The sequence below is a fragment of the Dendrobates tinctorius genome, unplaced genomic scaffold (genome assembly GCF_039654945.1).
Source record: "Dendrobates tinctorius isolate UK_male_01 unplaced genomic scaffold, ASM3965494v1 ptg000192l, whole genome shotgun sequence".
Taxonomy (NCBI): domain Eukaryota; kingdom Metazoa; phylum Chordata; class Amphibia; order Anura; family Dendrobatidae; genus Dendrobates; species Dendrobates tinctorius.
Genome location: NW_027361859.1, coordinates 9,197,885 through 9,342,063, shown reverse-complemented (window position 1 = coordinate 9,342,063; position 144,179 = coordinate 9,197,885). Strand labels below are relative to the sequence as shown.

At 45.2% G+C, this 144,179-nt stretch overlaps 3 protein-coding genes across 3 annotated transcripts in view; all 3 read left to right on the top strand.

Moving 5' to 3' along the window:
• LOC141055866 (uncharacterized) overlaps nt 1-37,256 on the top strand; it is a 363,279-nt gene extending 326,023 nt beyond the window's left edge. Inside the window, 2 exon segments of the mRNA XM_073552584.1 lie at nt 34,536-35,242; nt 35,244-37,256. Coding sequence (XP_073408685.1) covers nt 34,536-35,242; nt 35,244-35,336 — 800 coding nt within the window. The 3' untranslated portion in view covers nt 35,337-37,256.
• Nucleotides 16,081-16,777, top strand: LOC141055864 (oocyte zinc finger protein XlCOF29-like). Its single transcript, XM_073552583.1, has 2 exons — nt 16,081-16,393; nt 16,523-16,777. The coding sequence occupies exons 1-2, from the start codon at nt 16,316-16,318 to the stop codon at nt 16,745-16,747; spliced, it is 303 nt and encodes a 100-aa protein (XP_073408684.1). The 5' UTR covers nt 16,081-16,315; the 3' UTR covers nt 16,748-16,777.
• A 31,914-nt stretch (nt 37,257-69,170) lies between the features above and the next one.
• LOC141055874 (uncharacterized) lies at nt 69,171-126,327 on the top strand. The gene is made up of 7 exons (XM_073552590.1): nt 69,171-69,297; nt 71,404-71,539; nt 72,106-72,285; nt 72,368-72,491; nt 72,568-72,665; nt 72,864-72,954; nt 121,989-126,327. Exons 2-7 carry the CDS (start codon nt 71,462-71,464, stop codon nt 123,245-123,247), a joined length of 1,830 nt encoding a protein of 609 aa, XP_073408691.1. The 5' UTR covers nt 69,171-69,297; nt 71,404-71,461; the 3' UTR covers nt 123,248-126,327.
• Nucleotides 126,328-144,179: the final 17,852 nt, after the last annotated feature.

Sequence of the window (144,179 nt, the reverse complement as noted above, 5' to 3'; positions counted from 1 at the left end):
AGATCCACTCCGTACACCTCGTACACATGCGGCTCGGCTCCGTACACCTCATACACAAACGGCTCCTCCCTATCCACCTCATAAGCACACGGTTCTGCTCCGTACACCTCGTACACACATGACTCTGCTCCTTACACCACGTACACACACGACTCTGCTCCTTACACCACGTACACACACGGCTCTGCTCCGTACACCTCGTACACACACGACTCTGCTCCTTACACCACGTACACACACGACTCTGCTCCTTACACCACGTACACACACGGCTCTGCTCCGTACACCTCGTACACACACGACTCTGCTCCTTACACCACGTACACACACGACTCTGCTCCTTACACCACGTACACACACGGCTCCGCTCCGTACGCCTCGTACACACGACTCCGCTCCGTACATCTCATACACACACAGCCCTGCTCCGCACACCTCATACACAAGGCTCTGCTCCTTGCATCTCGCACACAAACGGCTCCGCCCTGTCCACCTCATACGCACACGGCTCCGCTCCATACACGTCGTACACACACGACTCTGTGCACCTCACACATTTACAGCTCCACTCTGTACACAAGCGGCTCGGCTCCATACACTTCGTACACAAATGGCTCTGCCCTGTCCTCCTCATACGCAAACGGCTCCTCTCCATACACCTCGTACACACACTGCTCCGCTCCGTACGCCTCGTACACACGCCGCTCCGCTCCGTACACCTCATACACACACGGCTCCGCTCCGTACACCTCATACACACACGGCTCCGCTCCGTACACCTCGTACACCCACGGCTCCGCTCCGTACACCTCGTACACACACGGCTCCGCTCCGTACACCTCGTACACACACGGCTCTGCTCCGTACACCATGTACACACGTGGCTCTGCTACATCCCCCTGTAAACCCCTCCTGACCCCACACAGAAACTTCCCCTCATCCAGCACCATGACAACCAGCACAGCAGAGTCCTGCATACACTGAGGCCCCTGATCATGTGACCCCTGACTCCTCCCCTCCTGTGACCTCATCACAGGTCCTGTGCGCACAGAGCAGCCATATATGTGGAGTGCGGCTCTGCGGGTGGAGGTAGGTGCTGGAGACCCGTTATTCTTTTCTAGCTGAAGAGCCCGGTGTTGCTCGGGCATAGTAACTAACTACGGTTAATTATAACAAATTATAATGATAATATCTATATATAAATCTGAGTGTAGATCCCCGCCCTCTCCCTTTCGGACTACTGCCCCTAATATCCTACATCATCCCATCAGCCAGAGCCACCGGACTACTACCCCTACTCCCACAGTACTGCCATTGCCCCCACACACAGTATAATGTTCCCAAAGTACTGTCATCCCCCCACACAATAGAATGTTCCCACAGTACTGCCACCCCCCACAGTACCCCCCACACACAGTGTAATGTTCCCCCAGTACCGCCATCCCCCCACAGTATAATCTTCCAACAGTACCGTGTCCCCCACACACAGTATAATGCTCCCACAGTACCGCCATCCCCCCACATACTGTATAATGTTCCCACAGGACCGCCATCCCCCCACATACTGTATAATGTTCCCACAGTACCGCCATCTTCCCACACAGTATAATGTTCCCCCAGTGCCAACATCTCCCCCCACACACAATATAATGTTCCCACAGTTCTGCCATTCCCCTATACACGGCATGATGTTCCCACAGTACTGTCATGCCTCTTCACACAGTATAATGTTTCCACAGTACCGACATCCCCCCACACATTGCATGATGTTCCCACAGTACCGCCATCCCCCACACACAGTATAATGTTCCCACATTACCTACATCCACCAAACACAGTATAATGTTCCCACAGTACCACCATCACCCCACACAGTATAATGTTCCCACAGTACCACCATCCCCCACACTCAGTACAATGTTCCCACAGTACCGCCATCCCCCCACACACAGTATAATGTTCCCACAGTACCGCTACACAGTATAATGTATCCACATTACCGCTATCCCACCCTCCGCAGTATAGTATTTCCACACTACCTTCTGAGGTATACCGTATCAGGGAATAACACATTCCTTGAATTTGAGGTCAATAGAGTGTAGCAGACACAATGACTTCATGGAGTATCTTCTAAAATTCACTCTTACGCTTAACTTCTTTCTTTTTGACAGGATGTGCTTCCTCCAGCTCAGAGGTACTGCGATGGGGAACCCCTGTGCCCCCTCGTATGCTAACCTATTCCTGGGCTGCTGGGAGGAAACCACAATATTCAGGGATGATCATAAATGGTGGCATCCATATATTGGGGTATGGTATAGATTTATTGATGTCATTTTTAACATCTGGTCAGGGACGAGTGAACAATTTCTTGAATTTGTCAGAGAACTCAACATCAATAGAGTGGGCCTTAGATTTAGTTTGGAGTTTAATTATAACCGATTGCCTTTCCTGGATGTACTAATCAAGAAAGGGTGGGACCCTAGGAACACCCATCTACCATAAACCTACAAGCACTAATAGCCTATAGAAGTGGGATAGCCGCCACCACCATCCCGCTAAAAAAAGGAGAAACTGTTCTAATGTCACAGATTTTAAAATACAGGCAATAGACATGAACACCAGATGCAGGGAAAAAGGGTACCCACAGTATATTTTGGATTCCACACCATTGTTTGCAGACAAATGGGAGAGACAGACACTCCTTCATACCTAACCATTAGACCAAGAAAAAAATGGGTTATCACGAGTAGTAGGAACTTATAACGATCAGTGTGACTGTGTCTTTCATATCCACAGAAAATACTGGGATGTACTTGTGGTCAACCCGGACCTGAGGGGTGCTGTGGGATCTACTGCCACAATAACTTTGAGAAAAGGTTGGTCAGTTAGGGACCCTTTAATGCACACAAGGGGATTTGGCTAGAGAGAAGAGCCTGTGGTTTCTTTAGATGTGGAGAATGTTGTACACGTAATTGGATGAGACCATGTAAATCTTTCTTGAGTTCCTCCACGGGTAAAACCTTTTTCCAGAGGGATTGTTCCAACTGTAAAACCTCAGGACTTGTATATACGGCCACAAGCACCTGCCCTCTAGATTATGTAGGTAAGATGAAGAGGGAGTTTAGGAGGAGGGTGGGGCAGCATTTGGGAGATATTCGCCATGGTCGGTACACCCCATTAGCGAGACGCATGAACAATGTACATTAGGGTGAAACCTGAGACGTCTCCTTTTGTATCATTGAGGTGGTTAAACCCAATGTGAGAGGAGGTGATCACAATAGATGTATCCTCAAAAAGAAAAGTGAGAAGATTTTTAGACTGGATTCACTAGCCCCTAAGGACTCTATGAGCACATTTCCTATACCTGTTTTGTGTGAATACAGCCCCATTCTGGATTTTATACTCTACCCATTGTTACTCAGTTCCCTGTGAATAGGGGTCACATATTGTTGTACTACATCAAGATATCTGAGCTTCTATATCAGAATTATTTCTTACTAGCTGAAGAGCCCAGAAACACTATAGGAGGCAAAGATTGCCAATAGGGTCTTATCTGGTGATAATTTTGAAAAAAAAACCACTTGGTTTGCACTCACCTATTAATCCACAATATTAGAGCATATAGGACTCATTGGAGGCGACAGCCGTTGTAGATCCACAGGCCAATTCACTGACCGATTTGAAGTGTCAAATTATAAGAAACGTGGATATTCCCCGCTCTGCTGTAGCAATAACGATCCAAGCATATAGATGATAAAGGATGGTAATTTATTCTCTATGCGTTTCAAAGTCAGTACGACTTCTTCCTCAGGAGAGCATAAGTCTTAGGCATCTCCTGAGGAAGAAGTCATACTGACTTCAAAACGCATTGAGAATAGAGAATAAATTATCATCCTTTATCATCTATATGCTTGGATCGTTATTGCTACAGCAACGCAGGGAATATCCAAGTTTTTTCGAATTTGTAGCTGAAGAGCCCGGCGTTGCCCGGGCATAGCAACTAACTGTGGTTAGTAATAAATTATAATGATCATCCTCCATCCCATAGTCCCGTGCCCATATACTCATCACACATCCTCCATTCCATAGTCCCGTGCCCATATACCCATCACACATCCTCCATCCCATAGTCCAGTGCCCATATAACCATCACACATCCTCCATCCCATAGTCCAGTGCCCATATAACCATCACACATCCAACATCCCATAGTCCCGTGCCCATATACCCGTCATACATATCCTCCATCCCATAGTCCAGTACCCATATACCCATCATACACATCCTTCATCCCATAGTTCAGTGCCCATATACTTATCACACATCCTCCATCGCATAGTCCACTGCCCATATACCCATCACACATATCCTCCATCCCATTATCTCGCACCCATATACCCATCAGGCATCCTACATCCCATAGTCCCATGCCCATATATCAATCATACAAATCCTCCATCCCATAGTCCTGTGCCCATATACCCAACACATATCCTTCATCCCATAGTCCTGAGCCGGGTGGTGCTGAGCAGGGAGTTCCTAGAGATGTGCTGTTATGTAACCTGGCAGTGCGGCTCTGTATGCGGCCGCTGATGATGCAATTTTCTATGCTGGGAACAATAGAGCGCAGCAGTAATAGAGGAGGGGGTGATTCATTTGTCATGTGCTCTCTGCTGCTTTCTGGGGGCAGACAATGGCTGGGAGCTTATGTTCCTGGGGATGCTAAATTTCTCCCACCTGGTCAGTGTCTGCTGAGGTGTTGTGGAGCGGGAAAACTATTGCTCATAGCAACCAATCACAGCTCAGCTTTCATCTTTTAAACGGCTCTGGTGAAATGAAAGATGCTTAGTGATTGGTTGCTATGGGCAACACAGGCAAAAGTAACCTGTTGTGGTCAAGAAGCTGTGCCTATGAAATATATATATTAGATAATATAAATATATATAGATATTTAAAAAAAAAAAAAAATATATATATATATATATATATAATTAGATATTTATTATATACTAGTTGAAGAGCCCGGCGTTGCCCGAGCATAGTGACTAACTGTGGTTAGTTATAACAAACTATAATGATTATATTGCACATAAAAACATTTCACATCATATATTCAACACTACAGATTTGCAACACAAAGTAACTAAGCAATTACCTAAGTATTGATAGTATTTTATTTTCAACTCATTCAAGAGCCTTTTGATAAACAACATTTTTGGTTTTTCCTTTCGGCGCAAAGATTAACAGATTTTTGGTAGTTCCAACTCTTGAACAGGCCACGTAAAGTTGACCATGAGAAAAGCATGGAGATTGCAAATCGATCCCTACTACATTCAAGGACTGTCCCTGAGCCTTGTTAATGGACATTGCAAATGCCAATCTAAGTGGAAACTGGAGGAGTTTAAAATCAAAAGGCAAAACAGATGGAATGAGTGGAATTTGTTATGAATGGGTCACCGAGGAGGAGAGCAGGCCCCGGTTAAGCCACAGAAAACCAGAGAGGTTGGTAACTAAGCGGATTGCAGTTCCCTGATCTTATCCACACAACTAGCAGTAGCCGTGGAGCGTACCTACGATGATCCTAGATGCCTCGGAACAGTCAGAGAGCTAACTAAGCCTAAAGCAAGTAAGGTGAAATCTAAACTGCCCCTGAGCAGACCCCAAAGGAATAGATAGCCCCCAAACATATATTGTCGGTGAGACAAGATGAAAACACAAACGCAGGCAGGAAAATAGACTGAGCAAATGATGGGGCCCACACTGACTAGGCAGGACAGGAAAGGATAGACAATGTCTGCAATCATGCAAAAAAAAAAAACACTGCAAAAAGTCCAACACTCCTGATGCACAAAAACACTGAAGTCGCCCGACTTCGCCCCCCACTATATCAGCACTCTGGTCTCTTTTTGCTCTGCTTTCAGAATATACCAATCTAACAGGGGACAAAACAAGCTGGCTGACCCGCACAAAGCAGAGATAGAGAAAATCAGATCAAATGCAAACAGAATAGCAAATGAACCACTTAGCTGAACATGCAGGGACAGAGCTGGATACATCAGACCTCAGGAGGCACACGGAGAAAATCACCAGCAGGGATAGAGGGAGTCGGCTGTCTTAAATTCCAGTCTGAAACCCCAGATCTCCAATCATCATCCTCATTATCAGGTGGCAAGCCTCTATCAATCAGATCAGCTCCGTTACCTCCAGTAACCACCAGAGGGAGCCCAGAAAGAGAACTCGCAACCCCTCTGTCAATCTGACCAGCTCCACTACCTTCAGTAATAACCAGAGGGAGGCCAGAAAGCGAATTCACAACAGGAATTCTTGGAATCAGAATGTTCTCTCCTTTGGCACATCCTGTTGTTGAGCTGTGTACTGTATCTAATTCTAGCCTGTGTGACACTGCTGAGCTGTGTATCTAATCCTATCCTGTGTGATACAGTCTGCTGAGCTGTGTATCTAATCCTATCCTGTGATAGTTTGCTGAGCCGTGTATCTAATCCTATCCTGTGTGATAGTCTGCTGAGCCGTATATCTAATCCTATCCTGTGCGATACTGTCTGCTGAGCCGTTTATCTAATCCTATCCTGTATGATACTGTGTGCTGAGCGATGTATCTAATCCTGTCCTGTGTGATACTGACTGCTGAGCAGTGCATCTAATCCTCTCCTGTGTGCTATTGTCTGCTGAGCCGTGTATCTAATCCTATCCTGTGTGATACCGTCTGATGAGCCGTGTATCTAATCCTATTCTGTGATACTGTCTGCTGAGCTGTGTATCTAATCCTATCCTGTATGATACTGTCTGCTGAGCCGTGTATCTAATCCTATCCTGTGTGATACCGTCTGCTGAGCCATGTATCTAATCCTATCGTGTGATACTGTCTGCTGAGCGGTGTATCTAATCCTATCCTGTGTGATACTGTCTACTAAGCTGTGTATCTAATCCTGTACTGTGTGATACTGTGTGCTGAGCGATGTATCTAATCATATCCTGTGTGATACTGACTGCTGAGCCTTCTATCTAATCCTCTCCTGTGTGATACTGTCTGCTGAGCCGTGTATCTAATCCTATCCTGTGTGATACTGTCTGCTGAGCAGTGTATCTAATCCTATCCTGTGTGATACTGTCCTCTGAGCCGTGTATCTAATCCTATCCTGTGTGATACTGTCTGCTGAGCAGTGTATCTAATCCTATCCTGTGTGATACAGTCTGCTGAGCCGTGTATCGAATCCTATCCTGTGTGATACTGGGCTCCCCCTGCAGTCTGTGTCAGAGGGTGGTCTGTGTTAGCACGGTAATAAATTGTGTTATTTCCAGCTTTACAGAAGAAGGATAACACCATAGAAATGATAAGAATAATAGGCCTCAGTTACCACAACTGTCTACAAAGAAAACTGTTGCTGATAGCAACCAATCACAACTCAGTTTCTTTTAAAAAGCTCTGGTGAAATGAAAGATGCTTAGTGATTGGTTTCTATGCGGAATAGGCGTGGCCAATACACACACATACCTACACTCATTTAATCTAATATATAAAGCTCAAGCGTGTGTATGTATGTATGTATGTATGTATGTCCGGGATTGGAATCCGCACCGTCGCAGCTACAGCCACAAAATTTGGCAGTCACACGTCTGGACCCCGAGAGTGTCCTAGGCTATGTTGTGAGGTGAAATTTTAACCCCGCGCGTTCCAATTCACCAAACAATTTTGACCCTATCTACATAATGGCGAAAAAGTGTGTGTGTGTATCAAGCCCCGCCCCTCATTATGATGTCATAATGGTTGCCATGGCGACGTTGATGTCATAGGTTGCAATCCCCACCGCTCACTATGATGTCATAATGGTTGACTATGGGATGGAGGATGTGTGATGGGTATATGGCAACTGGACTATGGGATGGAGGATATGTATGATGGGTATATGGGCACGGGACTATGGGATGGAGGATATGTATGATGGGTATATGGGCATGGGACTATGGGACGGCGAATATGTATGATAGGTATATGGGCATGGGACTATGGGATGGAGGATGTGTGATGGGTATATGGCAACTGGACTATGGGATGGAGGATATGTATGATGGGTATATGGGCATGGGACTATGGGATGGAGGATGTGTGATGGGTATATGGGCACTCGACTATGGGATGGCGAATATGTATGATGGGCATATGGGCATGGGACTATGGGATGGAGGATGTGTGATGGGTATATGGGCATGGGACTATGGGATGGAGGATGTGTGATGGGTATATGGGCACGGGACTATGGGATGGAAGATAATTATAATTTGCTATATCTAACCACAGTTAGTTATTATGCCCGGGCAGCGCCGGGCTCTTCAGCTAGTGTATATATATATCCAACAATGTAGACCAGCTCACTCCTGTGAACCACCTGGGACCTCAGCTGACCTGGTTAACTCCGTTGTGCCCGGATCTGGATGTAGGAGTCCATCCATACAAATGTGAACAACGACAGAGCAAAGTCCAGCAATAACGTGAGCAATCCAGGATGCTGTTAAAAAAATTTTTCTTTCTTTTTATTCATAAATCCATTAAAATACAATGGTCCAAGCAGTTCAAAACAGCAATAACGCAGGAAAGTAGTGCAGATAGGACTACGCGTTTCAGCGGTAAAACCCGCCTTCTTCATGGTCCAGAATCTGATCTGCTTTCCAAACATGGAACCTTATATACATCCCACTCCCATCAGGGTAATTATAAACATATGTGAGACACTAAAAAACATGTGTTATAAAAGCAGATCAAACATATAAACTATCCACATATTGATCAGTATACAACATGCATAAAGATTATAAGGAAAGAATTCAACATATTGGAGAAAAATACATTAGGAGTGTCCAATAACCTGACCATAAGATTTAAATGGTACAAGATCATATAACAATAGTACTAACCAGTGTTGTATAGTACAAATATATCCATAGTGCATAATGATATCCAGGCGGTTATTGAAGCCCTGCGGCATACGTGTCCCCAACTCAAATATCCACCTACTTTCTCTTGCAAGCACTTTTTTTGTGAAAATCTCCCCCCTCAATGGTTTTTTTACATGCTCTATGCCCATAAAGGAGAAACCACGTAAATCCCCATTATGTTTTTTTGAGAAATGTCGGGATACTACTGATGCACCAACCATAGGCAGATTACTGGCGTCTGATAGGTGTTTGCGGATTCTAGTTTTAAGGGGGTTCATCGTACAACCTACATATTGCATACGGCATATATTGCAATTAATTAGATACACTACATTCTCCGTATTACAGTTTATAAAAGAACAAACATTAAACTGTTTTCTATTGGAGATAGATGTAAATGTTTTAGATTTATTAGCAAAACCGCAGCACTTGCAGATATTGGCACCGCATTTAAAAAATCCTGTTGTTTTTAACCAATTGCTAGGGGAAATTTTATCCGGATCTTTGAACATGCTGGGTGATAATAATGTAGCTAAAGTCGGGGCTCTTCTTGCTACAAAGGCAATATCATTATTTTCCACAATATTTTTCAAAACATCGTTCTGAGATAACAAGGGGAGATATTTTTTGATGATTTTAACAATAGAATTAAACTGAGGACTATAATTGGTACTGAAAACCACCCTAGATTTTTTAGAGTCAAACTGTCTTTTTTTCTCAGTAGATTCCAACAACTTAACCCTATCCATGCCTGCTACCATTTTCTTGGCTCTGTCCAAGGACCAATTAGGAAACCCCCTTTTTTTAAATTATTACAGGTCATTTCAATTCCTTCCTCCAATTTGTCACCAGATGTAGTATTCCTTTTCAGTCTAATAAGCTCCCCCACAGGAATATTCTGAATGACATGTTTGGGATGGTTAGAGGAAGCTATTAAAATACTATTGCATGCAATAGATTTTTTATAGGGAGATATCAGAACCCCATCATTGTCCAGATCTACGGTCAGTTTCAAGTCCAAAAAGTTAATTGATACCTCATGACCACTACTAGTAAATTTTAGATTGAAATCATTCAAATCCAAATAGGAGAAAAAACTTTTTGCAGACGAGAGACTACCCCTCCAGACAAATATCAGATCATCAATAAATCTCCCCAGCCAAACAATAATATTATATATATATATATATATATATATATATATATATATATATACACACACACACACTTCTTTATTCATTACATAGTGGAATGCATTGAGAATGATAAAACATAAAAATCATCAATGTATATCAAAGTTAATACTCCACGGAGGTCTGGATTTGGAATGATACTCAAAATCAAAGTGGAAAATCAAATTACAGGCTGATCCAACTTCAGTGGAAATGCCTCAAGACAAGGAAATGATGCTCAGTAGTGTGTGTGGCCTCCACATGCCTGTACGACCTCCTTTCAATGCCTGGGCATGGTCCTGATGAGGCAGCGGATGTTCTCCTGAGGGATCTCCTCCCAAACATGGATTAAAGCAACAGACAACTCCTGGACAGTCTGTGGTGCACAGTGGCGTTTTTGCATGGAACGAGTCATGATGTCCCAGATGTGCTCGATTTTAATTCAGGTCTGGGGAAAGGGCAGGCCAGTCCACTTCAGCCACATGGTTTATTACAAGGGGAGGTGGTGCAGTCAGGGTGATACAGAGGGAGGTGGCGCAGTCAGGGTGATACAGGGGGAGGTGGCACAGTCAGGGTGATACAGAGGGAGGTGGTGCAGTCAGGGTGATACAGAGGGAGGTGGTGCAGTCAGGGTGATACAAGGAGAGGTGGCGCAGTCAGGGTGATACAAGGAGAGGTGGCGCAGTCAGGGTGAAATAGAGGGAGGTGGTGCAGTCAGTCAGGGGTAATACAGTGAGAGAGGGGCTCAGTCAGTGTGATACAAGGAGAGGTGGCGCAGTCAGGGTGAAATAGAGGGAGGTGGTGCAGTCAGTCAGGGGTAATACAGTGAGAGAGGGGCTCAGTCAGTGTGATACAGGGGGAGATGGTGCAGTCCTTTGTACTGTGATAGTTTTCAACAGCCTTTATGGTTGGTTTGACAGAGCGTCTTGGTCGTGAGTCTTGGTCTGTTTCTGAAGCTGGCTCTGTTTCCTCCTCTTCATAATGGACAGTATCGGGTAGTATTTGCTCTGTTTCAGCAGTGGGAGACTGTGCAGGGCCTTTTTCGGCTATATTGATTTAAGGTGCACTGTCTCTTTAAGAAACTGAACTTTTGAATTGGTAGCTGGAAATCGCGGTGCAGCTTAGTTAAGACATCCCCAATGTGTTTTTACAGAATTGTGGGGTTTTGCAGTCCGACAATCTGCAGCAATGTTGTATAATATACAGGGAGTCTCTATGCACAATGTGGTCTGGGGTGACACTGCAGAGTTTCTTAGCAGAGCAGGGCTACAGTATGTGAGCGGGCAGACGGGTTAGGATATAAGGGTGATTTTTTGCTGGGATTTAAGGCAGTTTTTTGACTGTTCTGTCCCCACATGAGGTGAATGGAGGTGTAGCTGATTGGGGCTGGGAGAGATTCCTACCTTCCGTTTCCTCAATGCAGAGCAGACAGGACCATTGTTGCTGTTTATGTGTCCGGAGAGATGACACTCACCAGATATTGTGAAGTCCAGACTTGTTTATTGGAAATCTGGACATACAGCGTATGATTGGTAATGCATTACTCCTCCAGAAATGCAGGTGTAACAACCCAGGGGGTACAGCAAGATGATTCAGCAAGTTGTGTGAGCAACGAAGTGGTAAAAAAACTGATGCCTTCCACAGCTTGGTAAGCGTGTCTCTCCCGGGTGAAGATGAATCTAGTAATGGCCACCGGCAGGAAGAGAAGCAGTGACCCTGACCTGGAAGTTGAAGGCATGTAGAGGAATTAATAAGCTGCCGGCTGCTATACAGAAAAAGGACAGCAGGTGGCAGCAGACCAAATGCAAAACTGAACATAAAGAAAGGTAACATGACAACTATATAAGCATACAATCATAATCTTAGATGGAACAGCACAATGTCACTTCAAAATTGAACAGGTCCCTAAAAAATTAAGTTTTTTAAAAAATTTCCTTGAAAAAATGAAAAATTGCTGCCACATTTCTAAACCTTGTAAAATGCTAGCAAAATAAAAGAACATTTTACAGATGGCGCTGATGTAAAGCAGACATGAGGGAAATGTTATTTATTAATGTTTTTGTGTGGTGCGACATTCTGAATTAAAGGGATAATCATTCAAAGTTTGAAAATTGCTAATTTTTTTGAGATTTTTGTAAAATTTCTGATATTTTTTTTAAATAAACGCAACATATGTAGACCTAAATTTACCATTATCATAAAGTACAATGTGTCACGAAAAAACAGTCTCAAAATCAGTAAGATGTGTTGAAGAGTTCCAGAATGTTACCACATAAAGTGAAACTGCTCAGATTTAAAAAAATTGGACCCAGTCACTAAGGGGTTAATCCTTATTTTCCGTTTTGCCTTAATGATATGCTCGTGCTCCGGGGCGGCCTATGGGGGGTCTTCATGTTGTGCTCTGATTAGGTATTCACCAGTATGGCTTCTGAAATGTCTCTGATCCCTCACAGACCTGCCCCCTAGTTTACATAATAAACAATTTTATATATATATATACTAGATGAAGGCCCGATGGTGACGCCCTGATGGGGGCAGGCCTTGCCGCACTGAGAATCTGTCGTGCACAGGCCGCAAGCCGCTGTGTTTCCTGGTGGCTGTGATGGGTGGGCAGGTAGTGGCGGGTCCGGGGAGGTCCGGCGGGGTGGCCAGCAGCGGCGGTGTTCGGGTCCGGCGGGGTAGCCAGCGGCGGCGGTGGGGGGGGTTCAGTGGCGGCCGGTCCAGTCGCGGGTGGGGTCCTGGCGGCGGCCAGACAGCAGGAAAGTCCGCGGCTTGCGGCCTGTGCACAAGCCGCAAGCCGCGGACTTTCCTTTTGGCTGTGACGGAGGTGGCGGGTCCAGCGGCGGGGGGGTCCGGCGGTGATGGGGAGGTCCCGGCGGTGTCCCACTGTGACGGGTGGGCAGGTAGTGGCGGATCGGGGGGGGTCCTGCGGGGTGGCCGGCGGCGGCGGTGTTCGGGTCTGGCGGGGTGGCCAGCGGCGGCGGTGGGGGGTTCAGCGGCGGCTGGTCCAGTGGCGGGTGGGGTCCTGGCGGCGGCCAGCCAGAAGGAAAGTCCGCGGTTTGCGGCCTGTGCACAGGCCGCAAGCCGCGGACTTTCCTGCCGGCTGTGACGGAGGTGGGTGGGCAGGCAGCGACGGGTCCGACGGGGTGGCCAGCAGCGGCGGCAGGTCCAGCGGCGGGTGGGGTCCTGGCGGCGGCCAGCCAGCAGGAAAGTCTGCGGCTTGTGGCCTGTGCACAGGCCGCAAGCCACGGACATTCCTGCCGGCTGTGACGTAGGGGGGGTCCCATTGGTGTCCCACTGGTGGTATTGTGGAAGAGCCTGGTACCACCAGCGGGTGCCATATTGAAATACCCCTTACTTGGGTATTTCAATATGGCGTTCGGTGTACTTCTGGTCGGCACGGTGGATTGTGGGATTCAGGGACATCCAGACGGAAATGAAAACGTTACAAGGCAATTATGTATATAGATCTAATATATAAAGCTCAATGTGGATGTGTATGTATGTATGTATGTGTGTATGTCCGGGATTGGCATCCGCACCGTCGCAGCTACAGCCACAAAATTTGGCACAGTCACACGTCTGGACCCCGAGAGCGTCATAGGCTATGTTGTGAGGTGAAATTTTAACCCTGCGCGTTCCAATTCACCAAACAATTTTGCCCCTATCTACATAATGGGGTAAAAGTGTGTGTGTATTGGCATCTGCACCGTCGCAGCTACAGCCACAAAATTTTGCACAGTCACACGTTTGGACACAAGATCGTCACAGGCTATGTTGTGAGGTGAAATTTTAACCCTGCGCTTTTCAATTCACCAAACAATTTTGTCCCTATCTACATAATGGGGAAAAAGTGAAAGGAAAAGTGTTGGAGGCAAATTGACAGCTGCCAGATGTGAACAAGGGGAACTTAAAAAATGAGAGTGATGGCGCCAAAGAGTATATACCGTACAGTTGATAAGGTGGGGCCCTGACATGGGATACTCACCACACACGGGGATATGAACACACACAAAATGTGCCACACGCTACCACGTGCTTCATCACATAGTAACTAACTGTGGTTAGTTATAGCAAATTATAATTATCCTCCATCCCATAGTCCCGTGCCCATATACCCATCATACTGTGCCAAATTTTATGGCTGTAGCTGCGACGGTGCGGATGCCAATCCCGGAAATACACACATACACAATACACACACTTGAGCTTTATATAATAGATATATATACAGTACAGACCAAAAGTTTGGACACACCTTCTCACTCAAAGAGTTTTCTTTATTTTCATGACTATGAAAATTGTAGATTCACTCTGAAGGCATCAAAACTATAAATTAACACATGTGGAATTATATAATTAACAAAAAAGTGTGAAACAAATGAAAATATGTCTTATATTCTAGGTTCTTCAAAGTAGCCACCTTTTGCTTTGATTACTGCTTTGCACACTCTTGGCATTCTCTTGATGAGCTTCAAGAGGTAGTCACCACATTCATCTAATATACAGTATAAAGCTCAAATGTGTGTATGTATGTATGTATGTATGCATGTCCGGGATTGGCATCCGCACCGTCGCAGCTACAGCCATAAAATTTGGCACAGTCACACGTCTGGACCCCGAGAGTGTCCTAGGCTATGTTGTGAGGCGAAATTTTAACCCTGCGCGTTCCAATTCACCAAACAATTTTGCCCCTATCTACATAATGGGTAAAAAGTGTGTGTGTATCAAGCTCCGCCCCTCATTATGATGTCATAATGGTTGCCATGGTGACGCTGATGTCATCATAGGTTGCAAGCCCCGCTTCTCTCACTATGATGTCATAATGGTTGACTATGGGATGGAGGATGTGTGATGGGTATATGGGCACGGGACTATGGGATGGAGGATGTGTGATGGGTATATGGGCACGGGACTATGGGATGGAGGATATGTATAACGGATATAAGGGCATGGGACTATGGGATGGAGGATATGTATGATGGGTATATGGGCACGGGACTATGGGATGGAGGATATGTATAACGGATATAAGGGCATGGGACTATGGGATGGAGGATGTGTGATGGGTATATGGGCACGGGACTATGGGATGGCGAATATGTATGATGGGTATATGGGTACGGGACTATGGGATGGAGGATAATTATAATTTGCTATAACTAACCACAGTTAGTTACTATGCCGGGGCAGCGCCGGGCTCTTCAGCTAGTATATATATATATTTTAAAAAATCACCTTCTGCGGGTGGCGGCGCCTGCGCTGCAGCATGATCACATCTATAATGTGTACTTAATTATTGTTTTTGATGGTATCCATAAATTGAAAAAAAAAAGTCTGAAAATGGCACCGGCCTTACCTGCGCAGTAGCAGCTATCGGCGATAGAATTAGCGTTATGGAAGATGAGTCTATGAGAAACGTATTCAGCTGCCGACTCTGAGGGAGAAACTGCTTGTTGTCTGTGGCCTAAATATATGGATATAAAACATACTCATTTTGTATATTTATTCAGGACTCTTTACCAGATGCATCACTCTAAAGAAAATGTCACAATGTTTCCTACAATACATGTAGTGGTTTGGTGGCTTGTCCACCAGAATGCAGCATTGCAGCAAGACATAAAATAGGTGAAATAGTTACAGAGAGATTGTCCATATCAAAGTTTGTTTCTGGGATCCTGAATGGTAGGTTGTGTCTATCTGTATCCACAGAATAGTTGAAGTCCATGAGGTGGCTAACTCACATGTCAGCTGTTCAGCGTCGTACAACCTGGTGTCTATCTGGTGTCCATGTAAAGTGTGAGCCCCCTTTCCTGTGGGTCATGTGGTCATATATGTCCCACATAGCACATGTTTTCTATATATGGTGTTACCATCTACCCTGAGCTAAATATACAGAAATAACACATGTAATGTCAGCTAAACCTTCCACGAGGTAACATGCTCAGTACAGAATTGAAAATAAGAATTAGTAACAGTAGGTTTTATTACTAGATGTAAGAAGAAAACCAAATACTGTAAAATAATAAATCTCCTCATATGTTTCCCTTATTATCTCCAGTAATTGTATTATTACACAGGAGTTTTATGATGTTCCATCGGCTCATCTTCTCATTCAGGTCTCTACAATATCAGATCCTCTCAGTGAAGTTCTTCTATAGAAGAAACTTTTCCTGATTTACCCATCAAGGATGGATATGGACAGAGACAAGATGGCGGAGAGGATATTACACCTCACCCTAGAGATCCTCTTCCGGCTTACTGGAGAGGTGAGAGATTCTGATGATGTCACATTACATCATTCTTATCTATGGGAATAACAGATGGACAGAACTGGAGAGGTGAGGACTCTGGAAATGTCTGTAGTGAGATTTATTAATGTGTCTCTCCATAACCAGGATTACACAGTAGTGAAGAAGACCTCTAGTGAGCGCTGTCAGGACCCTGTGTCTGAAGGATGGGGAAGACCCCTGAGCCCAATAACAGGGCCTCCACCTCACCTGCTGATACATGAGGACATCAATGACCAGAAGATCCTGGAACTCATCTACAAGATGATTGAGCTGCTGACTGGAGAGGTGACACTGCGGGAAAGGCTGGGACATTATACAGTAACGCTATGAAGGGATCGGGGGGATGATGGTATCATTGTATGTGTCAGTTTCTTATAAGGTGTCAGGATGTTGCCGTCTATTTCTCCAATGAGGAGTGGGAGTATTTAGAAGGGCACAAAGATCTGTACAAGGACGTCATGATGGAGGTTCCTCAGCCCCTCACATCACCAGGTAATAGACAGGACTGAATACACAGCCTATAATTATATGTATGTAATGGACAAATTCAGTCCCTGTATGTGTTTCCTCCAGTTCTGTCCAGTAAGAGGAGAACACCAGAGAGATGTCCCCGTCCTCTTCGTCCACAGGACTGTAAACAAGAAGATCCCAATGTTCCTCAGGATGATCAGGTAGATGGAGAGAAGGTGTCATGAGATCTCCCCTATGATGTGTAGACGGCTGTGAAGGTCTTGTGCTCAGTCTTGTTTCATCCACCAGTATTATATGTTTTATACTTGTGTAATGAGAACAGTGGAGATGGCAGGATTAGACCTGATTATAGATGTGACTTCTCCATCTGTCTGTGACTTATACAATATTTGTTTTAGGGTGAATATCTGACCCATATTAATACTACAGAGACATATGTGAGGGGTGATGAGAGGTGTAAAGAGGAGATTCCTACATACGACTATCCAGGTGAGTAATATCCATTAAATAAGGAGAAGTCACAGATCCTTCTTAGTCACTGGCTGTGGCTGCTTTAACTGTCGTGTAGTCCGGCCATATCCGTATTATTATTATTATTTATTTATATAGCGCCATTAATTCCATGGTGCTGTAAATGAGAAAGGGGTTACATACAAAGTTATAGTCATCGTTGACAGTAAACAAATTTACAATGACAGACTGGTACAGAGGGGAGAGGACCCTGTCCTTGCGGACTTAGATTCTATGGGATAGTGGGGAAGAGACAGAAGGTCGGGGGTGTAGCAGCTCTGGTGGTTTTGAGGCGGCGGCTCGGGCGGTGGTGAGGCGGCAGAATAGTTATTGCAGGCTGTAGGCTTTCCTGAAAAGATGGGTTTTCAGATTCCATTTGAAGGTTCCGAGGGTGGTGGATAATTGGATGTGTTGAGGCATGGAATTCCAGAGGATAGGGGATATTCGGGAGAAATCTTGGAGGCGGTTGTGTGAGGAACGAATAAGTGTGAAGCAGAGTAAGAGGTCTTGGGAGGATCGAAGATTACGTAAGGGAAGATATTGGGAGATTAGTTCAGAGATATATAGAGGGGACAGGTCGCGGATGGCTTTGTAGGTCAGTGCAAGTAGTTTGAACTGGGTTCGTTGGTGAATTGGGAGCCAGTGGAGGGATTTGCAGAGGGGAGAGACAGGGGAGTAGAGAGGAGAGAGGTGTGTTATGAATGGGTCACTGACGAGGAAAACAAGACCAAGCTAAGTCACAGAAAACCAGAGAGGTTGGTATCTACTCGGATTGCAGACCCCTGATCCTAACGACACAACTAACAGCAGCCGTGGAGTGTACCTACGATGATTCTAGATGCCTCGTCACAGCCGGAGGACTAAATAAGACTAAAGCAAGAAAAGGCGAAATCTAAAATTGCCCCAGAGCAGACCCCAAAGGAATAGACAGCCCCCACACATGTATTGACGGTGAGACAAGATGAAAACACGAACACAGATAGGAAAATAGGCTGAGCAAACGATGGGGCCCACACTAACTAGAAAGGACCGGAAAGGAAAGATACTGTCTGCAATCACGACAAAAAACCCTACAAAAATGTCCAACACTTCTGATAGCAAAAAAACCCTGAAGTCACTAGACTTCTCCCACTATATCAGCACTCTGGCATATTCTGAGAACAGAGCAAAAAGAGGCCAATCTAATAAGGGACAAAAAGCAAACTGGCAAATACAGTGACATAAGAGTGGAAATTCAGCACAGCCCCAACCGGGGCTGGCTGACCACACAAAAAACTGAATAGACCAAACCAAATCAAATGTGAACATTAGCAAAGACAGCTTAGCTTGAGAAGGCAGGAACTGAGCTGGAAACTAAGACCTCAGGAAGCAGGAAAAAATCACCAGCATGGGAATAGGGAGTCGGCTGTCTTAAATCCAGTCTGAGACTCCAGATGTCCAATCCTCTTCCTCATTATCAGGTGGCAGGTCTCTGTTAATTAGATCAGCTTCATTACCTCCTGCCACCACCAGATTGAGCCCGGAAAGAGAACTCACAACTCCTCTGTCAGCACAACCAGCTCCCTCACCAGAAACCAGAGGCTGACCAGAAAATGAGTTCACAACAGAGGTGGATTAGTCAGGCAGCAGAGTTGAGGACAGACTGGAGTGGTGCAAGAGAGTTAGCAGGGAGGCCACAGAGGAGAGTGTTGCAGTAGTCAAGGCGGGAGATAATGAGGGCATGTACAAGAGTTTTAGTAGATTGAGAGCTGAGGAAGGGACGGATTCTGGAAATATTTTTGAGTTGGAGGCGACAGGAGGTGGCAAGAGTTTGGATGTGTGGTTTGAAGGTCAGGGCAGAGTCAAGAGTTACTCCGAGGCAGCGGATTTCAGGTGCTGGAGAGAGCGTGATGCCGTATCAACAATATCATAATTTTGCCTCTGGATCACAACATTCTCCTCCACCCAAAACTGTTCAAATGACTTTGTGCGTTGAAAGACCTTTTCTATAGAAATTACAACCTGGAATTAGAGGATGCTGACTCTTACCTGCCCAGATCTGTAAGGTAGAAAGCCAAATGACAGCGTACTTAGAATGTTTCCCTTTATCCTGACTTTTCAATTTGTTTTAAAAGTAAGTTCAGGGAGAATTGTGATAAACTACATAAAAAACATTACACCTGTGCCATGATATATCTCTTGAGCTGTGCGTGGCTGTTGGCTGTAATATACATTTATTCACACCTGCAGGAGATGTATTGGCATGACTCAACCCCTGGTTTCATGGAATCACTCCATGTCATAAATTACATTATGTTTTCAATCTTAAAGAATTCAGATTACTGCACAATCTCTCCTGAAATGGGGAACACTAATGCACTGCTCAAAAAATAAAGGGAACACTCAAATCACAAATCCTAGATCTGAATTTTGAAATATTCTCATTGAATACTTTGTTCTGTACAAAGTTGAATGTGCTTACAACAAAATCACACAAAAATCATCAATGGAAATCAAATTTATTAACCAATGGAGGCCTGGATTTGGTGTCACACACAAAAATAAAATGGAATGTAATGTCCTTAAAACAAGTCAAAATAAGGCTCAGTATTGTGTGTAGCCTTCACGTGACTGTATGACCTCCCTACTGTACAACGCCTGGGCATGCTCCTGTTGAAGTGGCGGATGGTCTCCTGAGGGATCACCTCCCAGACCAGGACTAAAGCATCCACCAACTCCTGGACAGTCTGTGGTGCAACGTGACGTTGGTGGATGGAGCTAGACATGATGTCCCAGATGTGCTCAATCGAATTCAGGTCTGGGGAACGGGCGGGCCAGTCCATAGCTTCAATGCCTTCATCTTGCAGGAACTGCTGACACACTCCAGCCACATGAGGTCTGGCATTGTCCTGCATTAGGAGGAACCTAGGGCCAACCTCACCAGCATATAGTCTCACAAGGGCTCTGAGGATCTCATCTTGGTACGTAATGGCAGTCAGTCTACCTCTGGCAAGCACATGGAGGGCTGTGCGGTCCTCCAAAGAAATACCACCCCACACCATTACTGACCTATTGCCAAACCGGTCATGCTGAAGGATGTTGCAGGCAGCAGATCCCTCTCCACGGCATCTCCAGACTCTTTCACGTCTGTCACATGTGCTCAGTGTGAAAATGCTTTCATCTGTTAAGAGCACAGGGCGCTAGTGGCGAATTTGCCAATCCTGGTGTTCTGTGGCAAATGAACGGTGTTGGGCTGTGAGCACAACCCCCATCTGTGGACGTGGGGCCCTCAGACAATCCTCATGGAGTTAGTTTCTAGCTGTTTGTGCAGACACATGCACATTTGTGGCCTGCTTGATGTCATTTTGCAGGCCTCTGGCAGTGCTCCTCCTTTTCCTCCTTGTACAAAGGCAGAGGTAGCGGTCCTGCTGCTGGGTTGTTGCCCTCCTACGGCCCCCTCCACATCTCCTGGTGTACTGGCCTGTCTCCTGGTAGCGCCTCCAGCCTCTGGACACTACGCTGACAGACACAGCAAACCTTCTTGCCACAGCTCACATTGATGTGCCATCCTGGATGAACTGCACTACCTGAGCCACTTGTGTGGATTGTAGAGTCGGTCTCATGCTGTCACAAGTGTGAAAGCACAACCAACATTCAAAAGTGACCAAAACATCAGCCAGTAAGCATTGGTACTGAGATGTGGTCTGTGGTTCCCACCTGCAGAATCACTCCTTTATTGAGTGTGTCTTGATAATTCAAAAGAAGAAGAAGAGGGAAATCTAAAGTAGGTGGTTATAGAAAGAGAAAAAAAAAAACCTCTTATAAGTGCTCTTTATGTAGCTGGATAATAGCGAGAAAATAGCAATTAGAAATAGACAATTGTAAGACCTCAGAAGAAGTGCTTAAGGGAAAAAATATATATATATTGATGCTGGTGCAATCTTAGTTCCAACCTGAACAATCATTAAAAACTAAAAAGGCATGAGTGAGGGTAAAAACCTGAAATCACTAAACAGGGTACTTCTTCCTGATAGTAGCTTAAAAAAAAAGTCAAAGTCAAATTGCAGCCTGTGAACGGCTGTGCAGAGTAGCCGCAATAGTAAATGCACAAGTCAGAGAGCGGTACCTGTAAAGATAATGCGATGCGAAGTCCTCACTCCAGTAAGAGGTGCAAGTTAAAATAGCGCTTTTTGCTCCAGCGCTTGGAAAAAGAGGGGTGGGGTTTGTACACTGGGGTATAGACGAGTTACAGGGGCTGCCCCGGCCGGTGGCAGCCTCCTGTCAGTGTATCTCCAGCTGTGGAGCAGACATGAGCGCCCTCTCGTGTTCCCGGCATCTGTGAGCTTCTCCAGGTATACAGGACCTTCGTGATGTGAGTCAGCACATGACCAGGTCGGTTTCACTTGCTGGTGGTTGCGGCGGGGACCAATGGACTTTCCAACATGTTTCAAAGACTAACTGTCTTCTTCCTCAGGGATGGTCCCCCCCACCACAGGAGGATTATTTAAGCAGTCCCGCCGCTTAAGCAAGTTTAACCCAATTAACTTAATAGAAGCCAAAAAGTTCGATTTCACTATTTAACCCCTTCGGTATTAGGGTGTCCAATACAAATATCCAGCGGCTCTCAGCGCGCGACATTAGCTTTATATGGTTGCCTTTGCGCACTTGTGGCTTAACATCTTCAATTCCTGTGGAGATAAGGTTATTCACAGAGCCTCCATGACATTCTGCAAAATGCTTAGAGAGGCAATGACCCAGAAATTTTTTCTTTATATTTCTTATATGTTCCTTAATCCTTAACTGCAGGGATCTTTTCGTGCATCCTTACATATACCTTCTGGCATGGACATTTGATGGTATATTTGACACTCTCCGTTTTACAAGTAATAAAATCTGATATTTCCCATTTATTAGAATTATTGCTCCCCATAGCCCATTGTTGTTTAGGGCTCATAGTTTGTTGGCAAGCCCTGCATTTTTTGCAGGGAAAAAAACCTTTTAAATTGCCTATAAAAGATGGAGTAGGTGCATTAATATAGTTATTTAATACAGTAGGGGCAATCATACTACCAATATTACGGGCTTTTCTGTAAACGAACTTTGGTGGAATTGAGGATCCTATAATTTTATCCTCTTTCAAAATGTCCCAATGTTTTTTGACAATTCTAGTCAAAATATGACAGTTTGAGTTGTATTCGGTTATAATAGGGATAAGATCCTCAAAGGGAGTATTTTTCTTATTAGTATTGTTTATCCTTCTCAGAGTAGCACTAGGTTTATTTCTGGCTGTTATATTTGCTTCCTCCAGAAGTGAGTTGTTGTAGCCTTTCTCCAGAAATTGATGAGTTAGCGCAGATGCTTCAGAATCATAATCCTGAATTTTAGAGCAATTCCTGCTAATTCTGATGTACTGACTCTTAGGTACATTTAATAGCCAATTAGGTAAATGGCAACTGTCTATTGGGATGTAGCTGTTTGCATCTGTAGGCTTATGGAAGACACGGATTTGAATGGAGTTATCCTCAATAAAAATATTTAGATCTAAAAAATTAATACTGCTGGTACTGGTGGTAGAGGTAAAGTTTAAAAAATATTCATTTTTATTAATATCCGCTAAAAACAACTCTAATGATTCTCGGCCACCAGATCAAATAAAAACAACGTCATAAATGAAACATTTCCAAAGTACCAGGCCCGCGCGTAGCTCCTCGGAAGGGTAAATTGTGTCCTCCTCCCATTTTCCCACATACAAATTGGCGTAACTTGGTGCGAACCTGGTACCCATCGCGGTCCCCCATTGTTGGGTGTAGTAGTCCGCCAAATATTTAAAATAGTTGTGGGTTAAAATAAATTGCATACATTCATGTAAAAATTCGGCCTGTATGTCCGGAACTGTTCCATGTTTCTTTAAAAAATAGGTGGCGGCATAACAGCCTTTTTCAAGTTGGATCACCGTATACAGAGAAGTGATGTCTAGTGAACCTAAAATATAATGATCCTGCCATCCTACCTCCCCCAGCAGTTGCAATACATGAGTGCTATCCCTAAGATAGGCTGGCAGTAGGGGAACTAATTTCTGGAGGTGGCAGTCCAAAACATCAGCCAGTAAGCATTGGTACTGAGATGTGGTCTGTGGTTCCCACCTGCAGAATCACTCCTTTATTGAGTGTGTCTTGATAATTTCCAATAATTTCCATATGTTATCTATTCCATTTGCACAATAGCATGTGAAATTGATTGTCAATCAGTGTTGCTTCCTAAGTTGACAGTTTGATTTCACAGAACTTTGATTTACTTGACGTTATATTCTGTTGTTTAAGTGTTCCCTTTATTTTTTTGAGCACTGTACTTTCTCTACTCTTCTGGTGAGGACTCATAGTCGCTCCAATGGTCCACCATTAATGATGAGTTCACGTTTGGTTTAGTGTTGGAGTTCTAATCTCATACATACGTTGTTGTTGGGGATGTAACATGTTTTTTTTTATTTTATGTCTTTTTTTGCAAATCCATTCTTTATAGTAGTTTGAATATGGTGGGATCGGCCTGCCTCACTTATGTGAGTCTGTAACTCCCTTGTAGTCTTTAACCCCTTCACCCCCAAGGGTGGTTTGCACGTTCATGACCGAGCCAATTTTTACAATTCTGACCACTGTCCCTTTATGAGGTTATAACTCTGGAACGCTTCAACGGATCTAGGCGATTCTGAGATTGTTTTCTCGTGACATATTGTACTTCACTTTAGTGGTAAAAAATTTTTGCTATAACTTGCGTTTATTTATGAAAAAAACAGAAATATGGTGAAAATTTTGAAAATTTTGCAATTTTCAAACTTTGAATTTGTATGCCCTTAAAACAGAGAAATATGTGACACAAAATAGTTACTAAATAACATTTCCCACATGTCTACTTTACATCAGCACAATTTGGGAAACAACATTTTTTTTGGTTAGGAAGTTATAAGGGTTAAAATTTGACCAGCGATTTCTCATTTTTACAACAAAACTTACAAAACCATTTTTTTAGGGACCACCTCACATTTGAAGTCACTTTGAGGGGTCTATATGGCAGAAAATACCCAAAAGTGACACCATTCTAAAAACTGCACCCCTGAAGCTACTCAAAACCACATTCAAGAAGATTATTAACCCTTCAGGTGCTTCACAGGAGCAGAAGCAACGTGGAAGGAAAAAATGAACATTTAACTTTTTAGTCACAAAAATAATATTTTAGCAACAATTTTTTTATTTTCCCAAGGGTAACAGGAGAAATTGGACCCCAAAAGTTGTTGTCAAATTTGTCCTGAGTACGCTGATACCCAATATGTGGGGGGGAACCACTGTTTGGGCACATGGCAGGGCTCAGAAGGGAAGGAGCTCTGTTTGACTTTTTCAACCTAAAATTGGCTGGAATTGAGATCGGACGCCATGTCGCGTTTGACGAGCGTCTGATGTGCCTAAACAGTGGAAACCCCCCACAAGTGACCCCATTTTGGAAACTAGACCCCCTAAGGAACTTATCTAGATGTGTGGTGACCACTTTGAACCCCCAAGGGCTTCATAGAAGTTTATAACACCCGGGCGTGAAAATAAAAAATCATATTTTTTCCACAAACATGATCATTTAGTCCCCAATATTTTGTTTTCCCAAGGGTAACAGGAGAAATTGGACTCCAAAGGTTGTTGTCAAATTTGTCCTGAGTACGCTGATACCCAATATGTGGGGGGGAACCACTGTTTGGGCACATGGCAGGGCTCAGAAGGGAAGGAGCTCTGTTTGACTTTTTCAACCTAAAATTGGCTGGAATTGAGATCGGACGCCATGTCGCGTTTGACGAGCGTCTGATGTGCCTAAACAGTGGAAACCCCCCACAAGTGACCCCATTTTGGAAACTAGACCCCCTAAGGAACTTATCTAGATGTGTGGTGACCACTTTGAACCCCCAAGGGCTTCACAGAAGTTTATAACACCCGGGCGTGAAAATAAAAAATCATATTTTTTCCACAAACATGATCATTTAGTCCCCAATATTTTGTTTTCCCAAGGGTAACAGGAGAAATTGGACTCCAAAGGTTGTTGTCAAATTTGTCCTGAGTACGCTGATACCCAATATGTGGGGGGGAACCACTGTTTGGGCACATGGCAGGGCTCAGAAGGGAAGGAGCCCCGTTTGACTTTTTCAACCTAAAATTGGCTGGAATTGAGATCGGACGCCATGTCGCATTTGACGAGTGTCTGATGTGCCTAAACAGTGGAAACCCCCCACAAGTGACCCCATTTTGGAAACTAGACCCCCTAAGGAACTTATCTAGATGTGTGGTGAGCACTTTGAACCCCCAAGTGTTTCACTAAAGATTATAATGCCCAGGCGTGAAAATATAAAATCCTGTTTTGTTCCCACATAAATGATCATTTAGTCCCCAATTTTTAATTTTCCCAAGAGTAACAGGAGAAATTGGACCCCAAAAGTTGTTGTCCAATTTGTCCTGAGTACCCTGATACCCCACATGTGGGAGAAAACTACTGTTTGGGCACACGTCAGGGCTCGAAAGGGAAGTAATGACGTTTTGGAAAGCAGACTTTGATGGAATGGTCTGCGGGTGTCATGTTCCATTTGCAGAGCCCTTGATGTTCCTAAACAGTAGAAACCCCCCACAAGTGACCCCATTTTGGAAACTAGACCCCCTAAGGAACTTATCTAGATGTGTGGTGAGCACTTTCAACCCCCAAGTGTTTCACTAAAGATTATAATGCCCAGGCGTGAAAATATAAAATCCTGTTTTGTTCCCACATAAATGATCATTTAGTCCCCAATTTTTAATTTTCCCAAGAGTAACAGGAGAAATTGGACCCCAAAAGTTGTTGTCCAATTTGTCCTGAGTACCCTGATACCCCACATGTGGGAGAAAACTACTGTTTGGGCACACATCAGGGCTCGAAAGGGAAGTAATGACGTTTTGGAAAGCAGACTTTGATGGAATGGTCTGCGGGTGTCATGTTCCATTTGCAGAGCCCTTGATGTTCCTAAACAGTAGAAACCCCCCACAAGTGACCCCATTTTGGAAACTAGACCCCCTAAGGAACTTATCTAGATGTGTGGTGAGCACTTTGAACCCCCAAGTGTTTCACTAAAGATTATAATGCCCAGGCATGAAAATATAAAATCCTGTTTTGTTCCCACATAAATGATCATTTAGTCCCCAATTTTTAATTTTCCCAAGAGTAACAGGAGAAATTGGACCCCAAAAGTTGTTGTTCAATTTGTCCTGAGTACCCTGATACCCCACATGTGGGAGAAAACTACTGTTTGGGCACACGTCAGGGCTCGAAAGGGAAGTAATGACGTTTTGGAAAGCAGACTTTGATGGAATGGTCTGCGGGCGTCATGTTCCATTTGTAGAGCCCTTGATGTTCCTAAACAGTAGAAACCCCCCACAAGTGACCCCATTTTGGAAACTAGACCCCCTAAGGAACTTATCTAGATGTGTGGTGAGCACTTTGAACCCCCAAGTGTTTCACTAAAGATTATAATGCCCAGGCGTGAAAATATAAAATCCTGTTTTGTTCCCACATAAATGATCATTTAGTCCCCAATTTTTAATTTTCCCAAGAGTAACAGGAGAAATTGGACCCCAAAAGTTGTTGTCCAATTTGTCCTGAGTACCCTGATACCCCACATGTGGGAGAAAACTACTGTTTGGGCACACGTCAGGGCTCGAAAGGGAAGTAATGACGTTTTGGAAAGCAGACTTTGATGGAATGGTCTGCGGGCGTCATGTTCCATTTGCAGAGCCCTTGATGTTTCTAAACAGTAGAAACCCCCCACAAGTGACCCCATTTTGGAAACTAGACCCCCTAAGGAACTTATCTAGATGTGTGGTGAGCACTTTCAACCCCCAAGTGTTTCACTAAAGATTATAATGCCCAGGCGTGAAAATATAAAATCCTGTTTTGTTCCCACATAAATGATCATTTAGTCCCCAATTTTTAATTTTCCCAAGAGTAACAGGAGAAATTGGACCCCAAAAGTTGTTGTTCAATTTGTCCTGAGTACCCTGATACCCCACATGTGGGAGAAAACTACTGTTTGGGCACACGTCAAGGCTCGAAAGGGAAGTAATGACGTTTTGGAAAGCAGACTTTGATGGAATGGTCTGCGGGCGTCATGTTCCATTTGCAGAGCCCTTGATGTTCCTAAACAGTAGAAACCCCCCACAAGTGACCCCATTTTGGAAACTAGACCCCCTAAGGAACTTATCTAGATGTGTGGTGAGCACTTTCAACCCCCAAGTGTTTCACTAAAGATTATAATGCCCAGGCGTGAAAATATAAAATCCTGTTTTGTTCCCACATAAATGATCATTTAGTCCCCAATTTTTAATTTTCCCAAGAGTAACAGGAGAAATTGGACCCCAAAAGTTGTTGTCCAATTTGTCCTGAGTACCCTGATACCCCACATGTGGGAGAAAACTACTGTTTGGGCACACGTCAGGGCTCGAAAGGGAAGTAATGACGTTTTGGAAAGCAGACTTTGATGGTCTGCTGGCGTCATTTTCCATTTGCAGAGTCCCTGATGTGCCTAAACAGGAAAAAAACCCACATATGACATCATTTTGGATACTAGACCCCCAAAGAACAAATCTAGATGTGCCCCCAACTAATCTAATGTAAATTAGTAGTGCATGGAGGTGTGGTACAATTTAAGCAATCCTTCATGCACAGGCCAGGTTTTTCGGGGCAGGTGTCGCATTGATAAGTGGTGTCCCTGCGTATTCCTTTTTTGTAACACACTCGACACCTTTTTTGCGGCTTACCTTTTCTTGGGGATGGCGGGACCACCCCCGGAAAATGCTGACCTGGGACAATACGAGCACCTTCAGTACCAGAAGTACTGGGGCCCGCTCCTTCCTGAGCGCCAAACATCAGGGCCTTAACCACTACCTCCTGGAAATGAAGGTACGCCGTATCGCTGGGGCATGCACATTGTGACAGCAGGAATGCGTTGAGCATTGCCATTTGGACGATGTGCACGGCCAGCTTTTTGTACCACGCCTTGGCCTTCCTCAATGCATTGTACGGTTGGAGGAGTTGATCGGAAAGATCATCTCCCCCCATGTTTTTGTTGTACCCCACTACACATGTCGGTTTAAGGACCTGTGTAGAGGTACCCCGTACAGTGCAGAGGGTACTGCCATCACCGTGTATGGTGGTCAAGAGATGGACGTCTCTCTTGTCCTTGTTCTTGACCACCAGCAGGTGGTCGCTACATTGGGCTCTGCTCTCACCTTTTCGGAGCATCTGCCCAAGTAGCGTCTTCGGGAGGCCTCTCTGATTTTTGCGGACAGTACCGCAGGCTGCGGTACGTCGCTCAGAGAGGGATTTGTACAGTGGGATGCTGGTATAAAAGTTATCAGTGTAGAGGTGATAACCTTTATCCAGCAGTGGGTGCACCAAATCCCACACAATTTTCCCACTCACTCCCAGGAAAGGAGGAAACTCGGGGTTCAATCCGGGTGTCCTTCCCTTCGTAAACTCTAAACTTGTGGGTGTACCCTGAGGTACTCTCACACAACTTATAGAGTTTGATTCCGTACCTGGCCCTCTTACTGGGCAGGTATTGACGGAATCGCAGCCTTCCCTTGAAGTGAACCAAGGACTCATCCACGCAGATGTCCCTTTGGGGCACGTACACTTCAGCAAACTTTTTGTTGAAGTGTTCGATGACCGGCCGAACTTTGAACAGACGGTCAAAGTTGGGGTCATCTTGTGCTGGACACTCTGCATTATCAGTATAATGCAGAAATTTGTGGATGGCCTCAAAACGCGTCCGGGCCATGACCATTCAGAACACTGGAGTGTTGTATAAAATATCAACACTCCAATATTGCCGAATTTCCGGCTTCTTCAGTATCCCCATATGGAGGACCAGGCCCCAAAACTGCGTCATTTCAACTGCGTCTACAGGAGACCAGTTTGAAAATGTTCAATGCGGGTTTTGCTCCAAAAATTGACGAGCGTACAAATTAGTTTGCTCCATCATGAGGTTAACAAAATCCTCAGAGAAAAAGACTTTGAAAAAGTCCATTTCTGTGAGGCCGGTGGTGTCAAACTTGATTCCTGATTCTGCCACAAAATCAGGAATCAGTGGCTCGTAATTTTCGGGGGGCGAGGTCCATACGGGGAGCACTGGGTCAGCTGCGGGCATGGTGGGCGCTGCCTCATCTTCTGTCCTGGAGCGTCTGCGTGGCGGTTCCGCAGGACCCGAGGAGGAAGATGAGGAGGGGGAAGAGGAAGAAGAGGATGAAGAATCCGAAAAATAAAGAAAAGTCGGATCGCCATCCAAATCGCTATCAGTGTCGGAGGCAAGTAAAGCATATGCCTCCTCCACTGAATAGCGCTGTTGGGATGAATTTGATGACATTTTTGTGTAAATATGGTGCTTGGGTGTACACTTTATTGAAAACTGTATGTGTACGTGAGGGGGGGAGTGATTGCTGTAAACTTTCTGTAAAGAAAAAGCTGTGGAAAAAAGTCTAAAACAGCAGGCCCTAGCTGATAAGTGTCACTTATCAAAACTAGGCTGCTGGATGTGCGCACGGGGTGGCGCAAGGGGGGGGTGGAAAAAAAAAAAAAAGGAAAATGGCAGGCACAAACTCTGATAAGTGAACTGTGTCACTTATCCAAGTTTCGCAGCTGCGGGATGTGTGTACGGAGGGGCTAAGGAAAAAAAGCGAGCTTGAGTGTTGATCGGTGAACTGCGTCACCAATCAACGCTCGGCGGCTGCGCACGGAGGTGGCGCAAAAGTGGGGTGGAGGGGGGTAAAAATAGGGGGATGGGGGGATTGGGGTGGATGAAGAGAGATTGGGCAGGGATCAACAGTTAGGGATGTAGTTAGGTGGCACAAAGGGGGGTGAAAAAAATGAAAAACGGCAGGCACAAGCTTGGATAAGTGACGTGTGTCACTTATCCAACTTTTGCGGCTGCGGGATGGGTGTACGGAAGTGGCGCAAAGGGGGCTAAGGAAAAAAAAGCGAGCTCGAGTGTTGATCAGTGAACTGCGTCACCAATCAACGCTCGGCGGCTGCGCACGGAGGTGGCGCAAAAGTGGGGTGGAGGGGGGTAAAAATAGGGGGAAGGGGGATGGGGGGATTGGGGTGGATGAAGAGAGATTGGGCAGGGATCAACAGTTAGGGTTGTAGTTAGGTGGCACAAAGGGGGTGAAAAAAATGAAAAACGGCAGGCACAAGCTTGGATAAGTGACGTGTGTCACTTATCCAACTTTTGCGGCTGCGGGATGGGTGTACGGAAGTGGCGCAAAGGGGGCTAAGGAAAAAAAGGCGAGCTCGAGTGTTGATCGGTGAACTGCGTCACCGATCAACGCTCGCCGGCTGCGCACGGAGGTGGCGCAAAAGTGGGGTGGAGGGGGGTAAAAGGGGGGTGAAGGGGGGTAAGAGGGGGGGTGGAGGGGGGGATGGGGGGTGAAGATAGATTGGGGGGGTGAAGATAGATTGGGGGGTGAAGATAGATTGGGGGGGTGAAGATAGATTGGGCAGGGGATCAGGGATCAATTAGCACTTATAGTTGTAGTTTTCTTTCATCTTTCTTCTGCAGGGATTGTGATGCTACAAGCTGTGGCACCACAATACCCAGCACAGAAGCTCTTGCTGCGTCCGACCTCTCTGCAGGAAACCTCAGCTAGAGTGAGGACCCCTGCAGACAGGTCAGAGGCAGGTCAGGGGGCAGGTCACAGAGCGGTCACATCGCTGCTGTGACCTGTCATTGGTGGGATCGAATGATTACATCGATCCCACCAATCCCTGATCTGCCTGGTGACCATGGCAACTGCCTAGAATCGGAGCTCACAGCTCCGATTACTAGGCAGGTCATGCCCAGGTCACTAGCAGTGCACAGCTGCGGTCACATGGTGACCACAGCTGTGCCCTGTGGTTGACGCGATCGCCGATCTAATCGATCGCGCCAGCCCACTCCTGCAGGCCCTGCTGGGCCTGCATCAGGCTCCAGCCTAGGATCGGTGCTAATATAGCACCGGTCCGGCCGGTACTGGCAGGGCGCAGCGGCGATATAGCGCCGCTGTGCACTGCGATTGGCGCGATCGATCAGATCGGCGATCGCACCAATCCGGGTGCTTTTTGCCGGTGCCTGGCGTTGCCAGGCACCGGCTCTAGGATCGAGTACATCAGTACTCGATCCCAGCCTAGGACATCATTGTTTCAGCCAAGCTGATTGGCTGAAACAATGAGAAACGCTGCGATTGGCTGTTCAGAATTGAACAGCCAATCACAGCGCTCTGGATGCCTGGGGGGCGGGATCGCAGCCCGGGATGCCGACGCCATCTTTTGTAAGGTGAGATGGCGTCGGAATTTTAATGCGATCACCGCGACTTTAGTCGTGGTATCGCATTAAAGGGCCCGACGTACTATCCCGTCCACGGTCATACGGGCCCGGGTACCGTGGACGGGATAGTACGTCGGATGTCAGGAAGGGGTTAACAAAAAAAGTCTGTATTGCCTCTTCCAAATGCCTGAGATCTAAATTTCAGACACCTCAGTTCTGTAGTATTTTTTAAAAAGTTCTCTTTGAATATCTAAAATATTTCTTCTTGAAACTCATCTGACGGAAAATATTGGCCCTTACGATAGTTTAGATTGCAAAGAACCACTGAGCCCATTACCCTAATTACTCTTGAGAGGTGTCACTACTAGTTATTTTTTTTTTTTCCTAATGAAAACTGTTGAGTTTGGTCATTTCAGTAAATATGTTATTGTCTATACTAAGTTTTTGACTACAGTAGTTAGTTGCCAAATTACTCTGATTTAACCTCTTTTCGCAGCCAGTTTTGTGTTGCTAATCAGGCCCCATAATTCAAATCTGACATGTGTCACTTTACGTGTGATAACTGTGGAATTCTTCACAAAGTATAATATGAAACAAATGAACCTTAAAAATTATTTTCCGACTTCTTTTGAATCCGACGATACTCTATATACGGTTATACACTACTGTCTGGGCACACGGCAGGGTTTAGACGGGAAGGAGCGACATTTAGATATTTGATTGCAGATCTTGCTAGAATAGTTTAAATACACAATTTATTGCTGGAACTGTTCATGGTCATCTGGCATCTCAAAAGATGGTCATCATGAACAGGCTTAGCACTATACTCAGTTTTGCATATGCCAGGGATTGCCTTGCTTATCACCATTTAAACCCTCAATGAGGGTCTAGACTTACACAGGGACCCTTAGACTTGGGCCATAGTATTACCTGCTCTTTGGTGTGAGATTGCAAGGAGAATATTCAGGTAGTTGGGTCAAACCCAGGAGGGCAGAAAAAATACAAGATCAGAAGACACAATAGTAGTCCATAAACGGGCCTGGTTCATAACAGGAAACAAATACACAAACCAGGAGCTGAGTACAGAGGACTGAACCAGAGGAGAACAAGGCTGTGTCTGGCAGCTTCCGGCACTATGCTTTGAGCTTTAGTAGGGTGTGGTGCTCTTCAATTGGCTGCAGCAGGGAGCAAATTACTTCAGCGGGACAGCACACACCCCCATACTGCCAGACTGGATAGTACTACAGGTCCCAGGAACCCTAATTTTAATGGCTGCACAGAGCCTGTACCGCCCAGAACTTCTGGTGCTGACGTCTCCTCCATTACCAGCTCTGCCTGGTGACAGAAACAGACGTCGCAGGAGCAGATCCCAGAGAGATTATTATTATTTATTATTATAGCGCCATTTATTCCATGGCGCTTTACATGTAAGGAGGGGTATACATAATAAAAACAAATACAATAATGTTAAACAATACAAGTCATAACTGGTACAGGAGGAGAGAGGACCCTGCCCGCGAAGGCTCACAATCTACAAGGGATGGGTGAGAATACAGTAGGCGAGAGTAGAGCTGATCATGCAGCGGTTTGGTCGATCGGTGGTTACTGCAGGTACTGCAGAGATGGGACACACCACATGCAGAAGGTCTAACTTAATAAAATGGCTGAAAACCAGAGCAGTAGAAATCTTCATAAAGTGACTAAATTTTGGAAATTATAACCCTCAGTGAATTAATCTATAGGAGTAGTGACGATTTTGACTTCACAGGCAGTTTCTGGAAATTCGCATGCAGTGGGTGTTGGAGAGTGAAAATTCCAAATATACCATATTGTTACCCACCATATAGTGCCCAGATTGTGCTTCAGGAGACACACACATGCCGTAAATTAAGTGGGTTCTTCTCATTACAGCAATGCCAACTACATGGATGCCAAATGAGATTTGGGCACACTGCAAGGCTCAGAAGCAAGGAGGGGATTTTACTTTGAGAGGGCAGATATTTCTGGATTGGTTTATGGAAGCCATGTTGCTTTTCAAGAGCCTTTCAGCCACTAATATTTTGGAATTGTCTGTGTTTCCACTAACAGATGATGGACCTGAGTGGGGCCTGGTTTTATGTTTGATGAGTAAAAATGAGTAAAAATTTTATTGGTATTATTTTCACCTACATAACATGGTTTGGTGACTTTTTATTCCATATTTGGGAGGCAGAATGAACAAACAGTTAAACAGCACACTCCACTGGTTCATGATATGAGGTGTTCTATTAAACTGAACTGTCATAGTCCTGGCAAATAATTCAATATTTTGATATTAACTGTCCGTAAAAATGGCAATTTAAGTAGAAATTTAAAAAAAATTTAAATTTCAAGGATATTTTATTCAAAAATAATAATTGGTTTTATTCTTGGCAGATGACTATACCAGGAGATCAGGGGGTCAGCTGGCATCTTCAATTTTCAAATCAAATGATCTTGAGATTCCACAGGATACAATTGAAGTGAATGCCATTACTCCAGATATACCATCATCCCTTCAAAGCAAATATCTATCATCTGATATTTTGAAAAAGGTCCTGTCTTCTGATTCATTACCGACTACGAAGGAAAATCAAAGTCTCAAAATAGGCATTAAAAAGCAAATTGTACCTAAAGTAAAGAAGTCATTTTCAAGTTCAGAATCTGGAAATGGTTTTACAGTTGAAAAGTCTTTTCTTAAACAACAAAAAAATCATACAGTGGAGAATAGATTTTCTTGTTCCAAGTGTGGGAAATTTTTTAACCAGAAATCAGAGCTTGTTAGACACCAGAGAGTTCACACAGAGGAGAAGCCATTTTCATGTTCAGAATGTGGGAAATGTTTTGCAAAGAAATCAAGTCTTATCAAACATCAGAGAACTCACACAGGGGAGAAGCCGTTTTCATGTTCAGAATGTGGAAAATGTTTTACAGAGAAATCAAATCTTGTTAATCATCAGAGAACTCACACTGGGGAGAAGCCTTTTTCATGTTCAGAATGTGGGAAATGTTTTACACAGAAATCAAATTTTGTTAGTCATCAGAGAATTCACACAGGGGAGAAGCCTTTTTCATGTTCAGAATGTGGGAAATGTTTTAACCGGAAATCAGATGTTGTTAAGCACCGGAGAAATCACACAGGGGAGAAGCCATTTTCATGTTCAGAATGTGGAAAATGGTTTAACCAGAAATCAGATTTTGTTAGTCACCAGAGAATTCACACAGGAGAGAAGCCATTTTCATGTTCAGAATGTGGGAGAAGTTTTGCACAGAAATCAAATTTTGTTAGTCACCAGAGAACTCACACAGGGGAGAAACCTTTTTCATGTTCAGAATGTGGGAAATGTTTTAACTGGAAATCAGATGTTGTTATACACCAGAGAATCCACACAGGGGAGAAGCCTTTTTCATGTTCAGAATGTGGAAAATGTTTTACACAAAAATCAAATTTTGTTAATCACCAGAGAACTCACACAGGGGAGAAGCCATTTTCATGTTCAGAATGTGGAAAATGTTTTCTGTATAAATCATCTCTTCTTTGTCACCAGAGCAGTCACACAGGGGAGAAGCCTTAAATTCTTAATGTGAGAAATGTTTTGCTTGGAAAGACACACTTTTAGCAATAAAAATCTTGTTAATAAGCGAGTGTGTCTTATAGACTTGAGGCAGCTTCCTGTGACAGAGGAGAATGCTGAGTCAGTGTCCTTCCTGATCACTGAGAGAAGTGCTCTCTCCTTCTTTCCCACACTTATCTAACAATTGGTGCAGAGCAGGAGAGGAAGATACCCAGACTTGCACAGAGGCTGCACCTCCTGAATGAGTAGCTGAAGAACCTTCCACCCGACTAGATCAAGGACATTTCAGATCATGTAACACTGCGTTACATATTTTCAAAAATTGTCCGGTTCAGTTATGAAATGATCGATTTATTAATGATTTTGTCCACCTGAATTCAAATCTGAAAAAGGTAATTTTTTGTTCTCGTGTTTCTATGATATGAAACTGCTACACATAATTGATGTATAAAAGTTCAGTACTTTGAAACATTATTACTTTTGCAAATATGAAAATGCAGAATAGTTTGTTATGCAAATCTTCTGATATTTATTTACAGGAAACTCAGCAACAATTGAAATAACTTAAACCTGTCTAGACACTATTGCGAATTATAAACCGTTACAGAAATTGCACTAAAAAATTTGCTCTTCATTCAGCGACAACTCTTTTTTGCTTGTCTCTTGTACTCTTGTCTCTTGTACTCTTGCATCAGATCATCTATTAGAATTGTCCATCAGTAATCTGCAAGCATGGATGGATTCCATTTTCCTTGATATCTTTTCTCCATAGCCACAATATTTTGGTGGAAAAAAGTCTAGATGTGAATGTAAGAAATGAAAAGGAACCTGTTAGCAGGATTTTGCTGAGTAACCTACAGGCACTGTCAGGTCGGTGCCGTTATACTGATTAAAATGACAACTTGGTTGATGAAATTCCTATTGTAGTTGTTGTTTAATCTTTATTTTCAGTTTTGAGTTAATGGTATGCTCGTGCTCCAGGGTGGGCCTGTGGGGAGGTCTTCATGTGGTGCTCTGATTAGGTATTCATCTGTATGGCTTCTGACAGGTCACTGATCCCTCATTGACTTGCCCCCTATTTTACATAATGAAACATATACTGGGGGGAAAAATCACCTGCAGCAGGCAGGCACCTGCGGTGTCACCGGCGTTGCTGCATGATCGCATCTATAATGTGTATGTAATTCTTTTCTTTGATGTTATCCATAAATTCTTCAACAAAAAAAATTAGTTTGAAAATTGTACCGGCCACGCCTGCGTAGTTGCGCCATCTCGGAGGAAACAATTTTTTTTCTCTAGCCGGCGCCTGTGCATTAATATCTGTCAGATCGCCGATAGCTGCTACTGTGTAGGCGCTGTCAGCGCCATCTTGGTGAAGACAATTTTTTTTTCTCCAGCAAGATGGCGGCACCTGCGCAGTAGCAGCTATCAGATTGCAGGTGGCGCCGACCTGTCTGTAAATTAGTGTGCACAATCCTGCTGACAGGTTCCCTTTAAGGGCATGTTACAGATAAGAGACTTAGATATTTTGAGATTTCCACCAACTCTTCATAGTTATCTTCTTTTGAATTACGAATCTGAGGTCCAATAAAGACTCTTTCCTTTAGCTTTGCTTCACTCAACCTTGGAAATTTATCTCAATGAGATACTTTTGAATGCTTTTACATTTTTATCCATGCTCATATTATTGCCGGCTTCTCGCAAATCCCCTATAATATAATAGGGGACTGTAATAATATATTGGACTATCACTGGGATAGAGGGAGGCATGAGGCCAAGAGGGTAGAAGGCAATTGTACCCCTTTTGGTCGCTTACTTATAGGGGTTGTGCCATGACACACACTTTGTTGCTAAAAGTTTCTGAACAGGTATAAATGCTCATTAAAAATGTTTATTGTGAATAACTTGAATAATAAACACTTTTTTATATGTTCTCTGGTTCGCTTGTGTCTCCTTCTTGTTATAGTGAATAGGAGCGATTGTGGGAGGGATCACAAGAAGACCCATGTGACAGCAGCTGCCTATAGTCACCATCCCCACTGTAGTGGTCAGATAGCCCCTACTCCATTCTTAGTCATTCTCAGTATTCCACTTCCTCATTAAATCACCTCTGAACAACTCTCTGCTCTATAACTCTGTCATCATATGCTTGGATATGAGATGTATATAATGCACACATGCTCCTTTCCCATGTCACAGTCCGAACACGGAGTCATGTCTCTGACCCCAGGTGGACACATTGCAGATCTTTATACCACTTGGTTTACCAAGTGGTGCAGCATGTCGGTTGTGTTAGAGAACTCTTTTTAGGCATGCACACAATGGTGTAGGATGGGATGCAAGCACTTGGGGCATGACAAGTGGTTTGTGCCCTCTAAGAGACATTTACACAAGCTCCAACAAACATTCCTAGGAACACTTGTTTCCCAATTATCAACTTTTTTTAAATAGGCCACCGAACACCCAACTATCAATTAAATGCTATCATCAGGTGAAATAATTTTTAAAGTGACTGAAAAATCATCATTCTCAGGCACCATACACATTAGGTCCCTGCACAGGTCAGTGTTTCCAGGACATGTGGTGACAGTTTTCACAGGTACTGGATACACCTACGCTCATTAAATTTTATGGGGCTGTGCACATGTGCGTGTGTTCACACGAAGTGCGTGTCCTTGTGACCCACATGTAGATATGTCCATTTTTTACTGTAACACAGATGTCAATACGTCACATACATGTGCACATGCAGATGACAAAGTGTGACATCTGTATGCCGTCCATGTGACACGTACTGGAATTGAATTCAGAATAGAAATGACATGTGTAGGTGTTAGGCTACATTCACATTAGCGTTCGGGCGCTCTGCGGAGGGCTGCATACCTCCTCCGTTAAGCCCCGCATTCTTCTGCATGAGTCCTGCATACCTATCTTTAACATTGGGAACGCAGGACATGCGGATGTATGCGGATGCATCGTTTTGACATGCCCGCCGTCCGCACAAAACGCAACTTGTTGCGTTCCCATACGGTCGGCAGGCACATCAAAACCACGCATCCGCATACATCCTCATGTTCTGCGTACCCAATGTTAAAGATAGGTATGCAGGAAGTATGCGGAAGTAGGCGGGGCTTAGCAGAGGAAGTACGTAACCCTCCACAGAGCCCCCGAGCGCTAATGTGAACGTAGCCTTAGATGTGCAAAGATAGAGATAGATGGCTAGATAGATATACTGTATATGAGATATCTGATTAGTGATTGGCGTATGTAGTTTACTGCATTTGTTAATAAATAAGTGAAAAAAATTACTCGGGGTTACTCCCACTTTTGATAACCAGCAAATGTAAAGCAGATAATATCAACTGTTGTCTGATACTGTCAGGCTGGGACAGTCCATGGTTATTGGGCCCTGCCCAGCCTAAAAATACCAGCCTGCAGCCTCCCCAGAATTGGTGCTTTGCCCGGCTCTTTCCGAGGCCCTGGTGTGGTGGCAATTGGGGTAATGGTAGATGGGTTTGATGACAGCTGTGATTTGTCAAAAATCACATCTGCCATGAAGCCCTGGGGTTAGTAATGGAGAGTTGTCTATCAGACACCCCATTACAAACCCAGTAATAAAATTACCACACACACAGATAAAAAACACTTTATTTGAATAAAGACTCCTCCACATTATACTTTGTTTACTAATTTATTGAAAAGAAAAATGCAGTAATCCAACAAATGCAAAGTAGTCGAGAAAAGGAACCGAAAAGACAAATAAAAACAATACACAGTCCCTCTTGCACCAATTTAATACTCAAAATGCTGCCACGCTGGTCCGATGTAGTCCACATTCCTCGAATCAGTCTCCGCCGACTGTGAATAGCAGTGTGATGGGCTATGTGGATATCATTTTGTGTATATTTCTATTTCACTGATTTTCATAATGTTTTCTTCTTGCCTTGTATCATTTTGTGTATTCCTCATATTGTCTGGAGTCTTAATTACCTTCCAAAAGGCTGATAATTGAATTAGCTCACTTACTGTCTGCAGCCTGACTATACATAGTGTGTGCTTATCTTTGTCTATTGATGTGTACTGATATGCTAATTGTGCATTGTATTATGAAACTAGTTTGTTGACTTCTAAAGAGGGAACAGAATGTGAGGGTGTACTGAAGGACACTGGGTAATTCTAAAAATAGCTTACCTTTCTGGGGTATAAAAGACCCTGAGACGGAGAGACCACATCTCATGTCATCTCATCACACAGTACATCAGAGAGAAAGGGAAGCGTATGGACCCATTTTATCCTCTGGCTACTGGTTATTGGACTCTCATCTCCCTGGACATTTTATCCTGTTACTGAACTTCATTCATGTTCTGGACTATTGCATCCTCAGTGTGGTGGATTGTTATGGACCTTCTAATTTTGCCTATAATAAAGGTCTTTGGATTGTTCACACTTCCCTCGCTCTGTTGATCTGTTGATTGTGTGATACCGGAGAAGGACCCCATGACAACTGGTGGCAGCAGTGGGATCAACAGAGTGGTATCCCAATGGAGAACCACCCACAGAGTGAGTACAGAAATTGGACTGTATCCAGTTTACAGAAGAGAGCCAGAGACCTGGGCCTGAACTACCAGGGACTGACTAAAGAACCCTTAATTTACCTACTGGTGGGCACTAGCCCAGCCACCTCCTCTCAGATGTCTGAAGGATGAGCACTGGAGACAGGGATCCCCATGCAAAAAAGCCAGTGGTTGGTGTGGTACGAAGAGATGGCGGTTCTGGGCCCAGGCATCTCTCAGGAGTATAAGGAGTAGGCTGCCCGCTGGGCACTGCGGAGACAAGAAGCAGTGGAGCTTGAAAGAGGGGGTAACGCAATGTGGAGTGTAACCCCAACGATCCGAGAACCTGTACGTATCACCCGGACAGAGTGTAAGCCATTTGATGAGGCTTCCAGAGATGTGGAGGGGTTCTTCAAGGACTTTGAGCAGCAGTGTACTGTGATGGAGGAGCCCCACTCTAGCTGGATGCGTTTGTTAGTCTGACTCCTGAACGGTAGCATGGCGGAGGCTTACTCAACCATTGACGCACAGCGGAATCGGGATTATAACATTGTAAAGCGGACTATCCTGGATTACCATGCTATCACCCCAGACTCGTATAGGGCCAAGTTCCGAGACCTCCCATGCACCACAGGGGGATCGTTTAGGATGTATGCACATAAGATCTCCCAGGTGTCATGATCCAGGACGGGATTTCGCTTTGACCCGTCCTGGTTAGACTATGGGTTAATTGTGCTGCCTCTCTCTGGCAGCAGGAGGCTATTTAGTGCTCACTGGACCTGGGTCCGGTGTCAGTTATACTCCTGCCCTCGGCTGAGTTAAGTGACCTCTTGTATACGTGTGCCTTGTGCCTGATAACTTGCTTGCTTGTTCGGTTGTGATCTGGTTCTGTCCCTGTTACGAGTTCTGCCTGACCCTCTTGTACTGCGCTACCTCTCGTGTATGACTCTCTGCTTGTGACCCGACTTCTCTCTGCTTGTCCCCTTGGTACCACGTCGTCCTCTTGTGTATGACCTTTGGCTTTGTCTGACTACCCGTCTGTTTGTCCCTCCTGTACCTCGTTTGCCCGTACTGCTGTGACCTCTGTTTTGCCTGACTGAGTTGTTGTATGTGTCCTGTCCTATCTGAATACAGGACGCTAAGCCTCGCCCCCTTGCAGTCACATGACCATAGGTCCCGTGCAGATTATTCAGTTTCAGTGTCCGCAGGTCCTATGCCTCTTTACTTTCCAGCGCTGACTGGACCCTGACACTATTAGCCTGAAGCACGCATTGTCACCTCTGCTGCCCTGCTCCACAGGTATCTTTTAGCACTGCTTCTGTACTCAAGACACGCGCACTGGCTTTATGAGCAAGTGCAGTGCGGTGTCTCTGACATTATAACTGACCCATACCATTTTTTTTTTCTCTGCTCCCATTCACCTGTGTGTGTGATGGATCCTATGCATGTTCTTTCTGAGCAGGTTAAGCATCTGACGCAGATGTCTCAGAAACTCTTTGGAGAACAAAGAGTCCTGGCTCAGTCTCAGCAGCTGATCGCCGACACTGTGCAGGGGGTTCTTTCATGGGGGGCTCGGGATGTTACATTAATTTCCCCTGAGTCTCCAGTGAAGTTACCAGATACCTTTTCTGGAGATAAAAATGACTTCAGAGTTTTCAAGGAAGGCTGTAAGCTTTTTTTTTCCTTAAGACCACACTCTTCTGGGGATGAAAGTCAGAGAGTGGGGGTCATTATGTCTCTGTTAAGGGGAGCCCCCCAAGCTTGGGCTTTCTCCCTTCCTACCACGGCCCCTGAGCGTATGACTGTGGATGCATTTTTGAGGCCCTGGGGCATATTTATGATGAGCCTGATCGGGTGCGTATGGCTGAGGACAGGCTGATGAATGTTTGCCAGGGGAAACACTCAGCCGAGTGGTTTTGCTCAGAGTTCAGACGCTGGGCTGCTGAGGTCTGCTGGAACGACGACGCTCTCCGGGGGTTGTTCCGTAGAGGCCTGTCTGAGCATCTGAAAGACGCCTTGGCTCTCCACCCCCCACCTGATGCCCTGGAGGAAGCTATGACACAGGCCGTCCGAATGGATCGCAGGTTACGGGCAAGGGGAGTGATACAAACCGAGACATCATTATTCTCCCAAGGAAGGGGAGCCAGTTCTTCATTGAAAATCACGGAGATGGGAACCATCAACCTTAAGGAGGAAGAAAGGAGACAACGGCACGTGAGAAAATGCTGTGTTCACAGTGGCGAGTCTGGACATTGGAAAAAGGATTGCCCCTCCCGGCCACTAACCAACAAGCGACTGAGCCCGGGTGATTATCGTGGAGGTCACCCAGGCTCTCAGGTACCCTTTTCTGCATTTTCTAAAATGTCATTTCAAGTGGAACTTTGTTGTGGGGGTGTCTCCACATCCACTTCTGCCTTCGTGGATTGCGGTTCATCATTGAACTTTATTGACTCTGACTTGGTGACCAGGTGTAAGTTAGGGACAGTTAGGTTGGAAACTCCGATTCACCTTGTTGCTATTGACAAAACACCACTGGTTAAGAATGACATTGTGTTTTGTACTGAAGAGTTTCTCCTTAAAGTGAGTTCCTTACACCAGGAACGTATTTCATGTTTTGTAATGAACAACCTGCCTGCGGGACTGGTGTTGGGGTTCCCCTGGTTACAGCTGCATAATCCTGTGATTAATTGGGAATCTCGGGATATTGTTAAATGGGGTCCCTATTGCTCTGAGAAATGTCTTGTTTCTGTGTCTGTGTCATCCGTGGGTCTAGAAGGCATTCCGGAGTGCCTGATAGATTATACTGACGTTTTCTCCGAAAAAGAGGCTGAGGTTTTACCACCACACCGCCCATTTGATTGTGCCATTGACCTGGTTCCAGGTGCTAAATTGCCCAAAGCCCACCTGTATAACCTCTCGGGTCCGGAACGGGCTGCGATGAAGGAATATATTTCCGAGAGCCTCTGTAAGGGACATATTCGTCCTTCTGTTTCTCCTGTGGCGGCAGGGTTCTTTTTTGTAAAAAAAAAAGACGGTGGTTTGCGCCCATGCCTCGATTTTCGTGAGTTAAATAAAATAACTGAGGAATACTTATCCCCTTCCACTTATTCCTGATTTATACAATCAGTTGTCCGGAGCTAAGAGGTTTTCGAAATTAGATCTACGGGGAGTGTATAACCTTATCCGAGTCCGGGACGGAGATGAATGGAAGACCGCTTTTCTCACTACTGAAGGGTTGTTTGAAAATTTGGTCATGCCCTTCGGCCTGACCAACGCTCCAGCGGTCTTCCAAAATTTCATAAATCATGTGTTCTCCGATTTGATTGGACATTTTATGGTGGTGTATTTGGATGACATTTTAATCTACTCGCCTGATAAACAGACTCACATTGGTCATGTTCGGGCAGTTCTCCAAAGGCTCAGGGAGAACGGTCTGTTTGCTAAACTTGAAAAATGTTTGTTTTTTGTTCAGGAACTGTCCTTTCTGGGGTTCATCGTGTCTGCTGAAGGGTATCGCATGGATCCTAATAAGGTGCAGGCCACTCTCGAGTGGGTTCAACCGTGTGATTTGAAGGGTCTGCAACGTTTCCTAGGGTTCGCTAATTATTATCGGAAATTTATAAGTGGGTTCTCACAGGTGGTTAAACCCCTCACAGACATGACTCAAAAGGGGGCCGATATCAAGAATTGGTCAACCGCAGCGGTAGCGGCATTTCAGTTTTTGAAAAAAATGTTTCATGTCGGCCCCAGTTCTTATCCAACCGGACCCCTCTGAACCATTTATTGTTGAGGTAGACGCCTCAGAGGTGGGGGTGGGGGCGGTATTGTCCCAGGGACCCGCCACTTTGACCAATTTAAGACCTTGCGCCTTTTTCTCAAAGAAGTTCTCCCCTGCGGAGAGAAACTATGATGTGGGCAATCGGGAACATCTGGCCGTAAAATTGGCTTTTGCAGAATGGAGGCATTTTTTGGAGGGGGCTCTTCATCCTATAACGGTAATCACGGACCACAAAAACCTAGCTTACATTGAGTCAGCTAAAAGGTTGACTCCCAGACAGGCTAGATGGTCACTTTTTTTTCCCGATTCAACTTCTCGATAACTTTTCGACCAGGATCCAAGAATATCAGAGCGGATGCATTGTCACGCAGTCTTGATCCGGTGTCCCCCCCGGAACCTCCATCCTCCATTCTTCAGCCTGGGGTGGTGGTGGCAGAGGTTTCTAATGTGTTGGAACGGGAGATTCGAGAAGCCCAGGCTCTTGCACCTCCAGCTAAGCCGTTGGATAAACTTTTTGTGCCAGCTCAGTTTCGTCTCAAGGTCCTCCAGGAGTTCCATGACTCAGTTCTGGGTGGACATCCAGGGATCTCAGCGACCCGGAAGGCCATTGCTAGAATATTCTGGTGGTCTTCTTTAGCCTCTGATGTTGGGGAGTATGTGTCTGTGTGTGAGGTTTGTGCCCGTGCGAAAACTCCCCATAACCAGCCGGCCGGGGAATTGGTACCACTGCCAATTCCTGAGAGACCATGGACTCATCTGTCCATGGATTTCATCACCAACCTTCCCCCTTCCAAGGGTAATACCGTGGTCTGGGTCAGAGTGGACAGATTTAGTAAGCAGGCACATTTTATACCTTTGGCAGCTCTACCTAATGCGGAAACATTGTCCAGATTGTTTGTGGAGCATGTGGTGCGGTTGCGTGGGGTACCCCTGAATGTGGTGTCTGATATGGGAGTGCAATTTGTGTCCAGATTTTGGAGAGCTTTTTGTAGGAGGTTGGGTATTGGTCTGTCCTTTTCATCCGCCTACCATCCAGAGACTAATGGGCAGACAGAGCGGACCAATCAGTCTCTGGAGCAAATTCTGCGTTGTTTGACCTCAGCCCGACAGGATGATTGTGTTCTGTGTTACCATTGGCTGAGTTTGCATTTAACAACCGCACTAACCAGTCTACGGGTACATCTCCTTTTTTTGCAATTATGGGTTTCATCCTCATTTTGGAGAATTTTCCCGCTTGAATTCTGGGTGTCCTGGGGCGGACGAGACGATCCAGCGGTTGGGGGAGGTATGGCGGGAGGTCCAGAATAACATTACGAAGGCCCAGGACAAATTTAAATTTTTTACGGACAAAAAACGATCCGTGGGTCCAGTGTTTCAGGTCGGAGATAAGGTATGGTTATCCACCAAAAATATAAGGCTCAAGGTCCCCTCTGCGAAGCTTGGACCCAAGTTTATAGGTCCCTATGTAATTACCGAAGCAGTTAACCCTGTGGCTTTTCGGTTGAGTCTTCCGCCATCTCTGAGGATCCCTAATGTTTTCCATAAGGCCCTTTTGAAACCTGTGAGGTCCAGTGGGGAGGGATCATCATCTTCCCCGACACCGGTTCTGGTAGATGGGCAGGCTGAGTACGAGGTGGAACGAATTGTCGACTCCAGGTTGGTCCGTCGCGCCCTTCAGTATCTGATACATTGGAAGGGCTACGGTCCTGAGGAACGCTCGTGGGTTCCTGCTCGATCAGTTCATGCGGATCGGTTGATCCGAGCCTTTCACGCCAAGTACCCTGAGAGACCTGGGGGTCCGGTGGCCCCCCATTGAGAGGAGGGTACTGTCATGATCCAGGACGGGATTTCGCTTTGACCCGTCCTGGTTAGACTATGGGTTAATTGTGCTGCCTCTCTCTGGCAGCAGGAGGCTATTTAGTGCTCACTGGACCTGGGTCCGGTGTCAGTTATACTCCTGCCCTCGGCTGAGTTAAGTGACCTCTTGTATACATGTGCCTTGTGCCTGATATCTTGCTTGCTTGTTCTGTAGTGATCTGGTTCTGTCCCTGTTACGAGTTCTGCCTGACCCTCTTGTACTGCGCTACCTCTCGTGTATGACTCTCTGCTTGTGACCCGACTTCTCTCTGCTTGTCCCCTTGGTACCACATCACCCCTTGTGTATGACCTTTGGCTTTGTCTGACTACCCGTCTGTTTGTCCCTCCTGTACCTCGTTTGCCCGTACTGCTGTGACCTCTGTTTTGCCTGACTCTGAGTTGTTGGATGGTGTCCTGTCCTATCTGAATACAGGACGCTAAGCCCCGCCCCCTTGCAGTCACATGACCATAGGTCCCGTGTCAGATTATTCAGTTTCAGTGTCCGCAGGTCCCGTGCCTCTTTTCCTTCCAGCGCTGACTGGACCCTGACACTATTAGCCTGAAGCACGCATGGTCACCTCTGCTGCCCGTCTTTACAGGTATCTTTTAGCACTGCTTCTGCACTCAGGACACGCGCACTGGCTCTATGAGCAAGTGCAGTGCGGTGTCTCTGACACAAAGATCCCTACTGCTGATGTGTTTTTTGGGGATCGGCCTAAATTTTTGAATTTCAAAAATAATTGTAAATTATTTTTTGCCTTGAAGCCTAACTCCTCAGGGAGCTCCGCGCAGCAGGTTAAAATTGTCATCTCTTTGCTGCGTGGCGATCCCCAGGATTGGGCGTTTTCTTTTAAACCAGATGATCCTATTCTGACTAATGTGAACGCATTTTTTCAAGCCTTGGGGTTGTTGTATGACGAACCTAATGCTATTGATCAGGCTGAAAAGACCCTGTTGGCAATGAGCCAGGGTCGAGATTCTGCAGAATTGTACTGTCAAAAATTCCGAAAGTGGGCGGTCCTTACTACCTGGAATGATAATGCCTTGGCAGCTCTCTTTCGGAAGGGTTTGTCAGAAGCCGTAAAAGATACTATGGTGGGATTTCCTATTCCCTCTGGTCTTGACGATTCTATGTCATTGGCCATTCAGGTTGATCGGCGTTTACGTGAACGCAGGACTGCACGAGAAGTGTTGCCACCTGTTGAACAAATGTCTGAACCTATGCAATGTGATAGAGTTTTGTCCAGGGAGCAACGTCAGGAGTTCAGAAGGCGTAATAAGCTGTGTTTTTTTTGTGGAGATGCCTCGCATATTATTTCTGTCTGTCCTAAATGAGAGAAACGTTTTGCACACACGTTTTCTGTGGGTGGTGTTCAACCTAAGTTTCTTCTGGCAATTACTCTGATCTGCTCCCTGTCCACATTTTCCGACAAGGCTTTTGTGGATTCGGGAGCAGCCCTGAACCTAATGGACTTGGATTTTGCTAAACATTGTGGATTTCCTATAACACCTCTGTGGACGCCTATCCCTTTGAGGGGGATTGATGCTACTCCTTTGGCGAAAAATAAACCTCAGTTTTGGACCCAGGTGGTAATGCGGGTTGCCCCAGACCATCAAGAAAATTGCAGATTTTTGGTGTTGCATAATTTGCATGATACCATTGTTCTGGGGTTTCCCTGGTTGCAAATTCATAATCCAGTTTTGGATTGGAAATCTGTGTCTGTGGTGAGTTGGGGTTGTCGGTGTGCCCTTAGTGAGGCTCCGTTTTTTTCAACCTCTCCTCAGTCGCATGATGTTCCTGACTATTTGGCGGATTTTTATGATGTATTTAGTGAGAATGAGTCTGCGTCTTTGCCTCCTCATAGGAATTATGATTGTGCAATTGAACTGAGCCCGGGGTGTAAATTTCCCAAGGGTCGGCTCTTCAATTTATCTGTACCCGAGCATGAGGCTATGCGATCCTATATTAAGGAGGCGTTGGAGAAGGGTCATATTAGACCATCCTCTTCACCCTTAGGTGCTGGGTTTTTTTTCGTGGCCAAAAAGGATGGTTCATTAAGGCCTTGTATTGATTATCGTGCTCTCAACAAAATTACTATTAAATATCAGTATCCGTTACCCCTGATTTCGGATCTATTCTCCAGAGTTAAAGGTGCTTGCTGGTTTACCAAGCTTGACCTCAGGGGGGCGTATAATCTTATCCGCATTAAGCATGGGGATGAATGGAAGACGGCGTTTAATACTCCGGAGGGACATTTTGAGTACCTGGTGATGCCTTTTGGGCTCACTAATGCCCCTTCTGTCTTCCAGTGCTTCATGAACGATATTTTCCTAGACTTTGTGGATAAATTTTTGATTATCTATCTGGATGATATTTTGATCTTCTCCAAGGATTGGGATTCTCATGTGGAACATGTTCGGACTGTGTTCCGGATCTTGAGGGAGAATTCCCTGTATGTCAATGGATCAAAATGCCTTTTTGGGGTACAGAGGATTTCTTTTTTGGGATTTATTTTGTCTCCGTCAACTATTGAAATGGACCCGGCCAAGGTACAGGCCATTTATGATCGGGTTCAGCCCACTTCTTTGAAGGCCCTCCAGAAGTTTTTGGGTTTTGCTAATTTTTATCGGAAATTTATAGCAAAATTTTCTAGTATTGCCAAGCCATTGACTGATCTGACTAAGAAGGGTGCTGATGTGTTGAATTGGTCTCCGGAAGCTGTTTCTTCCTTTCAGGAGCTGAAGCGAAGATTCACTTCTGCCCCGGTTTTGCGGCAACCTGATGTATCACTCCCGTTCCAGGTAGAGGTGGACGCTTCTGAGATTGGTGCAGGAGCTGTTTTGTCCCAAAAGGATCCTGTAATATCTAAAATGAATCCCTGTGCTTTCTTTTCCCGAATGTTCTCTCCATCTGAACGTAACTATGATATGGGGAATCGGGAACTGTTAGCCATGAAATGGGCATTTGAGGAGTGGAGACATTGGTTGGAGGGAGCTAAACATCAAGTCGTGGTCCTCACTGACCACAAGAATTTGATTTACCTGGAGTCGGCCAAACGCTTGAACCCTAGACAGGCTAGGTGGGCCTTGTTTTTTACACGTTTTGATTTTGTGGACTCTTTTCTTCCTGGCACTAAGAATGTCAAGGCTGACGCTCTCTCTAGGAGCTTCTTTGCTGATTCTCCTGTGGTGACCAAGCCTGCTACCATCTTAGGCGAAGGGGTAGTTCTTTCCGCCATCTCGCCCGATTTAAGACGTGCTCTGGAAGAGTTCCAGGAGGACAAACCTGAGCGTTGTCCCAGTGGAAAGTTGTATGTTCCTGACCAGTGGAAGAAGAGAGTGATGTCTGAAGTTTATTGCTCTGCATTGGCTGGTCATCCAGGTATTTTTGGTACTAGAGATCTGGTGAGTCGGTCTTTTTGGTGGCCCTCCTTGTCTCGTGATGTCAGGAATTTTGTGCAGTCCTGTGGGACTTGCTCCCGGTCTAAAACTTGTTCTCGCTCTAGTGGGTTGTGGATGCCTTTGCCGGTTCCCAGGAGGCCATGGACCCATATTTCAATGGATTTCATCTCTGATATGCCTGTCTCTCAGAGAATGACTGTTATTTGGGTGATTTGTGATAGGTTCTCTAAGATGGTTCATCTTGTACCACTCCCTAAGTTGCCATCTTCCTCTGAGTTGGTGCCCCTGTTTTTGCAACAGGTGGTTCGCTTGCACGGGATTCCTGAGAACATTGTATCTGACAGAGGAGTTCAGTTTGTGTCTAGATTTTGGAGGACTTTCTGTTCCAAGCTGGGAATTCAGTTGTCCTTCTCCTCTGCTTTTCACCCTCAGACCAATGGGCAGACGGAGAGAACAAACCAGACCTTGGAGTCGTATTTGAGATGTTTTATTTCCGCTGATCAGGATGATTGGGTTTCATTTTTGCCCCTGGCCGAATTTGCTTTAAATAATAGAGCTAGTTCTGCCACTTTGATGTCACCTTTTTTTTGTAACTTTGGGTTTCATCCTCGATTTTCTTCAGGGCAGGTGGAGCCTTCTGCCTGCCCAGGTGTTGACACTGTGGTGGAGAGAATGCACCAGATCTGGGACCAAGTGGTGGATAAGTTCTCTCTCTCCCAGGAAAAGGCCCAGCGGTTTTCCAACCGACATAGGACCATTGGTCCCCAGTTTAAGGTTGGTGATATGGTTTGGTTATCATCAAAAAATATCGCTATGAAGGTGGCTTCTCGTAAGTTTAAGCCTAGATTTATTGGACCTTACAAGATTTTGGAGATTATCAATCCGGTCTCTTTTCGTTTGGCTCTTCCTGTTACATTTAAAATCCATAATGTGTTTCATAAGTCATTGTTGAAGAGGTTTGTTGAACCAGTAGTTCCTGGGGTGGCACCTCCGGACCCTGTATTGGTTGAAGGTAACATGGAATATGAGGTAGAGAAGATACTGGATTCCCGTCTGGCTAGACGGAGACTCCAGTATTTGGTTAAGTGGAAGGGTTATGGTCAGGAGGATAATTCCTGGGTCTCTGCCTCTGATATTCATGCCAAAAGATTGGTGCGTGCCTTTCATCGGGCTCACCCTGATCGCCCTGGTGGCGTGGATGAGGGTTCGGTGACTCCTCCTCAAGGGGGAGGTACTGTTGTGAGTTCATTTTCCCCTTCACCATTGAGGTCTGATGAACTCCCGCTTCTGGTGAAGGAAGGTAGTGAGGCTGATTACCAAGCACCTGGGCAGGATGATGATGACTGGGTGACAGGAATTACTGACTGGATATAAGGCAGCTGACGCCCTTCTGCCTTGCTGGTGATCTCTCTGAGGGATTCTAGGAGACCAGTCTGATTCCTGCTCCTCAAAAGCTAAGTTTTCTGCTCTACTTTTTGCATTTGTGTTTTGGTTTTGTTTTGCATTGTTTTCCTTGATTTCTGCCATTCCCTGCTGGGGTGAGCTGAATTCCTTTTTGCTCTGTCTTCAGAAAATACCTGAGTACTGATATAGTCTTTTTGAAGCCTAGCGTCTTCAGGGCTTTTTTCCCTATCAGCTGTTGGCTCTTGTTTTGATAGGGTTTTGGCGGATTACAGACAGCAGCTTTTCTATCCTGTCCTATCTAGTTAGCTTGGGCCCCATCATTTGCGCAGCCTATCTTTCTATCTGTGTGAGAGTTTTTTCATCTTGCTTCACCGTCATTATATGCTGGGGGCTGCCTATTGCTTTGGGGTCTGCTCTGGGGCAGTTTAGATTTCACTTTCTGTCTTTAGGCTATGTAGTTCTCCGGCTGTGATCGAGGGGTCTAGGGCACCGTAGGAACCCCCCACGGCTACTGCTAGTTGTTGTTGATAGGTTCAGGGGTCTGCAATCCGATAGCTGCCAACTTCTCTGGTTTTCTGGACTTAGCTAGTATTTCTGTTTTTGCCTCCTACGGTGACTCATTCATAACACTTCAAGCAGTGTGGGAAGGCCCTTATCAGGTTGTCAACAAAATTAATGACACTAACTACGTTATTGCCCTGGACTCTAGTGGTCGACGACAGAAAACCGTCCACATTAACATTCTGAAAGACTACCACGACCGATCTCTGCCTGTTCTAGCTGTCTGCCACCACTCTATTGATACCGCCAACGACGAGTATCTACCCGATCTTCTCCAGGTTGCCCAAGCGGGAGGATGACTGGAACAAGTGCCCCTGGGCTCTCATTTATTGGATATACAAAAGGACGAAATTTTCGCTGTACTCAGGCCGAGGGCTGCTGCTTTCTCCTCAAAGCCGGGGAAGGCTACTCTCACCAGCCACCATGTGGAAACCCCCAGACAACGCACCATCCAGCAGGCTGCCTACCGGGTTCCAGAGGCTGTTCAAGGCATGATAAAGAACAAACTGGAGGAGATGAAACGACTGTGAGTTATTCAGCCATCTCACAGTTCTTGGGCCTCTCCTGTCGTCCTGGTCCCCAAGAAGGATGGTACAACAGGATTCTGCGTTGATTACAGGCGATTAAATGATGCCACCAAGAGTGATGCTTATCTCATGCCCAGGATTGATGATTGGATCATCTGGCCAGTGCCCAATTTGTGACCATGTTAGACTTGAGCAAGGGGTACTGGCAGATATCCCTAACGGAGGACACTCTGGAGCGCTCGGCCTTCATTACTCCATCTTTTAGTTCCTGGGAATGCCCTTTGGGATGAAAACTGCCCCCTCTACTTTCCAGAGACTGGTAGATCAACTGTTACAACAATGTCAGGACTTTGCCTGTGCTTACTTAGATGACATTGCCATTTTTAGCACCACCAGGGAGGAACATCTTTAACACTTGGGCATAGTGCTAGACTGTATACTTGCTGCAGGACTGACCATTCGCCCTGATAAGTGCCAAATAGGGATGGCTGAGGTGCAGTACCTGGGGCATAGAATAGGGGGTGGGACCCTAAGGCCTGAGACTGCCAAGGTGGAAGCCATTAGCAACTGGTGTAGACCCCAGACTAAAAAGCAGGTACTTGCATTTTTAGGAACTGCTGGTTACTATTGAAAATTTGTTTCTAACTTCAGCACCTTGGCCAAGCCCCTAACCGACCTGACCCGCAAGAACATGTCTAGGAATGTGACGTGGATGACTGCATGTGAGGATGCCTTTTCAGCGTTAAAGACTGCCCTCATCACTGCTCCTGTTTTGGCTGCCCCTGATTATAAGCGCAGGTTCCTCGTGCAGACAGATGCATCCACCTTTGGGATTGGGGCAGTACTTGGCCAAGTGAACGCCGCCGAAGAACATCCTGTTGCTTTTGTCTGTTGGAAACTACTGGATCGGGAAGTTGCCTATGCCACTATTGAAAAGGAGTGCCTTACCATCGTATGGGCACTAAAAAAATTGCAACCATACTTGTATGGCAGAGACTTTACAATTGTTACAGACCACAACCCCCTCACATGGCTGAACCGCGTATCAGGGGACAATGGAAGATTGCTGCAGTGGAGCTTGTTCTTACAATCCTACAGCTTCTCCATCCAATACAAGCGGGGAAGCCAACACCAGAACGCCAATGGACTGTCTCGACAAGAAGAACCATAGGCTCCCCAGGCCGACCTACCCTTGCCGCTGTACAAGGAACTATAAACGATTGAGCAATGTGGACTGAAGTGAGCAGGCCAGAGGTCTGTGGAGACTTCATAGTGTGCTCTCTTATTATGAGGGGGGAGAGGCTGTGATGGTGTGATAGGCTATGTGGATATCATTTTGTGTATATTTCTATTTCACTGATTTTCATAATGTTTTCTTGTTGCCTTGTGTCATTTCGTGTATTACCCATATTCTGTGGAGTCTCAATTACCTTCCAAAAGGCTGATAATTGAATTAGCTCACTTAAGGGGGCGTTACACATAGTGATATCGCTAGCAATATCGATAAAGCGTCACCGATTTTGTGACGCAGCAGCGATATTGCTAGCGATATCACTACATGTGATACTTACCTCCGACCGGCTCCCCCACTGGCTATCGCTGATCGCACGAGATCGACCTGGTCCATTTCTCTTCATCGGCTTCCTGCTGGCGCCGACGAGCGAGCCATGGACGCAGGAGGAAGACGGACACCCTCTCCGCGTCTGAATGGTAAGAGCGACCGCCGACCGCTGCTGCATCGCTAGTGAGATCTGCCTGTATGGCAGCTCACTAGTGACCATTTAGCGATGCACCAGTGATCCTGACCGGGTCATATCGTGGTCGGGATCGCTGGTGCATCGCTAAATGTAAAGGGCCCTTTACTGTCTGCAGCCTGACTGTATATTCTGTGTGTTTATCTTTGTCTATTGATCTGTACTGATATGCTAATTGTGCATTGTATTATGAAACTAGTTTGTTGACTTCTAAAGAGGGAACAGAATGTGAGGGTGTACTGAAGGACACTGGGTAATTCTAAAAATAGCTTACCTTTCTGGGGTATAAAAGACCCTGAGACTGAGAGACCACATCTCATGTCATCTCATCACACAGCACGTCAGAGAGAAAAGGAAGTGTATGGACCCATTTTATCCTCTGGCTGCTGGTTATTGGACTCTCATCTCCCTGGACATTTTATCCTGTTACTGAACTTCATTCATGTTCTGGACTATTGTATCCTCAGTGTGGTGGATTGTTTATGGACCTTCTAATTTTGCCTATAATAAAGGTCTTGTGATTGTTCACACTTCCCTCTCTATGTTGATTGTGTGATACCGGAGAAGGACCCCGTGACAAACAGTAAAGTGACCGCAATTCACAGGCCCTGGGTACTGACTAAAACGACCATCAGAGCCGCTGGGCCTCGCCAACTACAGTGGGAACCAGTGACTATTATGTGCGTTGATGTCACTCCCCAGTGCCTGTGAATAGCGGTCACTTTACTGCTATTCACAGATGCCAGAGACAGATTTGAGGAACATGGACTATATCGGACCTGCGTTGCAACATTTTGAGTAATAAATTGGTGAACGAGGGACTGTCTATTGTGTTTGTCTGTCTTTCAGGTTCTTCTTTCTGGACTACTTCTCCATTACTGTCCCAGGGCATGATGGCAGATGGGATTTCTGGCAAATCACAGCAGTCATCAACCCAAACTACCATTACCCCAAATCGAGAGGAGCAGGGCAAAGCACCATGTGATTCGCCAATTCTGGGGTGGCTGTGGGCTGGTATTTTTGAGCTGGGAAGGGAAAAATAACCATGGACCTTCCCGGCCTCATATATATATATACATATATATATATATATATAAAATATATATATATATTATAACCCAGTGCCACAAGTGTGTCATGTCCTCCTGGGAGATCTGAGATTAGGCGGTCATTACATATTGTGAATTGCAGGTCTTCCATTTAGCCTGTGTGTTTGTTCCTCATATTAAATGGACTTTGTTTCCTTTGGCGCTGAAGAGGTTAACAACTCTTTCTATGCTGGTTAGAGAAATGCAGCTCCATCTCACAACTACTCCTAACCTGCTCATTTCCTCTCACTGTAAAATCTTGCCATACCTTCTCATCCTCGCCAGTGAAAGTTCAGTTCCTGGTTTGCTGGAGTTGGTGTGCTGAAGTTGAAGTTCGTTGTTGCTCCTGGATATTATTCTGTGCGGTTTTGTGTGTATGCTTTCTTCCTTATCCTATTTCCATTTGGTTTGTACATTCCTATCCTTCCCTATATTCCTTACTACCTTTGGAAAGTGTTTTGTATCTACAATGCCTTTAGTTATCCCTGTTTTTCTTACATATTTATAAACTAATATTTTTGTCTCAGGTCTCCTGGGGGAGGGGGAGGAGACAGCTTAGGGTATTGGAGGACAACAGTAAGGCTAGTGGCCCAAACCTCCTCACCTTTAGAGGTACCTTTGGGAGCAGGGATAGTTAGGGCACCAGCTCTAGGGACAGTGCAGGGCCCCTTTCCCTAATCACATAGCTGGCTATCAAAAATAGGGAGGACCCCACATTATTTTTTTCATTTGTGGGATTCATGTAGAAATTCAGCTGCATGACAGCCTAAACAAACCCTGGTTGTGGGAACATACCCTAACTGCCGCAAAACATGCAGGGCGGTGACTCCAGCATCACGCTCGAGCACCAGGATTACTCGATTGAGTATATGCATTCCTTCATCATAAATGGAGGTATAGGACTATTCTTGTACTGATCCTCTGTATTGCACTCATAGATATTGTAATCCAGTGTCGGCAATCGCTATTACTGGATTAGCAAGTTTAGGGGAGGTAAAGTTAATGTAAAGTTGTTTCCTATTGTTATCTGTGTCTCTGAGAGAGGCATTGTCCTCTGCCTATGTGTTGACATTCTGTACTTTGCCAAGCTCTGGCTTTACATAAGGTTTATGAATCTTCACTTCACTCATTAACTGCAGGAAAGTGCTCTGAAGTCTTCAAGCCTAAAGGTACTGTCACACTAAGCGATACACCAGCGATCCCGACCAGCGATATGACGCGATCAGGATTGCTGGTACATCGCTAAGTGGTCGCTAGTGAGCTGCCAAACAGGCAGATCTCACCAGCATTGCGGCTTTAAGTCTCCTCACCTCGACATGCTTAGCATGTCATTCTCCGCAAGGAGAAATGATACTTCTTGGATATCGGTCAGACGCCTCTCTCACAGCCAAACCAGATCTCCCACTTTGCACTGATGAGGGGCAGTACCCCGAAACACAGTGTCTGCAAATGGAGATTCTGGTTTGGCTTTTATCCTAAGTCATGTAACTAGGCTCGTTAAAGGGTCAACATTGACTTTTAGGATTGCTACCTTCAATAGGTGGCACTAGAGTTCTAGTCCTCTTCCTCTCTGAAGAGACAATTTGCATAATTAGCATATTTCCCAGAGGAGCATTGCGGCTTTAAGTCTCCTCACCTCGACATGCTTAGCATGTCATTCTCCGCAAGGAGAAATGATACTTCTTGGATATCGGTCAGACGCCTCTCTCACAGCCAAACCAGATCTCCCACTTTGCACTGATGAGGGGCAGTACCCCGAAACACAGTGTCTGCAAATGGAGATTCTGGTTTGGCTTTTATCCTAAGTCATGTAACTAGGCTCGTTAAAGGGTCAACATTGACTTTTAGGATTGCTACCTCCAATAGGTGGCACTAGAGTTCTAGTCCTCTTCCTCTCTGAAGAAACAATTTGCATAATTAGCATATTTCCCAGAGGAGCATTGCGGCTTTAAGTCTCCTCACCTCGACATGCTTAGCATGTCATTCTCCGCAAGGAGAAATGATACTTCTTGGATATCGGTCAGACGCCTCTCTCACAGCCAAACCAGATCTCCCACTTTGCACTGATGAGGGGCAGTACCCCGAAACACAGTGTCTGCAAATGGAGATTCTGGTTTGGCTTTTATCCTGTCATGTAACTAGGCTCGTTAAAGGGTCAACATTGACTTTTAGGATTGCTACCTCCAATAGGTGGCACTAGAGTTCTAGTCCTCTTCCTCTCTGAAGAGACAATTTGCATAATTAGCATATTTCCCAGAGGAGCATTGCGGCTTTAAGTCTCCTCACCTCGACATGCTTAGCATGTCATTCTCCGCAAGGAGAAATGATACTTCTTGGATATCGGTCAGACGCCTCTCTCACAGCCAAACCAGATCTCCCACTTTGCACTGATGAGGGGCAGTACCCCGAAACACAGTGTCTGCAAATGGAGATTCTGGTTTGGCTTTTATCCTAAGTCATGTAACTAGGCTCGTTAAAGGGTCAACATTGACTTTTAGGATTGCTACCTCCAATAGGTGGCACTAGAGTTCTAGTCCTCTTCCTCTCTGAAGAGACAATTTGCATAATTAGCATATTTCCTAGAGGAGCATTGCGGCTTTAAGTCTCCTCACCTCGACATGCTTAGCATGTCATTCTCCGCAAGGAGAAATGATACTTCTTGGATATCGGTCAGACGCCTCTCTCACAGCCAAACCAGATCTCGCACTTTGCACTGATGAGGGGCAGTACCCCGAAACACAGTGTCTGCAAATGGAGATTCTGGTTTGGCTTTTATCCTAAGTCATGTAACTAGGCTCGTTAAAGGGTCAACATTGACTTTTAGGATTGCTACCTCCAGTAGGTAAGTATCACACACAGCGATATCGCTAGTAATATTGCTATAACGTCACAAGTTATAGCGATATCGCTAAGTGTGACAATACCTTAACTGCTTTCAATCAGCTAGATAAGATCTGGTTGGCTGATGTGCAGAAGGATCCAACATACATGGCCATTTGAAATGGAGAGGGAACTGCACATGCTCTAGAGAGTGCTAGATAGACGGACATAGGTACCAGTAATGCTATCACTAGGGTGCACCATACTTACCACCAAAGGTACATGTGTTTTGATTGAGGCATCATTTGTAATTGGTTTAATTTACAAAAGCATTTCTTTTTGCAAACTGACTTATGTCGGAGGTTGAGAATCAAGGGGAATTCAGACTTTAGATTAGTTAATAGACAAAGGAACACTTATATAACCCTATATATACTGCATGAACCCCACACAGCCTCCCTATATATACTGCATGAGCCTACACAGCCTCCCCCATATACAGCATGAGCCTGCCCATGTAGAGCATGAGCCTCACACAGCCTCCCCCATATACACTGCATGAGCCCGACTCAGCCTCCCCATATACAGCATGAGCCCCACACAGCCTCCCTATATATACTGCATGTGCCCCACACAGCCTCCTGTATATACTGCATGAGCCCCACAGCCTCCCTATATACACTGCATTAGGTCCCCAAAGCCTCACTATATACACTGCATGATCCCCACACAGCCTCCCCACATACACTGCATGAGCCCCACACAGCCTACCCATATACACTGCATGAGCCCCACACAGCCTCCCCATATACAGCATGAACCCCACACAGCCTCCCTATATATACTGCATGAGCCCCACACAGCCTCCTACATATACTGCATGAGCCCCAAAGCCTCCCTATATACACTGCATAAGGTCCCCAAAGCCTCACTATATACACTGCATGAGCCCCACACAGCCTCCCCATGTACACTGCAAGAGCCCTACACATCCACCCTATATACACTGCATGTGCCCCCCCTAGCCTCCCCATATATACTGCATGAGCCCCACACAGCCTCCCCCATATACAGCATGAGCCCCACACAACCTCCCCATATACAGCATGAGCCCCACAGTCTCCCTATATACACTGCATGAGCCCCACACAGTCTCCCTATATACACTGCATGAGCCCCACACAGCCTCCCTATATACACTGTATGAGCCCGATACAGCCTCCCCATATACAGCATGAGCCCCACACAGCCTCCCCATGTACACTGTATGAGCCCCACACTGCCTCCCCATATACAGCATGAGCCCCACACAGCCTCCCCATGTACACTGTATGAGTTCGACACAGCCTTCCCATATACACTACATGGGCCTCACACAGCCTCCCCAAATACACTGCATGAGCCACACACAGCCTCCCCATATACAGCATGAGCCCCACGCAGCCTCCCTATAAACAGCATGAACCCCACACAGCCTCCTATATATACTGCATGAGCCCCACAGCCTCCCTATATACACTGCATAAGGTCCCCAAAGCCTTACTATATACAGCATAAGTCCCACACAGCCTCGTAATATACACTGAATAAGCCCCACACATCCTCCCCATGTACACTGCATGAGCCCCACACAGCCTCCCCATATACACTGCATGAGCCCCACACAGCCTGCCCATATAGAGCATGAGCCTCACACAGCCTCCCCCATATACACTGCATGAGCCCGACACAGCCTCCCCATATACAGCATGAGCCCGACAGCCTCCCCATATACAGCATGAGCCCCACACAGCCTCCCCATAAACAGCATGAACCCGACACAGCCTCCCCCATATACACTGCATGAGCCCGACACAGCCTCCCCATATACAGCATGAGCTCCACACAGCCTTCCCATATAGAGCATGAGCCTCACACAGCCTCCCCCCATATACACTGCATGAGCCCGACACAGCCTTCCCTGTTGTGAACTAATTTTCTGGTCTGCCTCTGGTTTCTGGTGAGGGAGCTGGTTGTGCTGACAGAGGAGTTGTGAGTTCTCTTTCCAGACTCCCTCTGGTGGTGGCAGGAGGTAGTGAAGCTGATCTAATGATCTAACAGAGACCTGCCACCTTATAATGAGGAAGAGAAGTGGACATCTGGAGTCTCAGACTGGATTTAAAATAGCTGACTCCCTATTCCCATGCTGGTGATTTTTTCCTGCCTCCTGAGGTCTTAGTTTCCAGCTCAGTTCTTGCCTTCTCAAGCTAAGTTGTCTTTGCTAATGTTCACATTTGATTTGGTTTGGTCTATTCAGTTTTTTGTGTCGTCGGCCAGCCCCGGCTGGGGCTGTGCTGAATTTCCACTCTTATGTCACTGTATGTGCCAGTTTGCTTTTTGTCCCTTATTAGATTGGCCTCTTTTTGCTCTGTTCTCAGAATATGCCAGAGTGCTGATATAGTGGGAGAAGTCTAGTGACTTCAGGGTATTTTTTGCTATCAGAAGTGTTGGACATTTTTGCAGGTTTTTTTGGCGTGATTGCAGACAGTATCTTTCCTTTCCTGTCCTTTCTAGCTAGTGTGGGTCCCATCGTTTGCTCAGCCTATTTTCCTACCTGTTTGTGCTTTTATCTTGTCTCACCATCAATACATGGGTGGGGGCTGTCTATTCCTCTGGGGTCTGCTCTGGGGCAGTTTAGATTTCCCCTTTTCTTGCTTTAGGCTTATTTAGTCCTCCGGCTGTGACGAGGCATCTAGAATCATCATAGGTACGCTCCACGGCTACTGTTAGTTGTGTGGTTAGGATCAGGGGTCTGCAATCCGCGTAGTTACCAACCTCTCTGGTTTTTCTGTGACTTGGCTTGGTCTTGTTTTCCTCCTCGGTGACCCAATCATAACAGAATCACCAGCCATACCGCAGATTCTAGGGTACTCAAAAGCAGGAAAGAATTGTTTAAAAAAAAAAGTGTCAGAATTTTTTTTTTTATATGTATTTTTTCCTCTTTTTCTCTGGGGCCGTAGGAGGATTTTTTCTCTAATAGAGATTAAGCAATTGTCTGATCATGTGGAGCAGCTCGCTGCTGAAGTGCGGGGAATTTCCGCCTATCTCACTCAGTCAGATGCTGTTGAACCAAAGATCCCTACTCCTGATGTGTTTTCTGGGTGGGGATCGGTTTAAATTTTTGAATTTTAAGAATAATTGTAAATTATTTCTTGCCTTGAAGCCTAACTCATCGGGGAGCTCTGTGCAGCAGGTTAAAATTGTCATCTCCTTGCTGGGAGGCGATCCCCAGGATTGGGCTTTTTCTCTGACACCTGAAAATCCTATTCTGACTAATGTGGACGCATTTTTTCAAGCCTTGGGGTTGTTGTATGATAAACCTAATGCTGTTGATCAAGCTGAGAAAACCCTGTTGGCATTGAACCAAGGTCAGGATTCTGCAGAGTTATACTGTCAAAAATTCCAAAGTGGGCGGTCCTTACTACATGGAATGATGGTGCATTGGCAGCTCTCTTTCGGCAGGGTTTATCAGAGACCGTAAAAGATGTTATGGTGGGATTTCCTGTTCCTGGTCTTGATGATTCTATGTCATTAGCCATTCAAGTTGATCGGCGTTTACGTGAACGTAAAACTACACGAGAGGCGTTGCCACCTTTTGAGCAAATGTCTGAATCTATGCAATGTGATAGTGTTTTGTCTAGGGCGCAATGTCAGGAGTTTAGAAGGCATAATAAGCTGTGTTTTTTCCGTGGAGACGCCTCTCATACTATTTCTGTTTGCCCTAAATGAGGGAAATGTTTTGCACACACATTTGCACAACCTAAGTTTCTTTTGGCAGTTACTCTGATCTGCTCCTTATCCACATTTTCCGCTAAGGCTTTTGTAGATTCAGGGGCAGCTTTGAATCTGATGGATTTGGACTTTGCTAAACGTTGTGGTTTTCCCATGATACCTCTGCGGATGCCTATTCCTTTGAGGGGTATTGATGCTACTCCTCTGGCGGAGAATAAACCTCAGTTTAGGACCCAGGTGATAATGCGAGTTGCCCCAGAGCACCAAGAAAATTGTACATTTTTGGTGCTGCACAATTTACATGATACTATTGTTCTGGGTTTTCCCTGGTTGCAAACTCATAATCCGGTTTTGGATTGGAAATCTGTGTCTGTGGTGAGTTGGGGTTGTCAGTGTGTTCTTAGGGACACTCCTGTTTTCTCCACCTCTCCTCAGTCTCATGATATTCGTGATTATTTGGCTGATTTTTCTGATGTATTTAGTAAGAGTAAGTCTGCGTCTTTGCCTCCTCATAGGAGTTGTGACTGTGCAATTGAGTTGATACCTGAGTGTAAATTTCCCAAGGGTCAGCTTTTCAACTTATCAGTACCCGAACATGATGCTATGCGATCCTATATTAAGGAGTCATTGGAGACGAGTCATATTAGACCATCCTCTTCACCCTTAGGTGCTGGGTTTTTTTTTGTGGCCAAGAAAGATGGTTCATTAAGACCTTGTATTGACTATCGTTCCCTTAACTAGATGACGGTTAAATATCAGTACCCGTTACCCCTGATGTCTGATTTATTCTCCAGAGTTAAAAGTGCCTGCTGATTTACTAAGCTTGACATCAGGGGGGCGTATAATCTTATTCGCATCAAGCACGGGGATGAATGGAAGACGGCGTTTAATACTACGGAGAGACATTTGAGTACCTGGTGATGCCTTTTGGGCTCACTAATGCCCCTTCTGTCTTCCAATCCTTTATGAATGATATTTTCCGGGACTTTGTGGATAAGTTTTTGATCATCTATCTGGATGATATTTTGATCTTTTCCAGTGATTGGGATTTTCTCATGTGGAACATGTCCGGACTGTGATCCGGATTTTGAGGGAGAATTCCCTGTTTGTTAAGGGCTCGAAATGCCTCTTTGGTGTACAGAGGATTTCATTTTTGGGATTTATTTTGTCTCCGTCGACTTTTGAAATGGACCCAGCAAAGGTACAGGCCATTTATGATTGGGTTCAGCCCACTTCTTTGAAGGCTCTCCAGAAGTTTTTGGGTTTTGCTAATTTCTATCGTAAATTTATAGGTAATTTTTCTGGTATTGTCAAACCACTGACTGATCTGACCAAGAAGGGTGCTGATGTGCTGAATTGGTCTCCAGAGGCTGTCTTGGCATTTCAGGAGCTTAATCGGAGATTCACTTCTGCTCCGGTTTTACGGCAACCTGATGTCTCACTCCCATTTCAGGTGGAGGTAGATGCTTCTGAGATTGGTGCAGGAGCTGTTTTGTCCCAAAAAGATCCTGTGACTTCTAAAATGAATCCCTGTGCCTTCTTTTCTCGAAAGTTCTCCCCATCTGAACGCAACTATGACGTGGGGAATCGGGAATTGTTGGCCATGAAATGGGCATTTGAAGATTGGAGACATTGGTTGGAGGGAGCTAGACATCAAGTTGTGGTCCTCACCGACCACAAGAATTTGATTTATCTGGAGTCGGCCAAACGCTTGAATCCTAGACAGGCTATGTGGGCCTTGTTTTTCACACGTTTTAATTTTGTGGTCTCTCTTCTTCCTGGCACTAAGAATGTTAAGGCAGACGCCCTTTCTAGGAGTTTCTTTGCTGATTCTCTTATTGTGACCGAGCCTACTACCATCCTAGATGAGGGGGTAGTTCTTTCTGCCATTTCGCCCGATTTGAGACGCACCCTGGAGGAATTTCAGGAGGATAAACCTGAGCGTTGTCCTATGGGAAAATTGTATGTTCCTGACCAGTGGAGGAAGAGAGTGATGTCTGAAGTTCATTGCTCCGCATTGGCTGGTCATCCAGGTATTTTTGGTACCAGAGATTTGGTGAGTCGGTCTTTTTGGTGGCCTGCCTTATCTCGTGATGTCAGGAATTTTGTGCAGTCCTGTGGGACTTTTTCTCGGTCTAAACCCTGTTCTTGTTCTAGTGGGTTGTTGATGCCCCTGCCGGTGCCCAAGAGGCCATGGACCCATATCTCAATGGATTTTATTTCTGATCTTCCTGTCTCTCAGAGAATGACTGTTATCTGGGTGATTTGTGATAGATTTTCTAAGATGGTCCATCTTGTACCACTCCCAAAGTTGCCATCTTCCTCAGAGTTGGTGCCCTTGTTTTTACAACAGGTGGTTCGGTTGCATGGGATTCCTGAGAACATTGTATCGGACAGAGGAGTCCAGTTTGTTTCCAGATTCTGGAAAGCCTTTTGTTCCAATCTGGGAATTTAGTTATCTTTCTCCTATGCGTTTCATCCTCAGACCAATGGGCAGACTGAGAGAACAAATCAGACTTTGGAGTCCTATTTGAGATGTTTTATATCTGCTGATCAGGATGACTGGGTCTCATTTTTGCCCTTGGCCGAATTCACGCTAAACAATAGAGCTAGTTCTGCCACTTTGATGTCGCCCTTTTTCTGTAACTTTGGGTTTCATCCTCTATTTTCTTCAGGGCAAGTGGAATCTTCAGCCTGCTCAAGTGTGGACACTAGGGTAGAGAGAATGCAGCAGACCAAGTGGTGGATAAGTTGTCACTCTCTCAGGAAAAGGCCCAGCGGTTTTACAACCGGCATAGGACCATTGGTCCCCGGTTTAAAGTGGGTGATATGGTTTGGTTGTCGTCAAAGAATATCTCTATGAAGGTTGCATCTCCAAAGTTCAAGCCAAGATTTATTGGACCTTATAAGATCTTGGAGATTCTTAATCCTGTTTCTTTTCGATTGGCTCTTCCAGTTATGTTTAAGATCCATAACGTATTTCACAAATCTCTGTTGAAGAGGTTTGTTGAGCCAGTAGTTCCTGTGGTGGTGCCTCCTAACCCTGTATTGGTTGAAGGCAATGTGGAATATGAGGTAGGGAAAATATTGGATTCTCATTTGGATAGACGGAGACTCCAGTATTTGGTCAAATGGAAGGGTTATAGCCAGGAGGATAATTCTTGGGTCTCTGCCTCTGACATTCATGCCAATAGCTTGGTTTGTGCTTTTCGCCAGGCCCATCCTGATCGGCCTGGTGGCTTGGATGATGGTTCGGTGACCCCTCCTCAAGGGGGGGTACTGTTGTGAACTCATTTTCTGGTCTGCCTCTGGTTTCTGGTGAGGGAGCTGGTTGTGCTGACAGAGGAGTTGTGAGTTCTCTTTCCGGACTCCCTCTGGTGGTGGCAGGAGGTAGTGAAGCTGATTTAATTAACAGAGACCTGCCACCTGATAATGAGGAAGAGGAGTGGACATCTGGATTCTCAGACTGGATTTAAGACAGTTGACTCCCTATTCCTATGCTGGTGATTTTTTCCTGCCTCCTGAGGTCTTAGTTTCCAGCTCAGTTCCTGCCTTCTCAAGCTAAGTTGTCTTTGCTAATGTTCACATTTGATTTGGTTTGGTCTATTCAGTTTTTTGTGTTGTCAGCCAGCCCCGGCTGGGGCTGTGCTGAATTTCCACTCTTATGCCACTGTATGTGCCAGTTTGCTTTTTGTCCCTTATTAGATTGGCCTCTTTTTGCTCTGTTCTCAGAATATGCCAGAGTGCTGATATAGTGGGAGAAGTCTAGTGACTTCAGGGTTTTTTTTGCTATCAGAAGTGTTGGACATTTTTGCAGGGTTTTTTGGCATGATTGCAGACAGTATCTTTCCTTTCCTGTCCTTTCTAGCTAGTGTGGGCCCCATCATTTGCTCAGCCTATTTTCCTACCTGTGTTTGTGCTTTCATCTTGTCTCACCATCAATACATGTGTGGGGGCTGTCTATTCCTTTGGGGGTCTGCTCTGGGGTAGTTTAGATTTCCCCTTTTCTTGCTTTAGGCTTATTTAGCCCTCCGGCTGTGACGAGGCGTCTAGAATCATCATAGGTACGCTCCACGGCTACTGTTAGTTGTGTGGTTAGGATCAGGGGTCTGCAATCCGCATAGTTACCAACCTCTCTGGTTTTTCTGTGACTTGGCTTGGTCTTGTTTTCCTCCTCGGTGACCCAATCATAACACTCCCCATATACAGCATGAGCCCTACACAGCCTCCCCATATGCACTGTATGAACCCGACACAGCCTCCCCATATACAGCATGAGCCCTACACAGCCTCCCCATAAACAGCAATAACCCCACACAACCTCCCTATATATACTGCATGAACCCCACACAGCCTCCCCATATACAGCATGAGCCTCACACAGCCTCCCCTGTTGTGAGTTCATTCTCTGGTTCACCAGTTGTGAGTTCCCCTTCCAGACTCCCTCTGGTGGTGACAGGAGGTGGTGAGGCTGGTTTGATCGGTGGAGGTCTGCCACCTGAGAATGAGGATGACGATTGGACATCAGGATTTTCAGATTGGATTTAAGACAGCCGACGCCCTATCAGTTGCTGGTGATTCCTTCTGGCTTGTCAGGTCTTGGTTTTCAGCTCTGTTCCAGTCATCTAAAGGTAAGTTTTTCTGCTAATGTTCACACTTGATTTTGTTGGTCTATTCATTTTTTTGTGTGGTCAGCCAGCCCCGGCTGGGGGCTGTGCTGAATTTCCACTCTTATTTATCAGTATTTTGCCAATTGGCTTTTTGTCCCTTACTAGTTCGGTCTCTTTTTGCTCTGTCTCAGAATATTTCAGAGTGCTGATATAGTGGGAGAAGTCTAGTGACTTCAGGGTTAATTTTGCTATCAGAAGTGTTGGACATGATTTTTGTAGGGTTTTTTGCAGGTTGCAGACAGCGTCTTTCCTTTCCTTTCCTGTCTAGTTAGTTTGGGCCCCATCATTTGTTCAGCCTATTTTCCTGCCTGTGTTTGTGCCTTCATCTTGTTTCACCATCAATACATGTGTGGGGGCTATCTATTCCTTTGGGGTCTGCTCTGGGGCAGTTAGTTTTCCCTTTTCTTGCTTTAGGCTTATTTAGTCCTCCGGCCATGATGAGGCGTCTAGGAACATCGTAGGCACGCTCCACGGCTACTGCTAGTTGTGTGGTAGGATCAGGGATCTGCAATCTGCATAGTTACCAATCTCTCTGGTTTTCTGTGACTTAGTTTGTTTTGCTTTTTTTCTCCTCGGTGACCCATTCATATCACTCCCCCATATACACTGCATGAGACCCACACATCCTCCCCATATACAGCAAGAGCCCCACACAGCCTCCCCATATACACTGCATGAGCCCCACACAGCCTCCCCATATACAGCATGAATCCCACACAGCCTCCCTATATATACTGCATAAGGTCCCGAAAGCCTCACTGTATACACTGCATGATCCCCTCACAGCCTCCCCATATACACTGCACGAGCCCCACACAGCCTCCCCATATATACTGCATGAGCCCCACACAGCCTCTCCCATAAACAGCATGAGCCCCACACAACCTCCCCATATACACTGCATGAGCCCCACACTGCCTCCCCATATACAGCATGAGCCCCACACAGCCTCCCCATATACACTGTATGATCCCGACACAGCCTCTCCATATACGCTGCATGAGACTCACACACCCTCCCCCATATAGAGCATGAGCCCCACACATATACACTGCATGAGCCCAGCCTCCAAATATACAGCATGACCCCAACATAACATCCCCATATACACTGCATGAGCCCCACACAGCCTCCACATATACACTGCATGAGCCCAACACAGCCTACCCATATACGCTGCATAAGACTCACACACCCTCCCCCATATAGAGCATGAGCCCCACACATATACACTGCATGAGCCCAGCCTCCAAATATACAGCATGAGCCCAACATAACATCCCCATATACACTGCATGAGTCCCACACAGCCTCCCTATATACACTGCATGAGTTCCCCAAAGCCTCACTATATACAGCATTAGTCCCACACAGCCTCCCCATATACACTGAATGAGCCCCACACATCCTCCCCATGTACACTGCATGAGCCCAACACAGCCTCCCCATATACACTGCATGAGCCCCACACAGCCTCTCCATATACACTGCATGAGCCCCACACAGCCTCCCCATATACACTGCATGAGTCCAACACAGCCTCCCCATATACGCTGCATGAGACTCACACACCCTCCCCCATATAGAGCATGAGCCCCACACAGCTTCCCCATATACACTGCATGAGCCCAGCCTCCAAATATACAGCATGAGCCCCACACAACATCCCCATATACACTGCATGAGCCCCACACAGCCTCCTTATATTCACTGCATGAGCCCCACACAGCCTCCCCATATACACTGCATGAGTTCCACCCAGCCTCCCATATATACTGCAAAAAATGGCTTTGTAAATTTTGTTGGAAAAATGAGAAATCGCTTGTCAAATTTTAACTCTTATAACTTCCTAGCAAAAAAATATGTTTTAAAAATTGTGCTGACGTACAGTAGACATGTAAGAAATGTTATTTATTAACTAATTTGAGTGACATGAGTCTCTGATTTAAGGGCATAAAAATTAAAAGTTTGAAAATAGCAACATGTTCAAAATTTTTGCCAAATTTCTGTTTTTTTAAATCATAAATAAATGCAAGCCTTATTGAAGAAATTTCACCACTAACATGAAGTACAATATGTCACGAAAAACAGTCTCAGAATCAGCGGGATACGTTGAAGCATCTCAGAGTTATTACCACAAAACATGACACTGGTCAGAATTGTAAAATGTGGCCTGGTTATTAAAGTGAACATGTACCTGTCAGCAGGATTATGCGCAGTAACCTACAGACAGTGTCAGGTCAGTGCCCTTATACTGATTACAATGATACCTGGTGATGAAATCCGTCTTGTGGTTAAATCTTTATTTAAAGTTTTGAGTTAATGAGCTTCTCGTGCTTCGGGGCGGCCTGTGGGATGGGCCTATGTGATGCTCTGCTTACATATTCATCCTTATGGGCTTATGACAGGGCACTGATCCTTCACTTACCTGCCCCTAATTTACATACTGAATATAATATTGTTTTGAAAAAAATTAAAAAACAACATTCATCATGCAGAGGCCTGCTACTGCTCAGGCGTTTCCGTCATTTCAATGATCCAAATAGATTTTTTCTTCAGCAAAACGGCGCCGGCGCACATGCACAGCACCGATCCATGCGCCACGCATGCGCACGGCTCTGTGCGCCTCGCAAGCGCGCGGCTCCGCGCTCCAAGCACGCGCGTGGCTCTGCCCTGTCCACCTCAAACACACGCGACCCCGCTCCGTACACCTACACAAACGGCTCTGCTCCATGCACCTCATGCACGCACAGATCCGCTCCGAACACCTCATACACAAATGGCTCCTTCCTGTCCACCTCATAAGCACACGGTTCTGCTCCGTACATCTCGTACACAAACGGCTCCGCCCTGTCTACCTCATATGCAAACGGCTCCGCTCCATACACGTCGCACACACACGGCTCATTGCACCTCGTGCACTCACAGCTCCGCTCCGTACACCTCACACACACAAGGCTCCGCTCCGTACACCTCGTACACACACGGCTCCGCTCCGTACACCTCGTACACACACGGCTCCGCTCCGTACACCTCGTACACACACGGCTCCGCTCCGTACACCTCGTACACACGCGGCTCCGCTCCGTACACCTCGTACACACACGGCTCCGCTCCGTACACCTCGTACACACACGGCTCCGCTCTGTACACCTCGTACACACACGGCTCCGCTCCGTACACCTCGTACACACACGGCTCCGCTCCGTACACCTCGTACACACACGGCTCCGCTCCGTACACCTTGTACACACACGGCTCCGCTCCGTACACCTCGTACACACACGGCTCTGCTCCGTACACCTCGTACACACACGGCTCCGCTCCGTACACCTTGTACACACACGGCTCCGCTCCGTACACCTCGTACACACACGGCTCCGCTCCGTACACCTTGTACACACACGGCTCCGCTCCGTACACCTCGTACACACACGGCCCCGCTCCGTACACCTCGTACACACACTGCTCTGCTCCGTACACCTCGTACACACACTGCTCTGCTCCGTACACCTCGTACACACGGCTCTGCTCCGTACACCTCGTACACACGGCTCCGCTCCGTACACCTCGTACACACGCGGCTCTGCTACATCCACCCTGTAAACCCCTCCTGACCCCACACATAAACTTCCCCTCATCCAGCACCATGACAACCAGCACAGCAGAGTCCTGCATACACTGAGGCCCTGATCATGTGACCCATGACTCCTCCCCTCCTGTGACCTCATCCCAGGTCCTGTGCGCACAGAGCAGCCATATATGTGGAGTGCTGCTCTGCGGGTGGAGGTAGGTGCTGGAGATTCCCCATTATTCTTTACTAGCTGAAGAGCCTGGCGTTGCGCGGGCATAGTAACTAACTACTGTTAGGTATAACAAATTATAATGATTATATCTATATATAAAACTGAGTGTAGAGCTCCGCCCTCTCCTCATAGCCACACTCCCTCTCCAAACTACTCTCACTAATATCCCACATCATTCTGTCAGCCAGAGCCACCGATCTACTACCCCTAATATCCCACATAATCCCGTCTGCCAGAGCCACTGGACTACTAGCCCTAATATCCCACATCATCGCGTCAGCCAGAACCACCGGACTACTACCCCTAATATCCCACATCATCCCGTCAGCCAGAACCACCGGACTACTACCACTAATATCCAATATCATACCGTCAGCAAGAGCCACCGGTTACTACCACTAATATCCCACATCATCCCATCAGAGCCACCGGACTACTACCCCTAATATCCCACATCATCCCGTCAGCCAGAGCCACCGGACTACTACCCCTAATATCCCACATCATCCCGTCAGCCAGAGCCACCGGACTACTACCACTAATATCCCACATCATCCCGTCAGCCAGAGCCACTGGACTACTACCCCTAATATCCCACATCATCCCATCAGCCAGAACCACCGGACTACTACACCTAATATCCCACATCATCCCATCAGCCAGAGCCACCAGACTACTACGACTAATATCCCACATCATCCTGTCAGCAAGAGCCACCGGTTACTACTACTAATATCACACATCTTCCCGTCAGCCAGAGCCACCGGACTACTACCCCTAATATCCCACATCATCCCATCAGCCAGAGCCACCGGACTACTACCACTAATATCCCACATCTTCCCGTCAGCCAGAGCCACCCGACTACTACCCCTAATATCCCACATCATCCCGTCAGCCAGAACCACAGGGCTACTACCACTAATATCCCACATCTTCCCGTCAGCCAGAGCCACCCGACTACTACCCCTAATATCCCACATCATCCCATCAGCCAGAGCCACCGGACTACTACCACTAATATCACACATCTTCCCGTCAGCCAGAGCCACAGGACTACTACCCCTAATATCCCACATCATCCCGTCAGCCAGAACCACCGGACTACTACACCTAATATCCCACATCATCCCATCAGCCAGAGCCACCGGACTACTACCCCTAATATCCCACATCATCCCGTCAGCCAGAGCCACTGGACTACTACACCTAATATCCCACATCATCCCATCAGCCAGAGCCACCGAACTACTACCACTAATATCCCACATCTTCCCATCAGAGCCACCGAACTACTACCACTAATATCCCACATCATCCCGTCAGAGCCACCGGACTACTACCCCTAATATCCCACATCATCCCGTCAGCCAGAGCCACCGGACTACTGCCCATAATATCACATATCATCCCATCAGCCAGAGCCACCGAACTACTACCCCTAATATCCCACATCATCCTGTCAGCCAGAGCCACCGGACTACTACCACTAATATCCCACATCTTCCCATCAGAGCCACCGAACTACTACCACTAATATCCCACATCTTCCCATCAGAGCCACCGAACTACTACCACTAATATCCCACATCATCCCGTCAGAGCCACCGGACTACTACCCCTAAAATCCCACATCATCCCGTCAGCCAGAGCCACCGAATTACTACCCCTAATATCCCACATGGTCCCGTCAGCCAGAACCACCGGACTACTGCCCATAATATCACATATCATCCCGTCAGAGCCACCGGAATACTACCACTAATATCCCACATCATCCCGCCAGAGCCATTGGACTAATTATTCGAGCACGCCCAAGATACTCAGATAACAAGCATGCTCGTGTTGTGCACATTTGCTCGTGACTACAAATGTATTGTTACCATATTTTATTGACTGTATGAAGACTGTCATGCCAAGCGTTATTTATATTCTTAACTGTGTCCATAATAATCTGAATTTGTTTGCAACTCCTGTAATCTCAACTGATAAGTATTGTGTGTCTGATATGTAATAATAGCTCGATCACATTATTGCTTTACATGGTATTCTGAATGTTTTTACACCGATTTGTCTTCTTCCCATTTAGGTTCCTACATTATAACGTACTCATAATTGATCTACATCATTTTCTTGACCAGTGAAGGATGGCTAGGGACAGGGATAAGATGGCAGAGAGGATATTACACCTCACCCTAGAGATCCTCTTCCGGCTTACTGGAGAGGTGAGAGATTCTGATGACATCACATTACATCATTCTAAGGCTAGTTTCACGCTAGCGTTACCAAGCGCAGCGCAGGGCCGCTGCTAAGCTCCGCCCCGGCCGTGCCCTCTCTGGTCAGCTCCTCCTCTGAGCGCATGACGCTGCATGCGACCAGCGTACCCTATATTTAGCGTTGGATACGCTGGCCGTGCGCTAGTATGGTTTTGCCGGCGCATGCGCCCTTTTTGCGCTGCCCCGACGTGCGCTAAACGCACTCTTGCATTTTTGTGCGCTGGGCGCAGCGCAAAAGGGCGCATGCACTGGCAAAACCATACTAGCGCACGGCCAACGTATCCAACGCTAAATATAGGGTACGCTGGTCGCATGCAGCGTCATGCGTCCAGAGGAGGAGCTGACCGGAGGGGGCATGGCTGGGGGCAGAACTTAGCGGCAGCCCTGCGCTGCGCTTGGTAACACTAGTGTGAAACTAGCTTTATCTATGAGAATAACAGATGGACAGAATTGGAGAGGTGAGGACTCTGGAAATGTCTGTAGTGAGATTTATTAATGTGTCTCTCCGTAACCAGGATTACACAGTAGTGAAGAAGACCTCTAGTGATCGCTGTCAGGACCCTGTGTCTGAGGGATGGGGAAGACCCCTGAGCCCAATCACAGGGCCTCCACCTCACCGCCTGATACATGAGGACATCAATGACCAGAAGATCCTAGAACTCATCTACAAGATGATAGAGCTGCTGACTGTAGAGGTGACACTGCTGGGAATACTGGGACATTATACAGTAATGCTATGAAGGGATCGGGGGATGACGGTATCATTGTGTGTGTCAGGTTCCTATAAGGTGTCAGGATGTTGCCGTCTATTTTTCCTTGGAGGAGTGGGAATATTTAGAAAGACACAAAGATCTGTACAAGGACGTCATGATGGAGGTTCCCCAGCCCATCACATCACCTGGTAATATGACTAAGTACAAACGGTCTATTATCTGTATGTGAAGAATTAATTCAGTCCCTGTTTATGTTTCCTCCAGTTCTATGCAGTAAGAGGACAACACCAGAGAGATGTCCCCGTCCTCTTCCTCCCCAGGACTGTAAACAAGAAGATCCCAATGTTCCTCAGGATCATCAGGTAGATGGAGAGAAGGTGTCATGAGATCTCCTCTATGATGTGTAGACAGCTGTGAAGGTCATGTGCTCAGTCTTGTTTTATCCACCAGTATTATATGTTTTATACTTGTGTAATGAGAACGGTGGAGATGGCAGGATTAGAGCTGATCATAGATGTGACTTCTCCATCTGTCTGTGACTTTTACAATATTTGTTTCAGGGTGAAGATCTGACCCATTTTAATACTACAGAGACATATGTGAGGGGTGATGAGCGATGTAAAGAGGAGTTTCCTACAGGTAAACACCCTGGTGAGTAGTAATTGTACAAAAAAAATAGAAGTCATGAATAAATAATTATAATCTGTTGATAATCATATCTATACAGCCCTATAGCTGACTGACACAGCTCAGTAAAACAATACAACAAAATTACTTGTGCGGGAGGGTGGCAGCTCTTTAGCTCCTTTACTTGAAGAGGACAATCCCAACAGACTGCTGCAGTTTTCATATCTGGATTTTCTGCTTCTCCGTTATCTAATGCCAATCAAGATACATCTTCATTTGAGTAGAAGAATGACTTTATGACCATCCATTTCTTCCCAGTGAGTTTTTGTCTCATTACACACTCGAACCTTCCTTAGAATTAAAAATAAAAGAAAAAAAAACTAATTAAACAACTGATAGGAGCCATTTTTACCACCTTCTGTCATGTTCCGTAAATGCATGGTGCATTGCGTCCCTAAATTAGCTGGTGTCACCTGACACTGCTGCCATTTATGTTGGCCACTTACTCCTTTGGATGCCGCTACCAAGATTAAGTTGGATTCTTGATGGTTGTGAGCGTGAGGAGATCTCTCCTTCACCCAGTCCTTCCCTTCAATTAAATTGCTGAGTGCCTATAGTTACTGCACCATCCAGGTTTCAAGCAACGGCCTCGATGACTGCCAACTACAGTGACCTTTCAGGCCCGACCTAAGGCCTCTTTTACACGTCCTGAAAAACCGGTACCGGAGATGTCCGTGTGTGTAATACTTGTGGCAACCGTGTGCCGCATCAGTACCACACGAACGTGCGCCAGGAAAGAAGCGCTACAGTAAGCGCTGTTCCTCGGCGCCGGATGCTGAAGACTGCTCTCCTCATTCTCCCCTGTTCTGATGACGATCATCGCGAGCAGGAGAGAATGATGCGTTGTTTTCAAGTCGGAACAATGATAGCATGCGGGGGCTTTTGGAACTTTAACTTTAACTGGGAGTATTCCTCACCCGCCGCCTGCGCTATAAATAAATAAATAAATAAATAAATAAATGAAAAACACGGCGTGGGTTCCCCTGTATTTTCTATAGCCAGCCTGGCAAACTCACAGCTGGGGGCTGCAACCCTGAGCTGTCAGCTTCAGCAAGGCTGGTTATCAAGTATACTGTACAGGGCTCCACACGTTTTTTTTTTTCAAATATTTAAATAAATAATTAAAAACCATCGTGGGGTCCCCCCACTTTTGACAACCAGCCTTGTTAAAGCTGACAGCTGGGGGCTGGTATTCTCAGGCTGGTAAGGGGCCATGGATATTGACCCCCCCAGCCTAAAAATAGCAGCCCGCAGCTGCTCAAAATAGGCGCATCTATTAGATGCACCAATTCTGACACTTTGCCCAGCTCTTCCCACTTGCCCTGTAGCAGTGGCAAGTGGGGTTCATATTTTTGGGGTTGATGTCACCTTTTGTATTGTCAGGTGACATAAAGGTCATGGATTAGAAATGGAGATATGTCTATAATACACCTATCCATTACTAATCCTATAGTTGTTTTGTAAATAAAGACACAGCCAGAATACCAGCCCCCAGCTGTCAGCTTTAGCAAGGCTGGTTTTCAATTATTTATTAAAATTATTTTTAAAAAAACAGTGTGTGGACCCCCTATTCTTGATAATCAGTATTGCTGACAGCTGAGGGTTGCAGCCCCCAGCTGTGAGTTTTGTCTGGCTGGTTATCAAAAATAGGGGGAACCCACGCTGGTTTTTTTATTACCGTATTTATTTACAGCGCAGGAGCAGCAGATCAATACTCCCATCTGCCGCTCCTGCTTTCACTGTTATTAGCAGCAGGGGTAGGCTGATGGGAGTAATAGTCCCAAAAGCACACACCTGCTGTCATTTTTCTGACTTGAATATAATTCTTATCATTCTCCCCTGCGCCGATCGACGGCTGAGCAGGGGAGAATGATGAGAGCTGTCTTCAGCACCCGATGAAGCGGCACAGCGCTTACTGTAGTGCTTATTCCCCACCGCCGATGCATGTCACACGAATGACATACATGTGTGTTCTTCGTGTGCACGTGTGCGGGATGTTTTGCAGCCCGTGCTGACGGTAAAAAACGGACATGTCTATGTGTGGGTCACACGGACACACAGTCCGTGGAAACACACTGACATGTGCACAGACACATTCAGTTGAATGGGTATATGTGTGTCAGTGTGAAAACTGTCACCACACGTACTGGAGACACGGATGCGTGAAAGAGGCCTTAGACAGGGTCTAACCATCTGTGAGTCAGTGTATTTATCATGGTAGCAGGACTAACGCTGCAGGCACTTACTTGAGTCTAATGGTAAATCCAAAGAGGCCAAAGGATTTGATGTAAGCCATGTGAGACAAGCCTTGGTATAGTCCTTCATCATATGCCTTATCCTTTTTGCCTGGAGACATTACAAGAATCATCTGAGTATAGGATATGTACCATCACTTTCAGCTTGAGTTCCACCATGCTCATTTACACAGGTTATACAATGACATCTAAAAGTTTGAGCTCCCTTGGTCAAAAATACTGTTATTGTGAACAGATAAGCAAGTTGAAGATGAAATGATCTTCATCTGTACAGTGCAGGAGATACTCTTTTAAGAACAGGGGAGCATGCACACTACACTGTCCTCATACATGTTAGCAGGGTGTGCAATGAGACATGTAGCTAAACCCCCTGTCTTCTTTAAGAAAAGAGGCTGTAAAATTGTAACCTTCTTTTATTGATTGCAGATGTGACAGGAAAGGGTGAAACTATAGGATGCAATAACAGGAGCATTTCAGAATATATATCTGCACAGAGCATAAAATACAGATAGTCTGCAATACACAGTAACATGAGGTAATACATAGGTTCCATGAGGTAATACATAGGTACCATGAGGTAATACATAGGTACCGTGAGGTAATACATAGGTACCATGAGGTAATACATAGCTGATGATTACCTATTTAATACAACAAACATTATAAACACAGGATTATAAGACCTAGATAGTGCTTACCAACTATGCTTAGAGCAGGCTGTTTAAGAAGCATGAAGAACACGAATGGTGTAGTTTCTCCTAAGACACGTGGAGGAATAATGGCTGCTGTTCCCCTCACAGTGTCATAAACAAGACTATGATGTAACAGGAACAATCCCACAATACATCGCAAATTAAACTAGAATCTATGCATTCAACGGCCAGCAGGTGGTGCTGTTACCTTACAGTATGAAATATATGAAGGATTAATACACACAAAAATACAATGTCTGTACTAATCGAAGACATAAAAAAAATGACTAGACCTTCTAGACAGCAATTATATGCCTGGACAGAACACTCCCCGCTTGACGTCAGCCGACGTCACTATTGTGTTTATTGGACGAGAACAGCAGAACGAGTTCTCTTACTGGCCTGAGGAACAATTTGGTCTCGCCTTGTTTTCCTATTTTTACTTCCACCTTACGTACGATTCCATCCTTACTTGGGAATGTCTGGGTAATGAGACCTAATGGCAATTCATTTCTCTGAGACTGACAGTCTTTCATTAGTACTATATCGCCAGGCTGGAGGTTAGGCTTGCTGGTTTGCCACTTTCTCCTCTGTTGCAGAGTAGGCAGGTACTGTTTTTTCCACTTGTCCCAAAAGGCATTGGAGAAACTCTGTACTTGTCTCCATCGACTCCTGTAACAGTCTTTAACATTAAATTCTCCAGGTGGATTGCAATTAGGGTCGGTCTTCTGCGTAAGCAGCAGGGCTGGGGTGAGAATAGTTGGGTCATCAGGATCACTGGAAATTGGAGTCAACGGTCTGGCGTTTATGATTGCTGACACTTCGGCCATGAATGTTGTCACGCTTTCGTGTGTCAGTCTTGCAGATCCTTCCTGTAAGAAGATTAAATCGAGGATTTTCCTTGCGACACCTATCATTCTCTCCCATACACCTCCCATATGTGAAGAATGTGGTGGGTTGAATGTCCAAGTACACCCATGTACACTTAGGTATTTTTCTACGTCATTCATATCCAAGTTGGAAGAGAGTTGCAGTTCTCTTGCTGCTCTGAGTTTCCTCAGAACACTATCTTTTGGTATTGGTCGTTGATTGGTTAAACAGTCGATTTCTTTGACATAGTTTTCCCGTTGTACAGCTCGGATAATTATATTCTTCGACTGCTCTAGCTGTAGAGCTGTGTGGACATGTTTACCATGATGCCAGTGGTCCTCAAAGTCTTGAAGTGTAGGTGCTAACTCTGCATGACTGTTCTTACATATCTTCTCCATGAAGGTTAAGAAATGGTCTTTCATCTTTGGTCTACTACAGAAGCTGTGCATGAGGGAGACAAAGTGTTTGTAAACTTGTTCTCTGTTGTTAGGCAAGCGTTGTCTTTGAGGCTTGAAGGGTAGAGATGCAAACCAGCTCTTCGTTTTGTCCTGCACCATTCCTTGCTCCATCATCTCTAGGAACAGTCTATCTTCAAATGACATTGCTGTACTATTATCTTCTTTGGTCTTGTGGAAGACCGTACACCCAAGATGATCTTGGTCGCAATTCTGAATGCAATCATCGTTGGCATGACTCGCTAAGATACTTGGTTCTGAAGTGCTGTGTAGCAACTCCTTTATGAAGTAGCGATTTTCACATGGTTGAAGGAGAGAGAGATCAAGCGTACTGGTAAGTCCTCTCCTACAATGACCCACCCAAGGTCGAGTCTCTGGGCATATGGAGCGTTGTGAGAGCCATGATATGCTGCCTAACCTTGTGAACTTGTAGAATATCTCTCCCTAGGAGCAAGATTATTTGAGCCTCTGGGTCAAGGTTAGGAATCAGGCGTTCTATACGCTTCAGATGAGAATGATACGATGCCACTTCAGGCGTTGGTATCTCTGACCTGTTGTCAGGAATCTGGTTACATTCCAATATGGTTGGTAAGGGCAGACGCATTTGGCCATCTATAGACTCGACTACGTAGCCTTTTGCCCTCCTACCAGCTGTCTCTACTCTACCGGCACAAGTTTTCAAAGAGTAGGGGGCACTGGGTCCTCTGACGTTAAAGCTATCAAAGAAGGCAGACTTGGCTAATGACCTGTTACTCTGATCATCTAAAATCGCGTACACTTTGATGGCTTTGTCCCTTTCGTCTGCCGGGTAGACTCTCACTAGGGAAATTTTAGAGCAGGACTTTCCTCCTATGAGATTTCCACAAACTTCTGTACACTTAGAAGTAATGGCTGGAGTGTCAGTATTTGAGTCATTCAGCTCCCCGCTATGCTCTTAGGGCAAAGCATCCGATGGTGGTCCAGGGTGTAGAACTGAGTTATGTTCGGTGCTGTCACATTCGGTACACCTTGCACTAACCTCACAGTCCCTGGCGAAGTGGGATGTTGAAGAGCAGCATTTGTAGCAGATGCGGTTCTCCTTAAGGAAGGCCTTCCTTTCTTCCAATGACTTTTCCCTGAAAGCTCTGAACTTAAGTAAGGAATGTGGCTTCTTGTGTAAGGGACACTGCCTGCTTGGGTCTTTGGATTTGTCTTCTCCTTGACTGGAGCTGAACTTTTTGCGAACTGAACCTTTGGAAGAAATGTTAGCTTTGTGGACCTCTACAGTTGTTCTACGAGGTTTACTAACAGAGTTATTGGCACATGACAGCATGAAATCAAAGCTAGGATCATTTCTAATTTTTACTTGTTCTGAGACAAAATCTATAAACACATTGAATGGAGGAAATGGTACATTGCAAGTCTGTTTATACCTAGAACCATATGTAACCCATTTGTCTTGCAGGTTATGTGGGAGTTTTTGAACTATGGGGTTCACACCTCTAGCAGTGCTGAGATATATCAACCCCACAAGATCTCCTTCTGCTTTTGCTACACACAGCTCCATTAACAAGTCAGTTAATTCTCTGAGCTTTAAATAATCCTTGTTCACTATTCTAGGAAAGTTCTCTATTCTTTTAAACAAGGCACTTTCTATAACCTCTACTGAGCCATAGAATTCATCAAGTCTATTCCAAATTCTTTTGAGGCTGACATCTGGATAATTTACATTATTGTCTCTGATTCTCTTTGCGTGTTCGGCAGACTCACTTCCTAGCCATTTTACCAAGAGATCCACTTCTTCACTACATGATAGACCTATGTCTCTTATGGTATTTTTGAAGGAGGCTCGCTAAGCCCTGTAGTTTTCAGCGCGATCGCTGAACTTTACAAGTCAATTAGTGACCAACTCACGTCGAGCAAGGAAATTGGCAAAGTCCATCGTGGCTTGATTGGCACTGATCCAGCTGATAGAGTGTTGTCAGAGTACATGTGTGCTGTGCGATCATACCTGTTAGATGTGTCTGGTTTGGTCCAACTGCTGTAGTACCTTTCTGAAGCGAAGGGATTCTCTTTAAGCCGGGACAGATTCCGGATCTTCTGTTCTGGAGAAAGATTATTGCTCTGTCTTCACCTGTGGGTCTGATTGTCATTTGATTTGGAATGCTGATGGATGTACTCTGCAGTACACTGCAATGGATTGTGAGTAACTTGTTGTAGGCCTAGCACACTGCTGTGTTCGTCGTCAGAATATACGTCAGCATCTAATTCTTCTGCTTCTGCTATGGCAGCTGCTATTTCTTTTTCAATAGCAAGTTTCTGTAATGTTGCTTCAAGGCGCGCTTTCTCTGCATCCAGGCATGCTTGTTGGCATGCTTTCTCTGCATCCAGGCATGCTTGTTGGTGTGCTTTCTCTGCATCCAGGCATGCTTGTTGTAGTTTCAATTCTATCTGTTGCTCAGCAAAGGTGCTTCTTGCTTTTGCCGCTTCAGCTTTTGCGCGGGCAATAGCGACGGCATTGCTGACGGATGATGTCTTTGAGGAACTAACTCGTGATCTCATCTTAAAAGAGGATTCTCGTCCTTGAGACATGATTCAACAGTTAGGCAACCGCTGTGATATCCCTTTGTCGGCTCTGCGTGGATAATGGCGGGCTCCGTATGGTCCGATTATTCGGTCCGACCGTTAGGAGTTGCTGCAATATCCGTATGCAATAACCGTATGCTTGGATAATGGCAGGCTCTGTAACGTCAGATCTTCTGAGCTTGTTCTCAGCAGTTGTTTCACTATACTGTCCTCATACATGCTAGCAGGGTGTGCAATGAGACATGTAGCTAAACCCCCTGTCTTCTTTAAGAAAAGAGGCTGTAAAATTGTAACCTTCTTTTATTGATTGCAGATGTGACAGGAAAGGGTGAAACTATAGAATGCAATAACAGGAACATTTCAGAATATATATCTGCACAGAGCATAAAATACAGATAGTCTGCAATACACAGTACCATGAGGTAATACATAGGTACCATGAGGTAATACATAGCTGATGATTACCTATTTAAAACAACAAACGTTATAAACACAGGATTATAACACCTAGATAGTGCTTACCAACTATGCTTAGAGCAGGGTGTTTAAGAAGCATGAAGAACACGAATGGTGTAGTTTCTCCTAAGACACGTGGAGGAATAATGGCTGCTGTTCCCCTCACAGTGTCATAAACAAGATTATGATGTAACAGGAACAATCCCACAATACACTGCAAATTAAACTAGAATCTATGCATTATACGGCCAGCAGGTGGTGCTGTTACCTTACAGTATGAAATATATGAAGGATTAATACACACAAAAATACAATGTCTGTAATAATTGAAGACATAAAAAAATGACTAGACCTTCTAGACAGTAATTATATGGCTGGACAGAACACACACTATGTGCGCCACTGCAAACTCCGCTTTGCATGCACAGGAGCAGCCAGCGCACTTAGGACGTGTCGAAGGGGACATCACAGCTGTGGCGGTGAGTATTTCAGCGTCTTTGCATGGAGGGGGAAGGAGAACCTTGCAGGGGTACTTGCATTAGTTCTACACTATGAAGATATTCGCTTCATAATAATAATAATGAAAAAAAGCCTAACCTCAACTTTTGGTGCTTTGTTTTGAGGTCTATTGTTAGATTGTGATCTGCTTCATTGCATCACTGTCTTAGTTAAACATCACCTTTTGCTTGCTGCATGTTTTGTAGCTGGTTACGGAAATATTACATATATACAGTGTGTGTGTGTGTATATATATATATATATATATATATATATATATATATATATATATATATATATATACAGTTGTGGCCAAAAGTATTAACACCCCTGCAATTCTGTCAGATAATACTCAGTTTCTTCCTGAAAATGATTGCAAACACAAATTCTTTGGTATTATTATCTTCATTTAATTTGTCTTAAATGAAAAAACACAAAAAAGAATGAAGCAAAAAGCAAAACATTGATCATTTCACACAAAACTCCAAAAATGGGCCAGACAAAAGTATTGGCACCCTCAGCCTAATACTTGGTTGCACAACCTTTAGCCAAAATAACTGCGACCAACCGCTTCCGGTAACCATCAATGAGTTTCTTACAATGCTCTGCTGGAATTTTAGACTATTCTTCTTTGGCAAACTGCTCCAGGTCCCTGATATTTGAAGGGTGCCTTCTCCAAGCTGCCATTTTTAGATCTCTCCACAGGTGTTCTATGGGATTCAGGTCTGGACTCATTGCTGGCCACCTTAGAAGTCTCCAGTGCTTTCTCTCAAACCATTTAAAATGAGATGCCCATACACTGGGTGATCCCCAGGGGATAATTGAAAACACCCAAAATCATCAAACAGGAATATAGAATGCAGCTAGTATAACATCCAAACAGCAATCTATATATATTGGATACAGCATAAAAAATAGCAGCAAAATGCCATAGTCAATTGCACTCATATGTTTATATATTGGCTAGACCAAAAAAAAGGAGATGGTTCATAGCCACAAATAGATGAGAATAAAAAAGGAACAATCTCACCAATATTTTGCAGACGGTCAGGAGTCTCCAGGGATACTCTTCATACATATAGAAAGGCAGCGATGGGAGTACAATACCCTGTCACATCCCTCATAAGCTGACCATTATCTGATCCCCAGGCATCTCATTTTAATCACTATTTGGTGACACCTTAGTTTTGGTAATTTTTAAGCTATGCATTAAAAGTTATACCTACATTATGCTGCAAAATTTGTTGGTAGTCTTCAGACTTCATAATGCCATGCACACGGTCAAGCAGTCCAGTGCCAGAGGCAGCAAAGCAACCCCAAAACATCAGGGAACCTCCGCCATGTTTGACTGTAGGGACCGTGTTCTTTTCTTTGAATGCCTCTTTTTTTTCTCCTGTAAACTCTATGTTGATGCCTTTGCCCAAAAGCTCTACTTTTGTCTCATCTGACCAGAGAACATTCTTCCAAAACGTTTTAGGCTTTTTCAGGTAAGTTTTGGCAAACTCCAGCCTGGCTTTTTTATGTCTCGAGGTAAGAAGTGGGGTCTTCCTGGGTCTCCTACCATACAGTCCATTTTCATTCAGATGCCGACGGATAGTACGGGATGACACTGTTGTACCCTCAGACTGTAGGGCAGCTTGAACTTGTTTGGATGTTAGTCGAGGTTCTTTATCCAACATCCGCACAATCTTGCGCTGAAATCTCTTGTCAATTTTTCTTTTCCATCCACATCTAGGGAGGTTAGCCACAGTGCCATGGGCTTTAAACTTCTTGATGACACTGCGCACGGTAGACACAGGAACATTCAGGTCTTTGGAGATGGACTTGTAGCCTTGAAATTGCTCATGCTTCCTCACAATTTGGTTTCTCAAGTCCTCAGACAGTTCTTTGGGCTTCTTTCTTTTCTCCATGCTCAATGTGGTACACACAAGGACACAGGACAGAGGTTGAGTCAACTTTAATCCATGTCAACTGGCTGCATGTGTGATTTAGTTATTGCCAACACCTGTTAGGTGCCACAGGTAAGTTACAGGTGCTGTTAATTACACAAATTAGAGAAGCATCACATGATTTTTCAAACAGTGCCAATACTTTTGTCCACCCTCTTTTTTATGTTTGGTGTGGAATTATGTCCAATTTGGCTTTAGGACAATTCTTTTTGTGTTTTTTCATTTAAGACAAATTAAATGAAGATAATACCAAAGAAATTGTGTTTGCAATCATTTTGCATTTACGAAGACTGGTAAGCATGTATTTGGAAGTCGCCTTGCTACACTTGTAAGGAGAGCTTTAAACTAGAACAACATGGGAAGGGAAGCAAAAGACCAGAAAAAGCCATACACCTGACAAATGCTATTGAGAACTCTGCTATTAGAAGTGGAAAGGAAGAACAAAGACGAAAGAATCTAATTAATAAAAATATTGGAGAAAGAGAAACCAATCACAAACTAAAATGTTTCTATACTAATGCACAAAGCATGGGCAACAAACAAGGAGAATTGGAACTACTAACACAGGAAAAGAAATATGATGTCATTGGAATCACTGAAACTTGGTGGGACAATACACATGATTGGAATACAAGACTAGAAGGATACAACTTATTTGCAAGAAACAGACTTGATAAACGAGGAGGGGGTGTCGCATTGTATGTTAGAAACGCCTATATCTGCACAGAGATTGAAGCTTCAGAGACTGGGAGTTCTGTGGAAACTGTTTGGATAAGAATACAAGGACAGAACAATGGAAAGGACACCATTGTAGGCATTTACTACAGGCCGCCTGTGCAAGCTGAAGCTATGGATGAACTCTTTATGCATCAAATGGCCAAGTTCTCCAAAAAATATGACATAGTTGTCATGGGAGATTTCAACTATCCAGACATTTGTTGGGAATCTCTCTCAGGCAAAACTAACAGGTCAAGGAAATTCTTATCCTCTCTTGCTGACAACTTTATCTTCCAAAAGGTAAGGGAGAAAACAAGGGGAACTGCTACCTTGGATCTAATCCTTATAAACAGGGAGGAAATGGTTGAGGAGGTAAAAGTGGCTGGGACCCTAGGAGGTAGCGACCATGCTATTTTAGAATTTTGGATAACTAGAGGCGGAAGACCTGTGAAGACTCAGACGTCAAGGTTAGATTTCAGAAAGGCAGATTTTAAGGGATTCAGAAAGAGAATTGGAGGGATCCAATGGCTGGATATCCTTAAAGACAAAAATGTCCAGGAAGGATGGGAAATCTTGAAAAATGAAATTCTCAAAGCACAGTTGTTAACAATTCCGAAAAGAGGGAAGAATAGGAAGCAGTTAAGGAAACCAGGATGGATGAACACAGAACTTAAGCACATGCTAAAAAGGAAGAAAAAAATGTTTATAAAATGGAAAGAGGGAGGCATATCTAAAGAAGAATATAATGCTGTCTGCAGAACCTGCAGGGCACAAATCAGATTATCTAAAGCTGAAAATGAATTGAGGCTTGCAAGAGATGTCAAAAGCAATAATAAAGGATTTTGGGGATATGTCAAAAGTAAAAGAAAAGTCAAAGATGCTATAGGATTTTTACAGGATGAAAATGATGAAATGGTAAGACAGGATGTTGAGAAGGCTGAACTTTTAAATTCCTATTTTGCATCTGTTTTCTCTCAGAAAGGAAATGTAACATCAACTGTTATTCACTGTCCTATTAAGGGAATAGAAGAATCCAGGATATCTATAAACAGAAAGATAGTGAGGAAACACTTAGCTAGCCTAAATGAATTCAAGTCTCCAGGTCCAGATGAATTACACCCCAGAGTACTGAAGGAGATAGCAGAAGAAATTTTTGAACCCCTCTCTATAATCTTTGAAAATTCTTGGAGAACAGGAGAAGTGCCAGAAGACTGGAGAAGAGCAAATGTTGTTCCTATCTTCAAAAAGGGGAAGAAGGTGGACCCAGGTAACTATAGGCCGGTGAGTCTGACTTCTATACCAGGAAAGATCTTTGAACAAATTATTAAACAACATGTATGTCAATACCTGGATAAGAATGAAGTGATTAAACAGAGTCAGCATGGGTTTGTAACTAATAAGTCATGTCAGACTAACTTAATTTCCTTCTATGACGGTATCACTGATTGGGTGGATCAAGGAAATGCTGTAGATATAGTATATCTTGACTTCAGCAAAGCATTTGACAAAGTCTCTCATACAATCCTTATTGAAAAAATGATTAAGTATGGAATGGACAAGGCAACTGTTAGGTGGATTCATAACTGGCTTAGTGATCGGACCCAAAGAGTGGTCGTAAATGGCTGCACATCCAGTTGGAAGAATGTCTCAAGTGGGGTACCACAGGGCTCTGTCCTGGGCCCTGTATTGTTCAACATCTTTATCAACGATTTAGATGAAGGAATTGAGGGTAAACTGATTAAATTTGCTGATGACACAAAGCTAGGAGGGATAGCTAATACTAGAGAAGAGAGAGAGAGGATTCAAAAAGATTTAAATAAACTGGAGAAGTGGGCAGCAACTAACAGAATGGTTTTTAACAGGGAGAAATGCAAAGTACTACATCTGGGCAATAAAAATGGAAAAAGCATATATAGAATGGGAGGAATAGGGCTAAGTGACAGCACATGTGAAAAAGACTTGGGTATACTAATAGATCACAGACTGAATATGAGTCAACAGTGTGATGCAGCAGCAAAAAAGGCAAATGCAATTCTAGGATGTATTAACAGAAGCATACAGTCTAGATCACGTGAAGTCATTATTTCCCTCTACTCCTCTTTGGTCAGACCTCATCTGGAATATTGTGTCCAGTTTTGGGCACCACATTTTAAAAAAGACATCAACAAACTGGAGCAAGTTCAGAAAAGAGCGACCAGAATGGTGACTGGTCTGCAAACCCTGTCTTATGAGGAAAGGTTGCAGGATTTGGGAATGTTTAGTTTGCAAAAGAGAAGACTGAGAGGAGACTTAATAGCTGTCTACAAATATCTAAAGGGCTGTCACATTGTAGAAGGATCAACTTTATTCTCATTTGCACAAGGAAAGACTAGAAGCAATGGGATGAAACTGAATGGGAGGAGACACAGATTAGATATTAGAAAAAACTTTTTGACAGTTAGAGTGATCAATGAGTGGAACAGGCTGCCACGAGAAGTGGTGAGTTCTCCTTCAATGGAAGTCTTCAAACAGAGGCTGGACAGACATCTGACTGGGATGATTTAGCGAATCCTGCTTTGAGCAGGGGGTTGGACCAGATGGCCCAGGAGGTCCCTTCCAACTCTACGATTCTATGATTCTATGATTCTATGATTTTCAGGAAGAAACTGAGTATTATCTGACAGAATTGCAGGGGTGTCAATACTTTTGGCCACAACTGTATAATGTCACGAATCATCAATATACATTTTTGATACCATTCAAGAATTTTGAAAATTGTTTTTATTTTTTGGCAGATAACTGGAGCTCAGAGGGACATTGGATATTGGTAGATTTTAAAGAAGATGATTGTGATGCCTATAAGGAGCATGCTATAATTCCAAATCTAGCCCATCACAGCAAAAATCTATCAACTGAATCTTTAGAACAGGTCTTGCCTTCTGATTCAACAGAGAATGTTAAGAAAATTACATCTTACAGAAGCGATGTTATAAATCAAAGTACTCACACTGGGAAAAAAACATTTTCATGTTCAGAGTGTGGAAAATGTTTTGACTGGAAATCCAAACTTATTTATCATCAGAAACAACACACAGGGGAGAAGCCATTTTCTTGTAAAGAATGTGGTAAATGTTTTAGAGAGAAAGCAGATCTTTTTACACATCAGAGGATCCACACAGGGGAGAAGCCGTATTCATGTTCAGAATGTGGAAAGCGTTATAATAATAAATCAAGTTTTGATAGACATCAATGGGTTCACACAGGGGTGAAGCCATATTCATGTTCAGATTGTGGGACATTTTTTACTGATAAATCATCTCTTCTTACACATCAAAATATTCACACCGGAGCAAAGCCGTACTCATGTTCAGAATGTGGGAAACGTTATAATAGCAAATCACATCTTGTTAGACATCAGTGGGTTCATACAGGGGTGAAGCCATTTTCCTGTTCAGAATGTGGGGCTTTTTTTGCCGATAAATCATATCTTATTATACATCAAGATATTCACACAGGGGAGAAGCCGTATTCATGTTCTGAATGTGGGAAATGTTTTAACCGGAAATCAAATCTTTCTAAACATAAGAAAATTCACACAGGGGTGAAGCCGTTTTCTTGTGAAGAATGTGGGAAATGTTTTAGCCACAATTCATATCTTGTTAGACACCAAAGAATTCACAAGCGGTGAAACCATTTTCATGCCCAGAATGTGAGAAATATTTTACCAAGGAATTAAGTCTCAATAATTGTCAAACAAACTCTCATAACAGAAGCCACTTTCATTTAACATATGGAAAGTGTTTTAACCAAAAGCCAGTATTAATTGCACATCGAAAATCTCACACAGGAAAAACAATTTTATGTCCTGAATGTTCACAATGTTTTACACAAACATCACATCTGCTTAAATTTCAAAGGAGAAAGGTATTGTGGATGTTCCGCACTGCTGGTGGGTGAAGAAACAAGTCTGGGTACACACAGAATAGATTTGTGTTTTTTACTGTCGATGCGTTTTGAAGTTTACTTACTTCTTCTTCAGCACATAAACTTCAAAAGAGGTAGATGCAAGGAGGTTTTTGTTTGTTTTCTTTTCTTAAAAGTACTACTCCAGATCTTTTATGTCACCACTGGACAAGTATCTGTAATGTATGTTCCCTGTGTGTAGCAAAAAATACCAATTGTCCTCTTCTGCTGTTCCAAGCTCCGCACTGGTCATTTTCTATACCATATGACCGGTCTTGTGAAAGGCCAGATTACTCCAGTGTTTGCTGGGTGGACTGGAAGTCCCTACTCAGTGCAAGTCTATGAGACTAATGCTGGCTGCAGATGAGCGTATTTAAAATCATAAGAGTTTCATCCAGAAAACTTGGACAATGTTCATCTAATTTTTATTCATGTGTCCTTTTTTTTTTTTTTAACGTCCATGGGACATCCAGGTTTCATGTATCTAAATTAAAAAGTGCACGTGATCAAATACAGTTTCCTACGTCAATACTAGAAATTTATTTGCAAAACTCATGACACCAGGATAATCCATCTGTAATACAATTTTTTTGTTTTCTTTTTTTTGCACACTTCAACTTGAACTGGTGAGTGTCATCCAATATATGCAGAAAAGTGCATACAATTTTTTTTTCTTACAGATGGTCTGAAGAGAGAAATTGTTTATCTGAACAGCCCTTTTGAATAACATGGGTCAGCAAATGTCTGATTTACAGGTGTTTCTCAAAAAGTTAGTTTATTTCAGTTCTTCAATACAAAAAGTGAAACATATATAGTCATTACACACAGAGTGATCTATTTCAAGTGTTTATTTCTGTGAATGTTGATGATTATGGCTTACAGCCAATGAAAACCCAAAAGTCATTATCTCAGTAAATTAGAATAATTAACAAAAACACTTGCGAAGGCTTCCTAATCATTTAGTCTGTTTCAGTAGCTCCACAATCATGGGGAAGTGTTATGAATGAGTCACCGAAGGAGTAAAAAACAAAAATACAAGCTAAGTCCAGAAAACCGGAGAGGTTGGTAGCTATCGGATTGCAGACCCCTGATCCTATTCATCACAACTAACAGTAGCCGTGGGGGGTTCCTACGGTGCCCTAGACCCCTCGTTCACAGCTGGAGAACTAAATAAGCCTAAAGAAAGAAAGGGGAAATCTAAACTGCCCCAGAGCAGACCCCAAAGCAATAGACAGCCCCCAACATGTATTGTCGGTGAAAAGCAGATGAAAACACAAACACAGACAGAAAGACAGGTTGAGCAAACGATGGGGCCCAACTAACTAAAAAGGAAAGGACAGAAAAGATGCTGGCTGCAATCCGCAAAAAACCCTACCAAAAATGTCCTAACCGTCTGATAGGGAAAAAGGCCCTGAAGTCGCTAGACTTCAAAATCACTATATCAGCACTCAGGTATATTCTGAAAACAGAGCAAAAAGATAAACTGATCAGAGACAAAAATGGAGCTCAGCCCGTCCCAACAAAGGCAGGCTGAACACAAAACACGAAGCAAACAGACAAAATCTCATGGAAAAATAAGAGAGCAAAAACTTAGCTTTCAGGAGACAGGAATAACTGGTTGCAAGAGCTCAGAGCAGAAAGGATCACCAGCACCCCTGTAGGGCGTCGGCTGCCTTATATCCACTCAGTGATTCCGGGTGTCCAATCAGGCTCCACCTGTTCAGATGACAGGTTCTTCTCAACCCAATCAATTTCACTACCTCTCTTCACCAGCAGAGGGAGTTCATCAGACATCAACGGTGAAGGGGAAAATGAACTCACAACAGGGAAGACTGCTGACTTGACAGATGTCCAGAAGGCAGTCACTGACACACTCCACAAGGAGGTGTAAGCCACAAAAGGTGATTTCTAAAGAAGCTGGCTGTTCACAGAGTGCTGTATCCAGACATATTAATGGAAAGTTGAGTGGAAGGAAAAAGTGTAGAAAAAGGTGCACAAGCAACCGGGATAACTGCAGCATTGAAACGATTATTATGAAAAGGCCATTAAAAAATTTGGGGATGATTCACAAGGAGTGGACTGCTGCTGGAGCCATTGCTTCAAGAGCCACCACACACAGACGTATCCAGGACATGGGCTACAAGTGTCACATTCCTTGTGTCAAGCCTCTCATGACCAATAGACAACGCCAGAAGCGTCTTACCTCGGCCAAGGAGAAAAAGAGCTGGACTGTTGCTCAGTGGTCCAAGGTGTTGTTTTCAACTTATAGTAAATTTTGCATTTCATTTGGAAATCAAGGTCCCAGAGTCTGGAGGAAGAGTGGAGAGACACACAATCCAAGCTGCTTGAGGTCTATTGTGAAGTTTCCACAATCAGTGATGGTTTGGGGAAGCCATGTCATCTGCTGGTGTAGGTCCACTGTGTTTAGTCAGATGGCTGCACTGGTACAGCCATCTACCAGGAAATTTTAGAGCACTTCATGCTTCCCTCTGCTGACAAGATTTTTGGAGATGGAAATTTAATTCTCCAGCAGGACTTGGCACCTGTCCATGCTGCCAAAAGTACCAATACCTGGTTTAAAAACAGTAATATCACTGTGCTTGATTGGCGAGCAAACTCACCTGACCTTAACCCCATAGAGAATCTATGGGGTATTGTCAAAAGGAAGATGAGAGACACCAGACCCAACAATGCAGACGAATTGAGGGCTGCTATGAAAGCATCCTGGGCTTCCATAACACCTCAGCAGTGCCACAGACTGATCGCCTCCATGCCATGCCACATTCATGCAGTAATTGATGCAAAAGGAGCCCTGACCAAGTACTGAGTGCATTTACTGATCATACATTTCAGTAGGCCAACGTTTCGGATTTTAAAATAATTTTTCAAGCTGGCGTTATAAAGTATTCTAATTTACTGAGATAATGACTTTTGAGTTTTCATTGGCCTGTAAGCCATAATCTTCAACATTAACAGAAATAAACACTTGCAATAGATCACTCTGTTTGTAATGACTCTATATACCTTAATTTTCGGACTATAAGATGCACTGGACCATAAGACGCACCCCAAATTTTCAGAAGGAAAATAGAGAAAAAAATAATAATGTGTCAAATGGGGGTCCATCTTAGAGTCCGAATTCAGCTTACAAGGAAAGGGATCCGGCACAGGTGGAGGAGTGGTCACAGGGCTCATTCATTGGTCCAGGCTGGTGCAGTGGCGGCGGCTCTGTGCTGGGGCAGTTGGGCTGTGCTGGGGCAGCTGTGCTGTGCTGGGGCAGGTGTGCTTTGCTGGGGAAGCTGGGCTGTGCTGGGTCAGGTGGGCTGTGCTGGGGCAGCTGGGCTGTGCTGGGGCAGCTGGGCACTGTGGTGTGGTGGTGGCGGCGGGCTGTGCTCCGGTGCAGGAGCAGCGGCTCCGCCGGCATTTCTTCAAAGCCCAGAGGCCCCCGCACATCCATTGCTAGCTGCCGCCATGTTGCGGTGGCCTCCGGGAACATGGACGTCGGGAAGATGGCCGCCGGTCCGGGGACGGCGCATGCTCAGGTTCAGATCTCGTTGCCGAGATTTGAATCTTGTCTCCCAAGATCTCGGGACTAGATCTGAACCTGAGCATGTGCCGTCCCCGGACCGGCGGCCATCTTCCAGGTGTCCATGTTCCCGGAGGCCACCGCAACATGGCGGCAGCCAGCAACGGATGTGCGGGGGCCTCCGGGCTTTGAGGCAGAGCCCCCCATGGAGCACAGAGAGGCGCAGCCCCTGCACCGGAGCACAGCCCGCCGCCACCACCACACCACAGAGCCCCGCGGCACCCGCACCAGCCTCCAGCCATGGTCGGAAGTGAGTATATTGCAACCATAAGACGCACCCCCCACTTTCCCAAAAAATTTTGGGGGAAAAAACTGCGTCTTATGGTCCGAAAAATACGGTAACATATGAGTTTCACTTTTTGTATTGAAGAACTGAAATGAAATAACTTTTTGATGATATTCTAATTTTATGAGACGCACCTATATATGATCATCTGCATTAGCCATGAGAACAAAAAATACGGGCGCAGTCAGACGGCCGTATTATTCTTATTGCCATCCTCGGACTGGCTGTCGGCTTTTCTGACCTGAGTGTGACAGCGTGATGTACAGTATATCTATGCAGGTGTCACGCTTAGCTCAGAAGAGCCGACAGCCAGTCCGAGGATTGCTATGCGATCCTTTGCACGAGTAATGCAGCCATCTGAGTGCGCCCTAAGGGAAATAGTGACCGTTAGCAGTGATTTCTGGCCAGTCATAACAGTAGTCACAAGTTGGTGGATAGGGATCAGAGCGGCATCGGATAAAGTAGAAGCCGGCCACCGGATAGTATTTTACCTCAACACAGGGAACATACATTATTAATACTTTGTAGTGAAATAAAATTAAAAAAAAATACCGGAGTGATACTTGAACCTTCTTTTACTTACAAGTAGTGCAATAAAAAAATTCTTATAGTGAAAATAAGTCATTAAAGAGATGTGGAAAGCAATTTAGAACAAGAAGTGTTAATTAAGAACTTCCGTTTTTCACCACATTGTACATTTATACAGTATTTGTCCTTAACTTTTAATGTTTCAGATCATCCAACTCATTTTTATCATAAAATAAACAATGGGTGTAAAAATAAAATGCAGCTTTTTATTATTCAATTATTTTTTTAAAGATAAAGATTTATTAAAAATTTAACAGCCCTTCTCTCCCCTCGAAACCAATGAACTTTGCGTTCACATGCAATGGATGGTTGACATTTCAGCCTCTCTTCAGAATTCAGCTAATATTAAAGGTCTTTTGTATATGAACTGCTCTTTAAAATCCTTGGGACAGCATCTCAATGAGATGTAAATTTGGACTTTGATTTGGTCACTTCTACGCCTTCAGTGCTTCTCTCAGAGGTGGACTTGCTTGTAGGATTTTGTGAAACAGATCATAGTGATTTCTGTAAATTCTGACAAGTAAATCAGGTCTTGTAGAAGCAAAGCGGCCCCGAGCCATCACACTACTATTACCATGTTTGCGGGTATGATGTTTGTGAATAATGGCTTTCCCTAAGTCTCGGGGCCTTAACATTGAGTGGATGAATGTCATCCACTCAATGCCGACTTTTATTCCCCATTGACTTGCATTGGGGTTGGGTTTCGGACGAAACTCCAACTTTTTTTACCCTAGTCGGACCAGTGACATCTGACTCAAATTTTGTTTCAGTTAGGTTACATGAAACCCGATCCGACCAAAGTCGCTCAACTCTACATATGACGTATATTTATGTAATATATCGTGCCCTGCCTTTGATGCCTTTTTCCCCCCGACACATTATGGCTGATTTATTCTACCGTATATATAAACCGAGTTTTTCAGCACATTTTTTTTGTGCTGAAAATGCCCCCCTCAGCTTATACATGAGTTATTGTCCCAGAAATCCGGCAGGGGAGGGGGAGTGGCGGAGCAGTGGGTGACAGAGGGAGGAGCCAGCGGCTGTGGCTGTAACTGTGCCCGCTGCTAAAGAGAAATGGATATTAATTTCTCTTATAGAGCGCACAGTGACACCCGCAGCGTCCGGCTTCCAGAAGATATCCTACTCACCCTCCTCCGCACCCTCGATACATGTTGTTGGTCCTGGTGCCCTTACAGCATCTTGTTGGTTCCGGCTTCCATCAGCTCTTCCTGTGCCAAGCGATCATGTGGCCCCGTTTATTAAGGTAATGAATATTATTATTTATATAGCACCATTGATTCCATGGTGCTGTACATGAGAAGGGGTTACATACAAATTACAGATATCGCTTACAGTAAACAAACTAACAATCACAGACTGATATAGAGGGGAGAGAGGACCCTGCCCTTGCAGACTTACATTCTACAGGATGGTGGGGAAGGAGACAGTAGGTTGGTGGGTTGCAGCAGCTCCAGTAGTGGTGGTGAGGCAGCGGGGATCATTGCAGGCTGTAGGTTTTCCTGAAGAGCTGGGTTTTCAGGTTCCGTCTGAAGGATCCGAGTGTGGTTGATAGCCGGATGTGTTGGGGCAAGGAATTCCAGAGGATGGGGGCTATTTGGGAGAAGTCTTGGAGGCGATTGGGTGAGTAGCGAATAAGTGGGGAGGAGAGGAGGTTTTGGGAGGATCGGAGATTACGTGAGGGAAGGTATTTGGAGATTACTTCAGGGATATATGGAGGAGACAGGTTATAGATGGCCTTGTAGGTCAGTATTAGTAATTTGAATTGGATACACTGAGGGAGTGGGAGCCAGTGAAAACATTTGCAGAGGGGAGGAGTAGCGAGGAGAGATGAATTAGTCGGGCAGCAGAGTTAAGGATGGACTGGAGAGGTGGGAGGGTGTTAGCAGGGAGGCCACAGAAAAGGATGTTGCAGTAGTCGAGACAGGAGATGATGAGGGCATGCACAAGCATTTTAGTAGAGTGAGAGTTGAGGAGGGGACGGATTCTGGAAATATTTTTGAGCTGGAGGCGGCAGGAGGTGGAGAGAGCTTGGATGTGCGGTTTGAAGGACAGGGCAGAGTCAAGGGTTACTCTGAGGCAATGGACCTCCGGTTCGGGGGAAAGCGTGATGTCATCAATTGTTATAGATAGGTCAGGTAAGGAAGATCTGTGAGATGGGGAAAGATGATCCGTTCAGATTTGTCCACATTCAGTTTGAGGAAGCGGGAGGAGAAGGAGGGGGATATGGCTGATAGACACTCTGGGATTTTGGAGAGCAGAGAGGTGACGTCTGGGCCACAGAGGTAGATCTGAGTATCATCGGCATAAAGGTGGTTCTGGAATCCGTGGGACTTTATGAGTTGCCCCAGGCCAAGTGTATAGATTGAGAAGAGTAGGGGTCCTAGAACAGAGTCTTGGGGGACTCCAACAGAGAGAGGGTGGGATGACGAGGTAGTGTGGGAGTGGGAGACGCTGAATGTGCGGTTGGAGAGGTATGAGGAGATCCAGGATAGGGCAAGATCTTTCATACCAAAGGAAGAGAGGATCTGTAGTAGGAGGCAGTGGTCAACTGTGTTGAAGGCAGAGGACAGGTCTAGAAGCAGGAGAATAGAGTATTGTCCGTTCGCTTTGGCTGTAAGTAGGTCGTTAGTAATTTTGGTCAGGGCTGTCTCAGTGGAGTGATGGGGGCGGAAACCAGATTGTAGATCGTCAAAGAGCAGGTTAGATGAGAGATGTGAGGAATGTCCAGCGTGGAAGTGCTGCTCCGGGAGTTTGGAAGCGAATGGGAGCAGCGATATTGGGCGATAGCGGGACATAGCGGTTGGGTCGAGGGTTGGCTTCTTGAGGATAGGCATGATTGTGGCATGTCTGAAAGCAGAAGGGAAGGTACCGGAAGTTAGTGATAGGTTGAAGACATGGGTTAGAGATGGGATAAGGGTGGTGGCGAGGTTGTGGAGGAGGTGAGATGGGATGGGGTCGAGTGCACAAGTGGTGAGGTGTGATTTGGAGAGAAAATGAGCAAGCTCCCCTTCAGTGATATTGGATTAGGAAGTTATGGGCTTTGGGCATTGATCTGGTATACAAAGGGGTTGTGGTGGTTGAATAATAAAGACTTGCCGTGTTTGGTCTATCTTATTTTTGAAGTGCATGGCGAAGTCCTCAGCAGAGATTAGGAAGAGATTAGATAAGGAAGATACAAGGGATGTAAAGAAGGCCTGTTTGGCAGAGGTGATAATGATTTGAATGCAAGTGTTGCTTGTTTGAGTGCAGTGAAGTCATCTTGTGAGTGCGTTTTCTTCCAGCACTGATCAGCAATTCTGGATGCTTGCCGAAGCTTTTTAGTGGTGTTATTGTGCCAGGGTTGTCTATTGATTCGTCGCACTCTATTATGCATGACAGGGGTGACCGAGTCGATGGCTGATGCAAGAGTGACATTATAGAAACTAGTGGCGGTGTCTGTGTCGTGGAGTGAAGATATGGAGGACAGTGGTGGTAGGATAGAGTCAGAGAGTGTGTGAGTGTCTAGATGTGCAAGGTTTCTGTGGGGGTGTACATGCTGCTGGACATGGGTGACAGGTGAGGAGGACAGGGATGAGAGAGTAGATAGTGGTCGGAGAAGGGAGGTTGTTAAATTAGATAGGGAGCAGAGACGGGTGAAGACCAGGTCTAGTGTGTCCGTCTGTGTGGGTGGCTGAGGACCACTGAGTAAGTTTAATGGATGAAGTAAGGGACAGAAGTTTGGAAGCTGCCGACTGGTGGGTGTCAATGGGGATGTTGAAGTCACCCATGATGATGGTGGGAATGTCAGCAGAGGGAAAGTGAAAGAGCCAGGTAGAGAATTGGTCAATGAAGGCAGTGGTTGAGCCTGGAGGTTGGTATATGACAGCCACTTGGAGGTTGGAGGGAGAGTAAATGCGGACAGAGTGGACTTCAAAAGAGGGGAGGATATGGGAGGGAGCAAGTGGGATTGGGTTGGCGGTGTAGTTGGAAGAAAGGAGAAGGCCCATTCCTCCACCATGACTGTTGCCAGGGTGAGGAGTGTGGGTGAAGTGGAGGCCGCCATAGCATAGCGCAGCAGGGGAGGTGGTGTTGGAGGGTGACAGCCATGTTTCAGTGAGGCCAAGGAAGGAAAAATTGCGAGAGGTAAAGTGGTCAAGAATCACATGGAGTTTATTGCAGAAAGAGCCGGCATTCCAGAGTGATCCAGAGAGAGGGAGCAGGTTGGTGGGCGTGAAGGGCACAGATTTGAGGTTGGAAAGATTTCGGGTGTTTATATTGGGTTGTGAGCAATAGAAGGGGGTAATAAAGGGAGGTATGAGCTGTTGGGGTCCAGGGTTGGGAGATATGTTGCCAGCAGGGAGAAGTGAGGCTCCGCTCCGTACACCTCGTGCACATACTGCTCTGCTCCGTACACACACGGCTCTGCACCGTACACCTCGTACACACGCGGCTCCACTCCGTACACCTTGTGTACACACGCGGCTCCGCTCTGTACACCTTGTATACACACGCGGCTCCGCTCCATACACCCTGTATACACAAAGCTCAGCTCTGTACACCTCGTACACACACGGCTCCGCTCTGTACACCTCATCGACACACGGCTCAGCTCTGTACACCTCCTAGACACACTGCTCCGCTCCGTACACACACGTCTCCACTCCGTACAGCTTGTACACACGCGGCTCCACTTCGTACAACTCGTACACACGCGGCTCCGCTCTGTACACCTCGTACACACACGGCTCTGCTCCCTACACCTCCTACACACACTGCTCCGCTCCATACACCTCGTTCACAGACACGGCTCTGCTCCATACACCTCGTACACACACGGTTCTGCTCTGTACACCTCGAACGCACACCGCTCTGCTCCCTACACCTCCTACACACACGGCTCCGCTCCGTACACACACGGCTCTGCTCCATACACCTCGTACACACATGGCTCCTCTCTTTATACGTCGTACACACGCGGCTCTACTCTGTACACCTCGTACACACACAGCTCCACTCCGTACACCTCGTACACACACGGCTCCGCTCCGTACACCTCGTACACACATGGCTCCGCTCCGTACACCTCGCACACACACGGCTCCGCTCCGTACACCTCGCACACACACTTCTCTGATCCGTACACCTCGTACACATGGCTCCGCTCCGTACACCTCGTACACACACGGCTCCGCTCCATACACCTCGTACACAAACGGCTCCGCTCCGTACACCTCGTACACACACGGCTCCGCTCCGTACACCTCGCACACACACTTCTCTGATCCGTACACCTCGTACACATGGCTCCGCTCCGTACACCTCATACACACATGGCTCCGCTCCGTACACCTCGTACACACACGGCTCCGCTCTGCACACCTTGTACACACGCAGCTCCGCTCCGTACACCTCTTACACACACAGCTCCGCTCCGTACACCTCCTACACACACGGCTCCGCTCCGTACACCTCGTACACACATGGCTCCGCTCCGTACACCTCGCACACACACGGCTCCGCTCCGTACACCTCGCACACACACTTCTCTGATCCGTACACCTCGTACACATGGCTCCGCTCCGTACACCTCGTACACACACGGCTCCGCTCCATACACCTCGTACACAAACGGCTCCGCTCCGTACACCTCGTACACACACGGCTCCGCTCCGTACACCTCGCACACACACTTCTCTGATCCGTACACCTCGTACACATGGCTCCGCTCCGTACACCTCATACACACATGGCTCCGCTCCGTACACCTCGTACACACACGGCTCCGCTCTGCACACCTTGTACACACGCAGCTCCGCTCCGTACACCTCTTACACACACAGCTCCGCTCCGTACACCTCCTACACACACGCGGCTCCGCTCCGTACACCTCATACACACACGACTCCGCTCCGTACACCTTGTACACACGCAGCTCCGCTCTGTACACCTCATACACACGCGGCTCCGCTCCGTACACCTCGTTCACACGCGGCCCCGCTCCGTACACCGCGTACACACACGGCTCCGCTACATCCCCCCTGTAAACCCCTCCTGACCCCACACAGAAACTTCCCCACATCCAGCACCATGACAACCAGCACAGCAGAGTCCTGCATACACTGAGGCCCTGATCATGTGACCCCTGACTCCTCCCCTCCTGTGACCTCATCCCAGGTCCTGTGCGCACAGAGCAGCCATATATGTGGAGTGCGGGTGGAGGTAGGTGGTGTATTCTCTATGTGAATTATTTCTCCCTCCTCCTATATCGCGTCCATACTCCACAGCGCTGTACACACATTATCACACTCACTATAGTCCTTATTCACACCTGGGATTCCTGTCTGTGCAGTGATTGTTTTCCTCTTTGCCTCCAGACAGTAATGTCCTCCCCTTTATACCGGCACAAATATTTCCTTCTGTGACCCCACATGATAATATTTCCCTAGTCACCTGCACGCAGCCAAAATTGCTTCTATGACCTTCCTTCTGTGCCCCCATATATGTAATGTCACTTATGTATGACCCCAAGACAGCGGGCATGTTGCTGGGGAGTAATAGTGGAACCACACATGGAAATGGCAATGTCGGGTATAGGTACATTAGTAGAGGGAGGAAACACAAGGAGTTCAGTCTTTGACAGGTTCAGTTTCAGATATAGTGAGGACATGAGGTTAGACACAGCGTTTAGACAATCGCCGGTGTTTTCTAGAAAGGCTGGTGTGATGTCGGGAGAAGAAGCGTATAATTGGGTGTCATCAGCATAGAGATGGTACTGGAAACCAAATCTACTGATTGTTTGACCAATAGGGGCAGAGAAGAGGAGGGGGCCTAGAACCGATCCTTGAGGAACCCCAATAGTAAGGGGAAGCTGAGAGGAGGAGGAACCTGCAAAAGATACAGTAAAGGAGCAGTCAGAGAGATCGGATCTCATACAATCCTTATTGAAAAAATGACTAAGTATGGAATGGACAAGGCAACTGTTAGGTGGATTCATAACTGGCTTAGTGATCGGACCCAAAGAGTGGTCGTAAATGGCTGCACATCCAGTTGGAAGAATGTCTCAAGTGGGGTACCACAGGGCTCTGTCCTGGGCCCTGTATTGTTCAACATCTTTATCAACGATTTAGATGAAGGAATTGAGGGTAAACTGATTAAATTTGCTGATGACACAAAGCTAGGAGGGATAGCTAATACTAGAGAAGAGAGAGAGAGGATTCAAAAAGATATAAATAAACTGGAGAAGTGGGCAGCAACTAACAGAATGGTTTTTAACAGGGAAAAATGCAAAGTACTACATCTGGGCAATAAAAATGAAAAAAGCATATACAAAATGGGAGGAATAGGCCTAAGCAACAGCACATGTGAAAAAGACTTGGGTATACTAATAGATCACAGACTGAATATGAGTCAACAGTGTGATGCAGCAGCAAAAAAAGCAAATGCAATTCTAGGATGTATTAACAGAAGCATACAGTCTAGATCACGTGAAGTCATTATTTCCCTCTACTCCTCTTTGGTCAGACCTCATCTGGAGTACTGTGTCCAGTTTTGGGCACCACATTTTAAAAAAGACATCAACAAACTGGAGCAAGTTCAGAAAAGAGCGACCAGAATGGTGACCGGTCTGCAAACCCTGTCTTATGAGGAAAGGTTGCAGGATTTGGGATTGTTTAGTTTGCAAAAGAGAAGACTGAGAGGAGACTTAATAGCTGTCTACAAATATCTAAAGGGCTGTCACATTGTAGAAGGATCAACTTTATTCTCATTTGCACAAGGAAAGACTAGAAGCAATGGGATGAAACTGAATGGGAGGAGACACAGTTTAGACATTAGAAAAAACTTTTTGACAGTTAGAGTGATCAATGAGTGGAACAGGCTGCCACGAGAAGTGGTGAGTTCTCCTTCAATGGAAGTCTTCAAACAGAGGCTGGACAGACATCTGACTGGGTTGATTTGGCGAATCCTGCTTTGTGCAGGGGGTTTGACCAGATGGCCCAGGAGGTCCCTTCCAACTCTACGATTCTATGATTCTATGATTCAGGACAGAATGGTTACAAATTCCTGCAGAGTTTGCCCATATCCCCCCCCCATGGCTCACAAACATCAAAGCTGGAATATAGCACAAGGCGCAGCTCAGAGCGATGATCAGGTACTGGGTGGCGCAGTGCAAAACAAGAGGTGAGTATGGAGGCGCTTAGAAGGCGTGCTTGTTACCGCTGTGACAGTACCCCCATCCTACACTCTACCAGATTGCTGCCTGCCAACTCATCCTTAGTTCAACAAGTCAGACTCTGCCAGAAGGTTGCCACCAGGGAATTTTCACTCCAGGCCAGCTCTGCCACCAGAGTGCAGAAGCGTAAAGCATACTGAGTCACCGTGTTTTCACCTTGTCTTCGAGTCAACAAAGGGCACAAATCAGATTAGCTAAAGCTGAAAATGAATTGAGGCTTGCAAGAGATGTCAAAAGCAATAATAAAGGGTTTTGGGGATATGTCAAAAGTAAAAGAAAAGTCAAAGATGCTATATGATTTTTACAGGATGAAAATGATGAAATGGTAAGACAGGATGTTGAGAAGGCTGAACTTTTAAATTCCTATTTTGCATCTGTTTTCTCTCAGAAAGGAAATGTAACATCAACTGTTCTTCACTGTCCTATTAAGAGAATAGAAGAATCCAGGATATCTATAAACAGAAAGATAGTGAGGAAACACTTAGCTAACCTAAATGAATTCAAGTCTCCAGGTCCAGATGAATTACACCCCAGAGTACTGAAGGAGATAGCAGAAGAAATTTTTGAACCCCTCTCCATAATCTTTGAAAATTCTTGGAGAACAGGAGAAGTCCCAGAAGACTGGAGAAGAGCAAATGTTGTTCCTATCTTCAAAAAGGGGAAGAAGGTGGACCCAGGCAACTATAGGCCAGTGAGTCTCACTTCTATACCAGGAAAGATCTTTGAACAAATTATTAAACAACATGTATGTCAGTACCTGGATAAGAATGAAGTGATTAAACAGAGTCAGCATGGGTTTGTAACTAATAAGTCATGTCTGACTAACTTAATTTCCTTCTATGACGGAATCACTGATTGGGTGGATCAAGGAAATGCTGTAGATATAGTATATCTTGACTTCAGCAAAGCATTTGACAAAGTATCTCATACAATCCTTATTGAAAAAATGACTAAGTATGGAATGGACAAGGCAACTGTTAGGTGGATTCATAACTGGCTTAGTGATCGGACCCAAAGAGTGGTCGTAAATGGCTGCACATCCAGTTGGAAGAATGTCTCAAGTGGGGTACCACAGGGCTCTGTCCTGGGCCCTGTATTGTTCAACATCTTTATCAACGATTTAGATGAAGGAATTGAGGGTAAACTGATTAAATTTGCTGATGACACAAAGCTAGGAGGGATAGCTAATACTAGAGAAGAGAGAGAGAGGATTCAAAAATATATAAATAAACTGGAGAAGTGGGCAGCAACTAACAGAATGGTTTTTAACAGGGAGAAATGCAAAGTACTACATCTGGGCAATAAAAATGAAAAAAGCATATACAGAATGGGAGGAATAGGGCTAAGTGACAGCACATGTGAAAAAGACTTGGGTATACTAATAGATCACAGACTGAATATGAGTCAACAGTGTGATGCAGCAGCAAAAAAGGCAAATGCAATTCTAGGATGTATTAACAGAAGCATACAGTCTAAATCACGTGAAGTCATTATTTCCCTCTACTCCTCTTTGGTCAGACCTCACCTGGAATATTGTGTCCAGTTTTGGGCACCACATTTTAAAAAAGACATCAACAAACTGGAGCAAGTTCAGAAAAGAGCGACCAGAATGGTGACCGGTCTGCAAACCCTGTCTTATGAGGAAAGGTTGCAGGATTTGGGAATGTTTAGTTTGCAAAAGAGAAGACTGAGAGGAGACTTAATAGCTGTCTACAAATATCTAAAGGGCTGTCACATTGTAGAAGGATCAACTTTATTCTCATTTGCACAAGGAAAGACTAGAAGCAATGGGATGAAACTGAATGGGAGGAGACACAGATTAGACATTAGAAAAAACTTTTTGACAGAGTGATCAATGAGTGGAACAGGCTGCCACGAGAAGTGGTGAGTTCTCCTTCAATGGAAGTCTTCAAACAGAGGCTGGACAGACATCTGACTGGGATGATTTAGCGAATCCTGCTTTGAGCAGGGGGTTTGACCAGATGGTCCAGGAGGTCCCTTCCAACTCTACGATTCTATGATTCTAAGGACAAGATGGAAGACGAGGTTTTTCAAATACTGCCTGGAACTTTTCCAAGAATCTTCCATCATTGCAATTCTCGGGACCATCATGCTCCCAAGTGGGGTTTGCCCAGCCAGAGCTCTTTGAGACAGCAGAGAGACCATGAACGTAATCTTGGTCTGGTCTGAAGGAAAAAAAAAATGAGCTTGGAGAGTGAAGCGGATCTGGCACTGGTTTATGAAGCCTTGGCTTTCTTTTTGAAGCCTCCATCAAAACGGAACGGAAGTGGAAACTGAAGATTAGTTGTTCTACCAGACACTGGAACTCCAGGCGACTCCACTGGAGATGATGGCAATACTGAGGAAGGAGGGCCTGTCATGGCTGAGGCACGGGACAGTGTTCATCTGTCTGCATCAGCGGGTCTTCATGCTCACGCTGCACACGAACCTCCTCATACAGGACTTGCAGAAGAGACATGGCATCTCTGGGTCCCATTTGGTCAATGGGATTCATGGCCTGAATATACTGTAATGCTGGTGGGTATGAACTACTGTGCCATGGGCCGGGCTTACCTTGGAGGGGCGTGACTGTCTACCGGGTTTTCACCAAAGCCTTTGATGGTGAGGATAGGCTGGGCCACCGGTAGACATCATGTTGCCACACCAGGGCAGTCCCTGGGACTGCAGCAGCTGAATGTAGGGTTAGAGACACGGATACAGTTGGGGAGACAGAAGCATAGTTGAGGCGGTTGTAGGCCGGGGCAGGCAGCATAGGTTAAGAATTCATAGCCGAGGTCAGGAGCAGAGAGATCAGGATAAACAAGTAGGCAAGCTTGATCGATAACAGGTGAGACATAACAGAAATATGCCAATGCAGGGAACTAGAAGCTGAGCTACTAAGAACATAAGTTCAGGCCAGGAGTGAAGGGTGGAGTTGCCTGGATATATCACCTCCTGGCAGGTGATAGGCCAGGGAAGCAGATCTCTCCTGGACAGGATGGAGACAAATTCCTGCAGAGTTCAGCCACTTCCCCTATGACTTGCAACCAGCAAAGATAGGAGATACCAACACACATCTCGGAGGCATGGCCAGGTACTGGGTGGAGCAGAGCAAAACACGCGGTGAGTAACACGGCACTTAAAAGGTGTGCTTGTTACCACTGTGACATTATTTTTTACTAAGTGGCCGGATTACTTTCTTATTACTGGTAGATTTCAAGTGATATCATGACATTCCATGGCTTTTTGCACCTTTCTTCTTCATGTGTAAATACTTTTTCCTGTCATTTCTCATTATTACACATAACTTACTGTAATTTATGGACCTCTATGGTTTGATTTCTTTGCCGGTGTGGATCAGATGGGTTGTTACTGACATCTGGTGTGAATTTCATATCAATAGCACGTATAGAAATATATTAATTAGAAATTGGTGATGTGTTCTCTACTTATTTCACCTACTATAACTCAGGGTTTCTTTCATGCTTGATAGAATATCATAATCACAGTGGAGACCAGCTTTATGATGATGCCCAACTGGTTTCACTTTCTTGCTTTGTTGGGAGTCAAGCACGGGATACAAGGACGGAGGAAAGTTTGGCCTGAATGATGCACCCATAACTTACAGCAACTGAAAGAAAAGCACTATTCTTGACCACATCAAAAAGTAGAGTAGTAGCTGGAGTATTTCCAGAACTTGTCATGGAGAGACGAGATGTATACAAATGGACCATTACCATACTGTTTTGGCTGTATAAACATAGTAACATAGTTATTAAGGTTGAAGGAAGACTTTAAGTCTATCTAGTTCAACCCATATCCTATCCTAACTTGCCCTAACATGTTGATCCAGAGGAAGGCAAAAAAAACCCCATGTGGCAAACAGTAAGCTTCACATTGGGGAAAAAAATTCCTTCCCGACTCCACATACGGCAATCAGACTAGCTCCCTGGATCAACGCAATATTAAGGAAACTAGTGTATATACCCTGTAATATTATACTTTTCAAGAAAGGCATCCAGTCCCTTCTTAAATTTTAGTAGGGAATCACTCATTACAACATCATATGGCAGAGAGTTCCATAGTCTCACTGCTCGTACAGTAAAGAATCCGCATCTGTGAGTATGCTTAAACCTTCTTTCCTCCAGATGTAGAGGATGCCCCCTTGTCCCCGTCACAGGTCTAAGAGTAAAAAGATCATTAGAAAGGTCTTTGTATTGTCCCCGCATATATTTATACATTGTTATAACATCACCCCTAAGCCTTCGTTTTTCCAAACTAAATAACACCAAGTGTAATAACCTGTCTTGGTATTGCAGATCCCCTAGTTCCCTAATAACCATGGTCGCTCTTCTCTGCACCCGCTCCAGTTCAGCTATGTCTTTCTTATACACCGGAGACCAGAACTGTACACAGTATTCTAAGTGTGGTCGCACTAGTGACTTATATAGAGGTAAAATTATGCTCTCCTCATGAGCATCTATGCCTCTTTTAATGCATCCCATTATTTTATTTGCCTTTGCAGCAGCTGTCTGACACTGGCCACTAAATGTGAGTTTGTCGTCCACCCATACACCCAGGTCTTTTTCAGTGACAGTTTTGCCCAGTGTTTTACAGTTAAGCACATAATTATACATCTTGTTCGTTCTACCCAAGTGCATGACCTTACATTATCCCCATTAAACCTCATTTGCCATTTATCAGCCCAAGCTTCTAGTTTACATAAATCCTCCTGTAATATAAAATTGTCCTCCTCTGTATTGATTACCCTGCAGAGTTTAGTGTCATCTGCAAATATTGAAATTCTACTCTCTATACCCCCTACAAGGTCATTAATAAATATGTTAAAAAGAAGCGGGCCCAAAACTGACCCCTGTGGTATCCCACTGCTAACCGTGACCCAGTCCGAGTGTGCTCCATTAATAACCACCCTTTGTTTCCTATCCCTGAGCCAGCTCTTAACCCACCTACACATATTTTCCCCTATCCCCTTTGTTCTCATTTTATGTATCAACCTTTTGTGTGGCACCATATCAAAAGCTTTTGAAAAGTCCATGTACACCACGTCCACTGCGTTCTCTTGGTCCAGTCCTGAACTTACCTCTTCATAAAAGCTTATCAGATTAGTCTGACAGGAACGGTCCCTTGTAAACCCATGTTGATATTGGGTCATGAGGTTATTCTTCTCCAGATACTCCAGATAAAGACTGTTGTGATGCACATTGAGTTCTTTATATTGTTAATCATCTCCAAAATTATCTGAATTTGTTTATAACTCCTCTAGTGCCATCTCACAGGACATGGGTATCCTCTGTGTGACCTCTAGATGTATAAAGTGCTCTACCACATTATTGCTTTATACCGGCATCACAACTGATTGTATTTTGGACATGTTATTTTGTATGATTTTACACCAAATTATCTTCTTTCCTTTTAGGTTCCTACACTGTAACATACTAAAAATGTATCTATATAATTTTCCTGACCAATGAAGAATGCATAGGGACAGGGACAAGATGGCAGAGAGGATATTACACCTCACTCTAGAGATCCTCTTCCGGCTTACTGGAGAGGTGAGAGGTTCTGATGACGTCACATTACATCATTCTTATCTATGGGAATAACAGATGGACAGAACTGGAGAGGTGAGGACTCTGGAAATGTCTGTAGTGAGATTTATTAATGTGTCTCTCCATAACCAGGATTACACAGTAGTGAAGAAGACCTCTAGTGAGCGCTGTCAGGACCCTGTGTCTGAGGGATGGGGAAGACCCCTGAGCCCAATCACTGTGCCTCCACCTCACCCCCTGATACATGAGGACATCAATGACCAGAAGATCCTAGAACTCGCCTACAAGATGATTGAGCTGCTGACTGGAGAGGTGACACTGCTGGGAATGCTGGGGCGTTACACAGTAATGCTATGAAGGGATTGGGGGTATGACGGTATCATTGTATGTGTCAGGTTCCTATAAGGTGTCAGGATGTCGCCGTCTATTTCTCCATGGAGGAGTGTGAGTATTTAGAAGGACATAAAGATGTGTACAAGGACGTCATGATGGACGTTCCTCAGACCCTCACATCACCAGGTAATAGACAGGGCTAAGTACATATGGACTATAATTATCTGTATGTAAAGAATTAATTCAGTGTTTTGTATGTGTTTCCTCCAGATCTATCCAGTAAAAGGACAACACCAGAGAGATATCCCCGTGTTTTTCATCCACCGGACTGTAAACAAGAAAATCCTAATGTTCCTCAGGATGATCAGGTAGATGGAGAGAAGGTGTCATGAGATCTCCCCTATGATGTGTAGACGGCTGTGAAGTTCTTGTGCTCAGTCTTGTTTTATCCACCAGTATTATATGTTTTATAGTTGTGTAATGAGAACGGTGGCGATGGCAGGATTAGAGCTGATCATAGATGTGACTTCTCCATCTCTCTGTGACATTTTGTAATATTTATTTCAGGATGAAGATCTGACCCATCTTTATACTACAGAGACATATGTGTGGGGAGATGAGTGGTGTAAAGAGGAGATACCTAGATATAACCACACAGGTAAGTAGTAACCACTAAATGCAGAGAAGTCACAGATCCTTCTCATGGGAATATATATACAGTTGTGCTGAAAAGTTTACATACCCCGGCAGAATTTTTGCTTTCTTTGCTTTTTTTCAGAGAATATGAATGATAACACCAAACTTTTTCTCCACTCGTGGTTAGTGGTTGGGTGAAGCCATTTATTGTCAAACTACTGTGGTTTCTCATTTTAAATCATAATGACAACCCAAAACATCCAAATGACCCTGACCAAAATTTTACATACCCCATTTCTTAATACTGTGTATTGCCCCCTCTAACATCAATGACCGCTTGAAGTCTTTTGTGATAGTTTTGGATGTGGTTCTTTATTTTCACAGATGGTAAAGCTGCCCACTCTTGGCAAAAGCCTCCAGTACCTGTAAATTCCTGGACTGTCTAGCATGAACTGCGCGTTTGAGATCTCCCCATAGTGGCTCAATAAAATTGAGATAACCACTCCAGAACCTTCATTTTGTTCTGCTGTAGCCAATGACAGGTCGACTTGGCCTACTGTTTTGGATCATCAGCGATCCACCTCCGTGATTTACAGTAGGAATGATGTTCCTTTCATCATAGGCTTTGTTGACTTGTCTCCAAATGTAACGTTTATGGTTGAAGCCAAAAAGTTCAATTTTTATCTCATCACTCCAAATTACCTTATTTCTGAAGTTTTGAGGCTTGTCTCTGCGCTGTTTTGCGTATTGTAGGTGAGATACTTTGTGGCATTTGCACATGGCTTTCTTCTGGCGACTCGACCATGCAGCCATTTTTCTTCACGTGCCTCATTATTGTGCATCTTGAAACAGCCACACCACTAGTTTTCAGAGAGTCCAAAATTTCAGCTGATATTATTTGTGGGTTTTTCTTTGCATATCGAACAAGTTTCCTGGCAGTTGTGGACAAAATTTTTGTTGGTCTACCGTACCGTTGTTTTATTTTTACAGAGCCCCCTTATTTTCCATTTGTTAACCACAGTTTGAACACTGCTGACTGGCATTATCAATTCCTTGGATATATTTTTGTATCCCTTTCCTGTTTTAAACATTTCAACTACATTCTCCTGTAGATCCATTGAAAATTATTTTGCTTTCCCCATGACTCACAATCCAGAAACGTCAGTGGCTCGATGAAAGCTGCAAGAGTCTGTCTGGATCCCAGAAACTCACTCAGCTTTTATGCACACACACTGATTACAAGCAAACATTCAAACCCATTTGTGTCAACTTCTGTGCATGTTATCAGTCCAAAATCACCAGGGTATGTAAACTTTTGATCAGGGTCATTTGGATGTTTTGGGTTGTCAATATGATTTAAAAAGAGAAAACACAGTAGTTTGACAATAAATGGCTTCACCCAACCACTAACCATGAGTGGAGAAAAAGTTTTGGTGTTATTATTTGTATTCTCTGAAAAAAGGCCAAGAAAGCAAAATTTCTGACGGGGTATGTAAACTTTTGAGCACAACTGTATATAATATATATATATATATATATATATATATATATATATATATATATATATATACAGTGGGGAAAAAAAGTATTTAGTCAGTCAGCAATAGTGCAAGTTCCACCACTTAAAAAGATGAGAGGCGTCTGTAATTTACATCATAGGTAGACCTCAACTATGGGAGACAAACTGAGAAAAAAAAATCCAGAAAATCACATTGTCTGTTTTTTTTTTCATTTTATTTGTATATTATGGTGGAAAATAAGTATTTGGTCAGAAACAAAATTTCATCTCAATACTTTGTGATATATCCTTTGTTGGCAATGACAGAGGTCAAACGTTTTCTGTAAGTCTTCACAAGGTTGCCACACACTGTTGTTGGTATGTTGGCCCATTCCTCCATGCAGATCTCCTCTAGAGCAGTGATGTTTTTGGCTTTTCGCTTGGCAACACGGACTTTCAACTCCCTCCAAAGGTTTTCTATAGGGTTGAGATCTGGAGACTGGCTAGGCCACTGCAGGACCTTGAAATGCTTCTTACGAAGCCACTCCTTCGTTGCCCTGGCGGTGTGCTTTGGATCATTGTCGTGTTGAAAGACCCAGCCACGTTTCATCTTCAATGCCCTTGCTGATGGAAGGAGGTTTGCACTCAAAATCTCACGATACATGGCCCCATTCATTCTTTCATGTACCCGGATCAGTCGTCCTGGCCCCTTTGCAGAGAAACAGCCCCAAAGCATGATGTTTCCACCACCATGCTTTACAGTAGGTATGGTGTTTGATGGATGCAACTCAGTATTCTTTTTCCTCCAAACACGACAAGTTGTGTTTCTACCAAACAGTTCCAGTTTGGTTTCATCAGACCATAGGACATTCTCCCAAAACTCCTCTGGATCATCCAAATGCTCTCTAGCAAACTTCATGTACAGGCTTAAGCAGTGGGACACGTCTGGCACTGCAGGATCTGAGTCCATGGTGGCGTAGTGTGTTACTTATGGTAGGCCTTGTTACATTGGTCCCAGTTCTCTGCAGTTCATTCACTAGGTCCCCCCGCGTGGTTCTGGGATTTTTGCTCACCGTTCTTGTGATCATTCTGACCCCACGGGGTGGGATTTTGCGTGGAGCACCAGATCGAGGGAGATTATCAGTGGTCTTGTATGTCTTCCATTTTCTAATTATTGCTCCCACAGTTGATTTCTTCACTCCAAGCTGGTTGGCTATTGCAGATTCAGTCTTCCCAGCCTGGTGCAGGGCTACAATTTTGTTTCTGGTGTCCTTTGACAGCTCTTTGGTCTTCACCATAGTGGAGTTTGGAGTCAGACTGTTTGAGGGTGTGCACAGGTGTCTTTTTATACTGATAACAAGTTTAAACAGGTGCCATTACTACAGGTAATGAGTGGAGGAAAGAGGAGACTCTTAAAGAAGAAGTTACAGGTCTGTGAGAGCCAGAAATCTTGATTGCTTGTTTCTGACCAAATACTTATTTTCCACCATAATATGCAAATAAAATGAAAAAAAAAACAGACAATGTGATTTTCTGGATTTTTTTTTCTCAGTTTGTCTCCCATAGTTGAGGTCTACCTATGATGTAAATTACAGACGCCTCTCTTCTTTTTAAGTGGTGGAACTTGCACTATTGCTGACTGACTAAATACTTTTTTTCCCCACTGTATGTGTGTATATGTATATATACACTGCTCAAAAAATAAAGGGAATACTTAAACAACACAATATAACTCCAATTCAATCACACTTTTGTGAAATCCAGAAATCAACCTGTTCAGTTATGAAGCAACACTGATTGTGAATCAATTTTTACTGCTGTTGTGCAAATGAAACAGACAACAGGTAGAAATTATAGGCAATTAGCAAGACAACCCCTATAAAGGTGTGGTTCTGCAGGTGGTGACCTCAGACCATTTCTCTGTTCTCATCCCTTTTTTCTGTTGTTTTGGTCACTTTTGCATTTTGTCATTGCGCTCACCCCTAGAGGTATAGTAGTATGAGGCGATGTCTGCGGTACAACCCACAGAAGTTGCTAAGGTAGGGCAGCTTATCCAGGATGGCACATCAATTAGAGCTGTGGCAAGAAGGTAGCTGTGTCTGTTAGCACAATGTCCAGAGCATGGACCAGATACCAGGAGACAGGCCAGTACACTAGGAGATGTGATGTTTGGGCATAAGAGGGCAAAAATCCAGCAGCAGGCCCGCTACCTCCTCCTTTGTGCAAGGAGAAACAGGAGGAGCAGTGCCAGAGGCCTGCAAAATTACCTCCAGCAGACCACTAACAGCCATGTAGCTGCTCAAACTGTCAGAAACAGACTCCATGAGGGTGGTATGAAGGCCCGACGTTTACAAGTGGGTGTTGTGCTTACAGCCCAACACCGTGCAGAGCGATTGGCATTTGCCAGGGAACACCAAGATTGGCAGATGCGACATTGGTGCCCTGTGCTTTTCATGGATGAAAGCAGGTTCACACTGAGCATGTGTCTGGAGACGCCGTGGAGAACATTCTGCTACCTGCGACATCCTCCAGCATGACCGATTTGGCAGTGGTGTGAGGAGGTGTGAGCAGGTTGGCGGATGCAGTAACGGACAACAGGCAGAACAAGAGTTAACGTTGGTTTTACTTAGACAGGGGAATACTCCACGCAGGGAGTGGCAAGGAGAGGCAGGGATATGGCGAGGGATATTAACACAGTATGGGTGCAGGGTGAAGTAACAATCCTAATAAGTAAAGTAACTGTTCATGAAGGGTTAACTTATCAGTCCAACGGCTTCCTGACTGTAGAGTCTTAGGTTCCAATGGTGGCGCCTACACAACTGGCTCGTGATGATTCCAGTATCGTCCTGAATAAGTTGAGGATCTGGTTCCCGGCGGTGGCGATGAGTCTTTGCTATCTTGTGCGGGGTTCAGGATTCATTGTGTGTAGTGTCTGTAACACTGCCAGAGCATGACGCAGCTTGATAGTAGTAGGCGGCTGAGGGAGGACACATTTCTAGATGGGTCACCTGGTCTGTCTTAGGCGGCTTGCGCGTGGTGACAACTCGCCCGGAGCGTTTGACACCTTCGGTTGCGGGAGCCAACAGGCACAAGGCAGATCTCACAGTCACTGTACCTGGCCGCAGGGAATCTATAGTGCGGGCCTGCGCTGTCACAGTGCTCAGAGGATGGAGCACCAAAATTCCCCTGCTGCGCTGTGTCTTCCCGCCAAGTCTGCCCGCTCTTTCCCGCACCCCGTCTCTTTTATCTTAGTCATGCCCCCTGCTGTCAAGTGCAAAGGTCGGTCCGTGTTGCAAAGCTTTCCCCCGGACAACAGCGGTGACAGCACCAGCCGTTCTGGAACCAGCGCAAGAGAGGTACCTCCCATCCGGTCCATCTTCTTACACTCCCCCTCTTCTTTTGCTCGCCATTGCACGGGCGAGAGTTCTTGTAGTACATGTTGACATTCTCCTATTCCTTGAACGATTTGTTGCCAAATAAATTGGTCTTGATTGTATCTGTTGGGGGGGTATCCCGGCAGTTGCCCGTTCGGAGCACCATAATTCAGAAGGACTAGATGAGTCAGGTTGGGTAGTCGAGTCAGGTTGAACAGGTAAGGGCGGGGACATGCCCGTTTCCAACGGAGAAGCCACTTCAGGGACTTCAGGAACTTCAAGCACCTGTCCCTCTCTTGGGTCTGCATGCGGCTGTTCAGGAACTTCCTCTTCCTCACAATCAGCAACGACTGGAGGGGGTACTTCAGGAGCACTTTGCACCTCTTCTATTTGGTCAGGATCTCTTGATAAACAGGGTTGTAGCATATTCTGGTGAAGTATTCGAGTGGAAGCGTTTTCTTCCCCTTAAGGTTGGATTTCATAGACAGGCCCTTCGTAGTTGATTCTCCACTTCACCTGATACAGGGTCTTCTTCCTCCCGTACTCCAGCTTGTCTCTAGGATGTTTATCTCGGACCAACACACAGTCCCCAGCTTGGAGAGCTGTCCCTCGCAGAGGAATTATCTCTGGATGCTCTAGTTCTCAAAATCTGGTCTGCACCAGGCGATGTAGTGTCTGCAGACGATGACGATGTTCTCCTACCCAGGTTGACACCCCCGTCCGTGGGTAGTCCTCCTCTGGATTCAACTCCAGCTCGGTAATCTCTTTTCCTGGATGGCTGATCAGCGGGTTATACGGAGTGTTGTGGGGAGGAGAACTCCCATAGAGTGAAGGATCCCCATAGAGTGACCGGGCCAGAACCAAGGGGACCGCCATCAGGGTTCCTGAAGGAACGACACCGGGGGGACAACAAAGAGAAACACACAACTGAAGGTAACAGGGCAGCAAGGGGCGGGGTGAGGATAAAAGGAGCAGGGGGTAAGCGACGTATTCACCGGTCAGTGACTGGTGCTTTACCCTTATCGGGGGCCGTCCTCCGCCCACGGTCGGTCGCAGCTGTGCCCGCTGTTTCCCGCCCTGCGACGGCCGGTCCGCTACCCCTAGCCGCCGCCGTCACTATACACCAACCCGCTGCAGCGGCCTGGACACTGCCTCCCTGCCTTCACCCACTGCTGCGGCCCTCCCATCACCGGCCTCAGTGGACGCCACCTCGCCATAGGCGGCAGTAGAGGCCTGCACCCCATCTACAGAGGGACCCTTAGTAGAGGCCGACTAACTGTGACTTTAAAGACTGCGACATAACTGCGCTTTGAGACGGGAGCTGGCTAAGACGTTCTGAAAGCCCTAACCTGCTGTGTCTTCAGGGGGTCATCTACACCCAGGATTACCCCAGCTCCAGGATTCCTTCAGGGCCTGTTGCGCCCCAACGGCACAGATCCTCCAGGGCCTGTTGCGCCCCAATGGCACAGATCCTCCAGGGCCTGTTGCGCCCCAACGGCACAGATCCTTCAGGGCCTGTTGTGCCCTCACGGCACAGATCCTTCAGGGCCTGTTGTGCCCTCACGGCACAGATCCTTCAGGGCCTGTTGCGCCCCAATGGCACAGATCCTTCAGGGCCTGTTGTGCCCCCAGCGTCAAGGTTACTTCAGGGCCTGGTGCTCCCCAATGGCAAAGATCCTTCAGGGCCTGTCGAGCCCCAGCTTCCCCTGGATATCGGGGTGCCAAAACAACCACATCAGCGACCTTGAAGCAGCCACGCCTGTGATCCTGAAGGACGCCTGGAAGGATAAGATAACTTTAGGAAATAAGGACCATAGTTGGCCATACGTGGCCCATTACACCCGGTCTAGCTGGATTAGTCGCTTTCTTGATAAGAAAAGTGTTGTTATTGTTGAGTCCCTGCGTGGACAGATTGGGGTTATACCTTTTGTTCGTTCAGCATAGCCCCAGTGGCTCCAATTCATAAAAGTTGATTTAAAAAACCACGCACAGTCTCGTGTCTCGTCACTGCATCCTGAGAACCTGCTGTACCCTACAGTGTAACCAGTGGTGCGATGTATTCGGTTGTTGTACACCCACACTAGCTCAGCTACGTATTTAGGCCACCAGGCTTTTCGGTCTTCCTCCAGTGTCCTTAACATCTGGATCAGAGTTCGGTTGATCGTTTTTCAATCTGGTACAGGCGATGCAATTCTTCCATCACTCGCCCAAGAAAACAGGCGCCTTAATCGGAGTGGATTCTCTTTGGGCAGCCGTACACCGGAATTAAATTCTTGCAGATGGCATGTGCTGCGGATTCTGCGGTTTGATCACGTCAGGGTCATAACGACAAACTTCGTGAAGTGGTCCGTCATCACCAGACAATGTTCATATCCTTGATGAGCCGGGTCAATCGTCAGATAATGTATCATCAGTACTTCCAGAGGAGCAGAAGTCACGATGGTCTGTGTGGGAGCTCTCTGCTCCAGAGGTTTTGCTAATTCGCAGCTCCTACACAGCCGACAGGCCTCTTCCACCACGGCCTTCAGTCGAGGATGATAAACTAGCTTTTGCAGCCACTGAAGGTCTTCTCCTTACTGAAGTGAGCTCCTCTTTTGTGTGCTCCTGTAGCCACCTTAGGTAGCAGCCCCTTGGGGATCAACACCTGCCAGGTAACACCCAGCTCCCATTGAAGTTGGATCTTCCGGTACAACAGCTCATTCTTCAGTTGGAGCCTTTCCCACTGCCGAAGGATCTGCAGAGTCCCTAGGGACAAGGGCATCTCTCTCTGTGACTGGAAAGTTGTTTTAGCGTCACCCATGTCTCATTTGAGCGAGTTCCCCATCTTCTTGCTGTAACCAGACCAACTCATCATGGGACTATCCCAATATGCATTCTCAGGACACTGCCTGTGTGCTCCTACTCGTTCTTTTCCTTCTGGGATCTGGGACAACACAGCTCCGAGTCCATGCAGGCTTCCATCAGTGTGGAGATTAAATGGTTGAGAGAAGTCGGCATAGGCTAACACTGGCACTTCAGTCAAAGCCACCTTCAGAGCTCGAAACGCTTTCACCAGGTGTTCTCCCCATGGAATAGTCCTGTTTTTTGCGCCAGACGGCACCCCTTTCAACAGTTCTAACAGCGGGTTCACGATGTGAGTAAAGTTCTTTACGAATCGCCGATAATACCCGATAAGAACCAAGAAGGCCCGTACATCTTTCACAGTCTTCAGGGTGGGCCAGTCCTGTACCACAGCAATATTCTCACGGGACGGTCTCACCCCCTCAGCAGAGACGACATGTCCCAAGTACTCAATCTGGGTGTGAAACAGATGACACTTCTGAGGCTTCATTATCAAACTGTGTCTCTGAAGACAGCTCAACACCTGTTCGAGTCGCTGGAGATGTTCCTCATACGAGGCGGCATGCACGATGATATCGTCTAGGTTGATGAGAGTGGCCTCAAAGTTCAAATCGCCTAAACGCCTCTCCATCAGTCGCTGGAAAGTACCAGGAACGTTAGCCAGCCAAGGCATTCGGTTGAATGCGTATAGACCCATGGGAAGTATAAAGGCCATCTTTGCTCGGTCATGCTCGGACATTGGTACTTGCCAATAGCCACTGGCTAAATCCAACGACGAGAAGTATTTTGCCCTTCCGAGGGCAGACAATGATTCCTCAATCCTTGGTAGCGGATAAGAATCTCGCACAGTGCAGGCATTCAGTTTACGATAGTCCACACAAAAACGTAAAGTTCCATCTTTCTTTCGTACCAGCACGATGGGAGCAGCCCACGGGCTCTTACTCTCTTGAATAACACCACTCTGTAGCATCTGGTCAGCATCCCTTTTAACTCTTGGTACATTTGCAGTAGAATTTGTCGGTATCGTTCTCTTATAGGTGCGGCATTTCCAGTTGGAATCTCATGGGTGTTTGCTGTAGTGCAGCCAAATCTTCCTCATGACGTGCAAACACATCCTTATATCGCCCTAATAGAGCTTCTACGTGCTGGACCTGTTGCGGTGTAAGTTCTGTTAATTCGGCCCGCATTTGTTCCAGTATACGGCACCTCTCCTGCAGGTGCTGAGGTTCTGGTACTGAAGAAATGTCTACAGCCACGGTCCAAGGATCCCCCTGTTTCACTGTCAATTGTATGGCCTGTGGTGGTATCAGTTCTTCTAGCATGCCCAGAATTTGCGCCACTTCACTCCTGGGTGGGAGCGTGATGTTACCTTCTCCCAAATTAACACATCGCACTGGGACCGTCCCATCGTGTACAGTAGCTAATGTCCGCGCAACAAGGAGCCCTGGAGGTAGTTGCTCCATAATAGCTGGCTCTGTCTGTATCTCGACTCCTTCCAGAGGTGTACAAGCCCGGACGGGCAGAGTAAGCATGATTTGGCCCGGTGGTAGAACAAGATTGTTCCAGCCTCAGTCAATCACTTTACCCAACATCTTCCCGTCAATACAGGTTTCTTGGGCTTGGGCCGCATGGATTAGCTGTTGAAACACTCTCCTTTGGGGAGTGCGAGGGCTCCGCTGTTTCAGGAACACATCTGGGGACTCATAGAGGAGAATATGTCCGAATTCCTTCAACACGTTGATCCTTAGAGTGACAGCATGTCCGTTACCTGTGTCACCGGGGTTCAGCACCACTCCCTTTCGACCCGGGTCCTTACCACAGACGATGATTTGCATCCAGACTTCCCCTGCGACCGAGATAAGGGAAGTGTCATTGGAAGTATGTTTCAGGCATCGTGGTCACCCGTGAGCCAGTGTCTACCAGACAACGAACAGCCTGACCATCCATTTCGGCCCAGACGAGGGGACACATGGAAACTAGACTTGTGGGACTTCCGATACTCCTTCTTGACTGTTCAGGCTCTGGGTGGCGTCCCCCTGCCTCGGAGCCTCCTAGTTTAACGGACGGCGCTGGAGGGGCCTACTTCGTCGTGCACACCACCGAGCCAAATGTTCAGTTTCACTGCAGTTGTAGCATGTGGGGAGTTCTTCTCGGCGGGACGTTCTTGTTTCGCAACAAGGTTCAGGACCAGTTTTCCCCCCAGGCGGGTTTGATGATGCTGCTGGTTTCTTTTTTGAATCGGCCAACTCTTCTCGTATATCCTGAATTTCCTTCCGCAACTCTTCCACCCATCTCGGTTCGGTGGCCATTCTCCTCTCCGCTCCGGACCTTCCCCGACTGGACTGTCACCCCCTGCTCCTGCTCGCGTGTGTGCGCTTCGCTTCCCACTTCAGAAAAGGTCATGCGTGGGTTTACCCGCAAGCGCTCTCGCAAGGCCTGTTTCAGCAACACGTCTCGCAAGCCTGTCACCAACTGATCCCTCAGCACTATGTCAGTAGAACCTACGCCTACGCCATCTTTTCTAGTAATGGCAGTATGGATCTCCTGTAGCCCGTTCATGTACTGGGTCACTGTCTCCCCCTCCCTTTCTACCTGGCAAAATAAGCACATACGTAACTCCCCTACGTCCGTGGGGTCTCCATGGGTTTCCTCCAGTATTTTTAACCCCTTAGTAAAAGTGTCTTGTCCCCAAGGGGGTCGTAGAATAACAGAGTCCCTCACCTCTCCATCTAAAGCCATCATGGCAACCTCCGCTTCTAATGCAGGGGTCGTGGAGTGCATCCTCATCATCCCACTGATCCGCTCAGTCCAGCTCCATAGCATGGTATTTTTCCCAGTAAACTTCGGGAGGTTGTTCAAAATCGCCCCCAGGGATATGCTGGACCTAGGGCCCACCCCAACTGCCTGGTCTGCCGTCTCCGTGCTTTTTTATTGCATCCTGCCGACTACGCCAAGTGTGAGCAGGTTAGCAGATGCAGTAACGGACAACAGGCAGAACAAAGGTTAATGTTGGTTTTACTTAAACAGGGGAATACTCCATGCAGGGAGTGTCAAGGAGAGGCAGGGATATGGCAAGGGATATTAACACAGTATGGGTGCAGGGTGAAGTAACAATCCTAATAAGTAAAGTAACTGTTCATGAAGGGTTAACTTATCAGTCCGACTGCTTCCTGACTGTAGAGTCTTAGGTTCCAAGTGTAGCGCCTACACAACTGGCGCGTGATGATTCCGGTGTCGTCCTGAAGAAGTTGAGGATCCGGTTCTCGGCGGTGGCGATGAGTCTTTGCTGTCTTGTGCGGGGTCCTGGAATCGTTGTGCGAAGTGCAGCGCAGTCTGTAACACTGCCAGAGCGTGACACTGCTCGACAGTAGCAGGCGGATGAGGAAGGACAGACACAGTTCTAGATGGGTTACCTGGTCTGTCTTAGGCAGCACGCATGCGGTAACAACTGGCCCAGAGCGTTTGGCACCTTCGGTTGCGGGAGCCAACAGGCACACGGCAGATCTCTGGTCACAGTCACTGTACCTGGCCGCAGGGAATCTATAGTGCGGGCATGCGCTGTCACAGTGCTCAGAGGATGGAGCATCAAACTTCCCCTGCTGCGTGCTGTGTCTTCCCCCAAGTCTGCCCGCTCTTTCCCCCACCCAGGTTTTTTTATCTTAGTCACGCCCCCTGCTGTCAAGTGCAAAGGTCGGTCCGGGTTGCAAAGCTTTCCCCCGAACAACAATGGTGACAGTCCCGACAGTTTTGGAACCGGTGCAAGAGAGGTACCTCTGGTCCGGTCCATCTTCTTACAGAGGCATTTTTTTTGGAAGGCTGCACAGCCCTCCATGTCCTAGCCGTACTGGGATTAGATCTTCAGACCCATTGTGAAACCATATGCAGGTGCACTGGGCCTTGGGTTCCTTGTGATGCATGACAATTGACAATGCTAGGCTTTATGTGGCTGAAGTGTGTCAGCAGTTCCCACATGATGAAGGCATCGATTCTGTAGAGTGGCCTGCCCATTCCCCAGACCTGAAACCAATCGAGCACATCTGGGACATCATGTCTCGTTCCATCTACGTACGCCACGTTGCACTACAGACTGTCCAGGAGCTGACTGATGCTTTAATCAATGCCAGGGTGGAGATCCCTCATGAGCACATCCGCTGCCTCATCAGGACCATTCCCAGGCATTGTAGGCAGGTCATACTGGCACGTGGAGGCCACACACACTACTGAGCATCATTTTCTTGTCTTGAGGCATTTCCACTGAAGATGTATCAAGGTTTTCAACTGGAATCTTTCATTCAGTAATATGTAGGATGTGGTATTTTAGTGTTCCTTTTATTTTTTTGAGCAGTGTATATCTGCGGTTTAATAACTAATTCTTAACAAATAAAAGCTTTAAAAAAATACAATAGAATATTACAGAGTTACTTTGGTAGGAGGGTTGGTTTCTTTTCAGCTCATTTTCTTGAAGAGGACAATACTGCCAAGATCAGAGGTTTTTATACTTGATTTTTCCATTCTTCCTTCTAATCACTAATTGTGGGAAGCTGTCTACATGGCCTCACAATTCTTCCCTCCATTACTCAAGCCACTGTCAGTAGAAACAGTGGCCTCTAGATGTTTCTAATACAGAAGGGAGCCTTTTTTATTCAGTTTGTTTCCTCACTCCCCGATTACAACACAGCTTTTATGTAAAAAGAAAAATAAATAAAAGGAACAGATAACTGACATCGGCTTCTCCTGGACAATACGAACTATAAATCGGTTACAGAATTAAAGCCGTCTGTCGAACATATCAAAAAAAAATTTAAAAACTTGTCAAATTGCTAATCAGTCATCATACCGCCACACAAAAAGTGGTTAAAAAAAACAATGAAATGTATGTAAAAAATAATGGTATCACTGATAATGCCAAAACAACTCAAAGGCTAAGTTCACACTAGGTATTTTTGCTGCACTCTTGGCAGAAAAGAAGCAGCACCAAAAGCTTATTTTTAGTGTGGTTTTCAGGATACCAAAGTTCACTTTGCTTCCACAACAGGAGCATGAACACAGGTCACCAATACAAGACATATGTTCATGAAAAAATACACATAGAAATGTTACAGCTGAGAGAGGTGAATTGGTCTGGAATAATTTACCTAAGACACTGGCAGTGCATTGAGTTTGTAGAACACTGTTTACTTCCACATTTTGGTCTGCCATTGAGTTGCTCACGCGTTGTGCACCTCACACCTTGGTCAGCCACAGGCATTGTTCAGTTTCAAACCTTTGTTGGCCAATGTCTACTTTATACATATCACTAATTTAATTCAACTGTACTAATCCAAACTGACATCTCAGGTGACCAGGACAAGATGGTAAACTTGGAAAAATCACAAAAATAAAAGGGTTTCGTATACTGCTGAACTTGCTATTTATCATTTTGTTAGCATTTGTTTCATCACCCATTGCTTTCAATGGGTGAAAAGTGCTGAAAAAAACACTGAAAGAAGTGACATGCTCCATTTCCGATAAAAACATGCAAAGTACAAAATACTGATGCCAAAAATACAAGCTGTATGCATGAGATTTCTAAAATCTCCTAGGCTTTGCTGGTACTGTAAAACGCAGCTGAAAATTGGCATTAAAAAAGGCATTAAAAGCTGTAAAAAGTCTAGTGTGAACTTAGCCTTAGGCTGTGTGCCCACGATGCGATTTTTAAGCGTTTTTGCCGCGATTTTCGGCGCGAAAACGTTTAAAAACCTTGTACAGAACGCACCCCATGCATTCCTATGGCATTCCACACATGCTGTGCTAATGCTGCGCTTTTTTCAGCGGCGGAATTGCATCGCGGAAAAAATCGCAGCATGCTCATTCGTTTGTGCGGAACTGCAAAGAATTGCCGCGATTCCGCACCCATAGGAATGCATGAGAATTGCTTACTTCCCGCATGTGGCTATGCCCACCATGCGCAAAGTTAAGCGTCTCATGTGCGGTTGGTACCCACGGTGTGGAGGAGAGGAGACTGTCCTCCAGGCCCTGGGTACAATACCCCTGTAAAAAAAAGAATAAAGAATAAAAAATCGGGGTATATTTACCTTCCGACGTCCCGCGCTGCCATCCCGGGCCTCAGCGTTCCCAGTAATGCCTTGCGGCAAGGTCCTGTAATAACGTAGTCTCGCGTGACTCTAGCGGTCTCGTGAGATCGCTATAGCAACGCGAGACCAACGTCTTCACAGGTCTCGCAAGGCATTACTGGGAACGCTGAGGCCCGGGATGGCAGCGTGGGACGTCGGAAGGTAAATATACCCCAATTTTTTATTTTTTAATTATTCTTTACATTCTATCTTTTACTATTGATGCCGCATAGGCGGCCTCAATAGTAAAAACCTGGTCACACTTGTCAAGCACTATGTTTGACGAGTGTGACCAACCTGTCAATCACTTTCCAAACGATGCTTCAAATCACTTGGAAAGTGCTTGAATATCGCACGCGAAAATCGTGGCAAAATCGCAAACATAATCGAGGTAAAACCGTGCGATTTTTGGGAAGGAGTCCGGTTTTCAGTGTCCGGATTTAAACGCTATGTGGGCACATAGCCTAAAACAAGCTTTTATATGGTTCTATTGGTAAATATTTAAAAAAGTTATAGTGATAAAAAAAACATTCACTATGCAAAAGTGCCAATACAAAAAAAAATCCTGTACTGCTGTAATTGTATTGACCCCAAGAAAAAGAAAAGTTATCATCACTTTTAATACATTGAACAGTTTAAAAAAAAAATAAAAAAAAATATATATATATATATATATATATTCTCGAATTGCTCTTTTTTTGTTCATTTTGCTTCCATAAAGTCAAAATGAAGAGTGATTATAAATTTTCAACACAAGAAAGAAGGTTCGGCACTGCTGCACCACCACTCCCTCTTCGTAATGCTAAGAGTAATAATTCACCCACACATACGGTATTTAACGCCATAACCCTGGTGGAGCGGGTGCTCTATCCTTAAGCGATAAACAAGATTCAATATGCAAGTAGAAAGGACAAGGATGGCACTCACCGTTCCAATGTAGAAAACTTTTATTCAAGGATAAAAATACAAAAGCTTGGGAGCAATGTGTAGAGTACAGACAACGGCCGTTTCGCTCTCCTGCTCTTCGACGGGTCCTGGACCCGTTGAAGTGCAGGAGTGCAAAACGGCCGTTGTCTTTACTCTACACATTGCTCCCGAGTCTATGTAGTTTTATCCTTGAATAAAAGTTTTCTACATTGGAACGGTGAGTGGCCATCCTTGTCATTTCTACTTGCATACTGATTACAAATTTTATACCACGAGATGCCGCCAATAAAAGCTTAAATTCATGTTGCAGAAAAAAGCCTTTGATCCAGGTTCATCATCTGTCAGTGGAACAATAGGGGATCTCCATGGTACTTGTAGCAGAAACATTCTGGAGAGGTAATATTTTCCATAAACAATACTGCTCAAAAAAATAAAGGGAACACATCCTAGTATATTGTGTTGTTTAAGTGTTCCCTTTATTTTTTTGAGCAGTATATTTTAGCAAAATTGGCCCTAATTTCTATGGCTATTTTTAGATATAAAAGTTATAAATTATCAGTATAAATTTTAGGTGATATTATTCAAGACTAATAAAAATCTATTTTTACTCTTGTCAGATGACTGTTCCAGGAGCTCAGAGGAATGCCACATATTTAGAGATTGTAAAGCAAATGATCGTTGGAATGCACAAGACACATGTGAAGAACATGCCATAATTCCAAATATAGCCCTTCACAGCAAAGATCTATCATCTGATCCTTTTGAACAAGTCATATCTTCTGATTCAACACAGAATGTTGGGAAAAATAAATGTCACAGCAGAGGTGTTATAAATCCAAAAGATCACACAGGGGAGAAGCCGTTTTCATGTTCAGAATGTGGAAAATGTTTTGACTGGAAATCAAAACTTATTAAACATAAGAAAGCTCACACAATGGAGAAGCCATTTTCATGTGAAGAATGTGGGAAATGTTTTAGTGACAAATCAGTTCTTTTCAGACATCTGATTAGTCACACAGGGGAGAAGCCGTACTCATGTTCAGAATGTGGAAAATGTTTTAAACAGAAATGGGGTCTTGCAACACATCAGCGAATTCATACAGGCGCAATGCCATATTCATGTTCAGACTGTGGGAAACCTTTTAATAATAAGTCAAATCTCGTTAGACATCAGTGGGTTCACACAGGAGTGAAGCCATTTTCATGTTCAGAATGTGGGACGCTTTTCACTGACAAGTCATCCCTTATTAAACATCAAAATATTCACACAGGGGCAAAGCCATATTCATGTTCAGAATGTGGAAAATGTTTTAATCTGAAAGGAAATCTTATTAAACATAAGAAAAGTCACATAGGAGAGAAGCCCTTTTCTTGTGAAGAATGTGGAAAATGTTTTAGTGAGAAATCTATTCTTCATAGACATCAGAGAATTCACACCGGCGCAAAACCTTTTTCATGTTTAGAATGTGGAAAATCTTTCAACCAGAAATCATGTCTCGTTACACATCAGAGGACTCACACAGGAGCAAAGCCGTATTCATGTTCAGAATGTGGGAAATGTTATCCTGCAAAGTCAAATCTTGTTAGACATCAGTGGGCTCACAAAGGGGTGAAGCCATTTTCATGTTCAGAATGTGGAAAACGTTTTATTTATAAATCTTCTCTTGCTTCACATCAAAATATTCACACAGGGGTGAAGCCATACTCATGTTCGGTATGTGGAAAAAGTTTTAGCCAGAATTCGGATCTTATTAGACATCAAAGAATTCACACAGGGAAGAAGCCATTTTCATGCCCAGAATGTGAGAAATGTTTTTCCAAGAGGTCGAGTCTTAATAAACATCAAAAAACTCACACAGAGCATAAGCACCTTTAATGTACCATATGCAAAATCCTTTTTCCCCTCAAATCAGAAGCTCAAGCAAACCTTCCCCATACACTCCCCTGTAACACAATCCCCCTTTACCTAATCTAGTGGACCATACTACCCTTGATTTTTTGGGGCATTGAAAGGTGTTAAGTATTTGGTCTGACTTTTTGTTAACTCATCCGCTTTTCCTATCTTTAATATCTTAAAATATCAATATGACCTTCATAATTCTACATTCTTTCAGTTTCTCCTGCTCATACATGCCTTTGGTGTGAAGTTTGGCTTGCTTCAAGTGTAATTGGGACTCTCTAAGTTGGGGTCATTACTAAGACGAACTGATCTGGCTAAACCCTTAACATGTACAGGTTACACAGCCAGTCTGCTATCTATGTCTACTATGAAATCTTTCGACAGTGTCCTGATGAAGTGGTTGAAGGCTTTGGTTGGTCTTAACCCCTTTGCACCAGAGCCCATTTTCGTTTTTGCGTTTCTGTTTTTCACTCCCCTTCTTCCCAGAGGCATAACTTTTTTATTTTTCAGTCAATATGGCCATGTGAGGGCTTGTTTTTTTTGCGGCACGAGTTGTACTTTTGAACGACACCATTGGTTTTACCATATTGTGTACTCAAAAAAACGGGAAAAAAAATCCAAGTGCGGTGAAATGGCAAAAAAAAGTGCAATCTCACAATAGTTTTTTTGTTTTGTTTTTTCACCATGTTCACTAAATGTTAAAACTGACCTGCCATTATGATTTTCCAGTTCATTACGAGTTCATAGACAACAAACATGTCTAGGTTCATTTTTACCTAAGTGGTGAAAAGAAATTCAAAACTTTGTTAAAAAAAAAAAGAAAATTTCCGATACCTGTAGCGTCTCCATTTTTTGTGGTCTTGGATCAGGTGAGGGCTTATTTTTTGTGAGCCGAGCTGACATTTTTAATGATACCATTTTGGTGCAGATACGTTCTTTTGATCGCCCATTATTGAATTTTAACGCAATGTCAAGGCGAACAAAAAACGTAATTCTGGTGTTTTTATTTTTTTCTTGCTACGCCGTTAAGTGATCAGGTTAGTCCTTTTTCTTATTGATAGATCGGGCGATCCTGAATGCGGCGATACCAAATATGTGATTTTTTTTTTGTGATATTGTTTTATTTTGAATGGGGCAAAAAGGGGGTGATTTGAACTTTTGTATTTTTATTTTTTTCATATTTTTAAAAACTTTTTTTTTTCTTTCTTACTTTTGGCATGCTTCAATAGTCTCCATGGGAGGCTGGAAGCTGTCATAGCCTGATCGGCTCTGCTACATAGAGGCAATGCTCAGATCGCCTCTATGCAGCTGAATTGCCGACCACAGGGTGGCGCTCAGCAATCCGGCATCAACAACCATAGACGTCTCAAGGAGTCCTCTGGTTGTTATTCCAACGCACCGATGACCCCCGATCACGTGACGGGGGTCAGCGGTGCACGTATTTCCGGCCTGACGGCCGGAAGCGCTTGTTAAATGCCGCTGTCAGAGTTTGACCTCGGCATTTAACTAGTTAATAGCCGTGGGCGGATTGCGATTCCCCCTGCAGCTATTGCGGGCACATGTCAGCTGTTGAAAACAGCTGACATGTCCCGACTCTGAGGTGGGCTCACCGCCGTAGCCCACTTCAAAGGGGGAGATGCGACATGCGCCGTACTAGTACCGCGCATGTCGCAAAGAGGTTATGGCCAGTGACTAGGGGAAAATAGTGGATTATTTCCTTCCCTGGAGGACAAGCTCTAGGAGAAGTTTGGTACATACTGTAGCGTATACTGCATCCAATTAAACTGCAAAAACTGTGAATCTTTAACTTGGATATTTAATATCTATGTAGAGCAGCACAAGGAACTTTCATATATGCTTTCTGGTCTTACCCTAAGTTGACGTGGTTGGGAATGGTCCTTTTTTATGCACACTAAATTTGAGTTTCCTAGGATCCTCTCTCCACAAATATGTCTTCTTATGCACTTTAAATGATATTGTCCAGATTTTGTACAAAAGGCTGTACTTTTTTTCTATACCAGAAAAGTAGTTATAATGGTGTGGAAATGGACTAGTATGCCATCATTATCCCATCTGGTCAATTTGGTTAACAAATATCCCGTTCTATAAATTACTTTAAATGTCCAGAAAATGGCCAGATACATTTCAGAAAACCGTGTTGCTTTGGCTTGAGACAGAGATTACAGTTGTTTCTGGACAGACATCTGACTGGGATGATATAGTGAATCCTGCTTTGAGCAGGGGGTTGGACCAGATGGCCCAGGAGGTCCCTTCCAACTCTACCATTCTATGATTCTATGAGACATCTTCCCCAATTGACAATTTACTAGGTTTACTATTGTCGTTCAACCAATTCTCTGTACTACTTCCTTTGGGTTTGAACGGGAGAAGAGTGTGGGAGTAAATGTGGTGTTGTTGTGTACGTGATAAATAATATTTGGGCCTGGGCTGTCTGAAGCCCTTTTAGGCTATGTGCACACGCTGCGGTTTTTTGCTGCAGATCCGCAGCAGTTCTGCAGACAGTGTACAGTACAATGTAAGTCTATGGGATTTACATTCTGCTGTGCACATGCTGCGGATTTTCAACTGTGGAAAAGCTGCGGTTTTGAATCTGCAGAAAGAATTGACATGTCAATTCTTTCTGCGGATTCTGCTGCGGTTTACCACCTATTCCATTGTCCAGGTGGCAAACCGCAGGTAAAACCACAGGTCATTTTACCTGCGGTTTTACCTGTGGATCTGCAGATACAAATCCGTGGGTGAATCCGCAGCGTGAGCACATAGCCTTATACTTGAGCTATGAAAAGTCCTTTTAAGTGGAGATGTTAATTTTTTAAGTGTTCTACTCCATCATAAAAGTAGTGTTCTCCTTTTCACGTGTTAAAAATGACACTTTATTTGCTTTATCTACATGTTCTTGTCCTTTACTGTTATAAATAAAATAAATCTTTAAAAAAATGAAGCAGAAAAACATTTTCATGTCCCAGAGTTTTTGAAGTGTTTTATGCACAAATCGCATCTGCTTATCATGTCAAAGGACTCACACGGAGGATGGGCGGTAGACTTTTTTTTTCCTGTTTTACTTACAGATTATAAAATAAAAATAGAACATTTACATTAAAAAAAAGTCACACCTCTTTTTTTTTTTATATATATAAATTTTTATTGAAATTTTTTGGTAACAAAAGGTGGTAACATAGGTAGCATTATTCATGACGAACATGTATTGTATTTACTATCACAGCATTCGTAGGCTGAAGGCCTAGATTAAGAATGACTCTCTCTAAAAGTAGAAAAGATAACCTTGAAATACTGTGCTTCCTATGAGACATTGCTAATAGCACTAACAGCAATATAAAAATCAAACAACAGTAAAACAGAAAGGAAAGGGAAGGTGACAGGGAAGGGGGGACCTCTCCCAAGCTGCCTCATACGGCCCATCCAGCAGTCTAAGTTGCCCACCCCTACAACCAGTAAAAACCCCACCTCAGTTCTGATAAGTGCATTCATCTGGCAACCGAAGTGGTCCTAGGTTGTTCTTAAGTTTCTCCATAAGATAACATCTAGTGGAGGAAAAAGGACTGATCATTTTCCGACTTTCATCAATGCTACAAAACTTTCCAGTAAATTGACTCAATTTTTTAAGAAATTTGCCTGCTTGTGCCTCTTTATTTGTAAGTGCATCTCCTTGTTCAACAGCCATATATTGATGCAGTTGGGCTATCAATTCCGGCAGCTGCGGGATGAAAGGATCGAGCCAGTGATTGAGAATTAACTTTTTGGCCAAAATCAATATGGTGTGTGCTAGTATTGGGGGGCCCTTCCCTCCATAATCCCCATTTTCCAAATTCCCCCCAATAGTATAAAATCGCCATTGACATAGACAGTGTCTTTACATTGCTCCATAAGTTGCCGATCAGTGCAGAAACTAAATCCCAGAATGGGATTATGTTACTACATGACCACAATCCATGCAATAAATCAGAGCTGGGCCGCTGGCATCTAGGGCAAGCTGTAAGTCTATCGGACTTAGCATCCGGTTTATGGATGTTTAAAGCATAAATAGCTCCATGCATGATTTTAAATTGAGTCTCTCTCCATGTCTCGTTTATTATGTGTTTCCGGAAAAGAGACCATCCTTTTCTAATTGAGGGAGTTTCAACATCCTCTAATTGTTGCCCCCAATATTTGTAAAAAGTATCTGGATGAGGGTTTAATAAATGTGGTTTCATTATGGAGTAGATTGTGGAGATGGAAGGGGTCCCAGTAGGGTAATGGAGCAAGTTGTCAAGCATATTATGGTTTGATTCGAATTTAACATCTTGTAGATTAGACATAATTGAACGTTTGATTTGTTTGTATTGGAAGGAATGAGAGGACGGCAGACAAAATTTCTCAAGTACTTCAGAACAGCCTCCGTCGGGTGGAGGAGGTGCGAGATGTTAATAATCTCTTTTTGACGTCAGGCATTAAACAGTCTATTTTCTATACCCTGAGGGAATTCGGGGCTTGCCCACAAAGGTAGATAGGCTGTACTTTTTCCTCACCGCCTTCCATGTTGAGATTGTGCCCCTAACCGATTGTTTTAAAGAATGAGGAAGGGAAGAGAGGCATGCGTGCAAAATAGCCGACAAATTTTAGGGGGTGTGCCAAATCCGCCTCCAGGGAGGTATCTGTATATGAGTGTCTGTTGTGCAGCCAATGGATAATTTAACGCATGTTACAAGCTAAGTTATAATTCCTAATTGTCATGGTTTGAACAGGGTTCTTGCCCTGCACTCACAGGGTTAAGTGTACGTGGCCTCTTTCTGGATCTGGGAGGGGCATTTATACTCACTCTTTTCCAGGGTTCTCTGTCAGCTATACTGTTGTTCTGGCTGTGTGTCTGACCCCTGGTGTGCTTGTATATTGCATTGCTTGTTTGCTTCCCGTGTATGACCCGGTCTGTCCCCTCATTCTGTACTCCGTCTCTCGTTTTGGTACTATTGTCTTTTCTGGTTCTAACCTCCTGGTTTGGCTATCGTTACTTCGTTACAGTTTGTCCCTATTGTACCGTCCATTACTCGTTCTGGTTTTCTGATCTATTGCTACGTTCTGACTATCCATTCTGTCTAACCATTTGGTACTGTCGTGCGATCTCGTGCTTTGATCTGGTTTCTGTCTATGCCCCTTGGTAACGTTGTCCAGTAGTTACCTTTCTAGGAGTTTCCCTGCAGGTCCTAGCTCTGTGGAGCTTAGGCCACGCCCCCAGCAGTCACGTGCTTCAGGTCCTGTGAGCCTAGAGTGTTATGAATGAGTCACCATAGGAGGCAAAAACAGAAATACTATCTAAGTCCAGAAAACCAGAGAAGTTGGCAGCTATCGGATTGCAGACCCCTGAACCTATCAACAACAACTAGCAGTAGCCGTGGGGGGTTCCTATGGTGCCCTAGACCCCTCGATCACAGCCAGAGAGCTAAATAGCCTAAAGACAGAAAGGGAAATCTAAACTGCCCCAGAGCAGACCCCAAAGCAATAGGCAGCCCCCAACATATAATGACGGTGAAGCAAGATGAAAAAACACTCACGCAGATAGAAAGATAGGCTGAGCAAATGATGGGGCCCAAGCTAACTAAATAGGACAGGATAGAAAAAGCTGCTGTCTGCAATCCGCCAAAATCCTATCAAAAACAAGAGCCAACAGACTGATAGGGAAAAAAGCCCTGAAGACGCTAGGCTTCAAAAAGACTATATCAGTACTCAGGTATTTTCTGAACAGAGCAAAAAGGAATTCAGCTCACCCCAGAAGGGAATGGCAGAAATCCAGAAAAACAAGGCAAAACAAAACCAAAACACAAATGCAAAAAGCAGAGCAGAAAACTTAGCTTTTGAGGAGCAGGAATCAGACTGGTCGCCTAGAATCCCTCAGAGAGATCACCCGCAAGGCAGAAGGGCGTCGGCTGCCTTATATCCAGTCAGTAATTCCAGTCACCCAGTCATCATCATTCTGCTCAGGTGCTTGGTAATCAGCCTCACTACCTTCCTTCACCAGAAGAGGGAGTTCATCAGACCTCAATGGTGAAGGGGAAAATGAACTCACAACAGTACCTCCCCCTTGAGGAGGGGTCACCGAACCCTCATCCACGCCACCAGGGCGATCAGGGTGAGCCCGATGAAAGGCACGCACCAATCTTTTGGCATGAATATCAGAGGCAGAGACCCAGGAATTATCCTCCTGACCATAACCCTTCCACTTAACCAAATACTGGAGTCTCCGTCTAGCCAGACGGGAATCCAGTATCTTCTCTACCTCATATTCCATGTTACCTTCAACCAATACAGGGTCCGGAGGTGCCACCCCAGGAACAACTGGTTCAACAAACCTCTTCAACAAGGACTTATGAAACACATTATGGATTTTAAATGTGACAGGATCCTTTTGGGACAAAACAGCTCCTGCACCAATTTCAGAAGCGTCCACCTCTACCTGGAACGGGAGTGAGACATCAGGTTGCCGCAAAACAAGGGCAGAAGTGAATCTTCACTTCAGCTCCTGAAAGGAAGAAACAGCCTCCGGAGACCAATTCAACACATCAGCACCCTTCTTAGTCAGATCAGTAAATGACTTGGCAATACTAGAAAATTTTGCTATAAATTTGAGATAAAAATTAGCAAAACCCAAAAACTTCTGGAGGGCCTTCAAAGAAGTGGGCTGAACCCAATCATAAATGGCCTGTACCTTGGCCGGGTCCATTTCAATAGTTGACGGAGACAAAAATTAATCCCAAAAATGAAATCCTCTGTACCCCAAAAAGGCATTTAGATCCTTTGACATACAGGGAATTCTCCCTCAAGATCCGGAACACAGTCCGAACATGTTCCACATGAGAATCCCAATCCTTGGAGAAGATCAAAATATCATCCAGATAGATAATCAAAAATTTATCCACAAAGTCTCGGAAAATGTCGTTCATGAAGCACTGGAAGACAGAAGGGGCATTAGTGAGCCCAAAAGGCATCACCAGGTACTCAAAATGTCCCTCCGGAGTATTTAACGCCGTCTTCCATTCATCCCCATGCTTAATGCGGATAAGATTATACGCCCCCTTGAGGTCAAGCTTGGTAAACCAGGAAGCACCTTTAACTCTGGAGAATAGATCCGAAATCAGGGGTAACGGATACTGATATTTAATAGTAATTTTGTTGAGGGCACGATAATCAATACAAGGCCTTAATGAACCATCCTTTTTGGCCACGAAAAAAAAACCCGGCACCTAAGGATGAAGAGGATGGTCTAATATGACCCTTCTCCAACGCCTCCTTAATATAGGATCGCATAGCCTCCTGCTCGGGTATAGATAAATTGAAAAGCCGACCCTTGGGAAATTTACACCCCGGGCTCAGTTCAATTGCACAGTCATAACTCCTATGAGGAGGCAAAGACGCAGACTCATTCTCACTAAATACATCATAAAAGTCCGCCAAATGGTCAGGAACATCATGCGACTGAGGAGAGGTGGAAAAAAACGGAGCCTCACTAAGGGCACACTGACAACCCCAACTCACCACAGACACAGATTTCCAATCCAAAACTGGATTATGAATTTGCAACCAGGGAAACCCCAGAACAATGGTATCATGCAAATTATGCAACACCAAAAATCTGCAATTTTCTTGATGGTCTGGGGCGACCCGCATTACCACCTGGGTCCAGAACTGAGGTTTATTTTTCGCCAAAGGAGTAGCATCAATCCCCCTCAAAGGGATAGGCGTCCGCAGAGGTGTCATCGGAAACCCACAACGTTTAGCAAAATCCAAGTCCATTAGGTTCAGGGCTGCTCCCGAATCCACAAAAGCCTTGGCGGAAAATGTGGACAGGGAGCAGATCAGAGTTATTGCCAGAAGAAACTTAGGTTGAACACCACCCACAGAAAATGTGTGTGCAAAACGTTTCTCTCGTTTAGGACAGACAGAAATAATATGCGAGGCATCTCCACAAAAAAAACACAGCTTATTACGCCTTCTGAACTCCTGACGTTGCTCCCTGGACAAAACTCTATCACATTGCATAGGTTCAGACACTTGTTCAACAGGTGGCAACACCTCTCGTGCAGTCCTGCGTTCACGTAAACGCCGATCAACCTGAATGGCTAATGACATAGAATCGTCAAGACCAGAGGGAACAGGAAATCCTACCATAGTATCTTTTACGGCTTCTGACAAACCCTTCCGAAAGAGAGCTGCCAAGGCATTATCATTCCAGGTAGTAAGGACCGCCCACTTTCAGAATTTTTGACAGTACAATTCTGGAGAATCTCGACCCTGGCTCAATGCCAACAGGGTCTTTTCAGCCTGATCAATAGCATTAGGTTCGTCATACAACAACCCCAAGGCTTGAAAAAATGCATTCACATTAGTCAGAATAGGATCATCTGGTTTCAAAGAAAACGCCCAATCCTGGGGATCGCCACGCAGCAAAGAGATGACAATTTTAACCTGCTGCGCGGAGCTCCCTGACGAGTTAGGCTTCAAGGCAAAAAATAATTTACAATTATTTTTGAAATTCAAAAATTTAGACCGATCCCCAAAAAACACATCAGGAGTAGGGATCTTTGGTTCAGCAGCATGTGAATGAGCAAGGTAGGCGGAAATTCCCCGCACTTCCGCAGCAAGCTGCTCCACACGATCAGACAATTGCTTTATCTCCATTGAGAGAAAAAAAAAATTCCCCTACGGCCTCAGAGATATAGAGGAAAAAATATACACACCTTTTTTTTTTTTTTTTTACAATTCTTTCCTGCTATTGAGTACCCTAGGATCTGCGGTATGGCGGGTGATTCTGTTATGAATGAGTCACCGTAGGAGGCAAAAACAGAAATACTAGCTAAGTCCAGAATACCAGAGAAGTTGACAGCTTACGGATTGCAGACCCCTGAACCTATCAACAACAACTAGCAGTAGCCGTGGGGGGTTCCTACGGTGCCCTAGACCCCTCGATCACAGCCGGAGAGCTAAATAGCCTAAAGACAGAAAGGGAAATCTAAACTGCCCCAGAGCAGACCCCAAAGCAATAGGCAGCCCCCAACATATAATGATGGTGAAGCAAGATGAAAAAACACTCACACAGATAGAAAGATAGGCTGAGCAAATGATGGGGCCCAAGCTAACTAAATAGGACAGGATAGAAAAAGCTGCTGTCTGCAATCCGCCAAAATCCTATCAAAAACAAGAGCCAACAGACTGATAGGGAAAAAAGCCCTGAAGACGCTAGGCTTCAAAAAGACTATATCAGTACTCAGGTATTTTCTGAAGACAGAGCAAAAAGGAATTCAGCTCACCCCAGAAGGGAATGGCAGAAATCCAGAAAAACAAAACAAAACAAAACCAAAACACAAATGCAAAAAGCAGAGCAGAAAACTTAGCTTTTGAGGAGCAGGAATCAGACTGGTCGCCTAGAATCCCTCAGAGAGATCACCCGCAAGACAGAAGGGCGTCGGCTGCCTTATATCCAGTCAGTAATTCCAGTCACCCAGTCATCATCATTCTGCTCAGGTGCTTGGTAATCAGCCTCACTACCTTCCTTCACCAGAAGAGGGAGTTCATCAGACCTCAATGGTGAAGGGGAAAATGAACTCACAACACTAGAGCATACATCGTCACAACTGCTGTCCCGCTCCGCAAGGTATCTTTGTGCACAGTTTTTGTACTCAGGACACGCGTGCTGGCTCAGTGAGCAAGTGCAGTGCGGTGTTCCTGACATTATAGCTGACCCAAAACATTTAAACAAGGTTTGCACTTTTTATTTCCTTGAGTCATGGATCTGCTGCAGACTCTCTGTGAGCAAGTGAATAGCCTCAATCAAATGATGCAAAATCTGTCTGTGGAGCAGCGAACCCCAGCTCAATCGCAGCAACAGGTTCAAAGGGAGGTTGCTGATGCCATGCAGGGTTCTTTTCCTTCTGGGGCCCAGGGTGAGGGTACCCCAGATGTTTCCTTAATCTCCCTTGAATCAACTGTTAAATTGCCTGACTTTTTCTCTGGGGATAAAAAAACATTTAAGGATTTTAAGGAGGGGTGCAAACTCTTCTCGTTAAGGCCACGCTCCCCTGGGGATGAGAGTCAGAGGGTTGGGGTCATTTTGTCTTTGTTAAGGGGCTCCCCTCAGGCTTGGGCTTTTTCCCTTCCCCCTACCTCCTCTGAGAGAATGTCAGTGAATGCATTCTTCGAGGCCCTCAGGCATATCTACGATTAACCCGATCGTGTGAGGCTAGCCGATGATATGGTGATGATTGTGTACTAGGGGAAACACTCGGCCGAGTGGTTCTGCTCTGAGTTCAGATGCTGGGCAGCGGAGGTCTCCTGGGATGATGCTGCCCTCCGGGGTTTGTCCTGTAGAGGCCTGTCCGAACGTTTGAAAGATGCCCTAGCCCTTCATCCTCCACCGGATTCTTTGGAGGACGCTATGATCCAGGCTGTCCGCATGGACCGTAGGTTGCGGGCAAGAGGGGTAATGCTGTAGGAGACCCCTTTATTCTCCAATCTGAGAGACTCTGCATCTAGTCCTGATCCCATGGAAGTTGGTGCCACGTCATTGAAGGAAAAAGAGAGGAGACGCCGTAGAAACAACCAATTGTGCTTTTACTGTGGATCCGCTGGACATTGGAGAAGGAACTGTCCTTCTTGCCCTTCTTCAGTGAAGCCGTCAGGAAAACGACTGAGTCTGGGTAACAATCGAAGAGGTTGCCCAGACTCCCAGGTACCCTTTTCCTCACTTACTAAAATTCTGCTTCCGGTGGAACTAGAACTTACAGGCGGTCCGGTTGTGACTACCGCCTTTGTTGAATATGGTTCTTCTATTAATCTGATCGATGCCAAAGTTGTGACTTTTCATAAGATAGGGACAGTCAGGTTAAAAGATCCTGTTAAAATCGTGGCAATTGATTCTTCTCCTATCACCTAGGAGGGAATTTGTTTCATGACTGATACCTTTTCTCTGAAAGTGGGTTCCACTCACGTGGAAAAATTAAGGTGTTCTGTTCTAAATAATCTGCCGGCTGGACTGTTACTGGGTATGCCTTGGCTTCAACGTCACAATCCTACTATTGACTGGGTCACGGGGGAGATCATTCAGTGGGGTTGTATGGGTAACAGTCTATGCTGTAACTTGACAACTCTTGTCACCCAAGTAAAATCTGTGTCGATCTGCAAGGTATTCTGGAGTACCTGAAAGATTTTGAAGACGTATTTTCTGAAAGTGAGGCTGAGGCGCTACCACCCCATAGACCCTTTGATTGTGCCATTAATCTAGTCCCTGGAGCCAAGTTACCCAAGGCTCGCCTGTTCAATTTGTCCGGGCCCGAACGTCTAGCCATGAAGGAGTACATTACCGAGAGTCTCCTCAAAGGGCATATTAGGCCTTCTGTTTCACCTGTGGCAGCGGGCTTCTTTTTTGTTAAGAAAAGAGATGGTGGTTTGCGGCCGTGCCTCGACTTTCAGGAATTAAAAAAAATTACTGTGAAAAATACATACCCTCTCCCCCTAATTCCTGATCTATGTAACCAACTCACCGGGTCCAAGTGGCTCTCTAAACTGAATTTACTTGGGGCATATAACCTTATAAGAGTCCGGGAAGGGGACGAATGGAAAACAGCATTCCTGACGACTGAAGGGCTGTTCGAAAACTTGGTTATGCCCTTTGGTCTCCCCAACGCTCCTGCTGTTTTTCAGAATTTTATTAATGTAATTTTCTCTGATTTAATTGGTCGTTTTGTGGTTATCTATTTGGATGACATTCTGGTGTACTCGGTGGACAGTCAGTCTCACTTGCACCATTTGCGGATGGTTCTCATGAGACTGAGGGAGAATCATTTGTATGCCAAGTTGGAAAAATGCTCATTTTTCATGCAAGAAGTATCCTTTCTGGGGTTGATTGTGTCAGGGGAGGGGTTCCGCATGGATCCTAAGAAGGTCCAGGCTGTTACGGATTGGGTGCAGCCTCATGACTTGAAAGGGTTGCAGCGATTTTTGGGCTTTGCTAACTTTTATAGGAAATTTATTAAGGGCTTCTCGCAGGTGGTAAAGCCTCTAACGGACCTCACTCTCAAGGGAGCTGATGTAAAAAATTGGTCTGTAGCTGCAAAAAATTCTTTCATGACATTAAAAAAGTGCTTTTCTTCAGCCCCTGTATTGGTACAACCCGACCCGTCAAGACCCTTTGTCGTGGAGGTTGACGCCTCGGAAGTAGGGGTGGGGGCAGTTTTGTCTCAGGGCCCTCCTACCCTTACTAATCTGAGGCCTTGCGCCTTTGCTAAAAAATTTTCCTCTGCCGAGAGAAATTACGATGTCGGCAATAGAGAGTTGTTGGCGGTAAAGTTGGCTTTTGAAGAATGGAGGCATTTCCTGGAGGGGGCCGTTCATCCCATTACAGTCATCACTGATCACAAAAATTTGGCCTATATCGAGTCTGCCAAGAGATTGACCACCAGACAAGCTCGGTGGGCGCTTTTTTTTTCTCGATTCCAGTTTACCATCACATTCCGCCCGGGATCTAAAAACATCAAGGCTGATGCCTTATCCCGAAGCTTTGATTCGGTGTCCCCTCCAGAACCTCCCTCCTCCATTCTTCAGCCAGAAGTAGTGGTGGCCGAAATCTCATCTGAGTTACAGAGAGGGATTTTTGGGGCCCAGGCTCTGGCTCCGGGTGGTAAACCCCCGTGTAAATTGTTTGTACCGGAACGTTTCCGTCTCTGACTTATGCAGGAATTTCACGATTCTATGTTGAGTGCTCACCCTGGGATTGCAGCTACCCAGGGGCAATTGCGAGGGGTTTCTGGGGGCCCTCTATGGTAACAGATATTAAAAAGTTTGTGACTGCATGTGGGGTGTGCGCTCGTTCTAAAAGTTCTCAGGTCCGGCCGGCAGGGGAGTTGGTGCCTTTGCGAATTCCGGATAGACCATGGACACATTTGTCCATGGATTTTATCACAAATCTTCCTCCTTCCAGGGGCAACTCGGTGATATGGGTGGTGGTGGATAGGTTCTCAAAACAAGCCCACTTTGTACCTCTCCCCGCGTTACCATCTGCTGAAACCCTGGCCCGCTTATTTATGCATCATATAATTCGGTTGCATGAAGTGCCTATGAATGTGGTGTCAGACAGAGGGGTACAGTTTGTGGCCAGGTTCTGGAAGGCTTTTTGCAAAAAGCTGGGGATTTCGTTGTTCTTCTCCTCTGCCTACCACCCAGAGTCTAATGGACAGACGAAGCGCACAAACCAATTGTTGGAGCAGATTCTGAGATGATTGGCCTCTTCCAGGCAGGAGGACTGGTGTGAGGTATTGCCCATGGCAGAGTTTGCGTTCAACGGTCATGTGAGTCAATCTACTGGGAAGTCTCGCTTTCAGATCAACTATGGGTTTAACCCACATTTTGGAGAGTTTTCCCGCATGGATTCAGGTTGTCCTGGAGCTGAGGGTGCGACACAACGTCTTAGAATTCTCTGGAGGGAGGTTCAGAGGAATATTTCCAAGGCCCAGGAAAACTATAAGCGGTTTGCTGACAGGAGGAGGGGGCCAGGTCCAGCATTTGCAGTAGGGGAGAAGGTGTGGCTATCCACCCGCAATGTCAAGCTTAAGATACCATCTATAAAGCTGGGCCCCAAGTTTATTGGCCCATACAAAGTTATGGAGGTTGTTAACCAAGTAGCCTACCGACTGCAGCTGCCCACCTTTAAAATTTATGATGTCTTCCACAGGTCCCAGCTAGAGCCTGTGGGGATGGTGAGACAGGATCCCTCATCAAATGCTCCACCAGTGCTGGTAGAGGGGCAGCTGGAGTAAGAAGTAGGGCGCATTGTTGACTCCCGGTGGGTGCGCCGGAGACTTCAGTATCTGATACACTGGAAGGGGTACTCTCTGGAGGATCGGTCTTGGATTCCGGCCAGTTCGGTGCATGCTGATCGTCTGGTGCGGGCTTTCCATGCAAGATACCCAGACAAGCCTGGGGGTCCAGTGGCCCCCCGTTAAGAGGGGGGTACTGTCATGGTTTGAACAGGGTTCTTGCCCTGCACTCACAGGGTTAAGTGTACGTGGCCTCTTTCTGGATCTGGGAGGGGTATTTATACTCAATCTTTACCAGGGTTCTCTGTCAGCTATACTGTTTTTCTGGCTGTGTGTCTGACCCCTCTGGTGTGCTTGTATATTGCATTGCTTGTTTGCTTCCCGTGTATGACCCGGTCTGTCCACTCACTCTGCACTCCGTCTCTCGTTTTGGTACAATTGTCCTTTCTGGTTCTGACCTCCTGGCTTGGCTATCGTTACTCCGTTACAGTTTGTCCCTATTGTACTGTCTATTGCCCGTTCTGGTTTTCTGATCTATTGCTACGTCCTGACTATCCATTCTGTCTAACCATTTGGTACTGTCGTGCAATCTCGTGCTTTGATCTGGTTTCTGTCTATGCTCCTTGGTAACTTTGTCCAGTAGTTACCTTTCTAGGAGTTTCCCTGCAGCTCCTAGCTCTGTGGAGCTTAGGCCACGCCCCCAGCAGTCACGTGCTTCAGGTCCTGTGAGCCTGGAGCATACATCGTCACCACAGCTGTCCCGCTCCGCAGGTATCTTTGTGCACAGTTTTTGTACTCAGGACACGCGCACTGGCTCAGTGAGCAAGTGCAGTGCGGTGTTCCTGACACTAATACAAGGGAAATTTATACCTCCATCCTCTTTAGAGGCCATTAATTTCAATAAGCTAATTCTGGAACATTTATTTTTCCATATAAATTGGCTATTTAGAAAGTTAATATCAGAGTGTTTGAGCAAGAGGGGCAATGTTTGGAGAGGGTACATCAGTTTGGCCGCACTGATCATCTTAATAAGATGGGCTCTTCCCATGAGCGGGAGATTTTGCCACGATTTCAATTTGTTTGAAATTTTGGTCAGCAGGGGGGGATAATTTAAATTATATAAAGACAAAGATGTCCTGCCAATTTTGATACCCAGATAGGTGATATAGGATGTGGCAACAGTAATGCCTCCCAAAGGGATTTTCCATAGCATAGATTGCCCCTTCTTTGTTAGCGGCAAAAGTTCACATTTGTCTACATTGATCCTAAAACCCGAGTATGTGCCAAATTCCTTAAGTAGGGTCAAAACCTTAGATAAATGATCTTTTCGATTAGCCATAAACAGAATAACGTCATCCGCAAAAAAAGCTGACTGTAGCACCTTTTTATTGATCCGTATACCCTCACAAATAGATGGATTTGATAAGGTGCGGACCAATGGCTCGATTGCCAGATTGAACAAAAGTGGGGAAAGTGGACACCCTTGTCTGGTGCCCTTCTTTAGAGAAAAAGGGCCTGAAAGAAAACCTGGGGTATAGACCTGTGCACTAGGGGAACGATTTAAAGCGCGTATATATTCAAGGAAGGGGCATGGCAAAGACATTTTGGTCAAGACATTGAATAGCCATTCCCACTTAACGTTATCAAACGCTTTTTCTGTGTCTATAGTAACCAGTGCCAGGGTGTCATTTCCACCAGGACAGGTCTCGCCAGAGTAGACCCTATCAAGTGCCAATAGAACCTTTCGCACATTTAAGGTTGCCGATCTACCTTTTGTAAAGCCTGCCTGAGTGTGGGAGATGATGTCTGGAGGGACCATAGCTAATCTATCTGCCATTATTTTTTAGATTAACTTGATATCTGTACTGATTAATGATATGGGTCTATAAGTGGACAATATGTGAGACTGTTTCCCGGCTTTAAAATCAACTTGATATAAGCCCTGTTGGCTGAAGGGAATAGAGGATCCCCCTTAAGGATTTTAGAATCATAGAATCATAGAATCATAGAATGGTAGAGTTGGAAGGGACCTCCTGGGCCATCTGTCCAACCCCCTGCTCAAAGCAGGATTCGCTAAATCATCCCAGTCAGATGTCTGTCCAGCCTCTGTTTGAAGACTTCCATTGAAGGAGAACTCACCACTTCTCATGGCAGCTTGTTCCACTCATTGATCACTCTAACTGTCAAAAAGTTTTTTCTAATATCTAATCTGTGTCTCCTCCCATTCAGTTTCATCCCATTGCTTCTAGTCTTTCCTTGTGCAAATGAGAATAAAGTTGATCCTTCTACAATGTGACAGCCCTTTAGATATTTGTAGACAGCTATTAAGTCTCCTCTCAGTCTTCTCTTTTGCAAACTAAACATTCCCAAATCCTGCAACCTTTCCTCATAAGACAGGGTTTGCAGACCGGTCACCATTCTGGTCGCTCTTTTCTGAACTTGCTCCAGTTTGTTGATGTCTTTTTTAAAATGTGGTGCCCAAAACTGGACACAATATTCCAGATGAGGTCTGACCAGAGAGGAGTAGAGGGAAATAATGACTTCACGTGATCTAGACTGTATGCTTCTGTTAATACATCCTAGAATTGCATTTGCCTTTTTTACTGCTGCATCACACTGTTGACTCATATTCAGTCTGTGATCTATTAGTATACCCAAGTCTTTTTCACATGTGCTGTCACTTAGCCCTATTCCTCCCATTCTATATATGCTTTTTTCATTTTTATTGCCCAGATGTAGTACTTTGCATTTCTCCCTGTTAAAAACCATTCTGTTAGTTGCTGCCCACTTCTCCAGTTTATTTATATCTTTTTGAATCCTCTCTCTCTCTTCTCTAGTATTAGCTATCCTTCCTAGCTTTGTGTCATCAGCAAATTTAATCAGTTTACCCTCAATTCCTTCATCTAAATCGTTGATAAAGATGTTGAACAATACAGGGCCCAGGACAGAGCCCTGTGGTACCCCACTTGAGACATTCTTCCAACTGGATGTGCAGCCATTTACGACCACTCTTTGGGTCCGATCACTAAGCCAGTTATGAATCCACCTAACAGTTGCCTTGTCCATTCCATACTTAGTCATTTTTTCAATAAGGATTGTATGAGAGACTTTGTCAAATGCTTTGCTGAAGTCAAGATATACTATATCTACAGCATTTCCTTGATCCACCCAATCAGTGATACCGTCATAGAAGGAAATTAAGTTAGTCTGACATGACTTATTAGCTACAAACCCATGCTGACTCTGTTTAATCACTTCATTCTTATCCAGGCATTGACATACATGTTGTTTAATAATTTGTTCAAAGATCTTTCCTGGTATAGAAGTCAGACTCACCGGCCTATAGTTGCCTGGGTCCACCTTCTTCCCCTTTTTGAAGATAGGAACAACATTTGCTCTTCTCCAGTCTTCTGGCACTTCTCCTGTTCTCCAAGAATTTTCAAAGATTATGGAGAGGGGTTCAAAAATTTCTTCTGCTATCTCCTTCAGTACTCTGGGATGTAATTCATCTGGACCTGGAGACTTGAATTCATTTAGGTTAGCTAAGTGTTTCCTCACTATCTTTCTGTTTATAGATATCCTGGATTCTTCTACTCCCTTAATAGGACAGTGAATAACAGTTGATGTTACATTTCCTTTCTGAGAGAAAACAGATGCAAAATAGGAATTTAAAAGTTCAGCCTTCTCAACATCCTGTCTTACCATTTCATCATTTTCATCCTGTAAAAATCCTATAGCATCTTTGACTTTTCTTTTACTTTTGACATATCCCCAAAATCCTTTATTATTGCTTTTGACATCTCTTGCAAGCCTCAATTCATTTTCAGCTTTAGCTAATCTGATTTGTGCCCTGCAGGTTCTGCAGACAGCATTATATTCTTCTTTAGATATGCCTCCCTCTTTCCATTTTATAAACATTTTTTCTTCCTTTTTAGCATGTGCTTAAGTTCTGTGTTCATCCATCCTGGTTTCCTTAAATGCTTCCTATTCTTCCCTCTTTTCGGAATTGTTAACAACTGTGCTTTGAGAATTTCATTTTTCAAGATTTCCCATCCTTCCTGGACATTTTTGTCTTTAAGGATATCCAGCCATTGGATCCCTCCAATTCTCTTTCTGAATCCCTTAAAATCTGCCTTTCTGAAATCTAACTTTGACGTCTGAGTCTTCACAGGTCTTCCGCCTCTAGTTATCCAAAATTCTAAAATAGCATGGTCGCTACCTCCTAGGGTCCCAGCCACTTTTACCTCCTCAACCATTTCCTCCCTGTTTATAAGGATTAGATCCAAGGTAGCAGTTCCCCTTGTTTTCTCCCTTACCTTTTGGAAGATAAAGTTGTCAGCAAGAGAGGATAAGAATTTTCTTGACCTGTTAGTTTTGCCTGAGAGAGATTCCCAACAAATGTCTGGATAGTTGAAATCTCCCATGACAACTATGTCATATTTTTTGGAGAACTTGGCCATTTGATGCATAAAGAGTTCATCCATATCTTCAGCTTGCACAGGCGGCCTGTAGTAAATGCCTACAATGGTGTCCTTTCCATTGTTCTGTCCTTGTATTCTTACCCAAACAGTTTCCACAGAACTCCCAGTCTCTGAAGCTTCAATCTCTGTGCAGATATATGCGTTTCTAACATACAATGCGACACCCCCTCCTCGTTTATCAAGTCTGTTTCTTGCAAATAAGTTGTATCCTTCTAATCTTGTATTCCAATCATGTGTATTGTCCCACCAAGTTTCAGTGATTCCAATGACATCATATTTCTTTTCCTGTGTTAGTAGTTCCAATTCTCCTTGTTTGTTGCCCATGCTTTGTGCATTAGTATAGAAACATTTTAGTTTGTGATTGGTTTCTTTTTCTCCAATATTTGTATTAATTAGATTCTTTCGTCTTTGTTCTTCCTTTCCACTTCTAATAGCAGAGTTCTCAATAGCATTTGTCAGGTGTATGGCTTTTTCTGGCCTTTTGCTTCCCTTCCCATGTTGTTCTAGTTTAAAGCTCTCCTAACAAGTGTAGCAAGGCGACTTCCAAATACATGCTTTCCAGTCTTCGTAAGGTGCACCCCATCTCTAGCAAGTAGTCCATCGCATAAGTAGTTCATTCCGTGATCCAGAAATCCAAATCGTTGCTGACGGCACCATCGACGTAGCCAGTTGTTCACCTGCAGAATCTTATTCCACCTCCTTGTTCCATGGCCATCCACTGGGAGGATGGAAGAGAAGACCACCTGTGCTCCCAGTTCTTTCACTTTCTTGCCTAAGTCTTCAAAGTCTCTGCAGATGGTTTCCAGGTCGTTTCTTGCGGTGTCATTTGTCCCCACATGTAGTAGCAGGAATGGGTAGTCATCTGTAGGTCTGAAGAGTCCTGATATCCTGTCAGACACATCTTTAATTTTTGCACCTGGAAGACAGCACATTTCTCTTGAAGTTATATCCGGTCTGCAGATAGCGGCCTCTGTTCCTCTCAACAGGGAATCCCCCATGACCACCACTCTCCGTTTCTTCTTCACAACATTTTTCTTTCTCCATCCAGGAGGACTCTGAAGGCGTACAAGGTTGCTGTTTGTTGGCAAAGTCTTATCCTGATGTATTTCTTCATCGTTTTCCTGCGTGAGAGCCTGGTACTGGTTTCTGAGCAGTATGGGTGCTGACTGCCTCCTGATCCTCCTGCTTCTCTGGGTCACATGTCTCCATTCCTCTGTTTCTTCAGGTGCACTTCGAATTTCTTCTCTTTCTGTAACATGAAGAGATAATTCTGCTCTGTCCAAGAACTCTTCACCTTCCTTAATGATCTTCAACGTAGCTAACCTCTCTTCGAGATTTTGCAACTTTTCCTCCAACAGGGACACAAGCTTGCATTTTTGGCATGTGAAGTTTGGCCTTTCCACAGGTAAATCTGTGAACATGTAGCAAGAAATGCAGCTCACCAAATGGCTCCTGGCCTCTTCCATCTTGAGATTTCTTAAAAACAATGAAAGATGAGCCAAAAGGCACTGGGAATATGCAAATGATCTCCTCAAGACTCTTCCCCTGGTTTTCCGATTTCCTCTTTTCAGCTGCAACGGCCAAAACCCAGTGATCGTTGAGCTCGCGGAGACTCTTCACTTATCCCAGAAGGCACTGGGAACATGCAAATGATCTCCTCAAAACTCTTCCCCTGGTTTTCCGATTTCCTCTTTTCAGCTGCAACGGCCAAAACCCAGTGATCGTTGAGCTCGCGGAGACTCTTCACTTATCCCAGAAGGCACTGGGAATATGCAAATGATCTCCTCAAAACTCTTCCCCTGGTTTTCCGATTTCCTCTTTTCAGCTGCAACGGCCAAAACCCAGTGATCGTTGAGCTCGCGGAGACTCTTCACTTATCCCAGAAGGCACTGGGAATATGCAAATGATCTCCTCAAGACTCTTCCCCTGGTTTTTTGACTTCCCCTGGTTTTGGCTAACTCTTCCAGTATTGGTGTAACCTCTGGGGGTAGGAGTTTAAAAACTCAGCTGAATAGCTGTCCGGAACGGGGACTTTACAATTTTTGGAATTTTTTATGGCTGAGAGTATCTCCTCTTTAGAAATTGGTTTATTTAAAAATAATTTTTGTTCTTCTGTGAACATTTGCATGGTCACCTCATTTAGTAAGATCGGGTGGGTAGTGTTGAGCGATACCGTCCGATACTTAAAAGTATCGGATCGGATGGTATCGGCCGATCTAAAAAAAATATCGGGTATCGCCGATTCCGATACCGGAAGTCCCATTCAAGTCTATGGCACTTCCGGTATCGGAATAAGAAAAACCCTATTTTTGCCTTGTACAGCCTCTCTGGGGTCTGTACGGGCCTTTCGGGGGGCTGTGCCGGCCTGCCGGTGGTCTGTGCAGGCTCCGGTGGTCTGTGCCGGCCTGCCGGGGGGCTGTGCAGGCTCCGGGGGTCTGTGCCGGCCTGCCGGGGGGCTGTGCCGGCCTGCCGGTGGTCTGTGCAGGCTCCGGTGGTCTGTGCCGGCCTGCCGGGGGGCTGTGCCGGCCTGCCGGTGGTCTGTGCAGGCTCCGGTGGTCTGTGCAGGCATCGTCCGATGGGACTACAAGTCCCATCAGGCGATGCCTGCTA

What these genes read in the sequence shown, in the direction of transcription:
- LOC141055864 (XM_073552583.1), top strand. Translation starts at nt 16,316, where the DNA reads ATGGATATGGACAGAGACAAGATGGCGGAGAGGATATTACACCTCACC. An exon ending in TCTTCCGGCTTACTGGAGAG is followed by an intron (nt 16,394 to 16,522) that starts GTGAGAGATTCT and finishes CTCCATAACCAG; the next exon opens with GATTACACAGTAGTGAAGAA.
- LOC141055874 (XM_073552590.1), top strand. Translation starts at nt 71,462, where the DNA reads ATGGCTAGGGACAGGGATAAGATGGCAGAGAGGATATTACACCTCACC. An exon ending in CCAGCCCATCACATCACCTG is followed by an intron (nt 72,492 to 72,567) that starts GTAATATGACTA and finishes TGTTTCCTCCAG; the next exon opens with TTCTATGCAGTAAGAGGACA. An exon ending in ATGTTCCTCAGGATCATCAG is followed by an intron (nt 72,666 to 72,863) that starts GTAGATGGAGAG and finishes TATTTGTTTCAG; the next exon opens with GGTGAAGATCTGACCCATTT.